The sequence below is a fragment of the Callorhinchus milii genome, unplaced genomic scaffold (genome assembly GCF_018977255.1).
Source record: "Callorhinchus milii isolate IMCB2004 unplaced genomic scaffold, IMCB_Cmil_1.0 Scaffold2, whole genome shotgun sequence".
Lineage (NCBI taxonomy): Eukaryota > Metazoa > Chordata > Chondrichthyes > Chimaeriformes > Callorhinchidae > Callorhinchus > Callorhinchus milii.
The window spans coordinates 100,272,437-100,416,615 of NW_024704743.1; the positions used below are offsets into that span (position 1 = coordinate 100,272,437).

At 40.3% G+C, this 144,179-nt stretch overlaps 1 protein-coding gene and 1 non-coding gene across 2 annotated transcripts; both read right to left on the bottom strand.

The window, feature by feature from the left end:
• Nucleotides 1-9,042: 9,042 nt before the first annotated feature.
• Nucleotides 9,043-9,114, bottom strand: trnat-cgu. Its single transcript has one exon. It is a non-coding gene; the product is annotated as a tRNA-Thr (tRNA).
• Nucleotides 9,115-12,975: 3,861 nt separating this feature from the next.
• Nucleotides 12,976-103,280, bottom strand: dlgap1a (discs, large (Drosophila) homolog-associated protein 1a). The gene is made up of 10 exons (XM_007900948.2): nucleotides 102,318-103,280; nucleotides 88,923-89,137; nucleotides 80,508-80,685; nucleotides 79,697-79,937; nucleotides 35,850-36,220; nucleotides 34,967-35,055; nucleotides 28,113-28,531; nucleotides 19,653-19,744; nucleotides 19,210-19,362; nucleotides 12,976-13,427 (listed from the first exon to the last, which is right to left on the bottom strand). Exons 1-10 carry the CDS (start codon nucleotides 103,278-103,280, stop codon nucleotides 13,212-13,214), a joined length of 2,937 nt encoding a protein of 978 aa, XP_007899139.1. The 3' UTR covers nucleotides 12,976-13,211.
• Between the last annotated feature and the right edge of the window lie 40,899 nt (nucleotides 103,281-144,179).

Consider the following 144,179-nt stretch of genomic DNA (forward strand, 5'->3'; position numbering starts at 1 on the left):
ACTATCACAAATCTTGGAAGGTGACTGAACAGCAATAACACAGCATGTATTTGGTCTCCTCAAAGTGAAGCTAGTTTGAATAATTGAAAGCTCCAAATTCATCTTGTCATTTTGCCCAGACTCAATTTAACAACTGGGTGAACATGTACGTTTTTGTATTGCCTGAATACTATAGATTTGCAAGCTCTCTGCAAGTAAGTGTGTCACTGGAACCCAAATAGCAACCTCATTTTGAATTCTGGCTTGTAGCTGTGCAGTGGGAACACTAACACTAAAGGTACAACTACTTTGATGTGCTGAGATGTGACTACTGGACACCCGCAGTTCTTCTAGTACCTATTTTCATTTATGACCCTTTGGTAATTGACCACAGACATTTGACATTTACTGATTGAACCTTCCAGCATTTGGTCACTAGATATTATAATAATTCTTGCATTTGATATGCCACCTTATCATGCTGTCAGGACATCTGACCGGTACATTGTAGCACTTCCAGGTCGGCTGGTACCAAAGACTAGAATATGAAACCTACTTGAAGGAAATAGGTTGCATTTTTCAGTGCCTTACCCATCAAAACATGTTACAGCGTTTAAATTGCTGACAAATGCAGTGGCTGTTTCTGTAAGCAAGCATGAAAAAAGACATCGTATGTTTCAGATTCACCCTGGCCTGGTCTACAGTAACTTCCCACTGGGGAGCAGCTTTACCAACTGACCGATTGTTTTTATCTTATTTTCATGACCTCATTGTTTTACTTAGGTTTTAAAGTCTGAGGAATCTTCAGTGTTTCTGAGCCTCTGATATGCCTGTGTTCCCCACCAAACAGTGCACACAGTCTCTGAGCCCCATACCGTTGGCTTTCATGTACCACTGAATAGAATTACTGTAATTTATTAGAAGTGTTGCCAAAACGTCATTTGGGTCAATGTGCACCAGTCAATCAAATTTACAGAAAACCAAGGCTCCAGGATCCCATTCAGTTACAGTCTGCTTCTGTTCCACCTTTGAGATACTAGTTGGCACGTTGCATTGAATCAACAAAGTTTAGGCTCATGTTTCATTCTCGAATGGTTTCAAATTGATCTTCTGTGTGGCGAGTGAATTCAAAGCCCAGATGATTGGTGTACCAAACAATGTGATCAATATTGTAGGGGTTAAAATAGATCACTGTTTAAACTTCAAATGTCTTTAGTACATTCTCTAGCAGTGAAATTCTCAGAACTCCCTGCTCACCACACCATCTCTGGTTATTTTGTTAAGGTTGGATATAAATTCTACCTAAGGTCTGGATTCACTCTATTTGTATAGAATTTCAGAATGTGAAGAATTTGGCAAATTGTTGAATTCAGTTTTAACTTTGAAGTTGCTTTTTGTAGTTTTTAGAAAGAAACTTACAGAAAACCTAGCTTCAAAATTAAAAACTCCCATTTAAGATTTTGTCAATTTCTGGACATTCTGAAATGCTACATTAAGACCCAGGTGGAATTTTTACCTATAATTTTGCAGTAAAATGATTGGTAAATTGAGATTAGTGTAAATTGCATCTTCACTTCCTGCGCAATAGCTATTGTAGGGAACAACAAACAATAATCCTTAAATTTGATATTGTGTTGGAGGACATCTCACAGCACTTCACAGGATTTACTGCACAGCAGGTGAGCACAGCAGCCAATAGTCTAGGCTAGGCTGACACTCCGTTACTGTGCTGGGGTGGTATCCTTGAGATGAAACGTTAAATCTCCATGTCCAGCTAGAATCCAGAATAAATATCAACAACAACAATTTTATCTGGAGGAATTTGACTTTACATTGTGCCCTTCACTTAGGGTAATGTCTCAGAGCTCTCTACAAACATTGGGTTGAACACTGACAAAGGGAGGGGAGAGAGTGAAAGGGGTTCACCGGGAGCCAGAAGTAAGGTTAAAGAGGTAGGTTTTAAGTGGGAAGTAAAGACATATTTATATAACTAATAATCCTTGCATTTGATATCATGTCTTCACGATGTTCCAAAGTGCTTCAGAGAATATACTGTAAAGTGAATTGACCATATATACCTTGTGGGTGAAATGAGGGATCCACTTGCGCACAGCAGTGTCCCACAAACAATCGTGGATTTGAGTGACCAATTTTTTTTGAAGGAATTATTACCCCCGGAAATGCGATCCGCCAATCAACCATGTTCCTACTTACCTCTAGGTAACAGAAGTGTGTGGAGTAAGAAAACTTGCACAACATTTCATCCTGCTGGAAATCCAGGTCTCTTATTTGAGAGGCGAGTGCTCTATCCACTGAGCCACAGGACTCCACTAGATAGAGAGGGATGGTGGAGCATGGAAGTTCCATAGTTCAGGGCATAGTAAAGGAAGGCTCGGACATTGATGGTGACATGAAAAGTACAGGGCCTGAGTTTGCCAAGCAGATGGAGTGAGCAGAAGGCTAGAGTAAAAGAAGATCAGAGAGATCTTGCTTGGGTGTGAAGAAATTTATAAGTAAGGGTGAGGATTTTGAAATCGATCCACTGGGAGACAGGAATCCACTAAAATAAAGTCTTTCATTAGCAGGTGAGAATCACAAAGGTGATTATTACCAGCCCCAGGGATGCCAGCAATCACCAAATATTAACATAACTTTAACTTTGTCAAAGTGGCAGGTCAGCACTAACTAAGCAACATGGCTGCAGTTTGGAACAACAACTTGCATTTACATAGGACCCTTTATACAGGGCAACATCTCGGAGTGCTTTATGAAGCTGGACACAGAGAGGGTGACAGGTAGGGGGAGGGGAGAGCAGAAGGTGGCCGTACCGGCATTTGAACAGGTAGACCTAAAGATAGGAAGAGAGGGGATGAGACAGTGGCAGAGGGAGTGAGTAGCTGAGGATAGGGTTGTAGGAATTGAAGGTTCATCCACTGATGGCGGTGTGGAGAGAGCAGGGCTTGGCACAGCAAAGCCGAGTTAGCTAAGTGGAGGGCTCAAGTAGAAAAGTAGTGTGGGAGGAAGTTGAAGAGATTAGGAGATGGATAGATTTGTGGATGAGGATCTTGAAATCGATCCACCAAGAGACAGGTAGATGGTGGAGACTGGTGAGGAGTGGTTGTGTAGTTTTGAATTCGTTGAAGCTTGTGAATGGTGGAGTTGGGGATACCAGTGAGACGGAGGGTCGGAAACCAGAATGTGCAAAGGCATGATTAATGAGTGAGATAAGATGATGTGGTGGAGGTGAAAGAAAGCAGTCTTGGTGAGAAACAGGGAAATTTGCATGCGTAGGTGGTATATTTATGTGTAACTCGTGGTCTGTGTTTGATACACTTACGCAGAGTGCTGGGTTTCCACATGTTTTAGATGTCACTGGCTTCCCATCACACAAGATATAGTTCAAGGTCTTGGTTCTCACCTTCAAAGCCCTCCATGGCCTTACTCCCCCCTACCTCTGTGGCCTCCTAAACCCCTACCAACCTGCCCACTCCCTCTGCTCAGCGGGCTCCGGCCTGCTTCACAGTCCTCCGCCTCGCCTGCCCCGCTATTCAGACACTCTGCCCCCACCCTCTGGAATCCATCCCGCAGTCCTTTCCTCGCCCCCTCCCTTGCCTCCTTCAAGACCCATCTCAAATCGCTCCTCTTCGACAGTGCCTTCGATCACCCTCTGCCCCCCTGCCTTCCACCCTCCCTATTCCCGACCCCCAGCTCGGATCCGAAACACTGTCTGTCCAGCGCCTTGGGACGTCCTCCCAACATGAAAGGCACTGTACAAATGTAATTTTGCTGTTATCTGGCTGACAAAAAAAGTACCAACCTCCAAAACCTTCTGAATACAGTTTACTGTTCATGTATTTAGTACGAGGTATACAGTTTATGTGTGCATGAGTGAGAGATTCAGTTTACTGTGTGTGTGAGGGATGCAAATTTATGTATGGGTTAAGGTTATTAATTTAACATTCTGGAGAAAATCCTGTAGGTATTTGAAAAATAGATTGACTGAATAAGTGGGCTCATCTTGTGGTGCACTGTAAGTGTAGGATTGCTGATTGAAATATAAATGGCACAGGGCTTTGAGTACTGTGAATAAATGCATGACTTGAGCAATGAAGAGCTTACACAGATGTCAAGTGACAGCCACATCCAGTACATGTATTCGTTCCTGTTTTCATTTATTTCTACCCATCAGTGTTATGAAAAGTACAACTTAAGAGAATGGGGATGATAATAATAATTTGCATTTATATAGCGCCTCCTCAAGCAGAGCAGTGTCACAGGGTGCTTGATTAATAATACTCCTTACATTTGGTATAGTGCCTTTCACAGTGGGAGGAAGACTCATAGCACTTGTAGGATGTACTGTAACATGTAGTGACTACGTATTGTGTAGGTGAACATATACACAATCAGGCACTCAGGGACCCCTTATCACTACAGTTTTAAAGCAACAATTTGAATGGTTCCCTAACAGTGATCAAGCTGAGGAGGCAGCAGCTATGAGCTCTGTGAGGGAAGGCGGGTAAATGTCAGGACAGCTGCCAACCCAGAGAAGGTCCAGAGTACAAGTATTCTGCTGCATGCTTTTATGTGTATTCTCTTGTTACACTGTTGCTGGTTGCTCATGTCAAGCACATTTTATTTTAGATACAGCCCTGTGACAACAGAACCCGAATAAGGTGTAGCCCATTTTAATATTTTGTAATTAAATAAAGGAGAGAAACACAGCGAAAGTTTCTGTGCAGTTGCTGAGTTCAGCAGCATAAACTACAGTGAGAATCATGGAGATTACAGCATGGAAAGAGGCCGCTTGACACATGGTGACTTGTGCTGATGGCAGCTCAACAACCCCCTGCCCCGCGGGGCTCCCAACTCTTTCCCCCCAATTCCCTCAAACATTTTCAATGTGACGAACAACTGCTTAAAAATGTTAATGATGCTGATTTATAAGCAAAAATAGTATTTTAGATACAGCCCTGTGACAACAGAACCCGAGTAAGATGTAGCCCATTTTAATATTTTGTAATTAAATAAAGGAGAGAAGAAAAAGGGGCAACTGATTAGCAGTTAACAAACCCAAGTGGAAGAAGAACAACAGGGTAACAATTCTGTAGAGCATCTATAACCTCTTTATATGGTCAGGCAGGTGTGTGACACATAAAATATCCCATCGCCCTGCTTCAGAATATCTAAATCAGATTGACAGTTCTATATAGCTGTGCCACCTACACATGGAAATTCCCTGTGTCTAGAATGGAATGTGAACTCCCTCCCAGAAGAGACTGACTCTGTTTACCTAATTCTGAAGAGTATTAAGAACAGGTTGGCGAGGCGAAGGCTTGGGGAACCCCAGAGCGTGTGTTGAAGTACTACTGGAGTTTAACCAGCTAAAAACATATTGCTTGCTATTGAAAGCATTTTTCTGGCAAGCTACCTGCTGCTTTTCCAGCTACATCTACCCCAGCCATTATGGCTTTGGCTTGCAGGGTTAACAGGAACTGAATGGGAAGAGTTCTTTCTCATTGACTAGTCTGCTGGTCCAAGTCTGCTGATGAGCCAGGCTGGCTGGTTTGTCAGTAGCAGTGCCCTGGAGATTTGCGGACCCGCCTGACGCAGGAATTGGACTATTGAGACCGCCTCAGAGGGCTGGCTTGATTCTGACATTCCGTTCAAGCATGTCACCTTGGAGCCAGTTCAGCTGCAGAGAGACTGCTGAGGAGGAAAGAAGAAAAAAGAACAAAGAAACCTATTGCTGGACCGTTTAAAAGTTTTCAGTGTAAGATTAACGTATATGTGGCAGTGGCTGAGAGCAAATGCAGGTACAGTAGTTGCTGGCACCAGATCTCATAAGGGAGGCAGCAGCACTGCCTGTAACTTGTACCATAACCACAGAACTCTAGAAAAGTTTTTCAGGTGGAGGTGGATAGAACTGCATGTTGTGGGCCAGGGGTTCGCTAGTCCGAACACTTGTCCTTGCTGAGTTTGCTGGTCTTTGTGGGGCTGCATGGGGGTGCTGTATCTTCCCAGGGTTAGGAAGGGGAAAGCCAGCTAGGATCCCTGCTCCATGTTCCCCTATTGGCTGTCAATGTGTGTGGTAGGCAAGCGACGAGATGGTCAGACGCTTCTGTGATACTCTTGACAGTTGAGTCATCTGCTGACACTCACTGCCAAGCTTCACACTTGAGCATTAACCACTTGTGGGGCTACCCATGGGACCAGGTACAGAGGCATGTGTGAATGAGGAAAAAAATTGACGCACTGAATTTTTATTTTTATATAAAAAAAGCTTTTCAGACTGTGGTGTCCATATCACATTCTCTGCCATGGCTGTGCAACTAGCTTGCAGCAAAGTGAGTCAACAGTCTAGTGTTCCTCTCTATTCTACTTCAAACAACTTCAGCTACTGGTACTTTCAAAAGCTCTTCAAAAGACTGAGGAGGATGATAACTGCTGATTGTGAGACAGGTTAACGCTGAAAGTTTGGGGAAAAAACCACTGCCTGCTAGGCTCAGCTTCTGAGACATGCAATTTGTTGCAAACTAGTATCAAAGGGTTTTGACCTTGACTAAAGGTATATCGGACAGTGAGGGGAACTTGGAGATTCAACAAATATAATTTTTACATGTATGTAGTGCCTTTCCCTTTCCTTAGGATGTTTCAAAGCACTTAACAGAACCGACTGAGGAAAGAGGGTGTGGAGGAAAAGTGACCTATAACATGGTCGAAAAGACTCCCGAAAAGAGTTTCTGAGAGTTGGGGAAGAATGCGTGAAGGTTCCCAGTAAAGTTACTTGTGAATGTTTAAATGGGAAGACGTACAAATGTAGATAACTTAGTTATAACAATTTTATAGCATAGTCATGGGGTTCCGCAAGTGTCAGGAACCGGTCAGTGCTGAGTTTGCCGATCCAGTGCCTTGGGACGTCCTCCTGACGTGAAAGGCGCTTTACAAATGTAATTTTGTATTGTAGTGTCAGATGGAAACAAAACAGAGGCAGAACCAATCAACCTATGTCATGTGCTCCTAAATTTATGGGTTATGGAACATGATCGGTGTTTCCCAAGTCTGCACTGCAAGTTGGAAGTGATGTCAGCAGTGACCTGATGACCCAGAATCAGTGGCTTTTTTTCTCAAGCACCTCTTGTAACATGGAGTCCAAATATATGCCCCCGAACATCACCTTATAAAGGGGGTTTTCCTGTTTAATATCAAACGGTTGCCTCACTCAACAAAATCCCTGCACATACGCTCGCCATATCATCATAGAGTGTCACTTAAGTCAACATGACTTGTAATGTTATTATGTCTGCTGTGTGATATCGCACATCGAAACCTGCGTATATGGAAATGTTGGCAAGCAGAGCTATGCCTGCTCACAGGATGCCAGCCTGGCTCAGTTGGTAGTATGCTTGCTTCTGAATCAGAAAGTTGTGGGTTCAAGCCACAGGTCGGGGATTTTGAGGTCATAGTGTCACATTCTTCAGTGCATTTGAGCGAGTGTTGTATTGTTGGAGATTTTAAAATCAATGTCGGTTCCAGTAGATGTTCGAGATCCCGTGGCTCTACTTGAAAAGCAGAAGTAGTTTCACTTGGTGTCCTGGCTAACAATCCTTCAAAATTTATTTTTCACCACTGGCTACTCATTTGTCTGTGCAAATTAGTTATTATTATTATTATCATGCACATCTGCCTGCAAAAATAGACAGTATTTATCGCTAATTACTTTTAAGTGTGTTTGCACATTATAGTGCCTATAATCCAATGCTAGTAATTTTCATTTGTTTATTTATCAGGGCCCTACTTATGCATCACACTTCCTGCCACTGAGGCATACAGTGGGAAATAAGAGCTAAATCAAGTGTTTATCTGACTTCCTTTTGCTTCAAGATATTTGTTGTTCACATTCGGTGTTAATTATTCCACTGCATTCTACTTTCCATACAATAGGTAATTTGGCTTCTGTTGAAACAAAGTGCCTCTGGCAACGAAGGCAAACGGGACCTTATAAATCCAAAGACACAGTGTGAATCGTGCTTTGTGAAGCATTCTCTACATTCCATTAATTGTAAAGTGATACTTCAGGGAATGGAAGAAACTATGTAACTATTGTGACTGAATTTTAACATGACAAAAGCGAGTAGAACATCGAATAGATAAACAGATTTTTAACTATTTGTATTTGTCAGTTCTGGTAGAATGTTATCAAAGATATTAGTCTCCTTTCAGTGAAGTTGTGAGGCTGTTTGTTGACAGTTCTGCAAAAGTAAATGGTGTTTACCAATTGTCAAGTACTGCAGAATGCTTCTATTCAAACTCTCTCAATGAATCACATAGCATCAGGTTCTACTTAAATCATAATCTGAGGGAATCAATCCTACAACATGACCAATAAAATCCAAAGATTGCGTTGATGAAAGAGCTCAACTGAATCCACAGAATTAAAGCTACTGCAGTACACAAGCTGGAAGATTGGAAGTAAGAGGGAGAAACTTGGTGTTATGTTCAACTGCAAAATCTTTGCAGTAAATCCTATGAAGCAATGTGAGGCACCCTCCTCCTGACCTGAAAGGTGCTATATCAAATGCAAGGGTTATTATTATTACTTGAAAGCCACCTTTAGTTTGTAATTTGAAAATAGACCCCAAGTTCATCTGTGAAAATTTCATAAGTGATATTTTTCATCTCTATTCAAGATTGTTTGCAAATGCTAATTTGTAACATTCAATCTGTCATTCTATTCAATCTGTCAAGCATTCGCACAACTTATTTATTAGATATTTCTTCAGAAACATATTCCGAATATAGTAATAATAATCCTTCCAGTTAAGATAAATAATAATAATCTTTTCATTTGATATAGCGCTTTTCACGTCTTCTAGACATCTCAAAGCGCTTCACAGAATAGACTGTAAAGTGAATTGACTGTGTATTTGTGGGCGAACACGGCAGCCAATTGTGCACAGCAGTGTCCCACAAATAGTCGTGGATTAAAGTGACCAATTTATTATTATTTTTTCTTGAGGGATTATTATCAGGCGTGTGGAGTAAGCAAACTTGCCCAAGGTTTCACCCTGCCGGGAATCAAACCCAGGTCTCTCGCTTACGAAGCGAGTGCTCTAACCACTGAGCTACAGGATTCCTTATAAGATAGTGCCTCATCATATATCAACATCCACCTGAACAGACAGATGAAACCGCAGTTTAACAACTTAGCCAAAGAAAAGCACCTCTGACAATGAAGTAAACAAAAGGCAAAATACTACAGATGTTGGAAATCTGAAATAAAAGCAAAAGTCACTGGGAACACTCAGCAGGTCAGGCAGCATCTACGGAGAAAGTGAGTTAACATTTCAGGTCGATGACCTTTTGTCTCTGTTTGACATTATAAGCTGTTCCCTTCCAATATCCTCCAGTTCTAATCTAAGGTTGTTGACCTGAAATGTTAACTCACTTTTCTCTCTCCATAGATGCTGCCTGACCTGCTGAGCTTTCCCAGTGACTTCTGTTTTTATTTCTGTCAAAGAAGTTTTCCCTTAGCACTACACTGGGATATCAGTGTATAGTGTAAGCTCAAAGTTATGTTGTAGAGCTTGAACCCGCAACCACTGACTCAAAAGAGGGCTACCAATTGTAACCGATACTTACAACAGCATTGTAAACCGTTTGTATATTGAAAATTTACTCTATTATAATTTTGTCACGCTTCATTGAAATAAGGATTTTATCAGACTGTTCATTTTAGCCTGAGAATTTTTCCATATTGGATCCACAACCAATGTACAGACCACCCAGCTTGACTGTGGTTGACATTCACCATCTGTGTAGTGGCTACAACTCAGACATGTTGTCAGAATGGAACCAAGTGCTAATAGAGTGGTAGTTACTATTAGTGATTAATCAAATTGCAAGGCTCTTCAGTTGGCATTTCTCCTATCTACTTTCTTGAAGTTGGTGAGTGACATGTGCTGAGAAGGTTCCTCGGAGGCAGCTTGCTCAAACTGTCATTGTTGGTGCATGAGCTGGCTACAAACATCAGTGGTTCATTTAGCCATAAGAGGTATCACTATCAAGCCCATTTGCTGCACTCAGCCTACCATTGGATGGTCATCAGGAGCTGAACTTTTCATCTTCCAGACCAGAGAGACCGAAGACAATTGTAGGGCTATTATCACCACTGGGATTAGAGGATAACAAGGAGAGAACTTCGAAGCGCTTTGAGACGTCTAAAAGACATGAAAAGCGCTATATCAAATGCAAGAATGATATTATATAATGTTCCATTTTGCATTCTGCAAAATTTTTGAGCAACATTTCATATCATTTCAGAAAACGTGCTTCAAACCCTTGCAGAGTCATAAAGCTTTTGTGGGTAGGAAGCTTACAGTGAAGGTACAATAGATGAAACTACCCCACAATTTTACAGGTTATAATAATACTCGCATTTGATAGAGCACCTTATCACATTGTTAAAATGTCTCAAAGAGCCTCAAAAGATTTACAGTAAAGTGTAGTGACTGTGGATTCTGTGGCAGGTGCTGTCTGCCTGGTCAGGCAGATGTTAATCATTCCATTGCACTATTTGCAAAGAGAAGGGAGTTTCTCCAGGTGTCCTGGATTACTGCTATGGAACATCACGGAGTGCAAAATTGGCTGCTTCATGTGCCTCAGTGTTTGTACACACACACTTTACAGCAAATCTTATGAAGCACTTAGTGATGTCTTCCCAATGTGGAACGCGCTTTGTCTTTCAAATGCATGAATTATTATTATTATAAGGAAACATTTTCAAGTAAAGCAGTCCACTAAACAAGCTACAATTTGAGAATGGGCACTTCAGCAGCACAAACGATGCCAAACACATAGCTCTGAATTGTAAGTGTACATCATTTTAATTCAGTAATTTCAACTTTTTTTACATCATGGGAAACATTTAATTATTTACAGAAAACTTCAATTGGAATAATCAACTTCCTACCAATGCACAAACTGCTTTGGAATAGCAGATATCCATTCCAAGTTTCTCCAATGATTTGCTCTCCTTTCAGTAACCAGTACTATTTTTAAGTGTGCACTGTAGTTTACAAAGAAATCTCTGGACACACATATGTTAAGGATCCCATTTACATTTAAACAATAAATACAAATGAGGTAATGAAAAGTTAACAGCTTTCAAATAAACAATATAGAATAATCTAACATAATATTACAACATTATATTTGAATCTGAACAACAACAGGTTACTCACTAGCTTTGATGATGGTTTGTCTGAATCGTTTGTGTCTTTATTTTTGATCGACGACCAAATACAAGCGGGTTCATCTCTGGCCACACAAAACAATTCACAGATTTCCTTTCGTTGCATATGAAAAATAATCTTATGCACAGCTAGTGAATTTTACGGGGAGCGTGTGCATTCTGACAGAACAGTTCTACAGATCCGTACTTTCAACAAAAGCAAGGAGTGAAGGGTGACGGTCACATATTGCCTCCTTCAACTAAGGTGGATACGTACAAAGGTGTGTCGGAGAATGGTGCCAATTGTCCAAACCAGTGTTGAGAACAATTGATGGGAAATGCCAACAATGAGACAAAGAGAGCTTCTCTTTTGCTTGCGTTTGATGTTCTCCCAAATTCACAGTAAAGTTTCATCACTAATGAACACCATTGCCGGATTTTCAAATTAACATTTACAATGTGCATAAATAGTGCACAGTACAGAGTGCATTAAATAAGTACTTTTTATCTTATATATGAAGTAAAGTACATATCAGCAGAAAGGAGGCTGAGGAATCATTTTCTGCCCATACTGTACTTCAATTAACTTTTTTATAAAATGACTTTTATATCAAATGTGTGCATCACAGGTTATTGAATCTAGCCACAGATCCCAAATTCTTTAAAATATAATATTGCAGAAAATGAAAGAGCTTAGCACACTGACAAAGGTACATTACATGTGACTGGTAATTTTACTCCAGCAGAACACATTTTGATCAAAAACATGTACAAAACTAACACTGAATAGGAGTTTGATTTCCTGGTGTTGTGAGTCAAAGGGAAATTGATAAGTCTTTAGTAAAAAATAATTTAGACATCCAAAGGAACAGCACAGTTTATCCCCACAGTACTGCTTAGCATCTCAACAAAGAATCGCTGTCCCTTTATCTGGGGATTTCAAAAGCAGGTAGATCTCACTACAGGTGTTGTGACCAAGAATTATAGTGGTTTTTTAAAAGCCACTCATCTGTTACACTGCAGTGGCCCATCTCCAAAGCAATACGCTGATCTTACAACCTTCCTCATTTCACTTCCTATTTTCCTACATCTGTCACCAATTAAAAGGTATAACGGTAGCAGTCCGATAGCAAAAGGAAGGATGTCTAACATCTGCCTTCTGCACATTCTGGAATGCAAAAACTAAAAGCTCTCTTTCCAAGCTATTATTGGTCCTTGTATCTGACCACTTTAGCAGATGAAGATCCACATTATTAAATCGGATACTCATGACTCGGTTTTCAGTGTATATCTAGATGCCTCTGTGTTTAGTGTTTAATGCATTACTGGGTGATCCCTATGCTGGTGAACACAGACGGATCCTTAAGGTGATGCCTTTCAAGGAATGGGATAACGTTCTGTACAAACGAAAGTGGCTTGGACACATGTATGGTATTCTGCTGTCAAAATGCAACTACAAAAGTGTGAGGAGTCAAAAGGTACATACTCCATCCACCCTGAAATCAGCCCTAAATCCTACCATCTATGATTAGGAAGACACGAATTCCCCATAAGATCTTTTAAGCAATACTAAAACTATTGACTTCTATTGCCGTGCACACGACATTAAGTGGGAGTTCACCTGTATTTAAATTTGCCACTATATAGAATTTAGCCACTTAGGTGGATGAGTCGATGATGACCAAACACTGGATAGGAGTTACAAAAGTGCAACAGTATCAGATAGCACAAAGCCATGACTATGGCATGGCGGCGACCAAGTATTTTGCTATGTATCCAAGCATCAATGGTTGATTATACCAAAAGAGTTTCCAATCCTTTTCTTGGGGCTTGTGAAGAATGCCATGCCTGCTGATAATTGTCCAGATTATTTAATGTTCATATGGGTAAAGGGATACACTCTCTCTGGTCGTACCTCTGACAAATCTGTAAGCGTACAATATGTTACAACCAACCAATTTAAAAATCATAAGGTAATACAATCGCTCTCCAGTGTGGCTTATAGTCTGGTCTGTGCTTCTGGGATGTAGATCTCGATGCTATCAGCACTTTCGGTGGCGGAGTTCTGCCTCACAGATGCTGCTCGCTTGGCAGCCATCAGCCTCTTGCGTGCCTCCTGCCTCTGTTTCTCTGTGGCTTCCAGCGATTTCTCCCGTTTGAAAGGAACCTGACCTTTTGGCGGTTTCTTTGGCACTGGAGGCGGAATTCTCTTCTCCTGCAGCGGGAAATACAATAGAACATTCATCATTCACCCGCTGCTCTGTTCTTCAGTCAGAAAATGTGGCAAAAGCCAACCTGAAGCACTCATCATCTCGCAAGATCAGCTCAGAAGTTGCTATGGTACTGAACTCCATTCCTGCTGAGATTTATATGGAAGCATATCAAGTCATAAGTCAAATTACTCAGGTACTATAAAGCGACAATCAACATCCCCAAATTCACTCAGCATTTCTCTATTTCTGCTGGATTGCTGTAAGTACAAACCCACCCCCCAGCTTGGGCTTCCATTCAGCAGTGAAGCACTTTGAGACATATAAATGTAAATTGTTGTTGTGTTCCACTGAGGAATCTTGGCAAGAAATCGCTAGGCCCGAAAGTCCTGAATAATGAACAGAATAAACTTCAGGATATGCGGTTACCAAATGAGTGTTTATCTTTTTTGAACAGAACTATTACAGCTCTGAAGCCTCAGCTATGCAGCACCATGTTTCTTTCCTGTTAATTTGGGCAGCAACTTGGTTTATGTTTCGAGTGTGTGGTTTTGAGGTCTTCTCCTTTTCCTGTTCTGCCGGAGTGCTGAACTGTTACATTCTTAAAAATGCAGAAAATAAAGATTAAATGAATATATATGTATGTATTATATATAGTACTCCCCTATCATTTTGTGGATAACTGCAACACCCAGTGTGGTACAAATCAAAAAGGTCTCAAATTCAAATGCTTTCTGGTGCTAATCCAAGACTGGTTATAACGGGTTATAATTGCCACTGGGTTCCATGACTAAAGAGCATAGGTCTCAGCCAATGTTCCTGTTGTTTAGTTAGCAGCTGATCAGGAAATAATTGTCAATTTTCCCATGTGACATCATGTAACAATGCTACGTTGGACTTTAGCCAGAAAGTTTCGATTTTTTGTTCGCTTGTGTCTGAGTGAGCTTACCTGGTGATGTTTTTCTCTGTGCTATTGCGTCAACCCTTGCATACATTCCACAGTGGAACCCATAAGCACTCGCACAGAGATCCTAGCAGGTAATGGATATAACTGAAAAATTATATATGTTGAGGTAAAGGGGAATAAGTGAGAGAGAGACAAAGCAGTGCTGTCTGATAGTGAGCATCTCAACATCGGTTCCACTCTTCCTGACTTAGGTACAAGTTAACCGTGGTGCAGAAGACATCAATGTATGAGCTCCATCCACACTTACAGTTTCCAACTCCTATTGTATTTACTAGCACAGACTGGTTGGGCCAAACAGCTTGTTCCCATGCCATCTCATTCTATGCTTCTTCTGTGAGGGATATAAATTGCCTCCAGACATTTGCATCCTCAATTTCACTATCCTTATTAGTATAGCAGGGAGAAGCCATCTGTGGCTGGAACTGAAGGAACAGATGGAAATCTTGGTCTTTCAAATGCTTGAACCACGTATTGGGATAAGTGCTTTACATTTTCAAATAGGGACAAGGATGCAAAGGGATGTAAATGTGCAAAAACCAGCAAAGGTAAGTCTGGGGGTCCAAATGTTTACAATGGTATCATTGGATGGGTCAAGGGTTCGGTTATACTTCCACAGTGGAAATCAATTAATGCCTTCTTTGCAGTGGACCAGGAGTAACAGCTGTTCATAGAAGTGGTTTGGTTCCTGACAACCAGACCTTATTTTGGAAGCCCATTAGTCGGAGGCAGAAAATCTGCAAAGCTCTACCTTGGGTTGTAGCTGACAAAGCTCGAATCAATGAATCCACTGACTCACAAACCAAAATGGATTTTCACAAAAGCTGTGGACCCAGTGGAGGAAAACACTAAAAAGGTTTGTCTAGATGGAATGAATTCTCAGCTGAAGACTGGGTCGGTTGATGGTGCTAGGCACATGTCTGCAAGTGAGTCAAAGGATTCAGGCCTGACAGGGACATCCTTGAGAGATACTTGAATATAGATATTGGTGGGAATGTCATTATTCAACGCTGTCATCTAACACTGTATTGGTTTAAGATCTGGGTTTGGGAGGAGATGGAAGCTTGCGTTCTCATTGCGATTGAGGCCATTAGTGGTGAGTATGGATGGTATGTGTGCTCAGATGAACACTGTGTGGACATCTCGTGTGAACCTAGACAGGGAACGTAAGTGCACTGTGGCCCCTTTATGCTGATTTTATGTTACGTTTTGTCCACAAAACATACAGTCAATTCACTTTACAGTATATTCTGTGAAGCGCTTTGAGACGTCTCAAAGATATGACAAGGCGCTATATCAAATGCAAGGATTATTATTATTTTGTACTAAGTTTGAGGCGCTCAATATGTAGAGCCAAACTGGAGACATTTACAAACTCTGGCATTTGTTCTCCACTTCTGAAATTTTCATGTCAGGAGCACATCTCAAAGTGCTTCACAGGATTAAATAAAGTACAGTGACTGTGTATTTTGAATAGCTCAGTGCTGCACTGAATGGAGCCTCTACCCCCCTAAGCCATTGTGGGAACGCATTAAATAGATCAAACAAGTTCATGCGTATTAAATTTATCTCCTCCGTGAAACAGGATATCCCTATTTGTGCAAGTCTACACTTAGCCTTGAGTTTGCTGGCAGCAGAGGACAGATTAATTTCAGACCAGCTGCCACTGAGGTGAGGTGTCTCGGCTTTCCCTCCACATTTGGAAGCCTGTCCTGATGCTCCAATAGTTCAGAATCAGTCAGGATTCATGGAGAATAAATGTGATGTACCACAAAAACCTGTAAGGTAATGTCATTACAAGACGTAACCTAATACATGCAACCTAATACATCATTCCTTATGAATGTAGGGTGTTTTCCTTGTCAAATTTCTCTTCCCTGACAGTATTTTGACTCCCATTTGTTTCTTTTCCTAGGGGATAGTTCCACATGCAACGGTCTGGCACCTCAAACATGGGTACTATTTATGGGAGCCTAGACAGTGAGTGCTGACAGGCTGCTTGACCACAGACCAGCGTGCAGACAAGCTTGATCCTGTTTTCACCTGGCCCATTCCAGACACTACAATACATTCTGCTGCACTTTCCAGTAGGAGACACGGATCAAGAGTGGGAAGCCAAGCTGATCAAAAACCTCCCTAGCCCAAGGGGGAAAGAGGTGGAGATTGGAGTCAAGAATGCTCTCAATTTCCCAATGCAATCTGGCAGATTCACCTCGGGGTGGTGGTGGGGGTGGGGTATGGTGGGGGGGAAGGTCATGCTCCTAAATTCTACAGAAAACCTGACTTTCTAGTCTGTCGTAATACTCGTGGTGATGTTCGGAGATCATTACTGTGTCACAGACTTGTACATGCAAATAGAGCATGAACACTGAACTCACGATCCACACTTTTTTGCCTATATTATGCTGTGAAGTGCGTTAGGCTTGTTCACAATATAGGGGTGCATTTGCTTGTGAAGGTACAACTGCCATTGGCAGCATTGCTGCTAGTTCCAGCGGGACTGGTAGCCATTGGCTGGGCTGGACTAAGAGCCAGACTTGTATGCAGCAGAGATCTGAATCTCTCCACCTACTCTTAGCCTCTAATTCCATTCACCTACAAAATAACAATGACAATAAATAAATCCATTAACAAATCCTGTAAATCTTAAAATTTTCGATTGCCCAAAATCACGCAAATTACAGTTCTTTATAAGAACCATGAGAAAAAAAGATATCGCATTAGGACTGACTGTGTTAAAGTTCCACAATTCTGTGTGGCCTTAAATTTTAAAGCAAAATGGACCACTGTGATGTAGTTTCTGCACTTATGACCTACAATGTCCTGTCCTGGAGACTGAGAAGGAATTGCAGCCTGAAGATAAGAGTAATTGAAAAATGTTTGAAAGAAGTGGGCATGCCTGAACCTGCACATGCGCAACCATTTCTTTGCTTCCGGTAATTCAATGAATTGTCTAGTAGGATAAATGGGCAAAATTCCGCAGAACTGATACAGCTGAGAGTGCTTTAAGTGGTTTTCAATATAAATGTGACATTTATGCAAATTCGCTGTGACCGACACAGGAATGCAATGAAAATGATTGTGGACTGTCCCGGTATAAATCTTGAAGCGCTTGACTGATAAGTTAACTCACCCAAGTAAGAATACTTTATAGGTGAGGCAAAGCCATGATTTGTTAGTAGTCTATCTCAATGCAGTGGACAACACATTAAAGTCTGCAGACATCCTTAACCCACTCATACCCTGGTGTGAACATCTCTACCTGGGCTCTCTCACAATCTGAGAACAAAAGGCCAATTGCTGTTCTCCCACCACTTTCCCTCACCAGCTAATTCATCATTTGTCTCGTTCAAGCCAGTGACTTCCTGATCTGAATGGCTCTGTATCTACCCAGTAAGCCACTGAATGTTCTGTATGGGTACCCTATAAAAATGTGTGTTGCTTCGGAAAAAGTTAGCATGGAGGGTGGGAATGTGCAATTTGTTCAACAGAAATATATACTGCGCACAGTAAAACAATAACTAACTTCAAATAACAGAATGCCTGTTAGAATTGTTACACAAACCAGAGCTTTTAAGCTATAACGGGGTTTGGTAGTGCAGTGTAACCCCACTAGAACATGGCCATCTGAGTCCAATCTCTCATGCTCCACGTTGTTGTAAAGGATAGGTAAATGGCCAACTTCTGGCTCATCAGATCACTGTCGATGTCACTTCCTGAACATACACGCAAAGCGCAGGAAGTGCCATTCGTCAGTGGGCCATGTACACACCTGTCAGTGAACATAGGAAATTATGTCGACCATTTTTTTAATGTGGGAAGTAGGCTGGTCTGCACACTAAAGCTAACCCTGGTTCACAGGGCACCTGGATTAATAAGTGAAACAGAGATTCAACAAGATAAATTCTAACAAGTTTCTACTTTATTTGGGGGGGAAATATGCCATATGTGATAATTTCACAAAGGCAGAATAAGAGGTCGTTATTGTCCCGTGTGTAACCAACAGGTCAAGTGCACTGGCTTCTCTAGGACTGAAAACTAAAAATAGCTTTCAAAGAAAAATATTCAAAGTTAAAAAGCTATCTTAGTGACAAGGATTCAAAAATCTAAATATTTAAAAATCCCATAATGCACTGATTTTGTTCTGAAGAGGCTGAGGGGGAAAACATTTGTCAGAAGTTTGGGGTTGGGCGAGGATGCTATGGGTGTCAGCCCTAAACCTGTTGCTACTGACATGTCAAAAATAATTGCATAAATCTGGAACCAGTTATAGTGCGTGGCTTGGGTCCACAATATCATACCCCATGATATAATGGGTTGTATTGTATTATGGTGCGGTCACCAGTGAGTGCTTTGCTGACATGACCGAACGTTAGTACATGCAGCTCACTGAAAGCGGAAGTGTACTGCACTTTCAATATTCTGTGGATTCGCAGTGTGCCCATGTTATAAAAGGACCCATGATCGTTCGCCCACAAAATATACAGTCACTACACTTGACACTATATTCTGTGAAGCGCTTTGAGACGTCTCGAAGATGTGATAGGGGCCTATATCAAATGCAAGGATCATTATTATATACTGAAACATGGCAAACTGTTGGACTGTATTGTATCCGTGTGATGATTGTCATATCACATTCTACATATCTTCCCCTTATTGCAGATTATACAAGTGATGAATTTTGCTAGGGAAGCTGGAAGATTTTGTTTGCCTATAAAAATAGCCACTACACTTGCCAGCAATTACCATGAAACAGTAGGTTTCAATGCTGTAAGGTACTGTAAAACTGTGTGTTCTGTCTGCCTTTTTATATTGTGTACCTTCTTTTCAGGAAGTTCAACTTGCTTCCAGTTGTTTGCCTTCAGTTGGTGCAGCTCATCAAATTTCATACTGACATTTTCAATCGATAACTGCAGCATATCCCAAAACCCCGCCAAGTCCTGGGAGGTCAGCCGAGGGCAGGAATTTGGAATCTGTGCACAGAGAGAAAAAACTTGGACATGTAAACTTGGCCCACGGAATTAATGTTTAGAAAAATCACACACTACACACCAACACACCTTGGTTATGTTTGGGATCTAATAGAGTAACATATTTGGATTTGCTGTACTTGTCCCAATGCATTCAGTAGAGGAGCTGTACAAAAGCTGGTGAGAGTAAACTATTCAGATCTGTGGCTGCCTGTGGGGCTGATTACTGTTATGGTTACGTTCACTTGGCCACAGACTGTGTTGGAATGCGGAGTAATGTAATATTCACGTACCATGTTTTCTTCACACAGTCCACTGAACTGCTGGAACTTCTGGGACATTAAGAGCTGAGCACTTCCGATTGCACTTCGGATTTTCCCCAGGACTAAGGTAAAACAATGGAAAGAGGAAGTGGTGTTCAGTCAACTTAAACTGAAGGTGCATGGCATAAAGTAACATTTTAACTCAGTACGTTTATGGGTCAGTGATACATAAAAAGGAGCCTTCAGAGTGGTATTAATGAAAAGTGATTAAATGCTGTGGATATTAAAGAGCATTGGAACAGCATCATGATTACCATATTTTATTATTGCTGTCATTATTTGTATTTTTCTATTAGAGAAACTTACAGACACCCAGGCTGCGCTGTCAGCTTGGCTCAGTTGATAGCACACTTGCTGCTGAATTGAAAATGTTGTTGGGACTTTGAACTAACAGTCTAGGCTAACGCACCCATACAATGCTGGGGTCTTCTTGGAACTGAACTGGCCCTAAGGTGACCCGCGTGGCAATGGAATGTTGGAATCAAGCCAGTCCTCTCTGGTGGCCTCTCTGGTGGTCTCGGTAGTCTGGTTCCTGAGCCAGGTGGGTCCGCAGTATTCCAGTAAACTGCTGATGCCAGCCCAGCCAGCCTGATTCATCAGCAGGACCTGGAAGGGCAAACCCTGGGGGCAGGGAGTTAGGTAAGTTAGATAAATCAGCCCCAAGGCACTGGGGGCAGGGAGTTTAGTTACCTGATTACCGGCATTAGGTAAGCAGGATGCATCCTTCCAAGGAGAGAGCGCACATTCCATTCTGTCTCTGGGATTTCCATGTATAGGTGGGATGCATGGAAATCTCAGCTTGGTTTGAATGCTTTGAAGCATAGTGATGGGTTTCCGCGTGTGCCAGACACCCGACCAAAACCAAATACTGGGGAAGTGCTGCATTGTTGAAGGTGCCATTCTTCAGATCAGGTCCTGTCTGGCTGTTCGGGTGCATATTAATGATCCCTTGGCACTATTCAAAAAGAGAATTTAGTTTTTCCTTGTGTCTTGGTCAACCCCAGATAAAACTGGCTGTTTGTGGGCATTGCTGTGCACAAGTTGGCAGTTCCGTTCGTCTACAAAAATACACAGACATTACACTTTACAATATATCCTGTGAAGCACTTTGGAACATCTTCCTGTTGTGAAAGATGCTATGTCAAATGTAAGGATTATTATTATTATATTACAATATCATTACTACACTGAAGCCTACATAGCTATACTGAGCTTTGCTTCGTCATCAGTAAGAACGGATTTTGGGGCATATGGGCTGGATATACTGACTGGATTTCAATATTTCTCTTTTATTTCACATCGTCTCAAAAAACCCCATTCCACAATGCACCAGGCATGACCTTGTTCATTATGCTTTCTATATTTCCAAACTCACAACTGGTTTGCAGTAATTTGTTTTTGCTCTGACCAGTTTGAGAAGAAACCTAACAGGTTGTTCTGTATCACTTTGAGAACTGGATTTGGATTTGAACAATTTACAAGCTGTTCTGGTTCCAAAGGTGCAGAGTAACTGTGACTTATAGCCCAACAGCAGCAGAAAAGGTCACGTGTTGCTCGCCAGAAGATGTGTCTTGTACCTCAGTTAAATCTCCTCTGCGCTGCTCTTCAATCGCTAGCTATCTTGAGGAAAAGGTTAACTTCTTTGGCTCACTTTTCTCCTCTAAATTGAGCCTTGGTTAGGAAATCTCCTTCTAATGCTCTGTTCTGCTGCACCTCTAAGATTGTAATTTTGTCACAGTAAAAAGGTCAAACATCATATAAATCAGCAAGAAGCATGAAAGGTTATGGATATTGTTTTGAGGTAATCAACCTACTCTGGTTTTGCTATATCTTTGTATAAAGACAACAAGCATTCAAAGTCTACCAATAGCCATCTGACCTAAACACTGCTTTGACTGATCACCACTATAACGTTGGAACCACTTTGTTTGGCCATCCAAAAAAGTAAACAGTACAGGAATAGTTCTGTTACACATGAATGCTTTACTGTTTAGAAAATAATTTGTTTTACTTTCAAATCCATTCATATTAATGTGCTTTTTGCACATTCTAATTTCTCACCCCTTCTCCTGAAAGCTGAGACTATGGCCTGAGAATAAGGCAGCGTTTTACAACCTTGCCCCAAGTACCATTCTACATGTGTAAGCCCAGATGGTGAGTCTCAATTGACTTTTGACATGTTGGGCATCACAGCTGCGCCAGTTCACCTGACAACCAACCATGTATACTTTCCGGCAGGGGAAATCTAGATCAGATAAATGATCCTTTGCCCTGAGTTAACCTGAAATTATCTCATGCTTATTTAACTTAAACACCAAATAATTCTTTGCCATGTAATACATGAATGAAATTTGAATTGAAATTTAAAAAAAAGAGACCATTTCTAGAAATTTCCATTCATTACATCACTAATTGACAAAATTCCAATAACAAAATGACAGCGAATGTTAAGGAAAAATTTAGAAAATGTTACTCTACCTCAACTCAAATCCCGCCCCATAACCTCTGTTGGAAGATTAATAATAAAAACCCTTGCATTTGATATAGTGCCTTATCACATCATTGAAATGACTCAAAGAGCTTCGCAGGATTTATTGTGGAGTGAAATTTTGGAGGCATCAACAAAAAATTACACTTGTATAGCTCCCTTGCCATCGGAAAGACATCCCAGGGTGCTGGATTTATGCACAGGAATGTCTCACAGCCATGAACTGAAATGACCAATTTTATCAGTAGAATTGCAGGCGCAGATGCCAAGAGGGAGAAACTCCCTTCTCTCTTTTTGAATAATATCATGGAATATTTAATGTCCACCTGAACAGGCACAGGAGGTCATCTGACTCGGAGGTTAGAGAGTCCTATCAAACTGATTCAGGCTGACATCTAACTATAAGAGGGATGCAATACCTCAGTAAGTCTTAACAACAACAAATTACATCAAGAGGACGTTCCAAGGTGCTGGGACAACCTAAACAGTTACACATTCAGCCTAATCACTTCAAAATTGTTTTAGTAAATACCTACAAAAAGGAAAAGGTTTGGTTATGAAAAGCATTTGTTATGGCTGCTGGTATTATCTGACTTTTTTTAACTAAAGTTTATGGGGTGATGTGTATGTTTGACCCACTAAATCCAAGCCTGCAGCTGGAGAGAAACTGCGAAAGATTCTCCAAGCATTACTTATATGGTTAAATCAGGAAGCAGCTCTTGAAATGAACCAGACAACCCATTCAAGTTCAAGATTCCTTCTCTGTTTATGTCTTATTGAACAGCCTACACTAGCATGGGTCTTGTCCTGAGAAATGGTTTCCATCAGATTAAAGGCAGAGTTTCAAAACAAATAGGAGGAAATTCTACCTTGGTCTAGATTCATTCCAGTCATGCAACATTTCAGAGGCATGCAGAATTTGGCAAATTCTTCAAATAAATTTTACTGCAAAGCGAAATTACTGTGTATTGTGTGGGTAAATACAGCAGCCAATTTGTGCGTAGGAATGTCCCACAAACAGTCCATGAAGTGAAATGACAAATTTATCAGGAGGATTGTTGGATGAAACTGAGTTGCCAAAAATTTGGATGCTCTGAAACAGTGTTTTCTACATAAATAAGAGTCTACACCAGATGAAATGTCACCCCCAATGTGTTTTAGTAAAGTGCAATCCACGTGATAAATATTTTTTGAGTACTTTTATTTAAGAAGCAACAAATCTTTAAAAGTTTGCATAAAACCAACCAAGAGTTAATAATGCAAACCTCCATTTATAAAGCAGCAAAGACAGATTTGTTTGTGAGATCAGATGCAAACGTGTTGTTAGGAATAGAAGGTATCAAACATCACCAAGGAAGACAAAAAACTCTGCAAAAGGTAAAGAAAATAAACTATGAATGCCACGATAATGTTTTCTCACAAATATTATTCAGCTGTAGGCTGATTATCTCACTGCTGCATAATGAATGTCTTTTTGTTGCTGCACACATAAGCAGTCTGTTTGTGATGGTACAATCAGGGATGCACTGCTTTCTATATCAACATTAATGTTGTTGCCGTTTGTGAATGATAACCTCGGGAGCAGAACTGGAAAAAATGTTAGTGAAAAATTTGTAATATTATCCAAGTGGGAACAAGGTGCCTTGCACTCAGATCTCAAATTGTACGGCAGCCTAACTGACTGGGAAATACCCCGAGGTCATAACGCAACCACAGAAGCTCAGGCAGCAGAGCTAATGGGATATTCAGCAGTGTATCAGGTACTTTTCTCAGCCACCCACCACCCACAAGGTGCTCCAAATCACATACTGTACTGACAGCCACACCTTTTGGTGAATCATCTTCTCCACAGTGTGGAAATAGAAGGTTTGCAGCCAGACATTAAAGCAGCAATTGTAATACTTACAAAATACTTTCTGTGGTACTATTCATGGCTGCATCACTAACAACCACAACAACAACAACAAGATTACATTTGTATAGCGCCTTGCATGTCAGGAGGATGTCCCAAGGCGCTGGACAGAGTACAGCATTTCAGACCCGAGCTGGGGTTGGTGGGGAAGGGAGGGGAGGGGAAGGGGGTTGGCCGATCGCATGGTCGAAGAGAAGGGTCGTGAGGCGGGACTTGAAGGAGGCTAAGGAGGGGGCGAGGCGGAGTGCTGGGGGATGGAATTCCAGAGGTTGGGGACAGAGTGACTGAAGGCTCTCCCGCCAAAGGTGGGGCAGGTGGGTTGGCGGACATGGAGCAGGCCAGAGCCGGCTGAGTGGAGGGAACGGGAGGTTTGGTAGGGGTTTATTTAGGAGGTTGCAGAGGTAGGGTGGGGCGAGGCCATGGAGGGCTTTGTATGTGAGGACCAGGATCTTGAACTGGATCCTCTGAAGGATAGGGAGCCAATGGAGTCAGGCGAGAGTGGAGGAGATGGGGTCACAGAGTTTGGTGCGGGAGAGGACATGGGGTGCAGAGTTCTGGATTATGGAGGAAGGAGTTGGGAAGGCCGACAAACAGGATATTTGCATAGTCGAGCCTGGAGGTGATGAAGGCATGAACAAGAGTTTCAACGGTGAGGTAGTGGCGGAGTTGGGCGATGTTACGTAGGTGAGGGAAGCCAGAGCGGGTAATGGCTTGAATGTGGGGAGAAAAGACAGTTGAGGGCTAGAAAAGACTAAGTTAGATGGATGCACTCTTGTGTCCAGTGCTTGGAACGACAAAGACAGCTTGAATTTATATAGCATCCCTTGCGTTGGATAACTTTGGGGAGTGCTTCACAAAGATGGGGTTGGATGCTAATCAAAGAAGGGGGGAGGGAGAGATGACCAGCTAAGCAGATATACAACAAATGAGCAAATAGACAGCTGAGCAGATACACAGCTGAGTAGATAGTTATATAACAACCTGCTGTATTGCAGACCAGATAGAAACCAGCAAAGAATCTGTTTTTTCTTAATGTCGAAACTGAAGCATATTATTGATGAGGATGAGCAGTGGGACCTTTATTCTGCCACTGTTTGTGCTTCACCTAAGATAGGAGTTCTAAAGGCGAATCTGAGTGCCCAAAATGGGAAAGTAATAATAATAATAATCCTTGCATTTGATATAGCACTTTTCACGTCTTCTTGACGTCTCAAAGCGCTTCACAGAATATGCTGTAAAGTGCTGTAAAAGACTGTATATTTATGTGCAAAAGTCCCATTGACTCCCTTGTTCACAGCATATTTCACGATGTACCTCTTTGTCCAAGCTTCAGTCATCTTTCCCCTCAAACCCCTCTTGGATCCCACCCCCATCTCGGGTACCTATCCAGTATTGCGAATCGAATTGGGGTCAGTTTGCCTAAGTGAAAGGTGCTACATGAATGAAAATTATATTGTACGTCTTTTGTTTCCCTTCAGATTTTACAAGCGTAAGATTCACTAAAAGTAGTGTATCCTCAGTGGATACAATAGCAAGGATTTTATTTTAGCTGAAATTCATAAAATAATCATTTTAAGGTTACCTTGCCATTAAAATTGTTGAAAATAAAACTGAGCAATTTGGAAACATAGGTATTGCATCACTGATACATGCCATTCAAACCATCAAGGCTAAGGTGATGCTGTGTGCGTTCATTTCAATTCATTGCTTTGGCTGAGCTATGGTTACATTGCCTTTACTGGAGTCATGCACAGCAAATGTGGGTGTGTCAAAATGCAGCTATGTCTCAATCCATCTTTATTCCTCTATAATACTAAAAATAAAATAGATTTGTTCATTAGGTTAAAAATATGGCAACTCTATACATATTGTGAGAATTATTTGAAAAGAATATGAAGGTATAATCCCTGATTAAAACCCCACTTGCATTTGTAAGCTACTGCACTGTTCCAAAGTAAGAGATACAATTACCATGTGGCTAAGAACAGAAGATAAAGTAGCAATGGGAGGATGGGGTGCGGGGGGGGGGGGGTAAATTCTAAAAAGAAACGCTATGGCATATGCATATATATCATGCTGCATGAAGCTTTTAAAAAAAACAATATCACAAGAGAAATGCAGTTCAGAATATATAGCAGAAGCCATCTGCCAGATTTCCTCTCAGGCAGCAATGTTTTTAGAAGCGTAAGATTTTAAAATGTGAAATGGCAAAGACCCCTGTAAGGGGTAGAGGCAGCTGTTTCAAACAAGGCCTCATTGATTCAGAGCATCTGATATCATCTTACCTCTGCAGTCCCGCAAAAAGATTTTATCAGCTGTTGAAGAAAGCATTTTAAAAGGTTCTTTTTCATAAAGCTTTATATTTCCCAAATCCCTATAATAGATTAGTGGCCTCATAAGGGATTATGAAAGCAGTTTACATCACTTGTCTGGCCTTTAGCCTTCTGTAATAATGGTGTTGAAAACTACATTCTATGGTAAGATGTAGGACAGAGTAACCTGAACTAATCTGTCTCCCATAACAGCTATTTGACATTAGAATTGGGAGGAGGGGCAAAGTGGACGGGGAGTCCTGGGAGGGAAGAGGGAGTTCTTTCATAGGAGAGCAAGATGGGTGTCAGCCTGGCTCAGTCAATAGCATTCTCACCTCTGAGCCAGAAGGTTGTTGGTTCAAGCCCCACATGAAGAGTTGGAACTCATATAGTTCAAGATGACAATCCAATGTAGTGCTGGAGGTGTTCTGCTTTGCAGTCACTTCTGGGAAAGGTTTTTGGTAACTCCTACCAATGTTATTCCCTACCAACCTGCCCGCTCCCTCCGTTCATCGGGCTCTGGCCTGCTCCATGTCTCCCGCCCGACCCACCCTACCATCAGTGACCGGGCTTTCAGACTTTCTGCCCCCACACTCTGGAACTCCATCCCCCGGTCCCTTCGCCTCGCTTCCTCCCTTGCTTCCTTCAAGGCCGGTCTCAAGACCCCTCTCTTCGACCGTGCCTTTGGTCTCCCTCCCACCTCTCTGCCTTCCCTCACCCCTACACCACCCCTCCCATGCTCGGGCCCCGACACCTGACTGTTCAGTGCTTTGGGACGTCCTCCCGACGTGAAAAGCGCTCTATAAATGTAATTTTGTTGTTGTTGTTGTTGTTGTAATAAAATCTCCACCAGAGCAAAAAATAGAAACTAAGTGTAAAAGCTCAGCTTTAGCTGAAGTTTTGTCAGTCAGAATTATCCAACTCATGTTAAGATAAAGGGAAATCCTATGAGTATTGACGTCACTTTACACGTAAGCAGAGTCAGGGGTCCATTTAATAAACCAACTCCAGTGTGCGTGGAATTTGCACTCACTGGGAGAAGGTTTTATCGGTTAACCTGGCTCAGTTGGTAGCAGTCTCGCCTTTGAGTCAGAACTACATTAAGCATTATATTGAGATTCTGATCTTATACTGATTTTTATACTCCAGTGTAACGCTGGGGACTACATAATTCTCATAGGTGTTATCTGAGGTCCAGTCTGCTTGTTCAGGTAGGTGTGAAAGATCCTATGGCACTATTCAATAAGAGAAAGGAAGTTTCTGCAGGTGTCCTTGTCAACAATCCTCCAAATAAAAAGAATGATGATTCACTACTTGGCTGTTTGTAGGACATTGCTGTGTGTAAATTAGCTGCAGCATTTGCTGACAAATCCACAATCGCGCTTTGAGGCATTTCAATATAATAATGCTCATTATCAAATGAAAGGATTAAAATATAAAACTACACGGATTGTGCTTTTTCGCAACCCAGTGAATTTCAATTACTAAACATCATCAAAAGCATTCTGTAGGAGATGCATTAAAAAAAACTTTGGCAAATTTAGATATTTCCCCACGATTATATCGAATAAATATACTGACATTATACGTAGGCAAACGAAAACAGCACAAGAAGGATGCTGTTTTTAGCAACACATGCTGGATTCTCAAACACTTATTTTACACGGGTGACCATAATTTGCTTTAAAGTTATTTAATAAAAGTCTATGGCCACTTACTTTCTTCAGGAAGCTCATTGTCTTGTTCTTCTCTTTCCATCTGTTGGCACCATGCATCCATCCGCTGCTTCTCAGCCTGAAGCAGCTTCATGAACCACCGTCCGTCCCTTTGACATATTGACCTCTGGCCTGCTTCCACTTCAGCAACAGACACTGAGTCGATCCAAGGCTCGGGAGGCGGAAGAAAGGAAGGATCAAATTCTGGGGCAAAGTCAACGTCCTGTGCACAGGCCTGGAGCTGGCACGCCTCAGCCCCCTGAATGGCAGCTGTGGATGTACTTGCATCTTTAGAGTGTTGCCTCAGCATTGGATTCACGACCACTTCCTGGGGTTCATGCAAGTCTTCTACCTTCTTCTGAGCATCCAGGTCTGCCTGGACTGCTGCCGCCACACTGTTTGACCGAGTAAACTTACGAAAGCTAAGGCAGAAAAAAATATAGCAATGAAGAAACAAAGATCCAAAGAGAGACTTTTAATAACATGCTCAAAATTCATTAACTGTAAAATCATATTGGCTAACTGACTGCCAAGAAAACCATATCAGAGCCTCTGGATGACTCATATCGCCTGGTGTTGTACTGAACCTTGCAGAAAGGCAAGGTCCCAGGTCTGATTCCTAGCTTGTGGCTAAGAAGGAAGGAGGGAAAAAACAAGCTAGTCAGTCTCAATTGCTCTATTGATAAGGTTAATGCTCATTTGTGAAACTGAGCCACATAGGTTCAGAAGCTTTCATTTGATCATTAGTCAGTGCTGATTTCACTCATCTCACTCATCTCATAGGATCATAGAATTATATCGCATAGAAGGTGGCTATTCGACCATCGTGTCTGTGTTGGCTATTTGAAAAAAGCTACCACATCAATTCCACTCCCCTACTCTTTCCCCATAGCCCTGCAAACTTGTCGTCCCCAAATAATTATCTACATCTCTCTTAAAAGTTGTTATCGAATCGACTTCCACCACTCTTTCAGGCAATGCATTCCAGATCCAAACAATGCGGTATGTGAAAAAATGTCTCCTCATCTCCTCTCTGTTTCCTTTAACAACTATTTTAAATTGGTGTCCTAACCCACCCATCAGTAGAAATAGTTTCTCCTTGTTCACCCTATCGGATGGCCTCATAATTTTGAAAAATTCTATTAAATCTCCTCTTAATGTTCTATGCTCCAAGGAGAATAACCCTAGCTTCTCTAGCCTCTCCTCATAACTGAATTCCCTCATTCCTGGTACCATTCTGGTAAATCTCCTTTGCACCCTCTCCAATGCGTTGACATCCTTCCCAAAATGTGGTGGCCGGAACTAAACACAGTATTCTAGCTGAGGCCTAACCAGTGTTTTATAAAGGTTCATCATAACTTCCTTACTTTTGCATTTTATGCCCCTATTTATAAAGCCTAGTATCCTGTATGCTTTTTTAGCAGCTTTATCTGTCTGTCCTGCCACCTTCAAAGATTTACTTATATGAACCCCCGGGTCTCTCTGTTCTTTCACCCACTTTAAGATTGTACCATCAGCTTATATTGCTTCTCCTCATTCTTCTGACCAAAATGCATCACTTCACATGGAGTCCTGCAGCTCAGTAGTTAGAGCGCTCGCTTTGCAAGTGAGAGACCTGAGTTCAATTCCAGGCAGGTCAGGGCGAAACCTTGGCCAAGTTTCCTTATTCCACACGCCTAATAATAATCCCTCCAAAACAAGACAACAATAAATTGGTCATTTTCAATCTACGACTGTTTGTGGGACATTGCTGTGCGCAATTGGCTGCCGCGTTCCCGGGTTTATCCTTTTGCCACATTTTGTACACAGGAGTAACATTTGCACCCTCCAGTCTTCTGGCACCCTTCTGGTTGGTATCCAAGGAGGATTGAAAGATTGTAGCCACAGCCTCCGCTATTTCCACCCTTACTTCCCTCAGTAACCTAGGATGCATCCCGTCTGGGCCGGGTGACTTATCTACTTTGAACATCGTCAATCTTTTTAGTACCTCCTCTCAGCCTATTCTTATCCTATCCAATTTCTCTACCCTCTCCTCCGATACTGAGGCATTGGCTACATCCTCCTCTTTTGTGAAGACAGATGCAAAGTACTCATTCAATACGTCAGCCATGCCCTCTGCCTCCAAAAGGAGATTTCCTCTTTGGTCCCTAATTGGACCCACCCTACATATGACTAACCTTTTATTCTTTATATGCATATAAAATACCTTATAAAATACCCTTTTATGTTACTCGCTAATCTTTTCTCATACAATCTCTTTGCCCCTCTTATTTCCTTTATCAATTCTCCTCTGAACTTTCTATTTTCTATTTGATTATCTTCTATATTTTGGACCTGAATGTTACAACTGATCTCAGCAAATCTGAGTTCGGAGATGGAAAAAAAATCAAGTTTGTGGAGTCCTGTAGCTCAGTGGTTAGAGCACTCGCTTTGCAAGCGAAAGACCTGAGTTCAATTCCAGGCAGGGCGAAACCTTGGGCAAGTTTCCTTACTCCACACGCCTAATAATAATCCCTCAAAAAAAACAATAATAAATTGGTCATTTTCAATCTACGACTGTTTGTGGGACATTGCTGTGCGCAATTGGCTGCCGCGTTCGCCCACAAATATACAGTCAATTCACTTTACAGTGTGTTCTGTGAAGCGCTTTGGGACGTCCTCCCGACGTGAAAAGCACTATATCAAATGCAAGGATTAAGTTGACTTCCTGGTCAAATTCAAGCAGGTACCACAACAACAACAAAATTACATTTGCATAGCGGCTTTCATGTTGGGAGGATGTCCCAAGGTGCTGGACAATCAGTTATTCGGACGTGAGCTGGAGGTCAGGATCGGGGAGTGTGGAGAGCAAGGGGGGAAGAAGGGTGACCGAAGGCATGGTCGAAGAGGAGGGTCTTGAGGTGGGTCTTGAGGGAGGCAAGGGAGGAGGCGAGGAGGAGGAGGGTCTGTGGGATGGAATTCCAAAGGGTGGGGGCAGAGAGGCAGGAGGCTCACCCGCCAATGGTGGGGTGGGTGAGGCGGGGGATGTGAAGCAGGCCGGAGCCCGCTGAGCGGAGGGAGCAGGCAGGTTGTTAGGGGGCACTTCATGGCCATATCTGCTTACATGCAGTTACATATGTAAGCAGATATGGCCACAAAGTTAAGCAGATATGCCACAGATTCACAAATTCAAATTAAAAGTGTTTGCACATTAATCCTATAAGCAACGAACTTGGTGAAATCAATCAACAGACTCAGCAACTGCATGCAGGTGTCCCAAAAAAATTCAAGGATGGGATACTTTGTGTGGGAAATAAGAACCCGGTGGCTGAATACAAATGGCTCGATTGAAAACAAATGTTAATAAGCAACGGGATGGCTTAACAGTGGAAGGTCACGATATCCATAATCTTTCCCTCAGCCCAGTGGTAGGGCACATTGTAAGCAGCTACATTTAACTCTTGCTGAATGAAGTCAGGAAATGTTGATGTAAAATATATTTATTTCCCTTTATTCAAAATCAGGCAGGCTTGTGTAAAATAAACCATCTGACCCATTCACCTACAAAATACACAGTGACTACACTTTACAGTAAAATCCTGTGAAAAGCTTTGTGGTAAACTGGACACTCAAACAATAATAATAATCCTTGCAATTGATATTGCACCTTTCATATCAGGATGACATCCCCTGTGCAGTGTTGGTAATGTGCACACATCAATGTCCTGCAAACAGCCTTGAAGTGAATCATAGGTTTACCTGGAAGAAAGTGTGGGGGGGAGGTAGTTCAAGAGGGCGGGAAGATTTGACTGAAGGTGAGCTCTAGTGGATGGCTGAAAGCTTGGCTGTCGATGATGTAGTGAAGGGAGAAGGGGACGTGCGTTGGTTCTGAGCTCAAAGCAGAGAACTGATAACCCTTACTTCTAGCTTACTTCATGAACATTGTAAAGAAAAAACTGTGATTTAATTGCCCACACTGTTGTTAGTTTAATGAAGTTCATTACAGGGATTTGGAGCATTGATGATGATAATAATAATAATTTTCCTTGCATATGGTATAGCTCTTTTCAAGTCAAGAAGATGTCCCAAAGCCTTCAGGATATTGTGTAAAGTGAAGTGACTGTGCTTTGTGGGCGAATGCGGCAGCCAATTTGCACAAAGCAATGTCCCACAATTATACAGACATGGAGTGAATAACCAATTTTTATTTGGGAAATTGTTAGCCTGGACTCCCTTCTCTTTTTAAATAGTGCTTTGGGATCTTTAACATCCACCTGGCCTCGGTTTAATGTCTCATCTGAAAGTTGAACAATTGCAAATTTAAATCTTTCAATATAGGATCTCGCCAAAATAGCAGCAATGAAACTACTATTTGTCTCAATTACCCTGGATCAGGGGAGGATAGGATAGGAACGGGATGCCACCCCATTCCTTCTCCGCTCCCCCACCCCCCCAATTAGCAGCCTGCCAACAATTTATTTCAAGGCTCACGGATAAAGAATGGTCATTTGGATGAAGAACTGGTGAACAGCCAGTGCCCTTGGAACATTTGAGTAGATATCAATGTATTCAGGAAACGAGGGGAGAAAAATGGACAGAAGGAGGAGGGGGAAGGGGTTGGGTTGATGATAGAGAATACAAAAATAAAATACCTTTTGAGTACTGAATGTCCTGTTCAGGTCCAAAATATGCATATCAATGTTAATCATAAAAAAATTGTGTATAGAAACTTTTTCACCACGTGATCCAAGTGAACAGTATTGAGAATCAGAAAGTTTGCCAATCGCAAGTTTGTCAATCGGGTTTCTTTTTAAAAGTTATGAGAAGAACCTTACAATAAACACATAAAAATGTTTCACAATACCTGTACGACGTTACCATAACAACAACTAGCATTTAAATAGCGTCCTTCACGTGGGGTAGTGCCCTGGAGTTTGACCTTGAGCCAGGGGGAGAGGGAACCAGGAGGTGACCGTTAGCATGAACAAAAGGGAATGTCTTTAGGTGGGTAACTGAATGTAGGGAGGAAGGGAACAAGGCGGAGGGATTCAAGAAGAGTTTCAGGGTGTCGTGGCTGAAGGCACTGCCATTGATGGTGGAATGGAGGAGACGAAGGACAAAAAGGAAGCCGGATGCAGTGGATGGTGGAATGAGGGGTAAGCAGATTGGATAGCTAGGGAGGTGCGAGGGCATGAAGGGATTTGGAAACGAGTGAGAGGATCCTGAAATCGAGCCATTCGGTAATTGGGAGCCAGTGGAGCCTGGTAAGGACTGGAGTGATGGGGTACAGAATTTTGTGTGGCTGAGTATCTGGGCGGCTGAGTTTTGAATTAATTGAATTTTGTGTATGGTGAAGCTGGGGAGGGCATCGGAATAGTCCAGCTGGGAAGTGATGAAGGTGTGGATTAGGGTTGCGGCTGAGTTGGTTGTGAGTCCTTAACCTCTGGAATTCCCTACCTCCATCCTCTCTTTATCTGTCTTTAAGTCCCACCTTAACACCCACCGCTTTGATCGTGCCTGTAGTCACCTCCCCCTCCCTTTCTCAGTGTTCAACCCTGCCACTGTGCAGCACTCTGGGATACTCTCCTGTGTGAAAGGCACTATATAAATGCAAGTTATTGTTGTTTTATTACTGTAACAGGTCAGTCAATTTGTGAACCTGTTATTATTATATTTTTCGCCCAGTTAATTCACTTTACAGTAAATTCTGTGAAGCGCTTTGAGACGTTTCGAAGACGCGATAAGACGCTATATCAAATGCAAGGATTATTATATCATTATCTCCACATGTTGTTCTGACAGATCTTAAGATCGGCTCACTGGAAGTTCTATTAGTAAGAAACAAACCAACACCCCTTGAAATAGTTCAAGGATGCTCGTTAAAATCATGAAAATCAATTTGTGGACTTGTGAGCATCTCTGCAAGTTATTCTGATGCATATATTAATGATAATAATCCTATTTGATATAGTGCCTTATCACAACATTGAGAAATCTCAAAGCACCTCACAAAATATATTGTAAAGTGGATTGACTGTGTATTTTGTGGGTGAAAGGTACAATAACCCAGAGAAAAACAAGCTTGCTCACTTCAATAACACCTTTAGGAGATGTAAGGGGGAAATGCAAGAATGTTTACTTAGCGTGCACATTGTTATTTGATAACTCACAGAAGTCACTGAATGGTGTAGTGCTGAGTCATACATCACAAGGTTTGATCCCAAGTCTGTGCTCAGTTAGTGAATCTCAGCTGAGGCAGTGCATTCCGAGAACAATCCCATAGGAATGTTCCCATCTCTATAACTGGATATCATCCACGTGGTTCATATATAGACTCCTGAACCATTAGGTGAACATCTGGGTCCTGTAATTCCTTATGGGACTTTTTAAAGAACTGTGAGAAACGGCTTCTAAACTATGACTGAATTGAAGAATTTGCCAATGTGAAGTCCTGCAGCTCAGTGGTTAGTGCACTCGCCTTGCAAGCGAGACACCTGGGTTCAATTCCAGGCAGGGCAAAACCTTGGGCAAGTTTCCTTACTCCACACACCTAATAATAATCCCTCCAAAATAAAACAATAATAAATTGATCATTTTCAATCCATGACTGTTTGTGGGACACTGCTGTGCGCAATTGGCTGCTGGGTTTCGCCCACAAATATACGGTTAATTCACTTTACAGTATATTCTGTGAAGCGCTTTGAGACGTCTAGAAGACGTGAAAAGTGCTATATCAAATGCAAGGATTATTATTATTAATAATAAATTCTGTAGAATCTAAAAAAAATTCCAACGGTCTAGGCAATGTTGCTCACCTATCTGACTGCAGTGGTAGGTTGATTTTCAGTATGTGATCTGCAGAAAAAAATGTAACTTACCATTTCTCCTCCTCCACTTGAACTCCTATTGACTGGAACCTGTTCAGCTTCAATGCTTCTACAATTGTTTCTCCATCAGGCCCATCAACCTGAGACAACAACAACAATATACTTTTACATAGTGTCCTTCATGTATACAGTAACATCTTTCACCCACAAAATACAGTCAATCCACTTGGGAAAACACTTGGAGATGTCTCAACAAGATGATAATATCAAATATATATCAAATGCAAGGATTATTATTATTATTTTACATAAACAATGTTGGACACCAAGCAAAAAGGAGTAAGGTGACCATAATCACAGTTGAAAAGATGGGTTTTAAGAAGTGAGACAGAAACACTGAGATGAGGAAAACAGTATCAAGGCATTAGCAAAACAAATCTTCCAGAGCACTTCTCTTCTATCTTTCAATGATAATTCTCAATTTATTCCCACCTGAATTGAATGGCTCAATGGAAATAGCCCCTCTATATTTCCCAGATCCGAATCATTCTTAATACTTTGAATGCCCCCCTTCAAAGTATTCTACTCCAGCGAAAACTGCCGCAACTTTCACGTCTCTCCCCATAACTATCATTTGGTGTCATCCAAGTGTAACTACAACAAGAACAACAAAACTACATGTATGTAGTGTCTTTGCTGTAGGGAGGACATCCCGAGGTGCTAGACAGTCAAGGGTTTACACCCGAGATGGGTGTTGAAGTCAAGAGGGATGGATGACAAAGAAGGAAGAGGTGGGAGGATGGCCAAAAGAGTTTCGAAGAGGAAGGTCTTGAGGATATCTTCACCATACCCACTGCACACCGAAGTGTAAACATGGTTTGTTTAGTGAGACAAGTGCCACTGACAGAGTTACATTAAGCAATGAATCACACACCTGTATTCCGACTGAAGAGCACTTGCTTTTTCTCAACAGGTCCACTTTTATTTCCTCCACTGGTGGAATTTCCTGTTCAACTATCACTGGCGGCGTGATCTCAATGTGCTGCTGACTATTAGAAGGTCCATGGACTTGAGCGTTGGCGGCTTCTATGGCAGCATTTAATGCCTTGACACTGTCCAAACTTTCCGTGGAATTACTCAATCTGGACTGGCTGTTCAGATCACCTCTGTGGCTGTGGCCGTCCAAATAGGCGTCTTGTGCAGATTCTGTGCTGCTCTGGGCGGTGATCGAGATGAATGGTTTGGTCGTGGTCCGAGGTGGGACTGGCGGAGGATTCTTCTTGTATGTTGTAATGCATGATGATACTGTTTAGATAGACAAGAAAAAAAATCACACACTTCTTCAAAATGCTCTGAGTTGGATAGTGAAAGCAGTGTACGTTCTGTACAAGTTCAAGTTACACAACTTTAAAAAGGACTTTTAGTCATGACAGTGAGATGAATAATTGTCTGGCAAGCTTTTTTTCTCATTAGTTTATAAATGATTACAAGATGACGAGGGTCTAATATGTGGCATTTTTAAACAGGGTTGCTCAAAAAGAAATTCCAGCTAAACAATAAGAATCAGTGGGACCCTCTTATGCTTGCCTATTCTCTAATGCAATACACTTTTGGCACTGACTGGCCAGCTTGCTGATGAGATACAGAAAGCTGCCTGTGACAGAGACATCCCAGGAACCATTAAAAATGCTCACGGGACTGGTGGCCTCTGGCAAGCCAGGTTTTTCATGCAGTGCTGATCAATGAAGGTTGATATCAGTGACTTGATGACTTGACTAATCCCTTTATAAAATGGCCTTGTATTTGTTGGAGCACCTTATCACGTCATCATGACACGTCACAGTGTAGTGAAAACGTGAACATGACAACCAATTTGTGCATGGCCATGTTCCACAAACAGCCATGAACTACTGCACATGACCAATTTGTAATCTGGGGAATTTTTGGCCAGGAAACCATGAGAAATTCCCTTCAAATTTCAAATAGTGCCATAGGGTCTTCAAAAGTCCAAGCCAGATTTAATGTCTCATCTGAAGGATTCACAACCAACAACACAGCCCTCCCCCAGGACTACATTGAAGTGCCAGTCTAGACTGCAAGCTCACAGTTCTGACATTGGCCTGAACCCCAGAGGTGAGAGTGCTACCAACAGAGTCAGGCTGACCCTGACTGCACAGAATTCTTAAAGGAAATAAGTGTCCAAGAGGAGTTCTTGGATAGGTTCACATGAGGCACATCCAGGTAGCTGCGAGGTTTGATATTTGCAAACTGTTTTACGAATCCTTCCTGGTGCTCCCCACCAGCATATCAGGTTACCAGGTGGGAGATCTTTTGAAGAAGTCTGAAACAACAGCTGTGTTCTTGCCTCAGAGGACTTTGTGGCAGATGGACAGGCACCATGTGGTGTTAACAGCACCCATAGTTCCTGAGATTTTAGGGCATAAACCAGACTCAGACTGACACATTATAGCAGTCTAGAACTTTGGCTGGTCATACAATACGACACAACACAGAGTCTACTTGAACTGGTGATTCTGAAACAGATTGGTATCCCAAGTGTGGACTACAACAAGCAACAACAAATTACATTTGTATAGTGCCTTTTATGTCAGGAGGACCACCCAAGGCACTGAACATTGACAAGGATAACCTGGATAGCACTATATATATTACAGATAAGTATTTACATACATACTTGATTTATGAGTTGTCTGGCTTTCCTGCATGAGGCAATAAGTACATGAGCGCTGAATAATGAATAACAATGTGGAACAGCAAACTGTATAATTTGAGTTTCTTCAGCAATAAAAAGGGAGCACCAAACACCTCAACATTCCAGACCTCTATTTTTAGCAAGGACTTAATAATCAAGACTGTAAAAGTGTTCAGTGGACTTCTAAGTAATTTGAACCGCATCTGTGAGGTATTTGTTGTTAACAATGGGAAGGCGGTGAATATGAACCCTGGTCTGCACTGGTGCCCTGACCTGCAGGTCTCTAAACTGCCAGTTTCACTGAGAGCTGTTGCAGGGTCTCTGCCAGCTCCCACTGTGTATACTTGCAAATTTCATGCCCTATTTACTTTGCAGGACGCTTCAGAACGAGTTCAAACAGAATCCATTCTGAAACACCCTGAGGTGGCCTATGATTGATGTCCACCCCAGTTTACGTTGTGGAGCAGAATCCAGTGACATAGAAATAACTGCGTCCCTGCAAACCCAGCCACACACAGTAGTTTCCAACTCACTGTTGTTTTTCTGAACAGCATTGTACAATACATACAGCTGGCCGCTAGTAGGCATTGACAGGTTTGGCTGGCCTGCACTGGGCAGATACTCATGGGAAGTGCTGGATCGGAAGCTGGTAGAGAGTTTACAGTATTGGTTTGGATGCGACGAGCCCTGTGAGGTGGATATGAAGCTATACTTGTCAGCCTGGCTCAGCAATCTTGTCTTTGCGTCAGTAGATTGTGGGTTCAAATCCCATGTTAGGATATATAATCTGTCTTGACTGCTGATAATGCAGTGCTAGAGGTGTGCTTCATTGTAGGAGATGCCATGCTTCGGATGAGATGTTAAACTGCCTGCTCAGGTGGATTTAAGCTTTCATGGCACTGTTGGAGAAGGGAGATTCTCCCTTTGTCAAAGTACTGGATACTACTGGCTGACATCTGAGCTAGGGGTAGGAGCTAAGGGATGCAGTGATTAGAGGAAAGGTGACCGAAATCCCGGTCAAAGAGCTACATCTTGAGGCAGGCCTTGAATGAGGGGAGGGAGGAAGGGAGTCGGAGGGACCCTGGGATGAAGTTTCAGAGAGTAGGGGCAAATTTCATGTCCCCTGCCCCATGTGCCCCCACTATCAGTGGATGTTGAAAGCACAACTACTGAGGGGCATATAGGATGAGGGCTATGGAGCAGTATATCCAGTGACTATATGAAAAGTAGATTATTATTATTGTTTTAGTATCCACTGTTCCATTGTGTTTACACTGCAACTCTGCTGCTGAAGCTGTGAGCATATCCTTGGAACATAAAGTAAGACATTAACACAGGCCAACGTTGAATTGTTTACATAATCACCTTCACTTTATATTAAAAAGAAACCTGGTCGAGTATTTCTCCAGCGTAAACATGCTTAAAGCATAAAAATTCACAATTAACATGTACAGTAGATGCTGACTTAATGCAACCGTATCCACACACTGGAAATCAAAAGCAAACTCAATCGCATTGACCACACACCGGCATGGCTAAAGCATTGTTTAGTACAACATACAAAAACCTCAGTTTATTTCCTGGTCCAAAAGCTGAACTGAACACCTGCGGATGGGGATGGATTATTACAGGTCTTTACATAGTGTTACTGCCCTCCGATAGCTACAGACATACTAGCTCTGAGGCAGGAAAACCACCACAGATTCAGTGCAGCTGGAGAGCTCCAGGGCTGCCTCCAGCTACTCTATATATAACTGCATACTTAGCGAACTGTCAAACCTCTTAACTTCCCCATCCTCGAACCATGTAGCTCCAGCTGTTGTGGGATGCATCGAAGTCCAAAAAAAATTTGTGGGTTTCACTATAGGCAAGAAAAGTTTCAGGAGAACTGGTCCACCTTCCCAGATATGTTCGAGCCCTCGTGCTTATCAGAGACTGGTACCCATCATTATTTTCAATGCCCCTCAGACCCAAGCAACATATGGAATCAGGAACAGGAGGAGGCGATTCAGCCCACTGAGCCTGAACAAATTTATTAAATATTGGTAGATTTTTTAATCCTAATGCCCTTTCATTGTACCATTAAATATCAATGCAAAGATACCATAGCACTATTTGAAAAGAGAAGGGAGTTTCTCCCTGGGCTCTGACCAACATTCCCTCAGAGAAAATTGATCGTTCATTTCACGGCTGTTTGTAGGACATTGCTGTATGCAAACTGGCTCCTCAGTTGGCCTACAAAGTTCACACTTGAAAACAACAACAAATTATATTTGTATGTAATTTATTGTTGTTGAAAACTCCACTTTAAAATAAAATCATGTGAGGGACTTTGAGATGTTCTCTCAAAAGGCTCTATACCAATGCAAGGATTATTGTTATTTTTAATATTCTCCAGCAGTGTAATGATTCAGAACGTGGCAGTAAAGTTTGTGGACTTTTATACTCTAACATAGCACATACTGTAAATCAAACCTGTCACTTGTTATTCAACAGATGCTCAATGAAACATCGCAAACTTTACCCCAGAATTTGCAGCAGGTAAAGCAATATTAAATGTGAACGTTAACCTTAAATGTGTATAAATCTGATTTCGCTATGGGATGGAACAAACACAATAAACAAACGTGCTGCACTATTAAATTGAAGTGTGGTACGCAACAAGAAGAAGATAAATAAAAAAACAAGGAGAAAGACAGTACAACAACAACAACAAGATTACATTTGTATAGCGCCTTTCATGTCGGGAGGACATCTGAAGGTGCTGGACAGAGTACAGCATTTCAGACCCGAGCTGGGGTCAGGGGAGAGGAAGGGACGGGAGGGGAAGGGGAGTGGCCGATGGCATGGTCGAAGAGGAGGGTCTTGAGGCGGGACTTGAAGGAGGCTAAGGAGGGGGCGAGGCGGAGTGATTGGGGGATGGAATTCCAGAGGTTGGGGGCAGAGTGGCTGAAGGCTCTCCTGCCAATGGTGGGGCGGGTGGGTCAGGGGACGTGGAGCAGGCCAGAGCCGGCTGAGCGGAGGGAATGGGCGGGTTTGTAGTGGGTTAGGAGGTTGTAGAGGTAGGGTGGGGCGAGGCCATGGAGGGCTTTGTATGTGAGGACCAGGATCTTGAACTGGATTCTCTGAAGGATAGGGAGTCAATGGAGTCGTGCGAGAGTGGGGGAGATGGGGTCACGGTACTGCATTAATGTGATAAAAATGCCCCCATTAAATAATAGTTGCCAATGTTTGGTGGACGAGCTTTCAATTAATTCCTTTCCTCTTACTCTTCTGCCCTCAAAACTCAAGTTAAAAACAATAGTTTTGATCTGACTTTGGTCATCTTCCCTCACCCCACTCAACTCCCCCTCTCCTGAACTCAGTCTCTGCTCCCTGTCATCTGGGTGCAGCACTTTGCGACCTTTCCCCGATATGAAAGGTGCTGTATATATAAATGTAAATAATTGTTGTTATGCGGGTATTTCCATAAACTCAAGATGCAAAGTAGTTGATGCCTTAATTGAAGCAGCCCTCAAGCTGTGACTTTTCTTTCACGGAACTCTATCAAAGAACTATTTGTTTGTGCGCCAGACCAAGGCAAGAATACAGAAAACCAAAGAACTTGCATTTTTGCAGTGCCATTATCATGTTGAAATGTCTCAAAGCACTTCATAAGTGTCAATTGATGTTATGTGCAGTTACTGTTTTTGAGGGCAAACAATTGCAAAATCCCACAAACAGCCACAAAGTAAATTTACCTGGATTGTTGGCCAGGACATCAGGAGAAACTCCCTTCTTTTAAGTCACTGTCATGGTGTCTTTAATGTCCACTTTAAAACAGGGTGCCTGAGATTTGGATTTAACTTATCCAAATAATACAGCCTTCGACCCTGGAGTGCAGTTGCTCTGGCACACAGCCTGACTTGGCAGTGCTCCAGAAACTCAGAGACAGGTGAGAGAAACAAACGTGGATTCTGATCCCACTCTCAAACGCAGGCTCTTTGTTGTTACTGACAGAGATACTAATGCCCTGTACTTTAAGCACAGCAAAGTAGGAAGTAAACTGAACTCCATTCCCCGTTCCTCTGGAAACATCAAGGTGGCTGTTAACTCAAGTAGGATAATATTGTATTTATACATACACAGACACAAGTTGGTCGACCTTCACATTTCATGTGTCCTGGCCAACAAATCTCTGAATAAATTTTATTATTAACCTCTTGAAGCAGTTTGTGCATCACTCCACTTTGACAGCAACTACCCGTGAAGTGGTCTGGGATGTTTTGATGTGATATAGCACAAAAAAATCTTTTTTTTTGAACAGCAACCAGAAAATACGGCTTAGCTGTGATGTCTATAGACCTGGACTTCCTGACTGCATGACAGAATCTTTTACTTGAACAAAAACAACAATTTACAATTATATTAGTGATGTGAACTCAGCAGGATGGCAACAGTCTTCAGCAACAACAACCGACTACATTTGTATAGTGCCTTTCACGTCAGGAGGACGTCCCAAAATGCTACTTCACACGTCTGGCAGCCTGAGTTGAAGGGTGGGGTGCAGAGGTGGCTGAAAGTGCAATCAAAAAGAAAGGTTTTTGAAGGCAGGAATGGAGGGGACGAGGTGGACAGAGTTCCGGAGAATGGGACCAAAATAGCTGAAAGCCCGCCCAACATTTGTGGCTGGATTGAGTGGGGGACATGAAGCAGACCGATGTTTGCTAAATATGAGCAGGGCCGTGGCAGTTGAGTCATAGAGATAGAGTGGTGTGTGGCCGTGGAAGGATTTGATGAGGATCTTCAATTCGATCCACTGGACTGGAGGATGGGGAGTTAAGCATGGATGGCATTGATAGGCTCACGGAGCCTGGTGTGGGTGAAGGACACGGGCTGCAGTGTTCTGGAGAGTAGTGTAAGTGAGCAGCAAGGATATTTTTTGTATAAAGAAAGACAACATAAAAAATCCTCAGGGTAAATAAAAATGACAACTGTAGCGAGGACAGTACTGATCCTGGTGGTTTAATAGAGGAAAGAAAGGCTTATAGAAATAGAACTGTGGCTCCTACGGGGAATCCACACATCTCCCACAGCCTCAGACGTATATTCCAGCACAGTTAGGGCGAGGAACAGTAAAAGCTTTTGTTAGGCTTTCAGCAGCACAACTTCGAAACGTCAGGGATCCCTCGACCAGCAGACGATCTTGACAGCAAAGACCCAAGCTGACAAATGACTCTAGAAAGTTGTAGTTGTTGCCATTCTGACAGGTGAATGCTGCAGGAATTTTTTTTTGTTAGTTGGGTAACAGGAGCAGTGAAAGAGAGAGAGGATGGAGTGTCTTGGGGGGTGGGGAAGTCAGAGTTTTTCTCCGCAAATTCTTTGATGATACACATGATCTCAGAATGAGATGCCGAGGATCAGAAAATTATGACAAAGAAGCAGTTCGACTCTACGGGTGTTTGTAATGGATGCCAAACGGATGAGGTACTCTGGCACAGAATATTCCCCCACTTTCGACGGGCAGTTAGTTTATCAGCTCACCCCACTAATCTGCAAGCGGTTGTTTGTAAAACAAATGTCAAGGGAGCAGTGCTGCTGGAGCCTGGGCTGCACAGACAGCTGTCTCAAAACACATCAATTACTCAACCATGAGGGAACGAACAGAGAGAACAGCTGGTTCTGAAATGGCCCTTACTGAAGCGAACGCAGATTCTTAACCAAAGTGCTGTGGTTAACTCCCTCATTCCCCCTCCCACCCCCACCCCCCTCCATGCTCAACCTTTGATTTTTTTAACCATAATAATTCATAATTGAAGTAAACCATTGCTTTATGTTCCAAACACTTTTACACTTTAAAGCAAGATTAAATAAACTGTATTGAGTCACATGGCTGGGGCTAATTAATACACATAGGGTAAAACAGTCAACAATTTGAATTTATATAGCGTTGAAGTTACATTGCAGAGTGAGATTGTGAAAAAAATGTACCAGGTGAAATCACTTCATGGTTGTTTGTGGGATTGCTGTGTCAATTTAGCTACCGTATCCGCCTATAAATACACAGTCACTACATTTCACATTAAATTTGTGAAGTGCTGTGAGATGTTTGATGATGTGATAAGGTGTTATATGAAATGCAAGGATTATTATTATTATTATACTGTAAATCAAACATTCTGTTCTGAATGGCAGTGCCTTCACCTCTAAGCAAATGCTCACTTCTAGGACATTAAAAGTTCTGCCCTAACATTTGTGGAACAGCAAAAAGCAATCTGTGTCTTTTTCACTGTGGTATTCAAGTAACTTGTGCAGAAAATTACCAAGGAAGCACTCTTTTGAAGAAAAATTAAAAATTAAAACCAAGTGTCAGAGTTATGTATATGTCAGTGAAAGAAATAAGATGCAGTTACAGTAACTCTAGAATATAGAAGAATTAGGAGGTTTTGATCTTCCAAAATTCCCTGGATTCTGGAATGGTTCCCATTGATTTGAAGGTGGCAAATGTAAGGCCAATATTTAAGGAGTCCTGTAGCTCAGTGGTTAGAGCACTCGCTTTGCAAGTGAGAGACCTGAGTTCAATTCCAGGCAGGGCGAAACCTTGGGCAAGTTTCCTTACTCCACACGCCTAATAATAATCCCTCCAAAACCCAAAACAATAATAAATTGGTCATTTTCAATCTACGACTGTTTGTGGGACATTGCTGTGCGCAATTGGCTGCCACGTTTGCCCACAAATATACAGTCAATTCACTTTACAGTGTGTTCTGTGAAGCACTTTGGGACGTCCTCCCGACGTGAAAAGCGCTATATCAAATGCAAGGATTATTATTATTATTATTAAGAAGGGCGGGAGACAAAACATGGGGAATTATAGACCAGTTAGTCTGACATCGGTGATAGGGAAAATTCTAGAGTCCTTAATTAGGGACGTCGTTGTCTAGGGGTACTTAGAAAATCATAACATGATTAGGCAGAGTCAGCACAGCTTTACGAAAGGGAAATCATGTTTAACAAATCTTATAGAGGTTTTAGAGGATATAACTAGCAGGTTAGATAGGGGGGACCAGTAGATGTGGTGTATTTGGATTTCCAGAAGGCATTCGACAAGGTGCCACATAAAAGGCTGTTAAAAGGCTGTTGGCATTCGTTGCAAAAGGGTTGGAGTACAAAAGTAGGGAAGTCCTGCTGCAGTTGTATAAGGCCTTGGTGAGACCGCACTTAGAATATTGTGTGCAGTTTTAGTCTACTTATAGAAAGGACATACTCGCCTTAGAGGGGGTACAGCGTAGATTTACTCGGTTGGTTCCTGGGATAAGGGGGTTGACCTATGAGGATAGGTTGAGTAAACTAGGCCTATATTCTCTAGATTATAGAAAAATTAGAGGTGATCTTATAGAAACCTATAAGATTCTTAAGGGTCTTGACAGGGTAGATGTCATGAGACTTTCCCTTGGTTGGAGAATCTAAAACTAGGGGGTCATAGTCTCAAGATTTCGAACTGAGTTGAGGAAACATTTCTTCACTCAGAGGGCAGTGAATTTGTGGAACTCTCTACCCCAGAAGGCTGTAGATGCTCAGTCCTTGAACATATTCAAGACTGAGGTTGATAGATTTCCAAAGGATAGAGGAGTTAAGGGATATGGGGATAAGGCGGGTAAATGGAATTAGGTTAGAAGATCAGTCATGATCTTATTAAATAACGGGGCAGGCTCAAGGGGCCGAATGGCCTACTCCTATGTCTTATGGTCTTATAGTAACACTGATGTCAAAACACTTGCAGTCACCCAGATGAGGTGACCTTGGTATGTAACTGAATAACATTTTGGTTTTGTAGCTAAGACGTCTGGTAACCGATGAGGGACTTGTCAACTGCCATCACCTGATTGTCAACACAGCCCTAAAGCAGCCTCCCCCGCCCCTCCTCCGATCCGTGGGAGAGGAATAAACAAATCTCAGCTGACAGTTTGGGTAATGAATATAAATGAGGGCTTACTCATACAAGAGTGTCTCACATAAGAATACAACAGGAAATGGTATCTGTTTATGTTGAGCAAGGGTCACTGCAGCTCAAAACACCGTCAACTGGAATTTCACCTCAAGATGCCGCAGTTAATAGGCACGGAACAAAGCAAATGTAAATTCTTCTGAACAGAACTGAATGAAACCCTCCCGCGGTGCACTTGTGCTGGGGGTGAGCTGGGCCGTGTGGGGTAACAGGAGCAGCGCCTGAGCTCGGCCGCTGGCTTTAGAGTGATCTTTATACTGTCACACTGTTTTGCATTCAATACACACGGATACGACATGCTCCTGCTGTATATATATCATCCTCACATTGCATAATAACATCTTATCACATCGGAAGTTTGTCTCAAAGCACTTCACTGGATTCTACTGTATAATGTAACGACTTTGCCATGGAATGTTTAATATCAATCAGATGGATTCATGGAACTATTTGAAAAGTAAAGAGTGTTTCTCCCAGGGTTCTGGCAAACAAACCTCTGGATGAATTAATTCTTCACTGCTTGTGAGAATTTGCTGATGCGCAGAGCTACAAAAGATGCCGACAAAAGAATCACTATGCTTGGCAGTAATTACAGTGAAGTGGTTTAAGTTTCAATGTGATAAGATGCCATAAAAGCCAGGTGTCAGCCTAACTCGCTTTGTAGCACTCTGAGTCAGATGGTTGTGGGCTCAAACCCCACATCGAGACTTTGAGCTCACACAGCCTGGGCCAACTCTCCCAGTACTCCCATCTGTCTATTCATATGGTCATTGCTGTGCACAATTTGGTTGCATATTCGCCTACAAAAACAAAGTCACTAAACTTTACAGTAAATCCTGTGGAGCGCTTTGCAACATTTAGTTGATGTGCTAAGGCGCTGTATCAAATGGAAGGATTTTTGTATATTCATTATTATTATTTGTCCGGACATGAGGTGGGAATATCACGTTATGCCCCTTTTCTTCTGGAAATGGGTCATGAGAGCCTGGACGTGAAATAAGAAGTTCAGACAGTGGAGGCTGAGAATGGTGAGAAGTTCTCAGGCCAATGTCACCTTTATGCCAATCTCAGGCCACAGGTTCAATGCAGTCCCAGAGGTGAATGAGTGAATGTGTAACACAATGGAGCATGAAATGTGATGGCCTCTCACTTTTGTGCTTGGAATGCCATTTAAACGACAATCACAACTTGACTCATCAAAACGTAGAAGAATATCTCAAAAGTCCTTTGCAGAGACAGAGTGCAAATGTGAGCATGAAATGTTTTACAGGCCTGCTTCACATCGCTTCCCCTCTCCTCCCACCCCGCCACACCCAGGTCACCTGTCATCCATGAATGGAAGAAGGTGGGTTACATGAAGGGCTGAGTTGGCAGATCTGAGGGAATGGGACTACAGGAGATCACATAAGGAGGGTGGAGCAAAGGCATTTAAAGGTTAGAGCCAGGATATTAAAAGTCAATCTGCTGGGGATAGCCAGAGGCTAGGAGGAACGTAATGCATCACTGAACATGGTGAGGACACAAGACACCTCCTACTGAGCATGTGCAGATAGTCCTCTGGCTCAACGATCACAAGAGGGTGTTCCAAACTTTACTAACATCCCCGTAGGTTGTTTCACCAGCCAGTGAGAGTTCCTGACAGAAAACTGTCATGGCTTGTTAGTGCACCATTTTTCTTGCTCTGCTGGCAGTTCTGGCAATGTTCCCCCTCTCGGTTGGCCAGCTTTCACGGACTCTGCACCCACTCTCTGGGTCATGCCCAAACCCCTCCACCTTACCCACTCCCTCTCTGCTTTCAAAGCCCATCTAAAAAACAGCCTCTTTGACTCCTTCCTCTGCCATTTCCCTCCTGCCTGTCATCTTCCAGTTCAGACGCCTCCTCCACCTCTACTTTTTGAAGGAAGTCGTGTCGATGGCGTTTCTGTACAAAACGCACATGCACAACAGCCAGGAAGAGATCTGCCACCTAATTCAGAAGGCAGCCATTTTATCAGACCTTCAGGGTGTGTGTTTATGGACCTGAACCAGTGCATTATAACAGGGGATGCCCTGTATCTCTTTATCTGGGCCACTCCTTTAATTTCTCGTTTCTCTCCTCCATTGCTCAGTGATCTACATTGTCTTTGTGAAACTCTTCGAGGCGTTCACATGATATGAAAGGTGCTGTCTATGTGCAAGTTGTTGTCAGCACTGACGTCATGATGTTCACGTGTAATGTGGACGAAAGCCAGAATTAACTCCCTCCCTCCGCTCTACATTTAATTGTAAATGGTGGATAAAGAACAATTCTCAAGTGTCAGAGCTGACACTTCAGCTCTTTGTGCAACAGGAGGCATAGCTTCAACATAGTATTATGTTGCAGCCTGACCCAGTTTTGAAGGAAGCACATGGTGCATCAACAGAGCCAAGATGGTAAGGATCACAACCACCACGCCAGCTTATGCACATCCTCCTGATGTGAAAGGTGCTATACAAATGAAATGTTGTTATTGTTATCTGGAGGGAAGGGGAGAGGAGGGCAGGAGCAAGCCAGGCTACAAATGTCCAGTGCCATAAAAAACAAATAGAAGAATCGTCAGCTAGATAAGAGCAGCATTTACATAGGCCATGCCTTGCTGTGACTCACTTGCGTTGAAGTGTTAATAATGGCTCATTGACAGCCCCTCAGGGTACTGAAATTACTAGTTCAATCTGTCAGTGTTCCATTGTCCATGACAACCCCACAAACTTCAAACAGCTACAGAAATGTGTCACTGCTAAAGAAATGCTGTGAGCAGAACGCAGGAAGGAACACAAAGATTCTGGCACCAAAAGAGGTAAACAGATGAGTTACAGACCATTTGTTACGGCATCTCTCACTCCCAACAATGCCCATCAGGAATCATAACCTACAACAGCACTAAATACATGGGAGGGGGGTATATATGTGCTATGATAATATCAATATTACTACTAATAATTCTTAATTTAATATAATGCTTTTCAAGTCAGGAGGGCACCGCAATGCTCTTCAAAGAATATACTGTGAAGCAGTTACTATTTTACATAATTCTTATATTTGATATAGAGCCTTCGATGTTGGGAAAACATTTCAAAGCACTTCACAGGATATGTTGAAAGTGTGGTGACTGTGTATTTTGCAGGTGAACACAACAGCCAGTTTGCACCTAGCAATGTCCTACTTTTATTTGGGGGATTATTGGCTTGGACACCAGGAGAAACTGTGTAAGGTGTAAGAAGAAACTGGACAACAACAGCAGCTGAATTGAAACTTCTTAATTAACAAGCAGATTATGCAAAACGGAAAACAGCAAATTATTTAAATAAAAAATGTTTTGGGAAAAATCATTTAAAAAAACTCTGATATAGCACCTTATCACGTTGTTGAAATATCTCAATACACTTCACAGGATTTTTACTTTGAAGTGTAATGACTGTGCACTTTGTAGACAAAGTTTGCTGGGTAAGCAGGCATGTTTTCCACTTTAAGAAGCCACTTGAGCTGATCGAAACCTTGTGTGTTTCATGTGTGGAGTTAACTTGTGAGATGAACTGCCACCTAGTGCAGTAAGTGCAGAGTGCAGAGGATCTTCATAACAAGACTCGAGCATGACTAAACTCTATTCACAACTACTACTTTTCTCCTTTATGGATCTGACTTGCCTGCACTTGTACAGTATTTTTTCCCGTAAAATGAATATCCCAAAGAGCTTTACAAAGATGGCATTACAGAGACACCAAGGGAAGAGAGGAATTTGATGGAGTTCACTATATACATGGTTCCCGTGAATCCAGCACCCACATCCTCACCTGGCTCTAAGTATGGCATAAATTGTTGAGGACAAATTATTGGTTTTCTAGACAAGATATGAATAAATAATCAAATGGCCTTTTCTCATTCCCCAGATTCCTTTATTCTTATGCTGAAACAATTCCTACATAATTACGCGTCTGCTTACTTCCCTTCTTTAGCCAGACCGAGCCCAACCAACAGAGTTGAATGTCATTTCATTCTCTCTCTGCTTTTAACAATGTAATCTCTAGTTAGTAGGTGCTAAAATAATCACCATTGCCAGGGTAAGGTAGTGTGATCCATAATTATGAAAGGCTGTTGTTCTTGTTTTTTTGTATATACAGATTTTATCTGATATGAAACCTGCAGAGACAAGCACTATCACTCCCCAGAGATGAGCCAATATAGCAAAGGTTCACACACTTAGCTCTTAAATACACACCCAGTGATAGAATGGAGGGAGTAAACAAAGTTATACATCACCACTTTACATTTTGTTGCAGCCTTTTTCAATGACGAGTAACTCTGTTAATGCTAGAGCATCAAAAGCCTAAAATCCCTCACTGGCTCTACCTTAAGACCAGGCGTCAGTCTGGCTCAGTTGATCAGTGGTCTTGCTTATGAGTCAGAAATTTGTGAGTTTAAGATCCACAGAAAGAAATTGAACTCATATTATCTAGTTTGACATATCAATTCAGTACTTGAGGTGTGCTGCATTGTCAGAGGTCCTATGCTTCAGATGAGGCGTTAAACCAAGATCCTGTCTTAATCATAATAATAATCCTTGCATTTGATATAGCGCCTTATAAGAGTGCCTTGGGACGTCCTCCCGATGTGAAAGGAGCTATACAAATGTAATCTTGTTGTTGTTATGTCTTCAAGAAGTCTCAAAGCACTTCACAGAATATACCTGTAAAGTGAATTAACTGTAATTTTTCCATTCAGGAGGATGTCAAAGATGTCATGGCACAATTTGAAAAAGAGAAAGGAGTTTCTCCTAGTGACCTGGTCAACAATCTCCCAAATAAAATTGATCACTCATTTCATGGTTATTTGTAAGACATTGCTAGAAGCAAATTGGCTGCTGTGTTTGCTGACAAAATACATTCTCTACAGTAAAACCTGCAAGGGTGCTTTGAGCCATTTTGATTATGTGGTAAAGCGCTTGATCGCAAGGATCTAATAATCCTTGCATTTGATATAGTGTGAAACATCGGGAGGATGTCTCAAAACCGCTTCATGGGATTTACTGTAACGTGTAGTAAATGTAATTTGCAGACATGGGGATGAAAAGGTTTTGCAGAATACAGTATCTAGATAGATAAAAGGCAGCCTTGCGTGAGTTGCAATACAGTTTCCAAAATCTGTGGCCGACTTGCTCTGCATAAACTTAATGAAGGAGAAATGGGTGCACATTTATTATTGCTTCAAAAGGGAGCCGATTTGTTTTATTTCATTAACCTTGAATCATTCTTGCTGAAGCTCTGAGGTCTATAAAGCAAATGCTGCAGGTATGTTAAATACAGGAGGCAGGAAGCTTTCATCTCGTATTTCAAAATTAAGCAAGGTACACAAGGAACACCCACCTCCTTAAACAATGTGTGACGTGTGCTCTGTAAATCTCTTGAAAGGCATCGATAGCACCATGAGTCATGCATATTATATTGTTATTGGAGTGTGTTTATATGTACGTGCCTAGGTTGTACACTCGCAGAAGATATTTCAAAAAGGATAAATTATGAAAAGAATTCTTAAAAAATATAGAATCCACATACAAACATCAAACCTGGTGTTCAGATAAACAATCCTCATCTTTTACAAAGTGCTTCCGGGAAATCCCTTTCCTTCCTTCAAAAACTACAATATTAGGGAAAATTGCTAGAGTAATTTTAAATGATACCTGAATAGATCAGGAAGAGTAATACAGTATACACAATATTAATCAATGCCAACAATCTATCCTTATATCTGTTACAGTTTAAAAGTGCTTTACAGAGACAGTGTCAATACCAGAGCAATACCTGAGTGGAGGAGGGGAATTGGAGATATGGAAGTGGCCAAAGGCATGGTCAGTAAGGAATGTTTTTACATTGCATCTGATTTAGGTCCTCATTACATTGTGAAAACATCTCAAACTGCTTCACAGGATTTCAAATGTAAAAATGTATTGACTGTCTGTGTATGTGAAACACACCAGCCAACGCACACACAGCAATGTCCTACAAACAGCCACTGAGTGAAAGAACCAATTTTATCTGGAGGATTGTTGGCCAGGACACATTGCTCTGGGCTTAAAATTTCAAATTGAAATAGCATTGCCCACTGCAATATTTCAGATACACAAAGTGACCTCGGGTGAGAAAGAGGAATGATTCTGGTGCTTTGTCTTGTGAAAGAACCAAGGATATGATTAATAAAGGGCACTAAACCAGTAAGTATTCTTCAGTCTAGGAATAAGGAATGTAACATTGTAAATTTGTGGGGGGCAAATTTGCATTGTCAGTGGTGCAGACCTTTGGATGTTAAACAGTGTCCGCCTGTTCAGGTGGATGTGAAAGATCCCATGGCAATATTCAAAACAAAAGGGAATTTTTCCAGTGTCCTGGCCAACAATCTCCAAGATCAAACTAGTCATTCACTTCATGGCTATTTGTAAGACATTGCTGTGTGCAAATCGACTGCTCTGTTTGCCTACAAAATACAGTCACTGCACTTTACAGTGAATTTTGTGACGTTCTTTGAGATGTCCTCTCAACCCGAGAGGCAATATTACATTTATATTATTGGAACATCTTGGTCATCGCTAAGAAAAGCTTATCCTATGTGTGAGGTGGGTAAGGGTAGACCTTTGGAAACATGGGATATTGTATGTACTTTTTGGAAACTTAATTTGGTAGATTGTATATTTCCTAGCTGTATCCGTTGCAGCTTTGCTTGCAACCAAAGGATCCAAAATGGATTGTAGATTGACACACATACAGACACACAAACGGACATTTTATCTATACTCATATGGGAGGACTGCTGTGGGAGGACACCTTTAGGGAGGAATCAGTACTTTAAAAATGTAAGTTTGTTGTTGCTGTGAGTTAGCTTCATCTGTGATTTTTATTTTGTTCCCGCCGCTTGGCTCCGTGCGTGCTCTGTGACATAGGATGCCACAACGCCACAGTAAGCCGACGAGGCCACCAAGTGTAACTACAGTGCATAGGTACATACTATTATAAAATGGGCCAGCAATCAGATCGCCCACATCCACTCATCTTTACAGCTTTGCGTGGCAGAATTAAGCTATTACAAAATCACGATCACTCTTTTAGTTCCTGTGACGTAAAATAGATAGATATTTCTAAAAGCAAATGCAGCACAATACGTCAATGAAGCAGCTCAAGAGATTTGAGAATATCACCAAGAAATTTAAAAATAGCATCATGGAGATTTCACACAATACACTGTTCCCATTATCTCACTTACTGTGGGAGGTTATTAGATATCAACTGAAAGTGAATTAAGTCTGAAACTGCCTTTGGCTTTTATGCTCTAAACCCACGTTAACACTAAAGAGGGAGGGAGGGCTCTCTGGGTGTGGGTAACTGCACTACATTGTGTAATCCTCAGCCATTAGTGCCAGGAAGGTTGTTGTCTCTTTCAGTTGATGGAAAACAGTGTCAACGAGATTGCAGACCAGACTGGTTAACACATCCATAATAAATACTATTATCATTTCATCACTGTTCATTTCAGTATCAGTGTCTCAATAGAAGCAGAACATTTTTATAGGTGCTATAACACCCAAATACCTAAAAGCTCTTTACAGTAATTACTATGAAATGCAGTGGCTTTTTTTGTATAAAAGTGATAGTTAATTTGCACAAATTAGTCTCAGAAATGCCCAATACAGTTAAACCAAAGTGCAGTATTGGGGGAGCAGTATTGTCGGAAGTGCCATGGTTCAGAGCAGTTATCTTGGTGCCCTGTTATAATTAATTTTGGGGGATCCATAAGATTTTGTCCTGTGTTACAGTGAAGCATGATAGCAAGTTTGACTGTGTGTGTGCACTGGTTGGTTCCAAGCTAAGCGAAAAAAAAGTGTCTGAGTTCCAGGTCACCATGAACATTACTTCCTACTTTACTGCGCAAACATAAAGCAGGAAGTTACATTGACAGCAATCCGATGACCCGGAAGTCGGACTTTGTTTTAGCGCGGGAAACTAAAATGGATGCATCCTGCATTATTAGGTCTCTCCTGACCTCACGTTTTGCTTTGCAAAACAGGAAGTGATATCGGTGGTGACCAAATGACCTGGTCATCAGTCTCTTTAACCCCAAAAGCCTGCTGGTGCATGGGAAGCAAGAGAAATGTTATATAATATATAATATATATATAATCCTTGCATTTGATATAACGCCCTATCATGTCTTCAAGATATCTCAAAGAGCTTCACAGAATATATTGTAATGTGAATTGACTGTATATTTTGTTTGCATACACAGTGAATGGGATCCATAGAGCAAGCAGGTTATGAGCAAACTTGTGCTAGAATGAATCGTGTTATAAAGGGTTTGCACTATATTAAACGGAGGTCCCATCTGCCTTTTCTTCAAGAGGACGTTAACGGCTCCATAACACAATTCAAAAAGGGAGTTTCTTCCAATTTTGTCAACCAGCAATTTTTCATATTAATTGTTCATTCAGCTCATGGCTGTTTTTACAATTTTGCTGTGTGCAAAGTGGCTGCCATATTTGCCTGTAGAAAGTCAATACATATCACACTAATTGTCGTAAAGCACTTTGAGCCATTTCAACATTTTAAAGGTGCTATAAAAATGGGGAAAATTAAGGCTGTAAACGTGTTATGTTTTTCATCAAGATTCTGAATTATTCAGCCAGTTTGTCCTGAAGTACAATATAACAACACTCTTTTCAGAATCTGGGATTCAAAATTCAGAGTTTTCACAGACCACATCACAGAATAATGAATGGTGCTCTTCAACAGTTACACTGTCTAAACATCTGTAAAGTTGCCATGCTGTCCTCTCTAACTAGTCCCACGCATATCGTTCAACCTACTTAAAACATAGATGCATATCTTTTTTTAAAAAAACATTTTCCTCCAATCATGAGGACTTATAGGAAAGATGTTTGCATAACAGATCACAATCACAGGGAATTGGGGGAGGAAGGGGGAGGAGGGTATTTGCTTCAGATCATCATATTTTCAGATTTATAAGATATAGAAAGAATTTGAATTTTTATAGCATCTAAAAGGCTCAAAGCACTTCACAGTACTGTATTGACCTCTCACAAATAGTAGCTATTTTGAGGCCAAAAATGGCAGCTGTTTTGCATGCAGCAAGTTAGCACAAACCACCATGGGGTGAGTGACTGAATTAATCTGGAAGATTGCTGATTTGCCAATAATTCTTTTGACATCTTCGCACACACGCACACACTGAACACTCATTTGATGAGCATGGCGTATTGCTAACTGTGATTAAGTCAGCATGGCTCAGTTGGCAGCACTTTCACCTCCGTAGTTTCTCCCAGTGTCACTCATGGCTAGGGCCAATAGAAAATTGCGGATATATTTGCCAAAAATTGCAAAGGAAATTCCACAAATTTTGTGAAAAATTGTTTTTCGTGCCAATCTGCATTTTTTCACTTTATTGATAAAAACTAAACATGAAGTATTAACACATATTAGAATGTTGCATTTTTTTTATTAATGCTTTCTTTAACAAAAACTGTGTGGCCCACCTGGAGAGGGCATGTGTGTGTGTGTGGAAACACCAGTGTAGGCCCAAAGATCGAATAGTCTGTTTCCAACCCACATGACGTTTGAAGGCCTGGGGATCCGCCAAACATCAAACATTGCTTGCTAAGCTCGCCAGTGTCCTGTCCTGTCATCACCTCCTGTCTTTCGTAGCTGCCACTGCACACAGACACAAAGAGAGAGATACACACACATACACTCACAGAGAGAGCGAAACACGCACACACACACTCACAGACAAAGAGATACTCAGACACGCAGAGAGACACACACTCACATACAAAGAGGCACACAAACACATACAGCAGGATTTTGGGGTGAGGGAAGTCCATTTCCAGCTTGCGCTGCACTGTGCATGCTTGTCTGGAGCTGCTCCGCCCTTAGTAGCGGCCTCGAGTAAACAGCCAACAGCAGCGCGCAGAGGCCCGGAGCCCCGAGCACACTGTACTTGTACAGGATTGTAGTGGACGGGTGTGTGTGTGTGTGTGTAGCGTAGGAGGTTGTGTGTTGTGGAGGAGGTTGTGGAGAGGGGTGTTTGTGGGGGGCCGTGTTTATGGGGGGGGTTGTGTAAAGGGGTGTTTGTGGCGGGGGGGGGGGGGGGTGTGTGGAGAGGGGTATTTGTGGGGGGGTTGTGGAGAGGGGTGGTAGCAGATTCCACGGAAAATTTGCAGCTGCACTCCTCTATTGGCCCAGATCATGGTCAACAATCATTCAGGTGAATTGACCATTCACTTCATAGGCTGTTGGTGGAAGCTGCCATTGCAAATTGGCTGCTACTGATTGCCTACAGTCATTTCACGTGACAGCAGTTGCCTGTGAAGTGCTTTGAGACAATTCACCATTACAAGTGCTATTTCAAGTGCAAGGATTATAGATAGACTTTGATTATAAACATGTAGTTAGCAGTATATAAACACCTGAAATGAATGGTAGTATATCAGATTTAAATTGATTTGTATGTGGCTTACACTATTTTGGTACTGTGTTAGATGATCTCTGCGGTTTCAGAAAGGGGCATGACAATAGGGCCCCTGAGAAAAGGAACAGGGAAAATAAATCAGCCAAAGTTCTCCCTGATCTCTAACTGCACTTTGAGACATCTCAAAGACGTGATAAGGTGTGATTCCTGCTGGAAAGTGCACATCAGGCAAGAACACATTCAGATACAAAAATGGAGAAAGGAAAGTGAGTCAACGCTTCGGGTCCACGACTCTTCGTCTGACATGGACCCGAAATGTTGGGATTGTAATTTCAGGACAGACATCAGTAAGTTTTTCTTCATCTTGAGGGTAATTAATGATCGGAATAGGTTGCCAGGAAGGATGATTGAGGCCAGGAAACTGCTGTGCTGCTGTGATAGGTGGACAGTAGGGTGGGTATTCTGGAAAGATAAGCTGAAAGGCCTTCATCCAAAATGTGTGATATTGTGGTCACTATCCAGGTTCACACATGAAGAATCCAAACTTAAGCTATTGGAAAGGCTTTGGTGCATAAGGAGCCATATCCCAGCAAGCGTCAGAGTCTTTGGAAGGGAAGAGAGAAAAAAAGCAAGAATGATAGGCTGAATCCTATCTTTCTCCACTTCACAGCAAACAAAAGGTTGCAATGGGACCATGGCTCTAGGCTCACAATTGAGTTAAACATCCACCTAATTTTCTACCCTTTTTTGCAGAATAACTGGAGTATTAAACATAGCCTCTGTGCACTGCCAGTGTCAGAGACCCAGTATTCTAGACATTACAACTGCTCCCTCTGCTGTTGAACACCACATCTACTTTTCCTAAGATACAAAACTTCCCACATTGGAAGAAACACCCCTTGCATAATAACCTTTCACTGGTTCAATCAGACCGATTAACGCAACAGCTTGCACTTATTAGGCACTTTTCATATAGGAAATGTTTCAAACAGCTTTGTACAATGGGAATCCGAGGAGGTACAAGAGAGTGGTGGCTCAACATTATTTACAACATTATCCAGACTTTCCAGATATGTACACTAAGTACAGAAGTGGGTTTTCTGCAGAAATCCTGATCAGTTTGAGTTCACATGCAACCTAAATAATCCAAGTGTTGATTGCAATATTTCTTTCCTGGAAATATAGCTTGTTAGTACCACAATCTAAACTATGGCAGAGCAGACCTGATCTTCCGAATACAATATAATTTACATTTATAATCACACTTTTCATCGGGAGAATGTTTCAATGGACTTAATTCAGGGTTTGGAAATATGAATGAGTGTCAGAAGGAAATTCCACCAGTGTCTAGATTTCCTCTTATTTATGTAGCATTTATGCATACATTTGTGGAACTCACCCTACTTTGAAACCTAGGCACGGTGATGGATTTTTGCATGTGTCAGATACCTGTTGGCCAAAAATAAATTCCACAAAGTGCTTGTTGCTGCCAGTACAACACCAACAATAACAAATTACAAATGTCCATTCTTCATATCTGTGCTTTGACTCTGAATATTAGCAGGTAGTTGCACAAACCTGATTGCTACCCTGTAACATCCTGCTAGCAAGTGTGTGAACATTAGTTGATGAGAGGAGCGGACTAAGCTCGTTTGAGAGAATGCACATATGAATGTCCACCCAGCACTGAAAGTGTAAGCTTAAGCGTGGAATCCTGATAACTCTTGGTGAGGTATCAAGGGGCTGGAGGTGCTATGGAATGATTTCCACCAAGCATGTCAATGCCTTCAGAGCAAGGGAGAAAATTAGAAAAAGATTTCTTAAACAAAACTGATGATTCTCCTTAAACTTGCCAAAGTGTCTCATAAAGATATGCAACTTGTTCTGTTTTTAAGTCCTATCTCAAATCCTATCTCTTTGAACCGCCTGTGGCCACCTCCCACTACCCCCATCCCCCTTCCTCCCCCACCCCGTTCGGAGTTCAACTCCATCCCTCTGAAGTAGTCCGAGTCGTTACCCTATGTGGAGGGCGATATGTCATTGCACGTTGTTTATTACTCTTAATTCTATTCTGAAGAGCTAATGTGCTGATGGTATGGAAATACACAACTTCCATTGTGTATTTTTGCATGGGAGACATGAACAGTTGTTGAAAGGGTATGCCTTTCTGCTGGTATGTGTTATGGCATTTCAGTCCAGAGACATGGAGTCTGACACAGTATTCCATGGCTGGGCTGGAGGGATCTCCGCTCACGCTGATCTCCAGCTGTCTCTGCTATTTTATCCAGAACCCTCAGCTCAACTGTCCCTGCTTGACATCAAGAACCAAACAGCAGCAAGCTGTTTAATGCATCAGCATATAGGAAATGTTCCAAACAGCTTTGTAGAATGGGAATCCAAGTTGATAATGTGGTACAGGAAGATGGTGACTCAAAATTAAGTCAAATTAGATAGACTTTAGACAGGAATTGAAAGCTGAGAGATGGATAGGGAATGATTCAGTGATTCAGGAAGAGAGTCGACGGAGTGGCTGATTCTTTACATGGCTCCTTTACCTCCTCAATCCCTCTGTTGCTTTCAATGCTGTCAATCACTTCAAACTTCTCCACCATCACTCCAGGGCTTTATCCTCAGGCTTCCCCCTGTGTTCAGCAAACTCAGCCTTTTTCATATCCCATAACCGCTTCATCCCACCATTGAAGGCCTAGTTTTCAGCCGCTCTGCTCCCACTCTCTGGAATCCCATCGAGTTCCCCCCCTCCTCCCCAAAGCCTGTGTTAAAAAAAACACCTCTTTGACTATGCTTTCCCTACTTTCCTCGGTTCCCCCTCCACCAATCCCCCACCCATTTACCATGTCAGATGGCAAGAGCTCCGATTTCTCTGTGGTTCCCAAGATTATTGTATTTGTTTTGGTCAGCTGGTTGGGTGTCTGACACACACAGAAATATATTACCTTGTTTTTGAGTATAAATTGGCTGCCGTGTTTCGCCCACAAATATATGGTCAATTCACTTTATAGCATATTCTGTGAAGCGCTTTTAGATGTCTAGAAGATGTGAAAAGCACTATATCAAATGCAAGGATTATTATTATCATTATTATCTCACTTCTTCCAGCAGTCAGGATTAGAATAAATCGGTTTGAATTATGATTCCAGACTTGTAGCTCACATCCGTTGAATTGTGGATTCTGGAGCACAGCCCACACTAATCCACACTTAATTTTCTCTTCGCTAGTTTATTGCTGCCCAACGAGCCAGCTCCGGCTTCAGGAACTAGTATTTACAGCAGCTTAAGGTCTTACTGCACTGCCCTCACAGCATTAAATGAGGGCACTTACAGGACTCCCCTTAATCCTATTTCTACAACAAACACAGAATGATTCATTTGTCAAATGACTGTTGACTCAAAGATTTGTCGAATGCACAGAAATTTGCCTCTCTGGGAGTATTCACCAGATTGAGTTAGGCCAGTATCACAGAATCAAGCTCATAAAGGTTGTTTAAGTAATAGAAATGCTCTGGCTTTTATAGAATCCAGTAGTTCCCAGAACTTTTCACCCTGGTTTGGAGGTAACCATTATGTCAGTACTTGGAAGATGAAGGGTTGGCCTTCAGATAAGATGTAATACCGAAGTCCCCTTTGCCTGTTCAAGTGGATGTTAAAGATCCAGGACTTTTTAAAAAGAGAAGGAAGTTTCTCCCAGTGTCCCAGCTTACAATCCCCCAGATAAAATTAGTCATGGATTTCATGGCTGTTTGGGACATGTACACAAATCGTTCGTTTGTGTGCTTGGACGACAGAGGCACAAACTCCAATCCAGTCGAAGCCTCTAAGATGATTTTGTCATAAAATTTCAAATGGGACAAATTTCTTGAGTTAAGGCATAATTTGGAAGCTTGTTTTCCATAGTTGGTAACTAAATTAAGAATTAGGAATTTAAGAATTTTCCAAAAATCTGTATGATCTTAAATTTGAGACATTGGCCTTGGGTTAAAATCGTGTAAAATTACTCAGCACGTTTGCATACACAGTTATTACACCTTACAGGAAAAAACTGTGAAGTGCTTTGATATTTGAGAAAGTCTATTTCAAATACAAGGATTATTATTATTAATAATTTTATTCGATGAGTCATTACCTTTGCAGACACAGTCATTAAGGCAGTATTAAGAATAATAAAATATACCACCCTGACTTAGATAGAGCCTCAGTAGTGGTAATATGCATCTTGTTCCTTGGCAGTGCTAGAGTCAAACATGTGTCGGATGGAATATATGGAAACGCTTTCTGTGATCAGAAAAGCACCAACCAGCCTTTGAAAGAGCTCATTTGTATTCATAGAGCAGCTCAGTTTGTCACTGTCACGCCCTGCAGACAAGTAAAGGAGGATTTAACCAATCTCTCTTAAGTGTCGCTAATCTCTACTAACTGTTAAAGTGGAGTCCCAATTTGTGACCTTTAATATCCCAATGTGGTATATTGCTGTGGGCAAATTGGCTGCCGTGTTTGCCTGCAAAGTAAAGTCACTGCATTTTACAGTAGACCTGTGAAGCGTTTTGAGACGTTTTGATGATGTGAAAAGTGTCACACAAAATGCAAGGATTACTTTTGTTTATATCTGGAATATTATGCAGAGGGTGGAGTAGGTTGGATTCTCGTAGGTTCATTTGGTAGCACCCTCACCTCTTAATTCAGACAGTTGTGGGTTGAATCTTTAATGTCCACCTGAATAGTTTAATATCTCATTCAAAGAACGACATCTCCATCAATGCCGTGCAACCAAGCACTGTCCTGGATTGTCAGCCTAGACTGTGAGAAGAACCTTCTGACTCCAAACCGAGGGTGCAGCCAACTGAGCCTGGCCGACACACACATAACGTCTGATGCTCAACGTTTTTTATGGTATTACACTTGAAATCTTTGTCCTAAAATTTAATATGGATGCCAAGATAAAGGGTACAATATAAAAGAGTTTAAAAATCCTTTGATATAGTACCCTTCATGTTGGGAGGATACCTTAACGTTCTTCACAGGATATACTGTAAAGTGTATTGACTGTAACCAACCTTGGCAGCTAATTTACACCTATCAAATTAGAAAAATGAGGAAAAAGCAAGCAAGAACTTGCATTTGTACGGTGTTTGACAGCTTCACAATAATCCCAGGCAGGAATTGCAATTATTTTAGCAGGTAAATGAGACAAACACTTGATTAAAAAAATATTACCAACAGCTGGGTGGTGAATAAACAATGAATCTGAAAGAGGGAATTGGGCTTAGTTCATTCCAGTGGAGGAACAGCATTGGATTGTTAATATTGTTAATAATAATCTTTGCATTTGATATATCGCCTTATCATGTCTTCGAGATGTCTCAAAGCGGCTTCACAGAATGTACTGTAAAGTAATAATAATAGTAATAATGCTTACATTTCATAGACCGCAATTATCACATTATCAAAACACCTGACAGCACTTCACAGGATTTTACTGTAAATGTAGTGAAAAAATCACTGCTATACGCAATTCTCATTCACGTTTCACTCACAAAATATACAGTCAATTCGCTTTACAGTATATTCTGTGAAGTGCTTTAAGACGTCTGAATGATAAGGCGCAAGGATTATTATGTATTTTTCAGTGAAAGTTTCCTCCAATTCGTGCACAGAAATGTTGCACAGTCATGAAATGAATGACCAATTTTATCTGGGAGATCGTTGATTAGAGCACCTGAGAAATTCTCTTCAATGGAGCGAAGAGCTTCCTTCCGTGCAATATCTCTTTTATGATCTGATGACTGTGGAAACATTTCTCATTTTGAGTCACCACGTTCAGGAGAGGAAAATAGTGAATAGAAATTAAATCAATGAATTATTACTGGCTTCTTACTTTCAGACAAGGAATTATTCACATACATTGTCATTGTGTACACATTAATTTAATTCAAATAAATATGTAAGGCAACTATTTATCTGAATGTCCCTTCCTGTTCAAATCAGTCAGAAAAGTAATTAATAATGGATTTTTTTTATGTTTAATGGAGCACCACAATCAAGTCTGAGCTCAGGGCACACTCTGAGCAAAACTGCATTTGCACTACAAAGATTACAAAGATTAACTGTACTTTCTCTCTCCCTGTTTCAAGCCAATAACTATTGGTGGGAAACGCTTCCACAGTAGTCATTAAAGTGGAATTACTCAAGGTGTGCTCACTTCTGAATCCTGCACCATCAAACCCAACCAGCATAATCTATGACCCTGTCCACGTAATCTTTGATCCTGCACATTTGCTCAATTTTATCCTTTACTTCTACTGCTCTTCTAAATTTGGTGTTATCTATAGTGTTATGGTATTACTTCAGAATCACAGAGTGATTTAATAGTCTCATTACAGAAGGATTTAATAAGCACTTACTACAAAAAATCATGAAAAATACATCTCATCCTTCGTCGCAGGATGCCTCTCTCAATATCCACAGAATAGCTCTGTCCTAGACACATATCAGTCATTGCTGTACTCATAATATTAATAAAATAGTTCTTGTATTTGATACAGCATCTTATCAGGTCATCGAGATATCTTAAAGCACTTCACAGGATTTTATTATAAATATTAGTGACTCTATTTTGTAGGCAAATGCAGCAACCAATTGCATATCCCACAAATAACCTTGAAATGAATGATCAATTGTATCTGGACGATTTTTTGCCAGACACCAGCAGAAACTCCCTTCTCTTTTCGAATAGTGCCAAGGGATCTTGAATATCCATCTACAGTGCCTATTTATTTGGGTATAAGATTGATTAGACGAGTGACAAACAACCTTGTTAGAAAGGAAGAGGTACTAGCTACAACAGCAAAGCCTCATAGTAAGGAAACCACACATTCTATGAATAGTGATGTCAATTTCTTTCCCTTCTCACATCCCGTTCATCTTTTACTACCTGTTAAAAATAACACAACCACAGGAAAGCCACAGCAACTTTAGGTAGAATAAATAAGTATGGTATCTATCAGACTCCAATGTTCCAACGTGAAACAAAGCAACAAATATTATCTTCTTTTTAAGTTATATTATATATTGTATATTATAGTATATTAGACAATTAATTGGGTCAAGACTTTTGTCCAAACTTAGTAAAAGAGCAAGTCTGTATGTAAGTCTCATATTGTATCCAGACAGGAAACAAGACTATCAGTTGAAGAGGAACACAAACACCCAAGAAATAAGATGTGATGCGATATTAGGAAAGTTTTACTCACGCAGCGATTAAAATAAATCATCCCCTAATGATAAAAAGAAAAAGGCAACAATCCACAGAACTCCAATATGTTTTTCTTCAATCGTGGTTTAAGCTTTACACACACACCACACTTTGTGGCTGTTTGTGGGACGATGCTGTGAGCAAATTAGCTGCCAGGCTTGGCCCACAAAATACACAGGCAATCCACTTTACACTTTACAGGCTGTGAAGCCCTTTGAGACGGCTCAAAGACATGATAAGGCACTATATCAAATGCAAGGATTATTATTATTATTTCACATTTTCAGCATTCTTAATTTTATTTGCTAATTTGTACCTTCCACAAATGTCCACCAGAGTGCGCCAAAGGAAACACCCCATTCCGCTCTTTAAACTGAATTTCACAATTCAGTCACAATTTAAATTTGTTGCCTTTTCTTTCACATCACAGAAGCTGTACCTCGACTTAAACTGGTGTATTCTAATCCTCAACACATAAGAACAGAGATGTCTCATCATCGTCACAACCAATGCTGTCGAAACCCTCGTCCACACCTTTGACACTTCCCGGCTGGACTATTCCGATGCCCTCCTCGCTGGTCTCTCCAGCTCCACCATACACAAAATGCAATTAATTTAAAATTCCGCCACCTGGATACTCACCCACACAAAACTCTGTACCCCCATCACACCAGTGCTTGGAAGGCTCCACTGGCTCCCAATTACCGAAAGGATCGATTTCAAGATACATTTGTTTTCAAATCCGTTCAGGCACCTCCCTATCGATCCAATCTGCTTACCCCCCACTCCAACACCTGCTGCCTCTGCTCGGCTGGCTGCAGCCTCCTGTTTGTCCCTCGTCCCCTCTGCTCCACCATCGGTGGCCGTGCCTTCAACCACTAATGCACCAAAACTCTGGAACCCTCTCCCTCAATCCCTCAGCCTTGTCCCCTCCCTCCCTACTTTCAAATCCCACCTAAAGACCTTCCTTTTTGATCGTGCTTACGGTCATCTCTCCCCCTCCCTATTCCCCCTGGTTCGGTGTCAGACTCTGCCACAAGCGCTCCAAAACACTACCCCGCTTGAAGGGCACTGTATAAATGCAAATCGTTGTTGTAATAATACTAATTTGGTCACTCAATCCATGATTGTTTGTGGGACACTGCTGTACCCAATTGGCTGCTGTATTTCTCCCACAAAATTCACTTTACAATATATATTCTGTGAAGTGCTTTGAGATGTCTCAATGATGTGATAATCTGCCATATCAAATGCAAGGATTATTATTGTTACCAAACAGCAGTAGGTTTATAACTAACGGCCACTTTGGACTGAAGCAACAAATGACTCTTAAAAACTAGTGCCAACAACTACTGGAGTATGTCACCACTGACCCCACTTAACCTTCATTTAGGCACATCCTTGAAAACATTTTTTGTACAATGAATGCAGTAACCTCTCTTACAGGATGAATTAACGTATTGCAGGCAATGGAGCAAAACGAGCACCTGTATTTTATTCCTGTCACACAAATTAGATAGTTCCTCTCTTGTGTGACACACTATTTTATAACAAAGAGGTAAGAAAAAAAGCATTGTGAGGAACATAGGAGTAATATTTTAATCCCATTTCTCCATTTGTTTTCCCTTGCTCTTAATAATAGAATGATAAAATACATCCTTGCATTTGATACGTGCATAACATCAAAATGATCCAAAACATTTTACAAACATTTTTCAAGTGAAGTGACTGGATTTTGTAGTTAAATCCTCTATACTAATTACTTTCTTCCCAAGTATCCATCTATTTTCACACCCTATCAAGTTGAAGTTTCTCGAAATACTTCACTTTAGTTGCTGTCATGTGCAGTGACTATTTTTGTACATAAAGGATGCTGCAGTATTAATAATAACAATCATAATAATAATTCTTGCATTTGATATTGTGGCTTATCACGTCTTCGAGATGTCTCAAAGTGCTTCACAGAATATACTGTAAAGTGAATTGACTGTATATTTTGTAGGCGAAATGCGGCAGCCAATTGAGCACAGCAGTGTTCCACAAACAGTCGTGGATTGAGTGACCAGTTTTTTTTAAAGAAATTAGTAACAACAACTTCAACAACTTGGATTTATATAGCCAGGGGGAGGGGGAGGAAAGTGACCAAAGGTGCGGTCAAAAATAATAATAATAATAATCCTTGCAGTTGATATAGCGCTTTTCATGTCAGGAGGACATCCCAAAGCGCTTCACAGAACACACTGTAAAGTTAATTGACTGTATATTTGTGGGCGAACGCGGCAGCCAATTGCGCACAGCAATGTCCCACATCCAGTCGTAGTTTGAAAATGACCAATTTATTATTGTTTTTGGTTTTGGAGGGATTATTATTAGACGTGTGGAGTAAGGAAACTTGCCCAAGGTTTCGCCCTGCCTGGAATTGAACTCAGGTCTCTCACTTGCAAAGCGAGTGCTCTAACCACTGAGCTACAGGACTCTGACTGAGCTACAGGACTCCAAAGAAGGAAGGAAGGGAGTGAGGAAGGGAGCCTCGGGGCATAGTGGCTGAAGGCACTGCCGCCGAGGGTAGAGCGGAGGACTCGGGGGACAAGGAGGAGGCCAGACCCGGAGGAACGAAGGCAACGGGTACTGTTTTGAGAAGAGAGGTCAGAGAGGTAGGGGGGTGCAGAGGAGTGGAGGGATTTGAAGACAAGGGTGAGGATCTTGAAATCGATCCTCTCTGGGACAGGCAGCCAGTGCAGTCTGGCAAGGACTGGGGTGATCGGGGAGCGGAGTTGGGTACGGGTGAGAATGCGGACAGCAGAGTTTGATTGATCTGGATTTTATGGATGGTAGTGGAGGGGAGGCCGGCGAAGAGGGCATTAGAATAGTCCAGCCAAGAGGTGACAAAGGCATGGACCAGGGTTTCAGTGGCTTTTGGGGAGAGGTATTGGCGGAGACGGGCAATGGGTCGGAGGTGGAAGAAAGCGATGCTGGTGAGAGACCGGATGTGGGGGAGGAAGAATTATATTACCTCCAGAAGTGGGGGAGGGGAGTCTGTCATTCAGCTACTTGCTTTCATTCCCAACAGGCTCAAAGGGAAGGGATGAGCTGATCTGAATCCCCAAAGGTTTCAGGCCAAATTCAGCATCAGGAAATGTGTTTGTTTCTTTAACTCGAGGGAGACTTGTCTCTGCTGACTAATTCAGAATATAAAAGTATATCCATTAAGGATAGAATTCCTGCTTTACCTGTTAAAAACTCCATGATCAATGGGGGGGTGGGGGGAGAAGAGAGGGATAGGGTTAGCTCAAGCTAGGGTTAGAGGCAAATGAAACATCACTTGATCACTCTAATTAATCATCCCTAATTCTGGATGAAATCTCCTGGCCATAAAATAGTGATAGTTACTGAAGCAACAACAATGTACACTTATATAGCAAGTTTCATGTTGGGACAATATCTCAAAGTACTCACACATTAACAGCTTTGTCCAACCCCATTCATACAATCCTGTATCTCACTACATTAAAATAAAATCCAGCAATCTGAGTTTCAGGCAGACAGTGTTTGAATGTCAGTTTTAAAAGGTTTCTCTTGCAATTTTTTTTAGTATTGACGTCACGTTCGCTACTCTGCTTTGGCCCCATTTTCCCCCAGTAATTGTCTGTTGATGATTTCATGCTATGATTGCAATTTTCATGTCACAATCATAACAGACACTAACACATAGCACACTGTCCATTCTGAGTGCACCTGGATTGATTTCAAAGTCTTTTGTTACACCTCAGGATTCAGATGATAACTGCAAATCACTTGAACTCCCTGTCCTCTTGCCATTCATACCATCATTTCATTGGCTTATCTGTCTTACATTCATGCTTATTCTCAATTAAACAGATCTGTAATCTTGGTTCCCTAATGTCCTGCAAATCCGACACTTGGAATGTCTCGTAATCATAGCTTTTAAGATCATTTTCTTAAATTGGAAGATTTTGCAGACAATCGATTTAGGCAAAAACATTTTGGAAATTCTTCACTTTCAGTCTTAATCTGGGAGCGTTTATTCTGGCAGTTCATCAAAAGAACCAGCTTCCAAATGAAGAATGAATTGAAGAATTTTCCAAAGTTTTGTGTCATCTAAAATGTTCTGAAGGCTAATACCATGAGAAATCTTGGCCCTCTGGCCTGTTTATAGTGCTTTGAGGCGTGGCAGATGGTACATAAATGCAAGTTGTTTACTATTCCCCTTTCTTTGCAAGGTATTTTGTAACAAGCACTAACCAGGAAACAAAATAAATGAACACAAACAAAAAAACCATGACTGGCTTCCAACATTGACACCAATATTGTAGGATCATTTCAACCCACAGAGTATGCAATACAAAAACAGAAATGAATGGTGCTTCAGGAAGGGAATCTAAAGTAATTTTCTTTTCTAATCCTGAAGTCTCAATTCCCATCAGTAAAAAATGATTTATCAGATGGAAAGAGCTTTAATTTCCAGGTGATTCATAAGATTCATAAGGACAGAAATAAATATGGAATCAAAAAAATTGGTTTGCAAGCTTCTTGACTTATTGGAATTTATATAATTTACAATCAAGTTACTCTCACATCACAAAATCCAAATCACTGACTCCTGATCTGAATGTTGGGAGACACCACTCTTGGAAGAGTGCTGCACCTAGATTTTGTTCAGTCTTGAACACTAAATATTGCACATTTCTTGCATTAGATAATAATAATCCTTGCCTCCCATATAGCGCCTTTCACATCAAAAGGACGTCTCAAGGCACTTTACAGGTTATACTGTAAAGTGCAGTGCCCGCGAACATGACAGACAATTTGTGCATAGCAATGACCCACAAACCGCTATGAAGTGAATGACTGATTTTATTTGAGAGATTATTGGCCAGGGCACAAGGAGAAACTCGCTTCCCTTTTTAATAGTGCCATGGGATCTTTAATGTCCACTTGATCACAGAGACGGGATCTTGGTTTATCTGAAGATAGTTGTGAAACTACAAATTCAGACCGGTAAAATGTCATAGCAAAGAAACAGGGCATATCGCAACAACACCTTGCATTTATACAGTGCCCTTCACGCGGGGTAGCGTCCCGGAGCGATTATGTCCAGTCAAGCCTGTGCTCATATCTTTCTCCCATTCTCCTTTCAACCCCACACCATCCATTATACAATCTGACCAAATTGAATTTAGCATAATTAAACCGGGTGCAACATTTTGACTGCATTGTAAAGAATCTATGATCTAATGTGTAATACTATTTAGCAGCTACTGTTCTTTAACCTGTTCAAGATAACTCCATATTAATCCTCAATTTGTTTGTTAATTCCTCTGGTACAGTTTTCTTTATTAATAATTGCAGTCATCTGTTTGACCTTTGAGCAGAAGTTTATTTGGGTTCATTTGTATGTTGCTTCAATTGCAAATGAATGAAAACTAAGTCACTGGGTTAATTCTTCGTTGTTGTCAGGAAGTTACTTATTCAAGATTTCCATTATTTGGTTGCAGACAACATGCTTTTCCGGGGCAGTTTGGCATTTGAAATTGCAGTCAAACAAAGATTCATTCATTTTTCTCAAACAAAAAATACTATCAGACTATGAAAGAGATACAGACAGACATACACACACACACCCACACACTGTCTTTAGGGATTATTTATTTTCAAAGTTCAGTCAGCTGATCTCACATATGTTCGATGCAATGTGCTAAATCCCAAGATTAGACATAAATCGTTTAAAATTGAAGAGTATCAAATAGTAAGCAAATATAGTATACAGTACTTGCCAAGATCATGTTTATTTTAACAGCAAAACCTATGTATGTGTGTGTGTTTGTGTGAGAATCTTGTGCCAATTCGTTGCTGGTGTAAAGAGCAACCAGAAACAACAACAAAAAGTTGCATTTATATAGTGCCTTTATATACATAGATGATGTCATCCCAAGGCGCAGATAATCAACAAAGTGGCTACACAAAAAAAACTTCCGTTTTAAAAGCCAGGAGACTGTGAAGAATGGAGATCTAATACATTTTTACCTTCTGGGCTCCAGAGTCCAAGGATGTGACAGAAAAACACAGCTTGGATGTTTATTCAACCCTCAGAAGATCTCCAGAGACCTCCTGTGACAACTGATGTTCCACATATTGCGCAATCACTACACTTTCCTGTGAATCCTGTGAAGTGTGTGAAATGACCTTCTGATGTGAAAAGTACTACATAAAACGCAAGTATTATCATTTTTGGTCATAGTTTTTTTTGGAAGGAGAGGGTGGAGTCATCTCCACCATTGAAATAATGGAAGCAGAGGCTGGGAGCTGTGCTTGGGCGATGATGATCCTCCTGGCTTTCCTTACAATTCCGCTAACGTTATTTGGCAACTGAAAATCATAAAAGAAATCCTAATCGGGGTTTGTATATGTGCGAAACATGGCAGGCAACTGCGAGCAGCAATGTCCCACAAACAATCATGGAGTGAGTGAACAATTTTAGTTGGGGGATTATTGGCCAGGACAATGTGGAAGCAACATGAGTGAGGTAGAGAGTTTCCAGTCTTAAAGTTTTGTGAACCAGAGTCGTAAAGTAGGAGATGGTGGGACTGAGGAAAGTGACCAGACAAAAAGTCTTAACACTTTACAATATCTGCTGTAATTCAGCAGCAAACAGAAAGTTTGAGCTGAGATATATATAAAAAAACTACATCAATGACAACCTGGTCAACACTAATATTACAGAAAGATGCATTCTAATAGAACAACTGAACAGTTAGATGTTTGTAACTTTTATGAGCTTTTTTCCATTTGGCTGATGTGCGCAAGATATTTGCAATGCACTTTAGTACAAAGATATCAACAACATTGAAAACAATGCTGATCAGGTAACCTTTACATTGTAAAGAAGGTTTTATTTTAAATGCGGCACAGACAAAAATAGTCCCAGCAACCAAAAATAAACATATAATTAAAATAAACTCACACACACCTCCAAATTTAGATCAATTATATTCTCCCTCCACCACCTCACCCACACAAATCAAAATTAGAGTCTAATTCACTGAGACTACAGCAGATATGGTAGCAGTGTCCATACTCACCTTAGTTTATTATCCCTGTTCCTTGCTGAAAGGAAGTTCAAAATTCCCACATAGTCTTAGCTGATAAGACCTTGAATTACCTTCAGTTTTAACGTCACGCACAAAATGTGGAAAAATTCTTAAAATTCAGTTTCAATGTAGAATCTGGTTTCTTTTCCATGAACTGCAGGAAGCGGCTTCCAAAATCAAACTTGAATTGAAGAATTCTCCACAATTCTGTGCAGTCTCGAATTTCAAGACACAATGGTATCAACTAACAGAGGCTAATGGAAATTCGACCTTCAGATTCCTTAATCTTTTATATCCTCGAGTTAAACTATACTGAGATCTTGGTGGTGGTGGATGGGTGGGGGGGTTAATGTTGTGGGCACAGGGTATGCTTTAAACTTTTTGCCTTAATATCTTTCAGAAGATAGAGATCAATATACACTTACACATGATTTCTTTCACAAGTCTTTGTCTTTGATCACCTTTCACTTTCTCTTCCCCTTCAACTTCTCAATCACAGCTTCTCAACTGGGGGTCCCAGTGGTCTGTCTGTGTCTGTCTGTCTGTCTCCCTGCAGTCAATCACACAGTCTCTCTCCCACGCTGGATCTCAGAAGTCACTGAGTTCACTTGGATGTCTGACACGTAAATGTTAACAGCAACCAATAAAAGAGGAAGTTCCAGTCCGGAGCAATGAGCAAAAGTGATTGCAATGAGTATTGTTCACCCCTCCCCTGCACCTTCAGTCCACGCATGGGGAGGTGTTGCAGAGGTTGAGGTGTCACTGACTGCAGTGCAAGTGGCAAGAGGGCAAAGGTACGAGAGACACAGAGAAATCAGCCACAAACTCCTGATCTTAATGCAGCTCTGCACTACAGCCTGGAACTCATACACAGCTGACAAGCGCCCTCCCTGCCTGGCACCGCACAATGCACATCCCCATCACCAGGCAACAGGGGGGAGCAAAGAAACACAGTCACACACTGGGTTACACACTTGTCCATTGTCAACTTTTTAAACAAAAATATGTCTTGCAGTTGCCTCAGCAAATATGAAGGTTGGATTCACTAAAGTGTATTTGGTGCACAGCAAATGTCTTATGTGAGTGTTGGTGTACTGCTGGAGTTCGATGAGCTAAAACTGCACAGCTCGTCATTGCGAGCACTGTCTGCTAAGCTTCTTTGTGCTTGCCCAGCCAGGACCATTGCCACTGTTAGGGCTTGTAGGATTCAAAGGAGCTGAGTAGGAAGAATCCTGGTATCCAGTAATCTGTCAACCTCTCTAAGTCCTACCATTAGCTGCTCTGTCATTAGTAGAGCCCTGGAGTACTATGGAACTGCCTGGCTCAGAAACCAGATCACTGAGACTCCCACAGAGGGTTGCTCAAATCTGACATTCTGTTGCCAAGCATGTCAATTTGGAGCCTGATCAGATCAAAGGGAGCACTGCTTGCCTGCCTCCACCCCACTCACCCCCTCTCAACCCCCCCATCCCCAAGGAGGATAGATGATAAACAGTGCAAACAGTGAAAGTATTATGCACTATTGTAACTGCACGAAAGCTTAACTGGCAATGTAAATGAACAGTCCTATTTATTGAGGCTCATTCAATGGATTCTCTTCTGTTTTCTTCCTCTTGGGATGCATCCTAAACATGCTCCACTCCACTGAGTCGTTTACATTATTCTTTGTGTCTGGTAAACACAGGGGGCTTTCACATTTGAAGGATAAAGAGAGCTACATGCATTCATTGAGTTAAAAATAAACTCTCACAATGATCTTCTCTTTGAGAACTAGTGTAAAATCATTTGCCATGTCTTTCTCTTAAAAATGATTACTCCAGATTAACCGTATTGTAAAAGCTGAAAAAATATGCAAGTAGTTTCATTTTCAAAAGGAGTTCTCTTATTTTCTTTCCCTCTACTGTCTATTAAAGAGAAAATATTGTGGCTGTACAGTTTGAGAATCTAAATTTGCAATGCAAATAGAAAGCTACGTATTTTTGCTGTAGGGTATGCTTTGCTTTTCTCTTCAAGACTGCATTTGATAAGAAACCTTGCCAATTGTAGCAATCATCATGCAGTATGCTTAAGGCCCACCTTTACAACGTGATCTTAAAGTGGCTTTGAAAACTCATCTGCAATACATATTAATGTGTGCCTATTCTGGACAAAATCTATCATCGTACCAGTCTACACAAGCATATTCGGAAATCTAAATTTGCTGCCCTCGCTTGACCCTTTAAGGTACTACATAAGATGAAAATCGCTGAAGATCAATTAGTTCTCTTATAATTGCTGTATCTAAGACAACATCACTTTTCAACATCTAAGACAACATCAACATTCTTTAGTCTATTTAATCTCATAAGCAGTTGTCGATAGAAGCTCTTAACCAAGCACAACTAATTAACTTGATATGCAAGAATACCTGTTTACATTCATCTTAGTGGTGAATCACTTTGGCGTTTAATTCGCCTCATGAATGCATTAGCAAGTGAACAGGGCTGACAAGTGATTCATACTGTGAACATAAAACGAAAATTGTGGATGTTGGGTTTTTGGTGACTTTGTTTTCTGGATTTTAAAATTTGGTTCTTAAAATTCACCCAATCTCTCATCCTTTCACCCCTATCCTCACCCGGCTCCACATCATTCAGAGGATAGAGTTCAAAATCAATTCATCCTGGCCCTCAAAGCTCTCCAAGGTCTTGCTCCTTCCTACCTCTGTAATCTTTTAACTCCATACCGATCTGTCCGCTCTCTCCACTCAGGGGTCTCTGGCCTGCTCCATGTCCCTCATCTGACACGCCCCACCATCAGTGGTCAGGCCTTAGCCTCTCTCTTCCCACCCTTTAGAACTCCATCTCACAGTCTCATCACCTTGCTCCCTCCTTTGCCTCCTTCAAGGCCCGTCTCAAGCCTTTCCTCTTCGATCACACCTTCCTTGCTTTCCACCCCTCATGATCCCAACCCCCAGCTTAGGTCCAAATCCTTGACTGTCCAGTGCCTTGGGGCATTCTACCAACATGAAAGGCACTTTACAAATGTAATTTGTTATCGTTTCCCAATCTCTCACTCACCCACACAGCACACAGTCACTCCACTTTACAGTAGTAAAATGCTTTGGGACATCCTCCTGACGTGAAAGGCATAATACCAAATGTAAGAATTATTGCTATATTATTATTTTACTAGTTTTATCTCATTGTGGAATTTCTTCCCATTCCTAGACTAAGTCCTAAGTCTTTGAGGTTTTTTTCTCTGACTCAGGGTTAAAGATTTATTGGCCACCAAGAACTCGGTCTAACTTGAATTTTTATTTTCAAGTAGCTGTTCACTTTCATAATTCACTATTAAATGTTCTGAATATAATTTTGAGAATAACAGAAGTAATTACAGTTTCTTTGTATAGCTGGTTCATAGACTTAGCACCCAGGATGGGTTCAAATACTGTGTTCCATTCACAGCAAAACCTGATGAGGGAATTAGGATGCTAAATGCAACGATACCCATTTAATTATGTATGTGATTTAATGAATCACCATCTGTAAGTACAGGTTTAAATGCCTGGAACTATCTGCAATGTTAGTCTAGGTTAATACCCCTCACTTACTGTTTAACATATTAAATACAGGTAGGATTAAGATAAAATAAGAAATGTTTTGAGGCACCTTAAGATCCTTTGGACTATGGTTTCAGTCACCTTTCTCTCTCCACTATGGACCAGTGATCCTTCAGCCACTTTGCTCCAGTTCTGTGGAAGTGTCTCACGCCTTCTCTCTCTGCTTTCTTATCCCAAATCTCTCTACCAGATCTACCAGATATCAGATCTACCTCTAACTCTGCTTTCAGCAGCAATTGCCCCCTCCCAGGTTCCACTCCCCAAACTCTACCTTGGTCAGGCTCTAACTCAGTCTTTGTAAAGTACTTTAAAATAATCTCCCAACGTGAAGGGCAATGTATTAAGTGTAAATTGCTGTTATTGCACTGGTGTGTCAGTCTGAACCGAGGGTTTGAAACCACAAACATTTGCTCACTAATCATCCAATTATTCCATTTGATGGAAGTTTGGCTTTAATTTGATTATCCTCATATAATATAAAGGCCTTTACAAAGACTCACTAGAAGTGAACACCAGCATAGAAAGAGTAATTTCTGTAGCAAAATATATAAGTATCTTATGAGCAGGGACCACTGCAAATGGAAATGAGTAACTGAAACACCTAAAGCAGAAGGAGCTTAAAGGGGCTTTCAAACATTGGTGCAATGTTGTTAAATTTTCAGGAGAATATATTGAAATAAAATATTTTCATGCCTTTTTAAAAAAAAAGCCAAGAATATGAAAGCAGTGGTTTAAACTATCTGTCACCTTTCATTAGTATCACACCGTAAATACATCAAGACTAAAATGAAATTGTCTCTGACTGCAAATTATTAGTACATCAAAAATATATTTGGCTGTGATTGGCAGACACTGGATGTCAACTGGGTTTAAGTAACTCTGAAGTGGGTAAGATTGAGAGGGTACTAGCAGAGCCTTTAATATGTAGAGTGTGCTGCTCTCCTGTAAGTGAAATAAATGAAGTGAAATAAAGCCCGATGGCACTTCAGTCACAGCAAGTCATAGCATTCAATCATTGGAGGCTCTCGTCTGTCATTGCCCACAAAAGCACCTGGCACTTGCAAAATAAATCCCAACAAAGATGGAATGAAGTCATTGCCTTGAACTCCATCTCTATTAGAATAATGAACAATCCAGGCTGGAGTGTGTTTCAGTAATGCAACACATCTCGGGGCAGAGATATTGATAGATAGTTTAAGTCACCTCATGGGTAACTGGATTTGTACCAAGCTCTGGCCTTGAGCCACACACTGATTTTTTTTTGTTCAGCCATGGGGCTAACATACACAGACCAGACTGAGGGCCATGGATGCCATGCTACTTGCAATGCCTAATGAGGTTAGAGAGGGTTTGTCCAATGGGTAAGCTGGTAAAGTCACTGGCTAAGAGTGAGACTGAACCAGACAAATACAATAGGACTCAGGCTTGGTTGGAGCATAGTCACTTTTCACTGATAATAGAGAACTCTCTCGCATGTGAGCCCAGATGCCTTGGTGCACTTAAAAGTATTGTTCCGGGTTAACTTTCTCTCGAACATTTTGCATCTTGCCTAAGGTCCTCTCTGAGACAATGGTTTTCAATAATAATAATCTTTCCATTTAATACAGCACCATATCACGCCATGTTGCAGACCCCTTTGAAACACAGTTTTCAATAATTATAATCTTTGCATTTGATTGGGGTCATCCTGCATTTCCAAACTTTTTTTTCACAAAGCTCTCAAGTTAGTTCCATATCAGCCATTTCCTGATCTATCCATATTATGATTCCGAATGAATGAAAGTAATGCAAGGATAAATCAACGACAAGTCACTACTAGAAATAAAAAGGAAAACTGTTAATGCTGGAAATCAACATAGCAATTAATGAAAATCTACAGGAGATGGATTTGCATTGTTTCACCCACAAAATATACAGTCAATTCACTTTACAGTATAATCTGTGAAGCACTTTGAGACGTCTCAACAACGTGATAAGGTGCTATATCAAATGTAAGGATTATTATTATCATAAAGAGAAAGCTAGGTCACTAATCCACCAGCTAAATTGGTTACTCACACACTTATGGGACATTACAATGCATAGGATTATTATATTTATAAAATACGTAAAATATATTTTACGTATATTATAATTGCTGTGTCTATGTTCTATATGAACTTCCACCTAATGGAGCTTCCATTTGATGTATGCATCAAATTTCCTCTAAAATACATTGCACAAATAGGCTACCACAAACATCTAAATAATCACTACACTATAGCAATTACGAGTAAAGCACAATGATTATTACTGTCTTGGGAGGTTATCTGTCATCAAATTGGTTCTATTGTTCCCTTTCAGATGCTGATTGACCTGCTGTGTAGTTCTAACATTTTTGTTTTTAATTTAAGAAACAATTTTGTTTGTTCTGAAAAATACTTTTGCAGTCAAATATTAAGGAAATGTAGCTTCCGATGCCACTGAATTTTGAGATCTCATGTTATTCCCTATTGAGATAATGGTTTGTAAAATGGAGAGACATAATGACATTGTGAAATATAATGATTCACCATTGTTCTGTTTCTGCAGCTAATGACTTGTTGTTCATGTTAGCAATAAAATAATTTATTTATAACTCTTATACTTCATTGGACTTTGTAAGGGTCTACATAGTCCAACTTAGCAACTGTTAAAATGTTTTTTGAAAGTGAAATCCAGTCAACAACATAAATGCATTATTAAAATTCCAGCATAACCCTAATCCACGGAGGCATATTTTAGCCATGCCTTCTACTGAATCATCTGGGGTGTCTTATCAGTAGCGCTCAAATATTCAACAGAAACAGCAGGGAGCTGGGACAACTTTAGAAACTGACAATAAAAGCACATGTGTTGAATATTATTTTCTCCTTCCCCCTTTCCTGATCTGTATAGATCTGTGCTGCACCACATAATGGTTACTTAATTATGAAATAAATAATACAAATACTGGCTGCCAAATGTATTAGTACATTGTGCTTTTACTACCTCTGAGATTTGTGTACGAATGCATGCCAAACTGATGAGTTGAATTTCTCTGTTCTCTGTCTGATTTACACAGGTCCTATGTGGAATGAATTCAGGATAATGGCACTGGGATGCAATTTTGTGACCCAAAGCTCCTTACATTTTGGTACAAATTTAACTTGATAATTTCACTCCTGTCACAATTAATCTCGACACTGCATCTTGGTTCCTGCAACTGATGTTCAGAGCTATCTTTATTCTGTAAATATCAATCTGTGTGGTAATATCAACTATTGAACTTGGTTATGCAGCACAAGACCAGGAAAATCTTGTACACAGAATTTTGTAATTGTCTATCCCTGAGGTAGGCAGCTCTACAATGGCAGAACAGTAATAAGCCACAGATTCCCAGACACAAGGGATAATGATACATCTGCAGAATCTGCTGTACTAAGAATTTTGAAAATTATAACAAATAGAGTAAGGGGATCTCCAAAGGCTGGGAAATGTACATATCATTTGCCAGCCTGTATTATCAGCAATGTTGTATCTCATTCACGCTATTAACCATCTCTGACCTCCCATTCCTCTCCAAGGTCCTGGAACGAGTCTTCACGTCCCAGCTCCGCTCCTTTCTTTCTCGCCATTCCCTCTTTGAACCCCTCCAATCTGGCTTCCGCGCTGCCCACAGCACGGAAACAGCCTTGGTCAAAGTCACTAATGACATTCTGAACATCTGTGATCAGGGCTCCCTCTGCCTCCTTGTCCTCCTCGACCTCTCTGCCACCTTCGACACTGTCGACCACTCCATCCTCATACACCGCCTCTCTTCTTTACTTAATCTTCGCGGACCTGCCCTTGCCTGGTTTGATTCCTATCTCTCTCACCGTCTCCACTTTGTTGCCTCTAACAGTTTCTCCTCCAGCCCCCGCACTGTCACGTCTGGCGTCCCCCAGGGCTCTGTCCTTGGCCCTCTCTTCTTTAATATCTATATGCTCCCCCTTGGTGACATCATCCGCAGACATGGAGTCTACTTCCATATGTATGCGGATGACACCCAACTCTTATCTTTTTGCCTCCACCCTCAATTCCAGGACCACTGCTGTCCTGACAGACTGCCTGTCGGACATCAAGTCCTGGATGAGGGCAAATTTCCTACAGTGGAATGTGAACAAGACTGAGGCCCTCCTGATTGACTTGCGCCAGCGCCTCAGCACCTCAGGCTCTGTCAACATCAACCCCCATGGTTACACACTACAACTCACCAAGTCAGTCAGGAACCTAGGTGTCTTGTTCAACCCTCAACTGTCTCTTCTTCTTCACATTCAAGCCATGACTCGCTCTGCCTTCCCTCACCTCTGTAACTTCGGTCGACTCCACCACTACCTCACTCCTCAGGCCGCTGAAACTCTTGTTCACGCCTTCATCACCTCCAGGCTCGACTATGCAAATGCCCTGCTTGTCAGCCTTCCCAACTCCTCCCTCCACAAGCTGCAGATAATCCAGAATTCTGCAGCCCGTGTCCTCTCCCGCACCAAACTCCGTGACCCCATCTCCCTCATTCTCGCCCGACTCCATTGGCTCCCTATCCTTCAGAGGATCCAGTTCAAGATCCTGGTCCTCACCTACAAAGCCCTCCATGGCCTCGCTCGCCCCTACCTCTGAGACCTCCTAACCCCCTACCAACCCGCCTGCTACCTCCGCTCAGCCGGCTCTGACCTGCTCCACGTCTTCCGACCCACCTGCCCCACCATTGGCGGGAGAGCCTTCAGCCACTCTAATAATAATACTAATAATAATAATCCTTGCATTTGATACAGCGCTTTTCACGTCGGGAGGACGTCCCAAAGCGCTTCACAGAACACACTGTAAAGTGAATTGACTGCATATTTGTGGGCGAACGTGGCAGCCAATTACGCACAGCAATGTCCCACAAACAGTCGTAGATTGAAAATGACCAAATTTTATTATTGGTTTTGGTTTTGGAGGGATTATTATTAGGCGTGTGGAGTAAAGAAACTTGCCCAAGGTTTCGCCCTGCCTGGAATTGAACTCAGGTCTCTCGCTTGCAAAACGAGTGCTCTAACCACTGAGCTACAGGACTCCTCTGCCCCCAACCTCTGGAATTCCATCCCCCAATCATTCCATCTCGCCCCCTCCTTTGCCTTCTTCGAGTCCCACTTCAAGTCCCTCCTCTTTGACCATTGGCCACCCCCCTTCCACTCCCCTCCCTTCTCCCCCCCGACCCTAGCTCGGGTCTGAAATGCTATACACTGTCCAGCGCCTTGGGACGTCCTCCCGCCTTGAAAGGTGCTAAATGTAATCTTGTTGTTGTTGTTAAACACAATTTAATGGCCAGCGACTAATACAATCTTTCTGCTCCAAATGTATATTTGCTCATTGCAAATAACGTGGCTATCAAGAATACAGAAACACATAAGGCACTGAAGAAATGGCGGACTGGGATGCTAGACAGGTTTGTGTGAGCCCAGTATAAATTATTCAAATGCTCAGTGACATGGATCAACAAGGAGTAGAACTCGCAGACTTGCAAGACATATTCTGGGAAGAGTCTTTCTCTGTAAACAATTTAGCGGGTACAGTGTAGACAAAAATATCAGAGAACTTACCAGTGCTGCTTTGGATGGTCCTAACTGTAGTGGTTGTTCGAGGTGGTGAAGCTGACCTAAGTGACAACCGTTCATCATCCTGTGAGCAGCCGCGTTCAATGGCCCTCACATAACTGTGGCTCCGCATGCGGAAACATCCCGGTATTGGCAGGTCCAGGGCTTCGACTGCCTGAGACTCGAGCTCACTGAAAACCGACTCACAAACAGATTCAAACTGTCCGTTAACTTCCACTTCACTCACCTACAACACACATAGGTAACAGTGGGTAAGAGCATGCTGGAGAAAGGGGTAGTGAAACCATCCTGTCTAGTAAATTAAAGCTGTAAAAAGATTATTTCATCTACCATGGATCTTGTCATATATCAGTATAAAGGTGCTGGACAAACAGTGAAAGATTCTGAGTTGGCTGAGGTTGTTAAAGGTGAATACTCCAGGACTCAGGATATGAGAGTGAAATGACCGTCTCTTTGTCTCACTCTTTGTTTTATCCTTCATGTCTTATTTAGCTAAACTTTGCCACTCAGATATTTTTGTCTTCCTAGTGATTTTTCAGTAAATACAGAACCACAGAATGTGATTACTGGAGCTAATCATGACCATTGATTGATCAACAAGGCTGAAAACTACCATCTGAAACAGCCTTTAATTATTGACGTTCAGATGCAAAAACACTGCTTCACCTGCAGCACAGTGATTTGGTCCAAAGTCTCTGAGCACCACCATTGTTGCCACACTGCCTCCAACCACCACCATTGTTGCCTTCAACCCCCCAATTGTAAACAACTCTGCTTTGTCTTGCAAATTACTTACCTGACTGATCGTGCTCATGGCTCTCATATAGCTCTCGTTGCGAGAACGGAATTTGGGTGAGGCAAGCAGCACTGCGGGGTCTAGACTTTCCAGACTTCGATTGATTGAGACTTCACTGACAGCCCGCAAGTAACTGTGGCTTCGTATTTGCAGTTTGGGAGAGTGTTCACTCGATATCCTGGCAGGGTGGAAGGTTGGGAAAAGATGAGACTTTACACTAAGCAAGTTATTTCTTAGCTTCGGTTGAATCCAGCCCCAGTTTGAATGCCAACCATTCACTCATTGGGACTTCCTCCCATAGTATGAGAGTGGGTGGGCAGCTGTAAGACTGATTGTATGCACAGTGGAGCCCTGTTATAATGAACATCTTTATCGTGGGAACTCGGTTATAACACAGTTTCAGTGTGGAACCCAATCACTATGCATGTGCACAGCTCACAGAATTGCTTACCACATGCCAGCCAGTTTATGCACTAAAATGGCCAACCTCATCACTGACTTCTGGGTTTCCATTGACAATCATCATCTTGTGATGTGCATGCATAGTGCGCAGTAAATGACTTCTGCAGACACCTGATGACCCAGACGTCGCCTATTTTAGTTTCCAGGTCGATAGGTCTGTCAGCATGTCAACATCACTTCCTGCTTTGCTCAAGCCGAAAGTGATATCAGCACTAAGTTCCGGTCATCAAGTATCGCTGACTGGAACATCAGCACAAAGTGGCTTTGGGGCACAAGCTCTGTTGAGCTGCCATTGAGAGATGAGGGAAGAGCACACGTAGAGAAACCAGAGTGATGCCGTGGCTGGCTTCTGTTATGGACTGTCATATTGAATATTGACAATATGTGGCTCAAACTAGGAATGAAATTAGAATAGGTTAGCTGCTCATATGAAATCACAAAGGACTGCAGGTGCTACAGATTATGCTGCCACATGACTTCATCAAGCGCTGCAGCTATGGCTCAGTATCACTAAGCACGCCTGTCTTTTATTGCTCAGGATTTTCTTTCAGATTGGTGATCATAATGGAAAACTTTCCAATAACAGGAACGTGCTCCAAGAGAAACCGAAACATAAAGACACAAACATCACCTACTTAATCAGCCTACTCTCAGTGCAACTGTGTTAAAAACAGCAACAATAATATGACAATGACCACAAGTGAAATTAAGAAAACAGCTCAAGAGTTTGAGACATCCTTCCAAAGTGAAAGGCGCAATATCAAATGCAAGGATTACTTCTACGAAATCAAGACAAGGAATGAGTTAAAAAAAAAAAAATTATGTGTTGGAAACTCTTTACTTCAAATATTTAAAGCTTCAGAAATTATGATTTAAAACAATCTCTGTGTTTGCCATTACTGTGAAAAACATCTCACGTTCAGCTTAAATATTCGCTTACAAACACTCAGTCACTAAACTTTACAGTAAAACCTGTGAAGCACTTCAGACATCTTTCTGACGTGAAAGGCACAATATTAAATCCAAGGATTATTATTAGGGACAAATTATTGTGAAAATCCAGTATAATATGATAATATAATGGATTGCAGGGGATATGTGATTATCAGCAGCGATGTCACATACCGCACATTTTCTCCCAGTGATCTGTTTCTAAATGTTTTCCATTTACGTTATTATATCTGTGAAGAGACTCGTAAGAATTCCAAGAGGTTTGGTGACAAAGTCAGTGATTGATGTTAACGTTGTACGAAAAATACCAAAAGAAGTCTAAACCTCGATCTCACTGACAGAAGAGTGATCTGATGAAACGTTAACTGTCTCACTTGTATTAAATAATTTATTGATTTTCCATTCACAGAAAATTTAAGTTTTTTGATAATTATTGATCAATTACAAGAGAGTAATACAACCAAGGGTGCTGAGATCATTGCCACAAACCAGGAGAGTGTTTATCATCTAAATCTTAGCTGAGATTGGATTTCTGCATCATGTCCAGTTTTAGCTGCAGGAAGCAAGTTGTTATTGTATCTCCGCAGTAAGTATTTTAGCGTGGATGTCTAAAAATGCTATGCACAAGGCTCGACTGTACAGTTGTGCAAATGGTTCTATAATAACATTACAATGGTTCTAGAGAGTTGTTTACTCATTCTGACTGAACTTAGCTCAGTTTGATTGTCTCATACTGTGCTAAATTTCGCAAGCAATCCCTTCAAAATAATGGTAATTCTTACGTTCGGTATCATGCCTTTCGCGTCAGGAGGACCTCTCAAAGCACTTCACTGAATTTCTTGTAAGGATTTATTATAAACTGACTGTATTTTGTAAGTGAATGTGGCAGCCAATGTGTGCACAGCAATGTCCCACAAGCAGCTATGAAATTAATGATCTGGGGGATTGTTAGCCAGAACACTAAGAGAAATTCCCTTTCCTTTTTGAATAATGCCACTTGAATAGGGAGAGATGGGATCTGAGTTTAACATCTCATCCAAAATATGGCACCTCCAACAATACAGTGCTCCCCTTAGCACTACACTGAAGTGACAGCCTAGCCAAGTTAACTTCCAAATGGGGCTTAAACCCTCAATCATTTTTCAATGACCCTGTCTGGAAAGTGAATGTGTGTCGATGGACTAGAATCAGACAAGCTGTGAAGTGCTGTCAGAAGAAATAACACGCTGCTGCTTACTGCTTACTCTCCCTTTTAAAGCCATAAATGACTTTTGAGCTGTATTACCAGATCTTCTTAGATAGGGTTTAGTAAAAACATTTGCCACTACAGTGCATGACTCAGTAGCTCAGGGCACCACGGATACATTAGAATTTAGGAACAGAAGAAGGATATTCAGCTCATTGAACCTATTCTGCCGCACACTATTCCATGGAGCTGCATACAACCACCTAGCTGAATCTCACTTCCCTACCTTTTGCCATATCTTTTAATGTTTGTTTCATGGAAAGCATATAACGAAAGTATAGTATCCAATTCTCAACAAGGAAACTACAGGATTTGGGGATTGAACTCAGTACTATCATTGGGAGACATTTCTCCAAGTATGAATCTATCAGGAATAAACTAACATTCTTCAAAAAATATTATGCTGGATAACCCAAGGCCAAATTAAACCAAAATGCTCCAAAATTGATCAACAGGAAAATTAAAAGGGAGATTAAAAAAAGGTCAAGAAATAAACTAAAGGAACCTAGCGAGAACTGGAAAGGGATCTAACAGTAATACAAAATATAATGTCTAAAAATACTTTTGATATTATGACAGTAAGAGGGTATAACCAGAATAATTGACTATTCAGTGCAGACTGCAAAATCTTTGTGCGTTTCTCTATTTATTCCCTTCTTTCCTTTGGCAGTGAAAACCCAAATGGCTCTTAAACCTAATTTAAACTTTACATAAATGGAACTGATAAAGATACAGCAAAACCACTTTAGAAAGTGTTTCTGGAATTTCTAGTCTTTGGCAAATTAGCATGGCTCAGCTGGTAGCATTCTGGCCTCTTAATCAGCAGTTTGTGGGTTCAAACCCCATGTTGGGACTTTGGCTTGCCTGCCTGTTCAAGTGGATATTAAAGATCCCATGGTCCTACGCACAACGAGCTTGTCCTGGTCAACAGTGCCCCAGATTGTCATTCACTTCAGAGCTGTTTGTGGAAGATTCACTGTTATGTTCATCTGCAAATACATTGTTACATTACTTTACAGTACATTCCATGAAGCGCTTTGAGATGCTTCAATGACGTGATAGGGACTAATTCCAAATGCAAGGATTATTATTTCAGATTTGCAGGTAATTTGTTCTAAAAAATATTCAAAGTACCTGATATTAATTGGAGGTGAATAACTAACAGCTACTAAAATTACAAGATAATTTTCCTCTGAATATTATGGTTGAGGATGGAAACTGCATTAATCATACTTATGACAGTGTGAAAACTAGGCGCAGTTGGATGACTCAACTGTCGTGGGATAAAGAAAATTGAACAGATGTAGGAGGCAATAGAGAAACCATATTGCAGTCACTGCTGAGACTTAGAAATTCACATGTGGCTCATTTGATATCAGTTTCTTCTCTGCATTTGTTTTATTTTTATTCCTTCATCTATCTGATCTTATAATTGTCATTGCTTTTAAAGTTGCTCTCTGACTCCATTACCCAATCTCTTAAGTGCTGCCACATCATCAGTTAGTTAGGTCAGATGTAAGACCACTATATTGTTTTCAGTTTTGAACAAGCTTTGCAAGTCAGTCCATCAGTGAGCCTCCCGAATCATTTTCCCTCCAGACAATTTGCCCTCTTATATACCGTACTGGCATGTTCTGCTTCACTGGCTTTCCTCTACCTCTTTGTTTTCATTGTGAATACTCCCCCATTCTCCGGAGTATTTTTATGCCTACAGACACAACAGCTCACTAATTTTAATGGGCATCACTAATTTTAATGTTATCATTTTTCAAAGAAAACTGAAGGCATTAAACTAAGATATCTCCCTGATGACCTGGTGGGTGAAGGTACTACCATCTGGTGCAGTACAAGGTCATACGTATTGTGTTGTGTCAGCAACTCTCACCTGGGGTGGCAGCTGACACCCTGCAATTGGACTTGGCATCCCTGTTTTCAGAAGTGAGAGTTCCTATTCTTGTTCACTCTCTATATTGGGTGCAGGATTCTTCTCATTTGCCTCCTGTTAACTCTCTAAGCCAAAGCCCCAATGGGTAGGGTGGTCCTAGCTCGACAAACAGTGGGAGAGCTTGCCATATCATGCACTCAATGGCAAGCTGTGTAGTGTTAGCTGGTTAAACTCCAGCAGGAGGCCAATGCACACTCTTGCCAACCTGTGCCTAGTACTCTCTGGAATTATGCAAACAGGGTGCGTACGTCCAAAGATTGAATACCAACTCCAGTCACAGAGAAATTTAGATGTGTAGGTGCTCTATATGGAACTCTGTCTGGCTTGGATACTCCTAGGCATGGTGGTGAGTATCCACATGTGTCAAACCAAATAAAATCACTCTCCAGAGACCCCTGTTGGAAGGTGCATGTTTGAGGATGTCAGCTGAACACTATTGCCCCCAACTCCATCTCACATTCCCACATTTGGAACTCCATCCCACATTTCCTTTGCCCGCTCCCTCACTTGCTTCCTTCAAGGCACATCTTAAGACCCTCCTCATCGTCCTTGCCTTTGTCCACTCTCCTACCCTCCCTGCCCTCCACCCTCACTGATCCCAAGCCCCCTTCACCCCCCTATGCAGGTCCAAATCCCGACAATCCAGCACCTTGGGACATCCTCCCGACGTGAAAGGCGCTATACTAATGTAATTTAGTATTGTATTCTATTGGCTATCATAGTGATTTACCTCAAGGTTCACATATAAAGAATTGTTGCTTGGGCTGAGGTTGCAGAGAGTGCCTAGCATCTGTGGAATAGCAACCACAGTAGTAGGGAAAAACAATAGAAAGGGAAGGGAGAATGTTTGGCAGAAAAATGGAGGAAAACTATCAGAAAATATAATTTTATGTGTGTAAAAAAAATCCAAAACAGAAATCTACCCACATCATCTTCATGTTAAAAATAGCTACATCTCAACAACCTGTCAGCATTGTTAAAGCATTATGGTGTTGGTACTAACTGAGAATATGCTACATCCTTGTGATTTTTTGAAGAAGATATAACAGAAGGCTTACTAAATGCAAACATGTACAACTGTAAAAATAGAGGGCTACAAATCAATTGTGGCTAGATACATTTTCAATGGGTTCAGAGAATCCAGTTCCTTTTGTTCTGTTTCTCCACACCCAAAGCTGCTGTTGGGGCTTAACTCCATGGACACCTGGAGTTCTCCTATACTTGAGCAACTGATCTCACCGTTCACATGTGAGCCATGATAGTGAGTGTCACCAAGTTATTTAACTGTGTGTATGTTGGCGAAGAAGGAGAAAGGAAAAGGGAAATCCCAGGCAATTCTGATTCTGGCCAGGTCTGCTGCACTTTGGATTGGGAGTTAGTGGCCATTTGTAGCTGTTTGTTTTCCTCTCACCATCCCAGTGGCATAAAGATCAAACACATTGACTGTCCAATTCTCCTGACTGTGATCAGCTGACAAAGCTCAGATATAAGATCAAACCTGGCATCTTTCCAGGGTGAAATAACCTGCCAGGAAGTACATTTATCCACTTAGCAAACAGGGGGCTCCTTGAGTATACTTGAAGAGCATAAGGCAGTCAATTACAATGTTGCCTATAACCTCAGATTTGTGAAACTTCTTTAAACTTATTTTCTATTTAAATAATATTCTGTGGTTTTACCTGAAAACAAAATATCTACTCACTTGAGGAAATCGATCCTTCTCATGTCACTCAGTAGTCATTGTGACATAAGGAAATGTGTGTTATTGATCACATTATGACAAGTTCAAGTTAAGGGTCGTTTGACTGTTGTGATGCAATTATATCCTATTTAAATTGCACGGTTATTCATTGTATATTATATAAGTTTTGTTAATCATCTAAATTGCAGCTTATAAGGAAGGTGTCAACTTTTATCAGTTGGTGACATTCTTTCTTTTGGATCATAAAGTCATGGGTCCAGTTTGGGGCTTAATGAGCCATTTATCTAGTGCTTGGTTGTAGGACCTTGCTGTGTGAAAAATAACTGATGTTTTTGTAGCCTATAAAAGTGGCCACAGTACTTAACACCAGTTACTGTCAAGTTCTCTGCAATGTTTTTTTAATCGTGGTAAGTAAGGTGTAAAAATATAAGGAGTTCTTTTTTCAATTTTCTTCATGTGTCAGCCTGGTTCTGTTGGTAGCACTCTTGCCTCTGAGTCAAAAGGTTGTCAGTTCAAATCCCACATTGGGTATTTCGAGTTTTTCTTGGAAGGGGGTGGCAGAGAAGAGTGGGGAGGGATTGGATTAGACTCAAATACTAGGTTGACTGCTGTTTAATCATATTGTACCTGTCTTCACTTTTATACAGAAACCAGTACCAATGGGAATGTCCAGTCAATCCCTCTTAAGTAGGTAAATTAACATTTTATAATTAATGGTGGATAAGTGAGTCAGCAGTGCTTGGACTGACATTCTATTCATGCTCTTATGTGAATGGGTACAAAGAGAGTTAAAGATAAACTTTTCTTGAAAGTTAAATATAAGTCATAAAGATTAGGGTGATATGTTAGGTAGTGACGTCTTCGCATTACAGAAATTCTGACGTCTTTTGGAAGCAGCTAAGGATCATTGATTCTGTTCCTGTTGTCATGGCTGTGACGTAATTGGTAAGTTTAGGCATCCTTATCATTGGTGGCAGTGTGGTTGCTAGGAGAATATTTGTAGCATATTATGCAAAATAGAGAGCTGTTCGATTTCCAATAGGGAACATGTCTTTTACACCATCTTCCTCTATATACTGCAATGAATATGTACCAGGTATCAGCCTGGCTTAGTCAATAGTAGTCTTGCCTCTGAATTATAATAATAATAATCCTTGCATTTGATATAACACCTTATTATGTCTTCGAGATGTCTCAAAGCCCTTCACAGAATATATGTATCAGAAGTTTATGGGTTCAAGCCCCATGGCTTTAAGCTCATGGTCTAGGCTGATATGCCAGTGACATGTTGGGAGAAGCACTACATTGTTGGAGGTGCTGTCCTACAGGTGAAACATCAAACCAACTCTGCCTGTTGAGTTGGACTTTAAAGATTCTATGCCACTATCTGAATAGAGAAAGGAGTTTCTCCTGGTGTCTTGACCAATGATCATTCACTTCATAGTTGTGTGTGGGACACTGTTGTGCGCAAATTTGGTACTACACATTACAGTATGTGTACAGTACACACATACTGTAATGTGCAGTGACTCAAATACCGTCACAACTGATAAGAATAAATCCTGTGAAACACTTTGAGGCATCCTCCTGAGTGTGAAAGGTGCTATATCAAATACAAGCATTATTTATTATAATAATCCTTGCATTTGTAACTGACTCTAAGCAAATTTTAAATATATAATAATTAATAATAATGTATATCATATAAGATAGGGTCCTATGATGAGAACTTACCAAAATGTTTTATGGTACAGATCTAACAAGAATAACAGTTTGCTTTTTTACAATGCCTTTCACATAGGATAATGTCTCAAAGTGCTTTACAGAGACATTGTAGGACAATTAGGGGGTGGATGGAGGAGGTGTTGGAAGGAAGTGATCCACATTATCAAACAATTTGACAAATTAAAAAGATGTGCAAAAATATAACCAAAACTTCATCAATTATATATTACACTAAAACATAGGAATCAGAAAATCATACTGTTTCTTCAGACTGAATGTGTCAATTAAGAATCCCTCCCACCCTCTCCCCCCACTCCCCCATTACCTGATGGTCTCAATGTAATGTTTTTGTTTGCTGCTAAAGTTGATATAGATGCTGCTTACTTGAGCGTGCTAAGCTCCGTTAGGGATGGCTGAGTAGCCTTAAGATAGCTCTCACGACGTGCTGCAATCTTTGGAGAGGGTTTTGGGCTGGTGTCCGAATCCCCACTGTCGTCATCCCCCATTGCTTTAATGTAGCTGCCACTGCGCATTCGGCGACAGGGAATCTCATCATCTTTGCCTCGAGGGGCGTAACCTCCCCAGTCGTCTTGTGGAACCTGATAAAATGCAACAGAATATTCTGATGTATCATTTTTTGGGGGCTAGCGTCTACAAAATACTGAACAATTGGAGCGATAATTGACCATATAAATCACGTTGATGAAATAATTATTCATAAAATGGATGAATCAGTCTTTAAAAGTATGAGTAGGCTTTGGCCTATTCAAATTGTAACTTATATTGTAACAGAGGTGCTTATCAATGCTGCTGGCTGAAATAATCACTCTTCGCTTACAGTTTTGACAGTGATTTAATAAGGTAATAATGGTGGATCAGTGGTACGCCCAGGCAATAAATCATTTCACAGCACCCACAGGCTTATTTCCACTTTGCTTTGGGGATTCCTATGCATTTAGAGAATTCACCTTTTCAGAAATGTAGCTTTCACAACTACACAGTTTCCTTGGCATGTAACTCACGTAATTCTTATCGGTATTGGACAGCAAAACCTGTGAAAACAGAGTTCTCTTTTTTTCATACAGTTCCTAATTGTATTTCCCCCCTCCTCTCCACGAGCACTGATTCATGCTGAGCTATAGATACACAGTTGCTGGTGGCCCTGTGGTGCCAATGATTCATCTGTAAGCCACTGTTATTCAATAATTGCATGGAAACCGTTGAGCAATGAGCAAATCACAGTGCTCCGGGACGCTACATGCGTGAAGGGCACTATATAAATGCAAGTTGTTGCTCTTGTGTTGTTGACTTTGTATCTCTGCTCACTTGTTGCTTAAATGTGGTGCATTTAACAACTGGGGACATTGATAGCGATCAGCAGCAGGAAGACGATAAGAGAAACAGAAAGCTGAGCCACATTGCCAAATCAATTGAGTTCAGAACACCAGACATCATAATGTACTGTATGCTGTACAGGACAGGCAATTACTGTCTGCCATATTCTGGGTCTGGCCTGACCCTCATAGCATATAGTACAACAACATAAGGGGGCGCCCCAGACCTCAGAAGAAATGCAGAGGAGAGCAACAAGGATGATCCCCAATGAGCCATGAGTAATGATTTGACAAGCTAGGGCTCTTCTGTCTTGAAAGTAGATATCTCAGAGAGAATCTCATATAAAATTTGAAGTGGGATTTTAAAACTAAACCCAGAGCAATACTTAGACAAGAACATTACCTTAAAATTTAAGGTTTCGCATAATTTTGGAAAATTCCTGCAGTAATCTGCACAATCTTAAAATAAATGCCTTAATTCACTTTTAATTTAGAAGCCAGTAAACTGCAAGACACAACAAGAACTGTGATAAATCAGCTATGAAAATGTATTATTGCTTAGTTTAAGAATTTTTCAAAATTCTCTCTGATTTTAAACAATAGGCAATGGTTTTAAGACTTAGACCATAAGACAGTTAAGGACCCAGAAAAGTTCCAGTTCTGAGGCTTGCTCAACTGTTTTCCTGGTCTATGTGTCACAGTATCTCACCAATAATTGGGATAACATTCTACCTGGGTCTAGATTAACCTTATTTGTGTAGCATTTCAGAGGGTCCAGAATTTGGCAAAGTGTAGAACTAAGTCTTAACTTTGAAGCCCAGTCTTCCGTAGTTCTTAAAAGAAAGTTTTAAAAACCTGCCTGCACAATCAAGACTGTAGTTAAGAATTTGCTAAATTCTGGATACTGTGAATTAATAGAGTAAATCTAGACCTATGTAGAATTTTACCTTTAGTTTGTTTACCTTCTGATGAGTTAGAGCCTCACTTCCTAAAATATTTAAGAAAAAGAGAGGTTTCAGAAGTGACAGATGGATTGATATTTGCATATATACTTGATAGAAGTACCTATCTGTTCCTGAGAAAAATGGAAAAAGTGTAATTTAATCACCAGTTAATATTGATAAAAATGCAATATATTTCCGAAAGCTAATCTCTAACACATTTATTAGGATAAAGAGAAACAGAGATTTACTCACCTGCTAAGGGCTAATAAATATGCCACAACTATGACCCACATATATTCTGCTCCGAAATCCAAGCAAAATGCCTTAATATCATCTGCTAGGGAAACATTTGTGCTGAATGCTTTCTATATTTCAGTTTATCCATTAACATCAAGGCTACACCTGAATGCAATGTTTCTTTCCCCAAAGTGCGTATGATTAGGCCTCAATTTCACTCCGTGGTTAATAAGTCAAGCTGCTTTAAAAATAAGAGTAAAATAAATTGGATGTCTTACAATAGAATTGAACAGCAATAAAACAGAGGGCAATGAGGATATAATACACAATATATTGCACTGCCACCTTGCATTACATTTCAAAGGTGCATGGGGATTTTTTTAAATCTCAAGACAACCAATCTTATAACACATCTGATCACAGATTACCCCATAATTTAAATGAATCACGGGAAAAGTTGACAGTATTAATACAAGAGCAAGCTGTTAGCTTTGCCTTTCAACTCCATTGATCCAATGGCCCCATCCACATTATTTGTTTCCTTCTTTCCAATGCAGTGATTCATTCTGGGATATCCAGAAGTTACATTCAAGCTGTTCTGTGTTCTGGTCAGGCTGCACCTTGAGTACGTGTACATAAGGGGATGCCCAAGCCTTAAAGATAGTGCAGAGAAGAAGAATGAGGATGATTCCCAATGTTACATGAATGAGCTATGAGCAACCATTAAGACAAACCAGAGCTCTTTAGTTTTGAAAGAAGATATCTCAGAGGCGACCTTATAGCGGTATACACACTTTGAAATAGGATTGACAAAATAAACAGAACAATACTTATGGATGTGCTAAGGCAGTAGAATAAGAAGACACAGGTATAGGGTTGCAAAAGGCAATTTCAGAACAGACACCAGGAATTTTTTTTTTACGCAGAGAATAATTAATGACAAACAAGTTATCAGAAAGGATGGTTGAGGCCAGGTACTGGACTCATTTAAAAATAGTTTGGTTCTGTGTTGGGAGGGTTGGTATTCTGGAAGGATGAGAAGGACAAAGGGCTTTCTTCATCCAAACAAATCTTGTTCTTTATCACTTCTAATACCTCGTCCAAATGGCAATTCTTTGTTTATCCTCTGTTTACAAAATTACCCCAAATACTCCAGCCTCTTAATGTAGCCCCAAGATCAGGCCAAAAATATAAAAAACACAAGCCCATTATCACACCCCTCAAGCAGCCAAAGTCAGAACCATCTCAATCCAATCTCATTGGTGCTTTGACCATCAATTCCAGGGAAAATTGGTTATTCACTTCATGGCTGTTTGCGGGCCGTTTGTGTAACTGGACATTAGACGCCTTATCCATCTGCAAACCACATAGTCACTATACTTTACACTAAATTAGGTGAAGCCCTTTGAGACTTCTCACCGACAAAATAAGACACTGTATCGAATGCAAGGATTATTATTATTATATATTGTGCCAGATCGACATCCATAACCAAGCATATTCAAAACTGCACTTGTTCTTTGCCAAAAAGTCATTTGTTATTGATAATTAATAACTGATAAATACTTCCTTTGATACCCAAACATGTTTTGTGTGTGGGTGGGTGGAGTCACAGAAAACCATCATGGACATAAAAAAAACTCTGATCTTCCGATCTAATTTAAACCAACTTTCCTTGCTCCCACGCCGTTTCATATCGTTCTTTTTCAAGCAACTATCTAATTCCCTTTTTAAAGTAACTTATGGAGTGCATCAACAATGGAACTACATTAGGGTCTGATTATGTAAGAGACACTAATGAAAACATTGGTTTAAAATGCAGTTTTAGCTCTCACTGTGGGCTTGAAACTGACAGAATTGTAACTGATGTTGGTGATTGAAGAGGAATATTCTTTCAGAGTGTCTGTGTATTCAGAAATCCTCTTTATTTTCATAGCGTTCAGCTTTAAACTATTTTTAATTGTTTGTAAAAATGGTTTTGTCAATGGCAAAAATGACTAGTGGCAAATATCACAGGATAATAGCTTTGTATGGAAATGTAGCCTGAGTGATGTGCATAATTTAAGGACTGTCTATATTCATATGTCTGGAGGCAACCATCTGAATTTTAAACAATGTTAGTTTCTATTTGCTACATCAATATATTTTAAGTAGGAAGCTACTGACTCATGTTTGGGTTATGGTTCCTAGGATACATTCTACCCTCTATCATATATCCCAACCGCCAGGTGCTGACTGTCCAGCACCTTGGGACGTCCTCCTGACGTGAAAGGCGCTATACAAATGTAAATTGGTGTTGTTGTTTCTCCTTCAGGATGTTGAACCCAATCCTAGTACCTTCACTTGTAAGTTACCTGGCTGAGATCTGCTATTTCAGTACAGATTGTTCAGTAGTGTGTGAGGCTCAGGTGCCATAGTCCCCTACTGATCTATTTTAGAATTTAAATGTCTGTTTTGTGATGTATGCCTGAAGACTTTTCTCTTCGGCTGTGCTTACGGGCACCTTCCCCCCTCCCCCGGCTCCGATTCAGGCTCCGCCACTGTTAAGCGCTCTGAGATGCTACCCTGGGTGAAGAGTGTTATATACGTTTAAGTTGTTGCTGTATATTAAAGCCTATCTCAAATGTGTGGAGAAAAAATAATGAAAGCAAAATTCATAATCCCTATGACATGATAATGACAAATTAGATTGAAATGAACCTGTAAATATAGCGAGGTATGAACTGAGCCCCTTTGCTGTCTTCTTTTTTGTTAAATCACAATAATTGCTCCATGTCACAGCAGCTTTCATGTGACATCTACAGCCAATTCCTGTGTTTAAAGAGGAAGTGCACACTCCCAAATGGGCCCATTGAATTAAATGTTAAAGTGGAAGTGCATGCTACTGAGTTTCCCAATGAACCAAATGTTAAAGGGGAAGTGCAATTCTTGAGTCAAAATTGTGGAAACCGATCCTGTCTTCATCTGTGGTCCGCACACATGTGCAGGATCAAGAGTAGGACTGACTTTTTTCCTCTATAGACCAAGAGCAACAATAAAAACTTGCATTTATATAGCACCATTCACACAGGGATGCGTTTCAGAGCGCTTGAGCAACGCAAGAGCAACGGGCAATTGTAGAACTACAACTGTTGCCATCAACTAACATACTGAGAAATTTAATCTGGAACTGGTTTATATGGCTTTGTTGTGTTTGCAAGGTGATTGGAAATATAACTTTATTTTCAATTGGGGACTCACAGGTTCTGCCTTTAAAAAAATGAAATCTCATTGATCAGTTACAAAACACCCAGCAATTTGTGTTGCAGAATCAATCATTAAAAATATTCTGGTATCTAGGCTTGTTTACAGTTTTGTTTTTAATGGGTGGTGAAAGTCAATTGAAATTATGGTATTTAAAAAGTCAATATAATCATCAGAAGTCCAATTAATTCAAGCTTTTGGTAAATTAAGCATTTGAATGCTCTACAAACTGTTATTTTGTCTAATTAACTTTAAATTTGTTCTGATAAGTATTTATTCAGTGATATTAGAATCAATGTATTGTTATATTTTTATAGCTTGTAAAGATGGATTTACTGATTTCAGTATTCAAATTAAACTCAATAAAAACAATGCTCACTTCACTCCATCTCATTTGTTCCCTCTCCCCTTTAAAACCCATTTTAAAAAAATATCTCTTTGATTGCACCTTTGGCCACCTCTCTTCCTATCCCTCCACCCTATCTCTCTCACAGTTTGGGTTCCCACTACATCGTTGTGAAGCCCTTTGAGATGTTGTCCTAAGTGAAAGTTGCTATATAAGTGCAAATTCTTGTTGTCAAAATAGCACATAGTAGTTTAATTAAAGATTGCAAAGTTGATTATTCTTGGTTCTTGCGATTTAATGCTTTGAATGACAATATAATAATTACTTTAATATTTATTTGAAAGTACTAAACTAAAATCTGAAATGCTTCTCCAGGGTCGATTGTACCCACAAGGTACACATTCACTCCGCTTTACAGTAAAGCCTGTGAAGTACATCAATATGTCCTCCCGACATACGGATTATCATTATTAATAATAACTAATAACATAAAAACATGGCTGCAATTTGGAATGCAAAATAACTGTAGGAGAAACCATTCTAGAGACTTTGGGAGTGGATGTGTATAGTGACAAACTTCTTGTTAAGGTCACATTCAATTAGTACTTTCTGTCTAGTTAATAAGGTATAAGGTAAACCACATTATTTCACCCTCCCATGTTTGCACCCACGATGGAGTGTAAGCAAAATGTCTTATGAGTTACCTAAATATGTTGACTTATGTAAAAGTTTGAAGGAAAGATAGATTTTCTTTAAAAATAGCTTTCTGACTCAAGCAAACTGTCACTAAAATTGTTGTAGGTGATGACTTGACAAATTATAATGTATTAGCTAAGCAGACTTTTTTTGGCAGTCTGCATTTCGTTTAGAAGGCTGGTTGTCAGCTGTTAGTTCGTAGGCTGGAGAAACATTGTATCACAATTGCCATTAAGTCTTGTGGCACGTAATGCCGTGCTACATGTAAATTTATATTTTCCTTCGTTCTGTGCCTATTAACGTGTAGGATGCCCTACTGGAAAATGGACTAACCCTTTTCTAAGTGAAAAATGGGGTCAGTCAATGCCTTAATTTAGCGATGAGACTTCCCAACTCCATCCAATGAATGGGATGGGAGCCAGCCCACTGATCTCAGTATTGACTACCAGCCATTGATCTCAGCTCATAGATGGTGATGCTGTACTATCAACACATGGGATGCAGTATTCGGTTGCCAGCTTTAAGTCCTGTAGTCCTGTAGCTCAGTGGTTAGAGCACTCGCTTTGCAAGCGAGAGACCTGAGTTCAATTCCAGGCAGGGCGAAACCTTGGGCAAGTTTCCTTACTCCACACGTCTAATAATAATCCCTCCAAAACAAAAAACAATAATAAATTGGTCATTTTCAATCTACGACTGTTTGTGGGACATTGCTGTGCGCAATTGACTGCCGCGTTCGCCCACAAATATACAGTCAATTCACTTTAGAGTATATTCTGTGAAGCGCGTTGAGACGTCTAGAAGATGTGAAAAGCGCTATATCAAATGCAAGGATTATTATTATTATTATTAACCATTGTGATGGAGATGGGGTTGTACACTCGAACCAGTCAATATATTAACTGGCTGGAATATTTTCAACAAAGTGTTAACTAACTCATCTGCAATTTGCTTTCCTTTTTTATAACAAGTGTGGAAAATAAACATTTCCAGGTGAGTTCCACGGGGGCTGGGAACGCATTCTATTCTGCTCATGTCAAGTGTCAAAACTTCATCTTCAGAAGCACAGAAGATTGTGAATGTTTCCACTTTTCAGACCAATCATCCTGTGAGAATACTAATGCAGTGTCAATTAGTGAGCATTTTACACTGTTAGAGCTGTGACCAACAAATTCTGGACTGAACTTTGATTCACAACATTTAGGACTGTTAAGGCAACAGGACAGTGACTTTCTCATTAACCTGGCATGGATTCCACCCTGAGTATCATAGATGAAATGATAACCTTTCCAACATACTGCAATGCCAAGTTTCCAAGCCACACTACACATGTTTATTTCAGTATGTTTATTGCAGTATGGTTTTTTTTAATCGAGAGTGAAGACTGTAACTCAACTTCACTCAAGCCGCAAAATGAGCTGAAATCAATACCATGCATCCTTAATTCGATTTAAACAATGCATTTTCTGCACCAATAATTTATTTGATCTATATCCGAACATCAGTGTGTTCTGAGGCAGATAAAATTCATAATCAGAGTCATGAGACAGTCCATGAAATCCATCTTTCTTTCCTGAGAGCTAAATGCTCATGTGTTAGTTTTTAATTCCCTTGTCTGTGGAATTAAACTAATAATAAAATGCACACCAGCATAAAAAAAGCTTTGTTTAGTGCAGCTTTGGTTATTAAATGTGATCTATCATGCTGTCAAAACATGATAGATCACAGTAGATGGCAGCTACTGACTGGATAGATGAGACACGGTGCACAGATTAGTTTGGCGAGCAGACTTCAGAACTCCCTGGTGGATGTTCACAGCAGCCTTGATGTTATTTAAGGGCATGAGAAGAAGCATCACTTGTTGGCTGAAGTTAGATGAGCTATATATTTAGAAATATTTTTCATTGGCTGAACACAGGTGCGTAACTGCAAATCAGTTAAAGAAAATTGCTTTGTGCTGTTCTGGAAGTGTCTGGTGATAGGTAATATTGGATGGTTTGTTTTCCAAAAGCTAAATTTGTTTCTCTAAGAATATCAGTAAATATTGAAATATATTCCTATTATTGTATTTGTATTATGTTTCAGAGTTGCTTCAGTCATTTCAGGAGCTATTTAGAAAATTGATATCTAATTTCTGCTCCATCATAAATTTTAATTGTTCACTGTTTTAAAGGGTTATGATGTTCTTGGTTTTACACATAGAGACATAGGATGTAAAAGTAAAGTAATTATGCACAGTTTATACACTGGTCACTGATTAGACATTAACAGGAACACTGAAGTAAAACAGTTTAGACACCTCACTTCAGGAAGAATTTTAAGGCCTTGGAGGGATGCAAATTGCTTAGAAGGAATAGATTATTTTCTTAATCTATTATAAAGACAATGAATATAAAATATATACCAACCTACAAAATAGATGTTCACATACAAAATACACAATCACCACATTTTACAGTAAAATAATGTAAAGCACTCTGAGTGATTCTCCTGACATAAAAGATGCCACCGTATATCAGATGCAAGGATTTTTTGTCTATGATTGAACGAGTTTCTCTGGCTCTGTTTGGTGAATTTTAGAGAGTCCAATGAGAATCACTTCCTGAGAAAAACTTGTGTTTCACACGTCTTAACCTCCAGCTCCTTTGGTGCCTTATCATCTAATTGTGCATCTGCCTGGCTCAGTTGGTAGCACTCTCCCTTCTGGCCCAACATCAAGACTGACACTCCAACGCAGTGCTGGAGGAGCGCTGCATTATTGGAGGTGCCATTATTTGGATGAGACATTAAACTGAGGTTCCATCTGCCTGTTCAGATAGTTGTTTAAAATCCTATGGCACTATTCAAAAAGAGAGGTTGACTGTCCCAGTGTCTTGGTCACCAATCCCCCATAAAAGACTGAAGCACTTTGAAATGTCTCAACGTCATGATAAGGCACTGTATCAAATGCAAGGATTATTCTTATTAAAGTTGGGAAATTGCTGTGTGCAAATTGACTGTCACATTTGCCTACAAATAGAGTCACTACACTTTACCGTAAAATCCTATGAAGTACATTGAGATATTTCGATAACATGCTGAGACGCTAAACCAAAAGGAAGGATTATTGTAACTATTCTGGTAGGCAGGTTCCACATCTGAACATCTGAAATACCAAAATTAAATGTTATGTGGCCCAGTCCAACTTTGCAAATGACAATCCTGAAAGGATTACGTTTCAGATCTCTGGTTCAGTGAGTAATATTTTCAATTATTATACATATTACATAGTTAAAGTACTTTTGGAATTGGTTTTAGAATTATTTCAATGCTGTGATTCTGTTACAAAAACTTGCACTTATTCATGTGAAAAGCTTTCTTAGACATCCAATACCATAGCACTGAAGAAAACATGACAGAATGTTTCTGTTGGGAAAATTAACTATGACCTTCAACGTCAATGTGTTACCCTGCACTGCTATAACGGCATCAGCTTTGACAATATAAGTGAGTAAATTACAGTGAGCAAGCAGCAAAACAAGACAAAGAAAATTGTTAAAAAGAAATTCCAACTCTAAGAGCTAATGCTTGATATATGTTGCTATTTTCAGAAAAGCTGCAGTCAATTTTACAACAGGACAGAGAGCATGGCACATACATATAATGATGTTGATGAGTGGGATGGTATTAATGCATTTGCTGCTATTTCAAGCAGATGTATCATGTTGAGTGTGGGGAATTGTGCCTGAAACTCAAATGAGTAATCATCAAAGTATAATTTAGCATGAATTGAATCCTTAGGACAACATGGGCTCTGTGGGTTATAGAAAAACACACTATCCAGTGATATCCAGTGACCACAACACTGTGAAGGAGAAATTACAGATACTTTCAAAATCATGAGTGTCCCATGAAAAGCCATAGAAGATAATTTTCTTTGGTCCTGTTGGTGTGTAATGTGCATTTCTGTACTCAACCAACAATACTAGGTTAAGAGGTCTGGCTCACAAAAGGATTATTTTCCCATAATACAGCAACAACAACAACTTACCCTTATATAGCGCCCTCCACCCAGGATGGTGTCTCAGAATGCTTAATAGTGGCAGAGCCCGACTCCGAGCCAGTGGGGTGGGGGGGAGGTGGCCATAAGCGTGGTCGAAGAGGAAGGTTTTCAGGCTGGACTTGAAAAAGGGGAGAGAGGGGGCAAGGTGGAGGGATTGAGGGAGAGTGTTCCAAAGTTTTGGGGGTTAGTGGCTGAAAGTGCGACCTCCGATGGTGAGTCGGAGTTTGGAGGGATGAGCAGGAGGCCTGTGCCAGTCGAGCGGAAGTGCCAGGGTGGTGGAATGGTGAGTGAGGAGGTCGGAGAGACAGGGAGGTGCCAGCGAGTGAAGGGAGTGAAATGGCTCATAATCCAAAGATTGTGAGCAATTTTTTCTCCCGCAGTGGAAATGTATTTAGGGGTTCTATTGCAAAGAAATGAATTGTTAATGTGTGCTGTAGAGGCCAAGATGCTAAAGGTTTTGTAATATAATACATTGCTCTCTCTGTTTGATAAGCCTGAGATCTGCATCTCAAAACAGTGTATACTGTAATTAGTTAATCCTTATATTTGATATATCAATCACTCTGGGACGCTACCTGCATTAGGGGTTGTTGACTGCGAGATAGTTCCTTTCCTTTTTGATTAGTGCCATTGAATCTTTAATGTCCACCTGTATAGGCAGACAGGACCTTAGCTTCATTCTCATCTTCATTCTCATCCAAGAGCGTGCTTCTGGACTCACACCAGAGACTATTCTTGGGGTATTCGCTGTTCATAATATTTAATGCTGATCTCAATTAAGGTAATTTAATTCAGGTTAATAACACTAGAAAATGGGCAATTGAATGATGGAATGTGCCATGGAATTGAGATGAAATAAAGCAATATACTATTTAAGGTTGTACAGTGAAGAGTTTGCAGTTACAGAAAGTGAACAGGTTGAACATTTTGGTGCGCTAGGTGACCAGAAATTGGAAGTAAATTCACTAAAAAATATCAACTTAGAAAAATAAACCACCTATTCACATTGCGTCAGACATGATGGTAAGTGCTCAGTACACACAAATCATTTGTAATTACAAATCTTTATTAATTTTCTTTTAAAAAAAGTTTGCACTCCAATTACCTCTCGTTCTGGCCTAAAGGCACTCACTAGTGTTGAGGTACGGTTCCATCTCCACTTGATTGCCATCCTCCACTTTTCCCAATTGTTCATTATTTCATATGGGAGAACAGTCAAAGGCTATTCAATCATTGCGTGAATCTCAGCCAAGCCTGATCCCTCACTCAATGTTGACACACACAGACTTTACAGTAGGGGTCACTAGATAGTTACAATGATTGGGAACCTTGTCTAATTTTCCCTGTCACTTTCTTGAGTCGAGTTGGCTGCGTGTGGGACCAGCAGGAGCAAAAAAAAGACATTGATATTCCAAGAATGACTCGAGTTGCTTCTAATTTTTTTCCTGATTATTTCAATCTTTCGTAAATAAATGGAAGTGCATTGCACGAGCTGAGAATCAATATCAAGATAATAGCCCACAGCATAAATGAAACACAATAAATTCATTTTTTTTAAACAGTGGATGCTCACCCTCACTGTCTTTTGAAGACCAGGCCTGGGTCAGACAAAAGTAATGTTTTCCTCATTAATGTAACAACAACAAATTATATTTGTAAAGTGCCTTTCACGTCGGGAGGACGTCACAGTCAGGGATTTGAACCTGAGCAGGGGATTGGGATCAGGAGGGGAGGAGGGCAAGGAGGGTAGGAGTAGGAGGGTGGCTGAAGATGTGGTCGAAGAGGAGGGTCTTAAGACATGTCTTGAAGGAGGCAAGGGAGGAAGCAAGGTGAAGTGACTATGGGCTGGAGTTCCAAAGAGTGGGGGAAGAGAACCTGAAGGTCCAACTGCTGATGGTGGGGTGGGCCAGGCGGGGGACTTGGAGTGACTGGGGGATGGGGAGCCAGTGGGGCTTCATGACAAAATTAATGCTTGCAAAGCTTTTTGAGGAGGAAGACAGACTAAAAGTGCTATTTTATCATGAGGATAGGGATGCCTTTTGATATGATTTATGATGCTGTGTTGTGCACTTTTATATGACCAAAAAATGTTGCCTAAAATGGTTTCATGAAAACTGTGCCATGTTAAAGAAGCTTCTTGTTTCAATATAACTGTTGGAAAACCAAGTTTCCCCAGCTTTGGTGTCTGGTGGGGTTAATGTGCCACCAGTGCATTCTTTGCCAGATAGATGCTGCATTTCTCATTGGAAAAGCATTTCTGTCCAGTGTTATCTCCCTACCTCGTGTCATAGCCACATACTGTGTGATGCTGGACAGTGAATATCACAACACTGCAAAGCCATTTGTAGTGGGGTGGGGGTGGAGAACCTCATCCAATGCCAAAACATGTGCACTTTATAGTAGAGGAGATTACATAGATCTTTAGAGCGGGAATTACTTTCTCTCCATCTGTAGCCAACTGCCGATGGCCAACAGTAGCTCCATCCCCCCATCATCTCATTATTTCACATGATGAACTAAAGGGTAGGAATGTCTGTGCTTAACACGCAGTTTTAAAGGTTTTAAGGTTTTAACTGCCGAAGCTCCAGCAGTACCCTAATACACACTTTGAGTTCCTCACGTCTCGCCTCTTGCTAATTTATGCTTAATACTCTCCCTCCAGGGAGAGAGTGCAACTTTCATTCCAGACACAGGGAGGTTTTCATGTATGGGTGGCATACATGGAACTGGTTTGAATACTTTTAAGCATGATGATGGGTTTCCACGTGTGATAGCTACCCTGCTGACCAACAATAAAATAAGCATTAATCAGATATTGAATTTGGAAATTGGTTGGTCTGTGTCTCTACCTTTTGAGCCATAAAAGCATCAATCTTATCTGTGTTCAAGAGGATTTTGAGCAGTAGTGTGCTGTAATGGGATAATGGAATGGGTTCTTACCTGCAGATACTGACATGATCGCTCCTGTTGGCACGTCTGTGATTTCATGACTGTTTTATTATCGACATTGACAGAAGATTTCTGGTAAACCTCTCGAGCCCGGCTCACGGTTAGTGTCGATGACCACGAGCTCTTCTTCAGAACTTGCGCGTCGATGCTCAGTGGGTTTGGGATATTTACACAGGTTGTGCACTTCACATCATTATTGCTCCTGGAAGTTTTCAAGCTGTGCTCACTGATTGTGTTATAAGCTTCCATGAAGTATTGTGATGTTGAGCGGTCTGGGCATCGACCCATGGTCATGACATTGGTTGGCCCATGGTAAAGGCACACGTCACCATCTAGATTATCATCTGAGCTCCACCAACCTGAAATATTAGACTTGCTCTTCAGTTCTGACTTCCTGTCTTTGCTCTTGCTACGCTTCCCATGCTTCATGCCATGGGGCTCATCAGGACTCGCTTTATTGCCATTCATGTGCCCTTTGGAAGGGCCCTCGAGTGAATGGGACTTGGTAAAGAGCTTTTGCACTGAATGGACCAAGTGGCGGATCCTCCCTGGGCTGTCGCTGCGATGTTCCAAGGCAGTCCGTTTATACTGCAATGTGTGGAAGCCATCACGACGGATAGGGATCTGCCTCTCAAACTGATCCAGGAGGTTAGCAGGGATACGGTTGACTTTAGTGGATGACGGGACAGGGACCAGAGCACATTCATCCTTTAGGTCATGATAGGAGCTATAATGTCTTCTGGGGAAAGTGCTGCTAGCAATTTGATCATTGAATGGAACCATGCATTCTGACTGAAAGGAGTTCCTCTGGGTATAATAGGGATGATCTCCAGGGTGGGACTCCACTGGATTGAGTAGGTATGGCTTCCTTTCCTGTTGGTGGGGCAGCATGTCACACGAAGGGTCACAGTTGACTGCATAGTGATGGCCTCGGCTGCTTGATAAGCCTTTCATTGTTGACACTGAGACTCTTCGAAAGTCATTTAACAACAGTAGTTACTGGTTGAGGAAGTATCTTGGGTATTTCCTGGAGAAGATAATAAAGTAAAATAATTGATTTCGCTGACGTAATAAGGTATTATATAAAATGCAAGGAATATTATTATTATATGCAACAACGAGAAATATCTGATCACCATGTGCCTGAGGTCTTCAAACAGCAATTCATAATTTCTAAGTATGACAACAATATCAAACAGTAGAACATCTTTAATAAAAAAAACTACCAGTCATCTGGTTATTATTTCTTCCCAGCAATTTTCCTTGCTAGAGTTTGGGACTTCTTTTCAATAATTCCACATATCTGTGTAAGAAAAGACTCAGATCCACAATGACCACTATCACCAGTAGTGCCTGACAATTTGAAATACAATGAAATTTGGCCCTTAAGTGCAACAGGTTCAGTGTTTACCAAATCATTTTGATTGACACGATAGATATTCGTGGAATGACAAACCTGTATAGTGTCTATTTAGAAAGCTCCAAAGAAAGAATGAATCATTGAAAAAATACCACTCAATATAAGTTGGCTCCTCTGTTTAATTAATGAGTTCACATCACAACTTCTACTGCACATCTCAATTGACTTCTTGACAACATTTATCAGTTATTGGCTGTGAAATTTCATCACGGCATATCATTTTTTGTAGTGTTAATTCAATACACTCAGACTGCACAGCAGACCATCTTGTGTGTCAGCCTGGCTCAGGGGTAGCGTTTTCGCCTCTGAGTCAGAAAGTTGTGGGTTCAAGCACCACATTGGGATTTGAAATCACATAGTCTAAAATGACACTCTAATGCAGAGTTGGGGATATGTTGCATTGTAAAAGATGCAATTCTTTGGATGAGATGTTTGGATGAGACCTGTTCAGGTGGATGTTAAAGATCCCACGGCATTGTTTGAAAAGAGAAGGGAGTTTCTTCTCACATTATTGCCAACAATCCCCCAAATAAAATTGGTTATTCAGGAATTAAGGGATATGGGGATAAGGCAGGGTTATGGTATTAGCTGGAGTTAGATTAAAAAATCAGCCATGATTGAATGGCGAGGCAGGCTCGAAGGGCCGAATGGCTCACTCCTGCTCCTACATGTTTTGTTCACTCCATGGCTGTTTGTGGGACATTTCTATCCACAAATTGGCTGTAGTGTTCGCCCACAAAATATACTTGCTAGTATATCCTGTCAACTATATTATGAGTAATTTAGTCACTGAATCTCAGGATAGAGTTAGAGCCTTCAAATCACTGGCGAATATTTATTATTCCTTATGATACATATTGAATAGGTCGTGACACTTTTATCATTATGTGGTGAATACGTTCAAAAGAGCGGAGGCGATGTGACCAAGATGAACAGTACAGAACAGTTAATAATGACAGAATCTGACGAATCATGGGAGTTTTGCGATGACTATTGCGAATATACTTCAGATTTAAATTACCAGTAAATTATTCAATACTGTATGTCTAAGTAGGCTTCTTGGATAGCTCTGTGCATAAATGCATCATATTTTGTTACCAGAGCCATGCAGACAAGGACTAGGCCTGGTTTGTGCTGCATTAGCTGAAAGGATGATTGTGGTGGCCTCAGCATCCCTGGGCTAGAAAGTGGAAAATTCAGCTCAGGTTCAGATTCCTGAACTCTGCAAGAAGAGTACAGCTGTTGGATAAGAATTGAACTGGTTTCCAATGTAAAGCTCCCTGGAGTCAACTTCTAGTCACAAACGAACAATGGTCAATTGAGTTGAAGTATAGGATAACCTATGGCACACTTTGTGGCAGTATATCCTAGCCTCAGATAAATAACATAGCTTGCTCAAGGAAGACTCTTTAGTAATAATAATAATCTTTACATTTGATATAGCACCTTATCCTGTCCTTGAGATTTCTCAAAGCTCTTCACAGAATATATTGATGGAGGCCAGAGATACAGACTAGAAAATCAAGTTTGCTTCTCATATTGGGACTTTGAACTTACAGTGCAGACAGACACTCTCTTTCAGTAACAGGGATGTGCTGCATTACTGGAGGTGCCATCCTTCAGATGAATTGTTAAACAGTGGTCTTGCCTATTGAGATGGGCATTAAAGATCCTGTGGTATTGTTCAAAAAGAGAAGTGAGTTTCTCTGGCCAACAATCTTCCAGATTAAAATTTATCATTCAGAGTATCCAAATCAACCTACTAAGTGTTAATATATGTATGATTTCTGCTTATTTGAAATGGAGAGCACAATCTCTAATCTGACAGATTTAGGCACTGGTTGGCATGAACCAAAGCTTGTATACCACACTTTAACCAACTAAGACCATACAATTTGCCATTGCAAACATGATCTAGAAAGATTCTCATTTCTTGCTTCTTTCGTGAAATTGCTGCTCCAGAATAGTAGCCTGTTGCTATCCTTCCAAACAACTACAATCATACTATATATAAAATAACAAGGGTAAGCCCCTGCCCCCCACACTTGCCCATGTATTCATTCATACAAACCCATAACCTTTCTAAACTGTGTCTGTAAAATATCAGCAAAAGACTTGGCTCATAATCTGGATTCTGGTTCCATACATATCCAGTCAGGATTTATATGAAAGTTGTAGTGAGTCAACTTCACCCACAACAGCCACAATACAACAAGAAGAAAATTACATCTATATAGTGCTTTTCACGTCGGGAGGATTTCCCAAGGCGCTGGACAGACAGAGCTGAGGTTCGGGATGGGGGAGAGGGGAGGGCAGGGGAGGAAACAAGGAGATCAAAAGCACGGTCGAAGAGGAGGGTCTTGAGGTGGTCTTGAAGGTGGCGAGGGAAGGGGCGAGATGGGGGGAATTGCGGGATGGAGTTCCAGAGGGTGGGCACAGAATGGTGGAAGACCAGCCCGCTGATAATGGGGCGAGCAAGGCGGTGATGTGAAGCAGGCGCGAATGTGAGTTAGAAAGGATAGTTGAGGGTCAAACAAGACCCCAAGATTCTGGACTGGCTTAGCAAGTACACCATCTGTGGTAACTCCCCTGGATACAGAGCAAGCATTTCACCAAACTGAACCGATTTTCTATTCTCTGTGTTTTATGAACGTTTATTCAAAAATATAATCTGATTATTTGATCTTTAAAGGGCCTTTGAGCCACTTTTTACATGACAGGCACTATACAATTGTTGACCCTGACTCATACTGTTCTTTAATTAATGAAGGTTTTATAGCAGTATATTATTTTAACACATACTGATCACATTATTTCCCAGTAACCAACTGTTATGGTTAATCCTTGGTAAATCTCACTTATTGAATGCTTTGCAGGATGGATAGAATCACGCATCAATGAAACGCAATCGATCCCTACACCAGGAGCCTCTAAGAAAGCTAAGAAAAAGCCAACGAAGTTCACAGTATGTGTTGTAAAACTATAGCTCTTTTTGGAATGATTTGAAGGCTGTAACCTCATCTCATGGGTTCAGTAAATGATAGTAAACTGCCGTGACTTTGCTCCTGTGGTTTATGATGGAATCTGAATACTGTTGCCTGTAATTATTCCAGGACAGTCATTATTTTCTGTTTTTGCATGCAATTCACATATAAGTAAACTTATGGTGAAAGGGTCAAAGAGGCTTCCTTAGACACAAGTGTAGTGTCAGCATTTACTTTTCCATTATTATAATGGAAGCTAAATAAATGATAAAACAGGAAAACCGCTGTGATCCATCACAAAAATGTAAGAATGTTCCTTTGCAGCATTTACAGTGTATTAGTTCTCATTCTTTATGAGTTCAATTTAATTTTCTCTTACAAAATGCTCACCCACAAAAACACAGTAACTACACTTTATAGTATATCCTGTGAAGCAATTTGAGACTTCCTTCCGACGTGAAAGATGCTTCACCAAGCATAAGGATTTTTGTTATTATTCTTTCTCATTACACATTTTCCCCAAATGATCCTTGGTGCTAAAGTGGAATCGAGTTCTCTGGATGTAAAATAGACATCTCTTTTAAGATATCACCAGCCCTTCAGGACTGAAGGTAACACTTGCCTTTTCTAACTCTCCATCTTGTAACAAAGCACTCCTTAAGACTCTGATTTTCTCTCCCACTGCTGAGAAAGAAACTGATAGCAATAACAAATTTTGCAATGCTTGCCTACCATATGTTTTACCGGGGGATTTGGAGGAAATGACTGTCAAATTAAGTTTATCAAAAGATGCAACCAAGGAAGAAAAACCCTGCAGTCCGTGGAACTTTGGGAGAGCCGTGAATTTTTCGGCAACTTTGGTATCGGGATGTTCACTTCTGTGCCCTCATTCTTATTCAAACCAGAAAGTGCAGCTTTAATTTAGTGAAATTCTTTCTGTGTCAGAAATCATTAAAGCAGGAATGAGCTCGTAAGTGTGCCTTAATTGGCAATTAATGTCTTCACGCCAGCGTTAGTTAGCATACATCGCAAAGAGTGTCTGAACTACTTCGGAAGTGTACTAATAATCAATGGTTAATGAGGTCTTTGGATTTTATTACTATGGGTTGCTGGAGCCTCAAGCAACACATTTTAATTAGTGATACGTTTTTCAAACAACAAGTGATAGGTCAGCGCAGGCAGGATAAAATACCATTCCCTCGAAGTCATCAATCTGCAGTTTAGTGTCCTGCAAACTTGACACACACTAAGAATCTGGCATTATTTCTCAGAAGGTTTATCACCAACATGGTCCAAGAAAATCAGAAAGAGAACCCAGTGTTGGTTTAAGCTTGCTCTTATATGTTGCTTTGTGTTGCAGTTGTGAGCACTCTCGCCTATGGCAATATTAGATGTCAGATGTCCTTATATTGTGTTACAGTCATTTTTCTATCTCATGATGACTGCTCTCAGTCTATGCACATGAAGTATTCCCCAGGACAAAAATGCCTTATTGAACCTACCAGAGGTGATCATTTCTGCTAGCAAGTAAAGCATGCCTATTTGTTTTCCTTGCCTAAGATGGGCTTTTCAATTCTTTCAATTTTTAAGGCAGTGTAAAGGAGCAGACATCAATTCTGAGTGTGGTTAAGTGATAAGCAACCCACAAATTCAAAGGCATAATTGTGCAGTTGGAAAATGATTTATTTTTGTAGTTAGTGCACAAGACCCATTTGTTGTTTGGGATCATTTGTAATTGTTTTCCTGCATTTTGTATTCAATTCAGTAATACAGCTAATAATCTCCAAGATATTGAGATTTAAGCACCAATCTGTGACCTTTCCATAAAAGATTTCTGTTTTCAATGCCAGAGTACATTAAGTTGAGAAAGTGATTTTGAATGAGGTGGGAGGGAGAATTCTCTTCTAGACAGAAATAAAATCAAGGTCAAGCCAATATCTGTTATGATACTTGTGCTGACATTCATTTATGTGTTTTTTTAAGGCTTCTTGTGAAAGCGAATAAGCTTTAGCAATTGTCCCTTCACATGATATAAATACGTTTCATCCACTGTTTGTGCTGAGTGAGCTGATCTCAGCTAGGGAAGCAGAAGTGCATTAAAATTGGGTTCAGTGTCCTGAGCTATAGAGAAGGAAAATCAGTGGGTTGCTTCTCTATATTGCTAACACAGTCAATCCTGTCCACATTTTGCTATTTACGTCCAGTTTATAAGTGCCCATTTTATGTAGATGTCTCATGAGAAACCTGGTATAAATAAGGGTTGAGCTACATTGATTTCTTACGCCGCTGTATTATAAATGGAGAAGCTGCTTTCATCTAAAACTTCCTGGGTTCAATGTTCTCAGTGAGAACTTTCACATAACCATTTTTCAAGTGTTAGGGAAGAGCTTTTCATGTGATCGGCTCTTTAATAATATTTAAAATATCTAAAACTATTCAGCAGAGCTAACTGGACGTAAATGTTTACAATACAATAAGCATTTTTAAATTTACATCTTTTTTTGTGAATTCTGTGTCAACTTTATCTTCCATTTAGTATCTTGACAATCGTCCATTGACACTGATGGGACTAATCGATTAATATGATGCTATACTTGAATATGACATGTGCAAACATATTCAACAAGTGGTTGACAGCTTTTAACAGAGCTTGAAAGTACAACGTTCAATGAAAATTATAGTGAAGACTGCCAAAAACCTGACCAAAAAATGCTGACCATCTGATACGTAAGCAGAAAAGCCAAGCAGTGAAATAAACTCCTTGTGAGACACTGTAATTCTTTCTTGTTCAATTTCATAAAAATTCCTTCAACACATCTGTCGCATCACATAATAAATCTAGATTTTTTTTCATTTCCAAGGATTTACCTGGTTCCTTACGGAAGCCTTTTATAGAGGATCCCAGTTACAGTTTTTATTCCTTCCATTCTTTGAAATGCCTCTTTCCTAACACTTTCAAAGTCCACTTCTTCAGTGAACATCCTCTCAATGGAACCTCAGTGCAAAAGTACAGGTTATAACTCTTTGGGCACAATGTTTTCTGTGTAGAGGAAACTTTGATAATGTTTGCTTTCAGCCGCTATTCCTTAAATCTCTGGAACTCTGTGCCTCAATCCCTCTGTCTTGCCCCTTCTTGCTCATCTTCAAATCAAACCTGAAGACTTTCCTCTTTGATCATGCCTTCCGTCACCTCTCATCTCTTTCCAGTTCAGCATCAACAACAACTTGCATTTATATAGTGCCACTCACAGAGGGCAACGTCTCAGAGCGTTTGACAGTGGAGGAGCATGGGAGGAGGGAATGGGTGACTGTAGGCACCGTGAAATACACATTGCTGTTAAACACTCCAAGATGCTACTCGTATAAATCCAAGATGTTATTGTTGATAAAAGGGGAACATCTGCACACTAAGGCAAATCAATTTTGGACTGAAAGCGGAATTAACTGAAAAGACAATGTTCAAATTAAAGAAACGTTTTCTCAGTGTACTAGCTGTCCATTCCATCATGTCAGTCTGTCCTACGATAGTTTTGCAACAAAACTTACTAGATTGAAATGATTTGTGATCTTAAAGCAGTTTAAAATAATGGAATTCACAGAGTAAAGTAAGGCTGGTCCACAGCTCACCAGTTAATGAGGCACAATTAGGGCTGTTATGCTCATAACATTACAACTTTAGTCTTTAACCCTGGAATAAATGACCTACAGATGTTCGTTGGGCTGTTAGTGTAGACTCCAGTATTTTATTCTCAGCATCATTAACTCTTGGACAGAATTTCTCCCCTTTGTACGTGTGTAGTGACATTACAATTTTGATTCCTCGCTACCCCAGCCCCCCACCAATGGTTTCAATAAATAACTGGATAAGTTCCTGGAAATTAAAGGGTTATTGGATAATGAGATAGATATGCCAAAGGAATGTTTCAAGAATGTTTTGGATGTGTAGACTAGATGGATCATTGGCCTAGTTTTGCTTGAAACCGTTACTGTGTAGATGATTGTTGACTTGCTACAGAACTCCTGTATTTCTATTTGTATTTTATATTATCATTGTGGTTTAGTTGGTCCTGAAGTTAGCTTTCATAAGTGTGTAGATTGACATAGATTTCCATAACATACAAGAAGATAGATGCACATAGCCATTCAGACTTTTGCTCATTGATGATTATTGAACAAATAACTCCTTTTCAGCAATACTTCAATACTCTTGTAATGACAAGTTTTGTGCTTTCTTTCAGAAAACTTGCGCTTGCATCAAGTCCTGCCTCGATTGTGATTTGAATTTAGTTTGCCTCTGGTTAGGATTTAACTGATTCTGCATAGGGAGCCTTACTTTATTAGATTGAGCTGAAAGCAGTAGGGAAACTTTCTGTTAAGTGCACCTCCTGTTGGCTTAGAAGTAATAGCATCTACATGGAAAAGAATACAATACAAATATCTCAGCTCCTACCTGAAGGTCAACAGAGGAAAGGTGCAAAGGATGTGGAAGAAAGGATGGGAACCAAGGTAAATTAGCATATTATAATAATAATAATAATCTTTGCATTTGATATAGCGCTTTTCACGTCGGGAGGACGTCCCAAAGCGCTTCACAGAACCCACTGTAAAGTGAAATTGACTGCATATTTGTGGGCGAACGCGGCAGCCAATTGCGCACAGCAATGTCCCACAAACAGTTGTAGATTGAAAATGACCAATTTATTATTGTTTTTGGTTTTGGAGAGATTATTATTAGGCGTGTGGAGTAAGGAAACTTGCCCAAGGTTTCGCCCTCTGCCTGGAATTGAACTCAGGTCTCTCACTTGCAAAGCGAGTGCTCTAAACACTGAGCTACAGGACTCCACCAATAGCATATGATGCTATTAATGGTAGCTATAGAAAATACTTTCTGGCCAACAACAAATAGATAGATAGATCTTCAGCTTCAGTTTATGGGACTTTGCTGTGTATAAAATGGCTGTTGCATTTGCCTACAATTGTACAGTCACTACATTTGACAGCAATTAATTACCTGTGAAACACTTCAAGGCATTTTGACATTAAAGGCACTATAAACTATAGGCACTACAAATGCAACACATTATTATTTGTATTATATTCAATTAAAACAAAAGATTAGTTGTAGAGAAGAGTGTGTGACAATTTCATAATTGTATTATCCATTGTTTTCTTAAAAAACTGGAAAAACAAAGATCCTACAAGGTGGCTATGAATAGACTGGACATTCCCTGAAGTTTGCTTCCCAGCAAATTGTGACTGACAGTAATTTGACTATATTAAATTGTTGCAATTAAAACAATGTCAAATGACAAATATTGAGCTTCTCATCACAAATTGAATGAGTCAGAGTGAACAGCAGTCCCATTTCAACACATATTGATGGTTTGAAACCTGCCCACAAAATACAGTCACATCATTTTGCAGTATATCCTGTGAAGCACTTCAGATATCTTGACTACGTGACAAGCCACTATATCAAATGAAAGAATGATTACTATATATTATACTATTACATGCTTTATGAATGTTTTGAGCAGGATGACAGTTCCATCTTTAGAATACAGCATTCGCGCTGTGGTGGAGGAGAGCAGCTTCCTTAAAAAAATGTAAATGTAGTGATGCAACAGAAATGCATTGCATTCAGAAACAACACTAAATAATGAATGTGTCAGAAAAAAAACATGGTGCATGCAGGTTGTTGTGTGCATATTGTAGATCACAGGCTGCAATGTGTAAACACGTAAGGGTGAATCACTTTTTAAATTGTGAGCAAAATAATGTCTAATGGACCAGATACTGCCCTCGTTTCCGGTAGATAATCGTGCAATCAATCTTTTGCCAGCAGCAGTTCAGTTTAAATAATAGTCTCTCAAACAGAAAGTTTGCTGTGTTGTACTTTCTTTGTTTTGCTACCACAGGGAGACTGTATTTTTGGGAGGAACTCTCTATGTGTGAAACCACAACAGTGGATATTTAGTTTGCATCAGAATGCACACAATTGACATGGAGTGATAGAACGTGGGCTGAAAACCTGGATCCTGTCAAGCGCTGAGTTGCTAACCTGCAGATACAATCCATTAGCAGAGGGCAGATGCTTTTTCATAAGGAGGAGGATGTGATGAGAGTTATTCAAAGCCTCCATCAAACACATGTCCAGCGATCAGTTACTGAGAAGCAATGGAGAAATAGGAAGAGGTTCTTTAGTGAACGATGCACAGAGATCCATTCTGACCCAAATGTATACAGGGAGCTATGTATAAATTCAACAACAACAACAAAATTATATTTGTAAAATGCCTTTCATGTCAGGAGAACATCCCAAATTCAGCTGAATACATAAAGGCACTCTACAGTATATGCCTTTGAGTAATATTATAAAATCATTTATTCAGCCCAGAAGGAGGCAATATCACCCTGGGTTTCAGTGTCGTACTATCTCACCACTGAAGCTACCAACTTTGATCGAGCTCAGATTAATGGGAAGAAAGTCTTCTCTCTGAGATAGTTTTAACTGCTTGAAGTTTGGGGGTAATCTCAACCCATATCTTAGCATAGATCTACAGTAAAACAATTACCACAAGATAACATGACATTGGCAATCTCAGAGATACCTTCCAGGTTATGGTGCCCTATAATCCAGAAATCCTCATGCTTGTAGCATCCACATTAAAATTCAACATAATGCACCTTGAATTTGTTACAGCGCCTTTTCGCATTGGCTTAATGTCTCAAAGCGCTTCACAGAATTCACAGTTATGTGAATGTGTGTCTGTAGGTGAAAAGCCAGAACTTTGGAAAGATGTTAAATTCAGTCTTAATGTGCAATACTGTTTTAAGACAAAGAAAGTACAACACAGCAAACTTTCTGTTTGAGAGACTATCATTTAAACAGAACTCTGCAGCCCGTGTCCTCTCCCATACTAGGCTCCGCAACCCTATCACCCCCATCCTTGCCCAACACCACTGGCTTCCCATCACACAGAGGATACAGTTCAAGATCCTGGTCCTCACCTTCAAAGCCCTCCACAGTCTTGTTCCCCCCTACCTCTCCAATCTCCTAACCCCCTACCACCCTGTTTACTCCCTCTGCTCAGTGGGCGCCTTCCTGCTTCAAGTCCCCTGTCTCGCTCGGCCCACTATCGGCGGGCAGGCCTTCTGCCACTCTGCACCCACCCTCTGGAACTCCATCCCGCAGTCTCTCCATCTCGCCCCCTCCCTCGCCACCTTCAAGACCCACCTCAAGACCCTCCTTTTCTACCATGCATTCGATCTCCCTGCTTCCCCCCCATTCTCCATCCTCCCCCACCCCGAACCCCAGCTCAGGTCCGTAACTCTGTCTTTCCAGCGCCTTGGGACATCCTCCCGATGTGAAAGGCGCTAAACAAATGTAATTTTGTTGTTGTTGTTGTTCTTGTTGTTCTTGTTGTTAAGCATTTCATAAAAAGACTGATTTAAAATTGTTTCCACAATATTTCATAATTTTAAATTTCAAGATTTGGGGGTAAATGGGGCGGGTGGAATTGGGTGGGAGAAAAGGTGGAACGGGTAAAATATATTTTTTAAATAGAACAAGTCTGGTAAAAAGATTTATCATATCTTATGTGGGAAATCTAGGAAATCGGGAATGACCATAAATCATATGGAACTTGTCTTGTTCTTCACATTCATGTATTCATTGGAGGAATAAACTATGAGGAACAAGACCAGATAGAACTCTTCAGCCATGAAAAGTGGCTTTCAGCCAGAAATACACCAGGTGGTAAATAGGATTGAGAAAATCAAACCTAATAATTTCAGGGGAAAAACAGGACAAGAAGGCATGGCAGAGAAGGGAGATTTTAGGGCACCGGGCAATCTGATTTATGCAGAGGGTAATCAACAGCTGGAAAATATCACAAGGAAGTGCTAGAGATCAGGACACTGGATTTATTTAAGAAACAGTTTGATAGTGGAAGATGATGGAGTGATTATTCTGGTAGGATGAAATGAGCCAAAAAAGTTTCTTCACTTGTGCTTCACTTGTGGTCTTGTGAATAGGCAGGAATATTAAGGAAGTGTGTGTGTGTGAATAAACATAATAATCCTTGCATTTGATATAGCACCTTATCACATCTTCGAGACATCCCAAAGCACTTCACAGAATATACTGTTAAGTGAATTGATTGTATATTTTGTAGACAAAAATGAATGTGTGTGAGTGTTTGTGTGTGTGTGTGTCTCTCTCCTCTCTGTGTCTTGGAAAGTGATTCATGTAGTGGAAACAAATGTCAACAGGACCTGGCACATGACGGAGATTGCATTCGCTGCAAGGCAGACTCGGCCAAAGAATATTTATCTATTCGACCATTTGTACTTACGTTGTGTAAAGAGTGAACTGCCAGAAGGGGAGTATGTACTGTACTGTTTAAAGAGCAAATTATGTGCTTGGCTATGTGCTAATATACTGCTTTGGTTTCTGCTTTAGGTCTTGAACTCCATTCTTACTTGGGAAACACGTTACGTTGAACACAACTATTGAAATATATAGTGAAAGGTATAAGGCAGTAATTGAATCAGAAGGGTTCGGATGAAGTATAAACTGTAAGAGTGAAGGCTGAGTGCTTTATAACAAGCTTTTTGAACCCAAGATTAGATTACTGGCTTGAAATAACTCCAGAATACTTGTTATTTCTTTATAAATCGTTTTAAGCGATTATTTTATTTAAAAATGTATCCATTTCCTGGCAGCAGTGCCTTGTCAACGTAGTGTCAGGGTAGCTGTCAATGTGCTTCACTTCACTGATGTGTGATGGCGTACATATGGTGGATATGCCTTTGGCTCATTGCAAGTTTGTTCAAGACTAAAATGAAAGTTGATCAATGAGAACTTTTACAGCCACATCTACACGATTTGCTCACTATATGATCTTCTCTACATCGGGGAAACCAAACTCAGATTGGGTGATCGCTTTGCCGAACCCGGAGCTTCTGGTCGCTTGCTACTTTAATTGTTCTTCTCACTCTGACCTCTCTGTCCATGGCCTCCTACACTGATTCCAATGAAGTACAATGCAAGCTCAAGGAACAACACCTCATCTATCTCTTAGGCACTATCTGGCCTCAACGTTGATTTTAACCACTTAAACACAGCTCCCATCTTGTCTCAGCCTTGCCTCCCCTCTTTCCCTCTTCAGTAACTATTCACACATCCCCTGGGTCTCAGACACATCTCTTCCTTCTATAATCTCCCACTATTGCCTTCTTTTGTCTTGCACCATCAACACCTCTGATCTTATCATCTCCTGTCCTCCATCTAATTTTTTTATTTGTCTTTCTTTCCCTGCCCTCTTCTCTGTTTGTCCTTATGAACTGCTCCCTTCCAACATCCTCCAGTACTGATGAAAGGTCATTGAATTGAAACGTTGACTCACTTTCCTCTCTCCATCGATGCTGCCTGACCTGCTGAGTGATCCCAGCAACTTCTGTTTTTATTTCAGATTTCCAGATTCTGCAGTATTTTGCCTTTCATCACAGCCACATTTGCATTTAGATCAAATTGGTGGGAGAGGAGAGGAAAGTATTATGTGATTTGCTAATTGTCAGGTAATAATTCTCACATTGCCCAAAAGTACAACGCAGAAATGTCTTCAATTATCATCAGTTTGGCACAATGATTTGGTCCAAAATCAGAGAGAAAAAAAGTTTGTCTTGAGAGATCATAGTATTACCAATTGTGGCATGTAGCATTTCAGAGTTTCTCCATGCGTTAACGGCAAAAGATAGTCGCAGTACATTTATCGCATTTTACACCTCAGTAATAAAAAATACATGTTTAATTGATTAATTTATGCCAGGGGTCGACAGTTTTAGAGAGTGAATCTGCCGTTAAGAGGTAAAAGGAATAACAGCCTTAACTAAATTCCTGCCTTTAGGGCTTGTGCATAATTAAATACATTATGGAAATTGTAGCATTTCAGTAATAAAGCAGTGAATTTATTCATTGACCCCCCGATTAAAATAAGAAGGTTGATGCAGAAGACTGATCGTGCCTCACCATTCATTCCACAAGACTCAACAACTGACAATGGATTTAAATGTTACAGGTTCTCCACAAATGTGTGCAAGCTGAAAAAGCAAGCCGAGGACCGTCATTTTATTGGTGCCTGACTGCTGCACACATAACAGCACAACTCCCCCTTTCCTCCTGAGCAGCTCCAGGATTTCAGATATCATCTGCAAAGCTCTATTTTCTCTGTATAAATCTCTTGGTTAAATGGCATGGTGCCCAATACCAAGAATGAGCGCTTTTAATGTTACTTTTCAACCTTTCTAATATAAAAAATGAATAGAATCACTAGACAGTTGGAGCTTCCATGAGAGGTATCTGTCACTCATAGGCAGCTTTGGCTAGAGCAATGCTGTCGTCCTTATGATAGACACTGACTGACTAACAGAAAGAGGAATAGAGATGGAGAGAAATTGGATGAGAACAGAGGAGAAATTGAGATGTTAGGCTTACACTAGACAAAGAGCAAAAAAAAGCAAGGAAATGTGAAATGTGAAGAATAAGTATACAAGGTGGATCAAAGAAGCAATAGTTTCGGAATCTGTTACTGGAGAAAAATTAAGGCATTATTCTGTGCTGTATTGGCAATGGATCCGCTGTTTAAACTCTGGCACCTAGATGTGAATCACAAGATTGTATCAGATAAAGTAGGTCACTGGACCATTTGATCTCATCCTTCCAGAAAACCCACCCTACTTTTCTCCCATCACAGCATTGAGCTGTTTCAGTCCAACAGTTTGGCCTCAACCACTATTCCTGATAACCCTATTCCAGTCCTTAATCACCCTGAAAGTAAATAAATACTTTCTTGCCCTTTGCAACCCCAACATGTACTTTTGGCACATAGGGTCCAGAAACTGAAGTGCTGATTCATATGTAACTTATCAAAATATATTAGAGTTAGGCAGGTATCCTACAAACCGACATCCAAGTTGTCATGCTCTGCGAGCCAAAAATGCAGTAGATACCGTAGGTTGCCTTTGGGACCAAATGTTGTCATGGAGTTGAGGGAGCGAGGGAAAGTTACACAGCAGAGCCGTCTTGTTATCAAATATCTCAATTATATTGAACAATTGTGTGTAAATTATCACTAATGGTAATTGTGACACAGCACACTTTATAGCCCCTTATTTCTATAAGACTCGGTGCTTGGACATAACATTATTCTGGCAGAGTAACCACTATAGCCAGTAACATTCATACTCAAATATGATATGCAGTGCTATCCTTCAATGATGTGCAGCGACAATTCACTAGATTAACATTTGGTATGAAGCTATGATGAGAGACTAGATAGATTTGTGTTATATTAGTGTTGTGTTAGAGATGAGATGTAAGGTATGTTCTGATTGAGATGCTGAAATAATGAAAGGAATTGACAAGCTAGATAGATGATGGTTCTTCCCTCTTTGTACAAACCCGAAGTCTGTATAATAATAATAAAATCAAATGCAAGGATTATATTATTAATAATAATCCTTGCAATTAGATATAGTGCCTTATCAGGTCTTCGAAATGTCTCAAAACACTTCAGAGAATATATTGTAAAGTGAATTGACTGTATATTTTGTGGGCGAAATACGTATGGTTGATTAGTTTTCTTAGTTCTGAAAGCTAATCTATTATGCTATGTACACACTTGAAAAAGCCATCAAACAGCTTCAACATATATTATTGAGCCAGAAAATCAAACAGGAAAATACAGGAAAGAAATATTTTAATGTTCAGACTAATAGAGTTGCATCCATTAAACTGACTGTACACTGCTCAAATAAGTAAGAAGAATGTTTTTTGTTTTACATGGAAGGGATCGTAAAATTCAGTGAAACTAGTTACGTTTTTCTTCAAGAAACAATAATTTAATAAACACAAGGCTAATTAATTATTGATTTATTAATTCAGTTCACAGTGCATCAATGGATCAGTCAATAACTGTCTGAAGTTGCTGCTGAGTAGACTTTTCCATCTGGAAATCTCTATTATGTACCATTTCTGTACAATTTGTTGGGTTTAAAAAGAAATTTATTGGAGATAAAGAGGGGGGGTGAAAGTTGTACCATGCGATTGTTCTAATTAACACACAGATTGAAAAAACATTGATCGTCAACACACTGACTGGTGCTGAAGGAAGATACCCCCAAATCCTTCTTAATGAAAAATGCCTGTTCTGGATACCAGCAACACTATGTGTTTAACTTCCAGGCTCACAATTTTCTACTTGTAGTGATTGGAGCATCATAATGACAATAATAATTGACAATAATAATTGTCATTATCACATTGCCCCAGAATCTGAATTCACAGTATCCCAATTGGTTAAGTGTTCTGCAACTTTACTTAAAGCAAAAGGTTCTCTTTCTCCCTCTCTTAACGTCCCTCATGACTCAAATGCATTTCACCAACTCTAACTGAAATCCCAATATATTTAATCCAAACAGTTTGAAGTTTTGAAGGCTGAGTCAAAAGATATCTCTACCACATTAAAGGAAGTCTAAGAATATTAGTAACAAACCTCACAGGTGAGTTTGAACTTGATTTCTGCAGTTCTTCAAACCCTGAAATCTATTGTCCTATCCCTGGTCTGACCATGAGATGATCTCTCCTGCTGCTTTTGCTGCCAGTCAGTCTCCTGTGGCCCTTCTAATGGAATAAATGTGCTGACCGGTTGATTGTTTCAAGTTTAATTGCATTTTCTTCTTATCATCAGCCGATGTCTGAAACATTTCAGAAAAAAAAGAAAATAAAATCTCCATGGAACGGATTACAACAAGTTGTGTTATTACTAGAAAAAAATAGATATTGTGTTTTGTTTCTCGCTAATGTTTTCAACCAATTTTATTCCCTTCACTTCTGAAGGAGTTTGACTCCTTTCTTCTATTTATTAGGGTACAGTTGTACAGTTGGTGGGCTTTCTCTGGCACTGTACCTTGCATAAGTGTATGAGTGTAGTCAGGTTGTTTGACCATGATGAGAAACGGAGAGGGCCTCAGAGTTGAGCTGAATCCTATCTAATAGATATCTTTCTATAGGCACATACCTAAAAGGGATTCACTCAGCTAGATGGGTAATGGGAAAGGCAGGTAAATGGGACTGAAAGGATTGCTTTTGTGAGAGCTAGCACAGACAAGATGGGCCGAATGATCTTATTCCGTGCCAAACATATCTTTGATTCTATGTTTCTGTACTCGACTGATATCCACGCACATACTTCTAGGAGATTAAGAGCAGGAGTTCTGACTTTTCTTGTTCTAACCCATAAAGATTGCCAATCTGCAGGATTGTGTTATGATCCCAGAATATGCAGTCAATTCACTTTAAAGTATATTCTGTGAAGTGCTCTGAGACGTCTCGAAGATGTGATAAGCCACGTATTAAATGCAAGGATTATTATTATTATTATAAACCATGTGCAAACACATATAAGTGCCTTGATTTATACAATTAACAACCAATAAAAACATCTATAGATGATTCCGTCTTACTATGTATTTAACAAAGGGAACAATAATGAAGATTAAGACTATAAGTGGTAAACTCCAATCTTTTGATCAACAACAACAACAACAACAAGATTCCATTTATAGAGCGCCTTTCACGTCAGGAGGACGTCCCAAGGCGCTGCACAGTTGGATCATGACCCGAGCAGGGGGGAAATGGTCAGGGTGAGGGGAGGGAAGGGAGGGAGCGAGGAGGGGGGAAATGGTCAGGGTGAGGGAAGGGAGGGAGGAAGGAGGGGGAAATGGTGAGGGGAGGGAAGGGAGGGAGCGAGGAGGGGGAAGAGAGTCGAGAGGGGAGCTGAAGGCACGGTCAATTTGTTACCATTGCTATGAAATGGCCCCAAATTTATTTAACTGCATAACCAGTGGAAACAATATTAATCATTAATGATCCTTGTATCTTACATAGAGCCTTATCATGTTGTTAAAATATTTCAAAGCACTTCACAGAATTTATTGTAAAATATAGTTGCTATGTTTATTGTAGGCAAAACATTTCTATGAATGCAACATTATGAATATTTTCACTAGAAGTGATTCAAATTTTTAAATAATGGTTGTCTGTACCTCACAAGAATTGAACAATAGTGCAGTGTAAAATAAATAATCCTTACATTTGGAAATATTTAATCATCATCATCCATAATTATCAATTTCAATTCTATTAAATTGCGTTGTCTCTTGTGTGTTTACCCCAAAACTCCTCAACACGGCAAACCATGTGAACAAGAACACAAACTATTCATTGACATCAGCAAATATAATCTGATATGCTTTTAAAACTGGTGACAGCAGAGTGAACAGCTATATTTGTATACACATCCTTTGTGTCCCCCAGCTTGGGTGCCCAGCCATCAGTGTAAATGCTTTGAGACATCTTTCCCATGTGAAAGGCGTTATATAAATGTAAATTGTATTGCATTGTACTGTGAACATCATGTGAAAAATAATGCTTTCGGTTTGGATGCAGTTCTAGAATAAAAAAACTCATTTCTAGAGGTGGTAAGAAGTTAAATGAAGATGAAAAATATAGAAGATTACAATAATTGAAAACGACATTGATCTAAAAACTAGATTCAATGTTGAAATAAATTTGATTTCCTTTGTTAGATGTTACCAAATGGACGTGCAGTATTGCTGAGCACTAAACACGTTTTGGGTAACTCTCTGCGATTTTAGTCCAGAATTAGGAGGACAATATGAAAAGGCTGAAAAACTATCAATCATAGAGTGTCAACTGATGTGAGTTTAAATAGTAATCCTTATTTTGCTTCTGTTTATATTAAATGGAAGCTGCTACTAGATTGACTGCATCATATAGCAGTTGTCAATCCCAGATAAAATACAGTCTCTAGATAAAATTGGTTATTCGCCCTCATTGTTGTTTGTGAACATTGTTTATAGACAAATTGGTTGTGGCATTCACCTATATAATAAGAACATAAGAATTTGCTAGGCGAAAGAAGATCAATGTCCATTTGGTTCACCTTCCACCATCCTGGCAGTCGCTTGACATGTTGTGTCCCAAACTATATACTGACAATATATAGTAAATTACATAAATCCTGTGAAGTGCTTTGAAACTTCTTCCGGCTACATCAAATGCAATATCAATATTCATTATTATTATTGGAGGAGTTGTGGTGAGGTACGAATGGACAAGTGGTAGATTTTCCAAAACAGCTAGAGTCTCAATGCAGTTCATTATTACAGAATACTGTTGGCTCTAAAATATTACAAAACTAGAATAACTTTTTCTAATTGCTTCATTTATTTTTTGCTGTTTGTTTCGCAGATGTTTTTAGAAGTAGATTTTAAGCAACAAATCAAGCCTAGAAATTGCTAATATAAAAGAAAATTCAATTCACTGGCTTGCGCATAGTGCTCTCCTCTTTACATAACATATTATCAGGTTTGGGAAGAAAAATCTGTTCCTTGGCAGCACAAAGGATAATAACTCATGCTCAGCACCCAGCCATGTTTACATACTTGTGAAATGAAAATTGCAAGTTACAAATTGTGAGCAATGCTTCCTTCTATCATGCTGATGATAGATTTAGCAGAGAAAGACCCCTGAGAGAACCAGAAAAACCTACAGTGGAGCTCTGCAATAAATTAAACATAACATCCAATAAGTACCAAGTGGAAGCCAAACTCATGCATCTTCATTGAATCATTAACCAAGCTTTCACCAGCAGATTACTCATCCTTCAAGAATGCAGTTTGAGGTTCATGGAGTCTGTCAGACTTGTTTGATTTTATTGGTGGGTTTCAGCAGTCACTCTCTTCAGACTGCTATCAGCAGGCCATTACAGAAAGTAGGTGTTTATATAGAGTCCAGACCATGAATTTACAATGTCTCGTTCGAGTGAAGAACCTTTACTTTTCTGCCATGATGAAGTGTACACTCAGCTATTTCGCATTCAAGCCAGGAAGAGACTGTTTAATACATTTTCAATCCTATGATTTAATGTCATCTCATACCACATTAATACTGAAATGTTTGGTTAAAATCCTTGAAGCTGGTACGGAATCGGTCACAACCTTGTATAATTAATCTTGTCCTGTTTGGCTTCACTGCTTATATGCACCTGCACAAATCAATATCAGTTTTCCCGTCAATGGGAACATTTGGGATCTATAACCCCAAACATAATGGCACGGTTAGTGCCTGTAGCCTACATTTAAATTATGCTGCTTCATAATACAGAATATGTGTGTTGCATTCTTAATCCCAGATCTTGGTATTTTGCTGAATATGATGTTGAAATTACCTTTCAGACCCATCAACTATTGTCTGTATCAGCTGTATGGTTTCTTATTCAATCTGTATCCATCGCTGATTGATTGAGTAAATTGATAGATGAAATTGTGCCATTTGCACTGGATGCTTCTGTTCAGCCCGCAAAAACAACAGGATTTTCAAACATCTACAAACATATTGGATAATTTTGTGTGAGTGATGTGTGTAAAGACATTGCCCCAAAATATTTCAAACTTGAAGATATAAAATGTTTGGCTTATGAATCGGCATAGGCCTCTGTCAGCTAACAGGCACTTAAAATTTAAAATATGACAAACAGAAAAACACTAGCCTTTCAAGCAGTTTGCAGCTACTGTAATTGCAGTTTGAATTCATAACCAGCACTGAAATGTAATGCCAAAGTGGCTATTAGACACTAAGGTGACAGCTTCAGAAAGTACACAAATATGTGTTCATTTCTTTCAGATTCTAAATTGTATTGCTGAGAGGTTGTTCCAGACAGACACCAGACTTTTTAATACTAATGGAGGAATTACAGACCCTATAATGAGTTCATATAATAACATCACCTTATACAAGTGAGCAATAAATCAGTTAGGAGACTCTTGAGATAGTTAATAATTGGTAGCTCTCTCAGATCCAATGCAGAAGGTTGTGGGCTTAAGCCCCATGTTGAGAGTTTGCACTCACAGTCTAGGCTGACACTCCAATGCAGTGCTGCATCCAATTGGGGGGGGTGGGGGGGGGGGTGCTGGCCTTTAAATGAGGCATTGAAACTAGGTTTCTAACATAACATGTAGGAGCAAGAGTAGGCCATTCGGCCCTTCGAGCCTGCCCCACCATTCAATCATGGCTGATCTTCTAATCTAACTCCAGCTAATAACCTAACCCTGCCTTATCCTCATATCCCTTAATCCCTTTTGCAATAAGAAATCTATCTATCTCAGTCTTGAATATGTTCAAGGACTGAGCGTCAACAGCCCTTTGGGGTAGTGAGTTTCATACATTCACCACCCTTTGAGTGAAGAAGTTCTTCCTCAACTCAGTCCGAAAGGGTTGGCCTCTGATTTTAAGGTTGTGACCCCTGGTTTTAGTTTCTCCAACCAGGGGAAACAATCTCCCACTACCTACTCTATCATGCCCTTTGATGATCGTATAGGTTTCTATAAGATCCCCTCTAAGTCTTTTATATTCTAGAGAATATAGGCCCAAATTGGTCAGCCTATCCTCGTAACTCATCCCCTTCATCCCTGGTACTACCCTAGCAAATCTACGCTGCACCCCCTCCAAGGCAAGTACATCCTTCCTTAAATAAGGAGACCAAAACTGCACACAGTATTCCAGGTGTGGTCTCACCGGGGCCCTATACAGTTGCAGCAAGACTTCCCTACTCTTATACTCTAATCCTTTCATAATGAATGCTAACATACCGTTCACCTTCCTAATTGCTGCTGCACCTGCAGACTAACTTTCTGTGATTGGTATACAAGGACACCCAAGTCCCTCTGGACGCTAACACATTCCAGTCTCTCCCCTTCTAAAAAATAACCCGCTCTACTGTTTTTGCTACCGAGGTGGATGACTTCGCACTTCCCTACATTATACTTCATCTGCCACCTACCTGCCCAATCACCTAACCTATCTATGTCACGCTGCATTTTTTTAATGTCGTCCTCTGTATTGACACTTCCTCCTAGTTTTGTGTCATCCGCGAATTTAGATATATTAAAGTAAAATCATGTGAAGCACTTTTAGACATCCTCTGAACATGAAAGATGCTATACCAAATGCAAGGACGATCATAAAATACATTTTTTTTTATTTTTAAGAAATTTAGTCATGAGAAAATGAATACAACAACATGCAGCTATTTTTCTCCATGGGGAAGTTTAATAAAGCAATGTTAGTAGAAGAGCAGAACATTTAAATGGAATAAACTTAACTGTAAAAGAGCAAACGTAACCAGAGAATTATCTCATCTAGTATAGGAAAAAATAAAAGTGAAGCAAAATGGGGAGAATAACAAAAATTTTATTATGGAGAGGATGGTTCAAAATCATTGAAGGGGTCATTTTTTGCATGCTAATGGTAAACCTTTTTCCTGAGTCTTATTAAGAGGCTACAAATTGTATAAGTAAGCAACAGATATCTCAAAACATAAGAGGAAGGTTAAATATGGAACAAAATCTAGTATTTGATCAATTGGGGAGCTCAGTAGATCCAGGAGTAGGCAATCGGTCAGTGGGCAATCATCAATCATACTGCAGAGGCAAGTAGTGTCAATAGTATAAATTAGTTATGCTATTGGCACTAATATTAACTGACAATGCATTATTATTTTCTGAATCATTAACAAATAAAGCCTAGATCTTTGATAAAGAGAGAAGGAAATTTGTAAAACACAAACCAGACTAAAATTTGTTTTAAGACAAGGATTATTGTTATATGCTGTTTCCTAGAGTGTAGGAAACAGCATCTAAAAATAATCCATGCATTTGAGTGCCTGATCACTTCAAAACATCTCAAAGTTCTCACAGGATTTTACTGTAAAGTGTAGTCACTATGTATTTATAGGCATCTTTCAGATGACACATCAAACTAAAAACAATCTGCCTGTTCAGGTGGACGTTAAAGATCCCATGGTTCTATTTGAAAAGAGAAGGGAGTTTCACCCAATATCCTGGCCAACAATCTCCAGATAAAATAATAATAATAATAAAAATTGATCATTCACAGCATGCCAGTTTGTCAGATATTGCTGTGTGCAAGTTGGTTGCCATGTCTGACTACAAAATACAGTTACAACAATTTATACTACATTCTTTGAAGTGCTTTGAGATGCTCTCTCGATATAAAAGACACTACATTAAATGGCGTAAAATGTTATTTGTTCATGATAAATTCGACTTCAAGCCTTCTGATAATTTAGTTGATAAATGTGCCATAATATGGAAATGTGCCAGACAGATCAGGACGCATTCTAAGATGTATGCTGAGTTAGTTGACCTCAGCTGCAGCAATGGTGAGGGCATTATAATAATAATACTCCTTGCCTTTGATATAGCATCTTGGCATGTAATTGAAACATCTCAAAGCGCTTCAAAAAATATAATATAAAGTGTAGTGACTGCGTATTTGCGGGCAAACATGGCAGCCAATTTATGCATAGCAAATCATCTATGAAGTGAATGACCAATTTCATTTGGGGGATTGTTGGTCATGAGACTGAGATAAACTCTCTTCACTTTTCAAACAGTGCAATGGGATCTTTAACCCCCACCTGAACAAGCCTTTGTTTAATCTCTCAGCTGAAAGACGTCACCTGCAAAAATGCAGCACGCCCGCAGAACTGCATTGGAGCGCCAGCATAAACTATATGGGTTTCAAGCTTCGACACAGGGCTTGAATCTACAACCTTCTGACTCAGAGGCAAGAGCAGTTATCCACTGAGCCTGGCTAATATTCTAATTGTGTTTCCAGGCTAGGGAAGAGAAAAATCAGCTATGATGCACTTCTGCGGACAGTGAGTAAGAAAAGGAACAGACCTAATTGTAATGATCGGCCATGATTGTGATAAACTCCAAAGTTAAAAGATCTGCCAAAACTCGTCAACTTGGCTGACATCTAATGAATTGTGCATCAGCTCATTACAGGTATCCATATACCCGGAGGAGTTTTTGTCCACCTTCAACATAGAAATTGAAGAAAACCCACTTCTGCCATTTGTTTTATCCACATCAATTTTCCTTGCAATTTCAAGAAATATTGCACATTGACTAAAATACCAATTAAGGCAATCATTGGGTTGGATTAAAGCAAAGCAAATAAAAAAATCTATTATTGCATGCAAAGTCCTTCCAAAGATCATGTACGATATTTAGTCATATTGAAGTAAAATCAATATAGAACCATAGAAATTCACATCACACAAGGAGTCCATTTGGCCAATTGTGCTTGTGCTGTCTCAGAAATTTCTATCTGTCTAGTCCATTCTACTGCCTTTCCCCTATGCCCTTGTATATTTGTCCTTTTCAGATAATCATCCAATCTCACTTAAAACCCACTGTGGATTCTGTCTCAATTACAGTTCAAGGTATCCTCTGTGTAAAATAATTCTCCTAATTTTTTCCTTTGTTGATTTGACACTTACTTTTAACTTATTTAAAAGTTAAGATCAAGTTAAATCTCACAAGTGAGATTTTTTTCAAGTAAAGTTTATTCTTTGATCAAGGATGCTTTGATTTATAGATAACTTTGCAAGAGGAAGAGGATTTAGAGAGAATAGGATTGACCTCAAAATCTCTTTTGTCTCTTCATAGATTGCACCAATATCTACTTTATGATCAAACAACACCTTTCATCATGATAGACACATAGAGAATATGGAAGAGAAAAAGGCTCAAAAGCCTATCAAGTCCACTTCTGGGATAATTTCCCCCATTCCATCTCTCATGCAACACTCTAACTATGTTTCAAGGTCAACCTGGCCAGGTAAGTAGGATTCTCGCCACTGAGTCAGAAGGTCCTGGATTGAAGCCAGAGCGATATGGGGCTCATAGTCCAGGATGATGAGTTAAGTACTTTGTGATGTCCACCCGACATGAAACGGGCTATATGAATGTAAATTGTTATTGTGTTTTTGATACTCCAATGCAGTTCTGGAGGAGCACTGCATAATTGGAGATACCATGATTTGGATAAAACTTTAACCCGAGTTCTCGTCTGTCTGTTTAGCTGGACGTTGAAGCGCCTATGGCATTATTTGAAAGGAGAATGGAATTTCTCCCAGTGTCCTGGCCAACATTTTTAAAAAAATGGTAATTCCTCATTTTCTGCCATTCAGTCTCCTTAGTAGTAATAATTCTTACATTTTGGTATAGCACCTTTCACATCGGGAGAGAAATAATAATAATAATCCTTACATTTGATATAGCGTTTTTCACGTCTTCTAGACATCTTAAAGCGTTTCACAGAATATACTGTAAAGTGCAGTGACTGCGTTTTGAGGCTGATTTTCCACATAGCCATATCCCACAAACAGCCGTGAAGTGAATAATCAATTTTTTTAAATGTGGGCATTATTGGCCAGGACACTAGGGGAAACTACTTTCTCTTTTTGAATAGTGCCATGGGATCTTTAATGTCTTCCTGAACAGGCAGACAGGGGCTCAGTTTAATATCTCATTTGAAGGATAGCACCTCCATCAATGCAGCACACACCAGCACTACATTGGAGTGTTATCTTAAGACTACACAATTCCAAGTCCTAACGTGGGGCTTGAACCCACAACTTTCTGAATCAGAGGCAAGAGTGCTACCAATTGAGCCCAGCTGATAGACTCCATCCCAGGAGAGTTGATAAAACACAGAAAGCTACTCCTTGGATCTTGACATACTATCCAAATTATAAAAGCATTGATGGCACAAAGAAAATAAGCAAACTTCTAGTGAATCGTATTTATATTTCACCGAGGTATTTTTCTGTCTGTGAAATCAGAGCCACGGACATATAACACGAGACAAGAGAATCTGTTTACAGCATCAGCAGGGAGACTGTTAAAGAAAAGCAATGTGCCTAAAACAACTGAAAATGTAACACATGGTAACACACAGAGTCTACTGAGAATAGAGCATATGTGGATACACCGCTTACAGTAAGCAGAGATGCACATTGAAACTCAGCAGTATATATGCTGTTGGTTTTCCACATTCCTTTGAAATGGTGACTATTAGGCATTTTGAGCCCCCTGTCTCATGGGCAATTGTGCAAGATACATAACAACAACAGTAAGATTACATTTGTATAGCGTCTTTCACGTCGGGAGGATGTCCCAAGGCGCTGGACAGTGTACAGCATTTCAGACCCGAGCTGGGGTCATGGGGGAGAAGGGAGGGGAAGGTAAGTGGGGTGACCAATGGCATGGTCGAAGAGAAAGGTTTTGAGGCGGGACTTGAAGGAGGCTAAGGAGGGGGCGAGGCGGAGTGATTGGGGGATGGAGTTCCAGAGGTTGGGGGCAGAGTGGCTGAAGGCTCTCCTGCCAATGGTGGGGCAGGTGGGTCGGGGGACATGGAGCAGACCAGAGCCGGCTGAGCGGAGGGAGCGGGCAGGTTGATAGGGGTTTAGGAGGTCTCAGAGATAGGGTGGGGCGAGACCATTGAGGGCTTTGTAGGTGAGGACCAGGATTTTGAACTGGATCCTCTGAAGGATAGGGAGCCAATGGAGTCGGGCAAGAATGGAGGAGATAGGGTCACGGTGTTTGGTGCAGGAGAGGACACGGACTGCAGAGTTCAAGTCACAAGGGTTCTGCTATGTGACTGTTCGTTCTTTACATGACAATTACAAAATCACGCACTGACTTAAAAGCTCTTTGGACTGATTTATGTTACTATTGATTGCCCCAAGCTCAAAGTGACTTTCATTATTGTGTGTTGTCTTGGAACTTTGAGCAAGATGATCAAGATGGAGAGCTCTCTGGATATGTTGCAGTGGAAATGTCCTCTGAAAGAGCAACCAACACAGAATCACTGGAAAAAGTATCTACAGTGTAAACTGGATTTTCTCCAGAAAAACCCTGTCTATTACACCAAATTGTAGACTTCAACTCTGAGAAAACCTCACAAGTGAAGTTATATCAACTCCTGTACAGAACCCTGTGTCCCTGATTGCTGGAAACATAAGGAAATATAATAATAATAATCCTTGCATTTGATATAATGCCTTACCAAATTTTTGAATATCTCAAAGGGCTTCATGGAATATACTGTAAACTGAATTGACTGTGTATTTTGTGGGCGGATAGCGGCAGCCAAATACCCACAGCAGTATTCGACAAAGACACTGAATGAATTCATCAGACAACAATTAAAAACACTGAGGGGAAATATAGGGAGCATGAAAGACAATCAGGTGCTAAATGCCATCTAGTCTTTTGTCTTAAAATATAAATTTCCACAATTTGGAAAATATGTTTTATCTCAATCTGAAAGCCAGTTCTTCTTCCAAATCAAGATTGCAATTAAGAATTTTCCACAATTCTAGATAATCTTCCACAGGCTGACACTAGGTGGAATGCATTTTGGGCCTCAGGTTTAGACTATTGAGTTGGCGAATCCCATTCATCACCTAATAACTGTGAAAGATTTTCACTATGTTTTCACACTGCATAAGATGGTTATTAGGCATGGCAGCATGTTTAAAACATAAGAAATGAGCATGAGAACCCCAGCTTCAGAGGACAATATCTCCCTCATCTTCAAAAAGATCTTCACTGACCCTTGCATGCTATCCAGTGTGCAACCAATCTCCAACCTTCCCTTCCTTTCCAAAGTGCTGGGATACAGCATTGCCTCCCGGCTTCACTCCTTCCTTTCTCACCATTCCCTCTTCAAGCACCTCCATTCCGCTTCTGTCATGCCCACAGAACCAAATCTGCCTTGGTCAAAATTAACAATGACATTCTCACCATCTGCGACGGGGCTCCCTTTGCCTCCGTTATTTTCCTCATTTTCTCTGCTGCCTTTGACTCTGTCAATCACTCTATCTTTCTTTAAGATGCAGACCAGCCAGAATTCTGCAGCTCATGTCTACTTCCATTCCAGGCTTTGCGAAAGTATCACCTTCATCCTTCCTTGACTTCACTGGCTCCCAATCCTCTAGCAGATCAAATTCTAGATCCTTGCATTCATATTCAAATAACCCCACAGCCTTGCCTTTCCTTACCTCTTGCAATCTGCTTGACAAACACCGGCTACTGTCCAACCATTGGTAAAGGAGCTTTCAGCCATTCTGCCCTACTCTCTGGAACTCCATCCCATAGGCCCTTTGTGTTGTCCCCTCCCTCCCTCCCTTTAAAGCTCTCCCCACTCCCAGGACGGGCTCCTGTGAAGCAAAGTCAGCTATGTGAAGTGCTTTGAGATGTCCTCCCAACGTGAGAGGCGCTATATAAATATAAATTATTATTGTTGTGTTGAAGGGAACAGACCTGTACAAAAAAAAAGATTACATCATCGCAAAATATTTTGGAGAAATCTTTCCTGGCAAACAGACATGATCATAAATGATCTAATCATCATGAATTAAATGGTCTAGAAGGTAGACATCAGCAAAAGGAGATAGGAAATTAATGCAGTTAACATAAAACTACTTTTGAGCACAGGATCTGTATGTGGAGACTGGAGAAAGAGTATTTAATTTCATTCTCAATAAGGCATCTTGTAATTTGAATGGAATAATCATAACCATATTACATTTCATATCATAATGTGGGTATCATAATGCATAATGGAGAAAGCATTGGCATTGTACAATTAAATTCTGTGTTATATGAATGCACTTGTATAGTGATATACATGCAGTCATGCAGGAGATATCTCAAAACACTTACTTAATGGGGCTAAGAAATATAATTGGATGGACAAGATGTAGCCTGATTATAATGTTCAACTCAGTTTCCAACATTACTTGTAGGCTAACACTCACATTTGTGAAACCATAACACAGCATAAACCAGCACTTTGAGGAAAAGAATAGGTGAAAAAGAAAGGAAACTGGAAAATAAGATAAGAGTTAGAATTCAGATACCCAAACTACACATCCTAAAATTCAGTTCTGTTGGGAGAAATGTAATATTTTGAGAGTGCTAGAAAGAACATTGATTGACTGGTACAATTTGACGACTTCAATTGGCTTCTGATATGCCAGAAAATGTAATTGTGAGACAATTTGCAGATGATTCGGCTTTAAAAGTATTTTTGCGGGTAAAAGCTTTGTTAATTTTTATGTTAACAATAATAGCGGAATTTATATTTATATACATCTTTACTGTTGGAAGGATGCCTTAAGCTGAAGGTGACTGAAAGCACAGCTCAAAATACAGGTGGTCTTAAGGCAGGTTTTGAAGGTGGGGTCGGGCAGACCAGGTGGAGGACTCCAGAGCTTGAGAGAGTAGGTGCAGAATGGCTGAAAGTTCACCCAATGGTGATTGGACAGATTGGGTGGAGAACATGAAGCAGACTGGTGTTTGCTGAGGGGATGGAGCATTTGGGGTAGTCGGTTATTTTCAAAACGTACCTGAAATATTTTGTTTGGGTCTGTGTATTTTAAGGATATTTTGAAGATAAATATGCCAAAATGTAGTATGCATGTTTCATCTCATATCTTTCATTAGAATTCTGTTCAAACAAAATATTGTATACCATTGGTTACCCTACAGTACTGATCAATTTTTACTGAATGCATCAATTCACATTTTAGAATAGGATGTTATAGTAAACATTATTTCACATTAAAGGATATTGATGTGATTATATTTCTGTTCTCACTTCAGATTTCGATGTGATTGTAAATTCAATTCTGTTTAGATTGTGATATGATTGTAAAATCAATTCTCAGTTTGGAATATGATGCGATTGTACATATCATTTTTTTACCATAGAATATAATTTGATTTGATTCTTATTTTAGAATATGATTGACATAATGGAAGGAAGAAAGCTAAGAAACACACTTGTAACTTAGCTATAAAATATATAACTGACTTCTAAAATACTCCTAAAAAGCAGCAACCTCCTGTCTGCACTATGTTAGCAAGAAGAAATAAATAAATGTTAAAATACATACATACCCAGTCACTGCTTTTATTTAAACAACCTACTTTATAACTGACCTGCCTTGCCTTTGGATCAGGTAGATTTTTAATCAGAGCGAGTTAGCATCCCATACTGATCAATGATACAGATCTCCAATGAAGACCACTTTATTTACCTCACCATCTTGTTACTAAGCTCTCTAGAGCCCACAAGACTCAAACATATCTCACTCCATCAAAGATGTGAAGCACATTATTGATCTATTGTGAGCTTTTCTCCTTTGTCAAGCCTTTGGTATTTTTTCCCAGACTTTAAGATGCCAGCTTTCTCCGATAGTTGTTTTTTTGTAAAGTCTTATTTTCATAATCAATGCGATTAGTTATTCTAACAGACAGCTCATCAATTCCTCATGAAAACTTTTAAACTTGTAATAATTGTAGGCTAGACTTTATCTTACGGAAGGAGAAATCTTATTCACCTATTTCCTTTACAAACTGATTTAAATCACTAGAGTCTTGTGTATGAATGATTATTTGGGAATTGGTGCATCCTTTCCCAATGGAGACTGACAACAAAAGAGGAAATGATTCCAAAGTATCTGCAAGGGTAAATTCCAACTGGGACTAGATTTACTCTATGTAGCATTTCAGAGTATCCAGAATTTTGTAAATTGTTGAATTCAGTCTTAACTTTGAGGTTGGTTTTCTGTAGTTAAAATAAAAATACAGAAAACGGGCTTCAAAAATGTTAAGGATCTGACAAATTCTGGACACTCTGAATTGCTACATAAATATCTAGATCCAGGTATAATTTCTCCCCATAGATTTGATCAGGTTGGGATTGTAAATGCTGTTGTGCTACACTGCACACACGTAATTCATAACAACTACTGTTGATGACTGCAGCACTTTGAGACATCCTCCCTACATAAAAGGCACTCGATGAATGTAAATTGTATATTTATTCTATTGTTGATACCAATGGTTTAAGGAGTGTTGTTAAATCATTTTTATTTATCATTTTAAGTTAACTAACAGTTAAAAATCATGGCAAATAAGAAAAAAAACAAAATGGAAGAGGAAGGACAAAGGTAGACATCAGTCAAATCTACCTTGAAAGAGGAAAATGTACATAATTGTTCACTGTATTCATTGAGATTATGGAACACAAGATCAAAAGATTGGTTCAGATGAAACCAGCCCGTTGGCCTATCTAATCTCATCCTTCCAAAACACCCATCCCTCCATCCGCCCATCACAGCATCAAGATGTTTTTACAAAGAGTCCAGTGTCCTAAATTCAACCACCTTTACCAACAACCTGTTCCAGCCATTAATTACCCTCTTGTTAAAGAACGTACTGAAGTTGCCCTTTGCAACTCCAAAGCTACATTCACTGAACCAATCTGCACGAGACCACCAGGTAACAGACATAACAATACTTTGTAACTTACTTTATTTCATAAAATATTTACTCACAATATCTTAATTCACTTTACAGTATATTCTGTGAAGCGCTTTGAGACGTCTAGAAGATGAGAAAAGGGCTATATCAAATGCAAGGATTATTATTATTAGATTTATAACAGTACAATGTAAAATAAGGTACTGTAGCACTGTTGCACTAATAGTCCTAGTGTGACAATCCATTACAGTACTGGGGGAGTGCTGCATTTCTGAGGTGCCGCCCTTTAGATGAGATGTAATCCTGTCTTCCTTGAATCAAGTGGACCTTACTGCGACAATATTAAGGAAGAAAAGGAGGTTTGTTCTGATGTGCTGGCCACCTATCCTTCAGATTATTAACCATTCATCTCAAGACTGCATATGACACTTCCTTGGCATGAAATACTTTTGTGTTTGCCAACAACAGTTGTCACTACACTTGACAGTAATTACCTTGGAAGTGCTCAGAGATTTTTCGATGTGATAAGACGCTAATAAAAATACAAGTTTTTTTTATTCCAGCAATCAAGGTCTAGTGAAGATCGTTTTCTGTACTCCCTCCCATCAATTTTTAAAAAATTAAAACCAAACAAAAATTGTATAATAATGGTAGCAATAACTATATAACTTTAATATAAAGAACTGGATAGACAGCTGAAAAATTCTTCCTTACATTGGTGACGTAAAAACCTTTACAGCCAATTTCGGATCATTTTTAACATTTGGAATCTTTAAAGAACTGTAAAAAATAGTACCTTCTATCCTACATTTTCTAACTATGTTTCAAACAAAATGTGAACTCACAGTTTAGACTGACAATAGTCCTGTATTTTGTAGATGAACTTTTTGTAGGTATTTTGTAGGTCCTAAGGCAGTGCCGTGGGGAACGGCAGTGGGGAACGCTGCATTGTGAGAAGTGTTTCTTAGAGGGTTTATGTCAGCCTATTCAGGTGGATGTTAAAGATCTCTTGGTACTAATCAAAAAGAAGAATTCCTCTGAGTGTCCTGGCCACAGCCCCTGAAATAAAATTGGTCATTTGTTTCTTAGTTGGTTTGTGGAATGTTGCTGTGTGCAAATTAGCTGCCCCGTTTGTCTACAAAATACACAGTAACTGCAGTTTTCACTAAATCCTGTGAAGTACCTTGGGACATCATTCTGACGTGATAGGCACTGTATTATATATAATTACTATTTTTATAGTTTCACAATGTGTATTCAGAAAATTCTTTTGTATTTGATACTTCAAATAAAGACTGCGATAAAACAGGGATGAATTTAATGACATTTAGCAGATTATATATAATAATAGTTACAGTGTGTAATCTGTTTTTGGAACACTCCAGTATTAATAACTTTCACTTTTGAACACATTTCTAAAAGGTGGTTCCAAGATTTGTTTGGTTTCAAACCAACACTGGCTCTGCTATCCCATTCTGGGTGTCTCTCATGCTGCGTTTATACTTTATGTCTGGAGGCAATTCACTGCTGAATGAACAACAGAAATTGGAATTGCACTGGCACAAACATCCCGAGAATTCTTCTCTTGAAGAGAATAGTTTGAATTTGATTCACACCTACTGCAGTATAAAAGTGATGGGTGCAAATTACACTGGGCACCCATGGTAATGTGGTAGTAATAATAATAATAATAATAATCCTTGCAATTGATGTAGCGCTTTTCACGTCTTCTGGATGTCTCACATTGTGGAGTCCTGTAGCTCAGTGGTTAGAGCACTCGCTTTGCAAGCGAGAGACCTGAGTTCAATTCCAGGCAGGGCGAAACCTTGGGCAAGTTTCCTTACTCCACACGCCTAATAATAATCCCTCCAAAACCAAAAACAATAATAAATTGGTCATTTTCAATCTACAACTGTTTGTGGGACATTGCTGTGCGCAATTGGCTGCCGCGTTCACCCACAAATATACAGTCAATTCACTTTACAATGTGTTCTGTGAAGCGCTTTGGGACGTCCTCCCGACGTGAAAAGCGCTATATCAAATGCAAGGATTATTATTATTATTATTAATAATACTTGCATTTGATTTAGTGTCTTATCACATTGTTGATATGTCTCAAAGCACTTCACAGAATATACTGTAAAGTGAATTGACTGCATATTTTGCGGGCGAAACACGGCAGCCAAGTGTGCACAGCAGTATCCCACAAACAGTCATGCATTGTCTATTCTAAAGGATAGAGGGATTAAGAGATATGGGGATAAGGCGGGCAGATGGAGTTAGGTTACAAGCTAAGCCATGATCGTATTGAATGGCGGGGCAGGCTCGAGGGGCTGAATGGCCTACTCCTGCTCCTAATTCCTATGTTCCTATTGAATGACCAATTTATTATTTTTTACCCCCAGAAAAGTGATCTAACAACTGGGTTCCTACTAACTGCTAGGTAAACAGAGGCATGTGGAATAAGGAAACTTGTCCAATGTTTCACCCAGTTGGAAATCAAACCCAGGTCTCTTGCTTGCAAGGTGAGTGATATAACCACTGAGCTACAGGACAATAAACTACAATACATTACACTCAGCTACAGGACTCCATTGTATGTTCTTAGGCAGTTCAGCGAACCATTCAGCAAGAATCTGTTGCTTTAACATTATCTCCTGCCTCCACAGACAACATTCCCGTCTTGTTCACCGATCTTGACAGCACAAAAACAATTGTGACCCATTTCGTACTTCTTCATCTCAGGCCTGAATCTGCTCCTACATAGAATCTGGTTCTATCAACTGATATCCCGTCAAGAAGAATGCAGACGTTCAAATATCTTGAACATGTCAATAAAGTGGAGCCCTGATATAACATTTTGTTTGGATTCTGTAAAATTCCAAACCACATTACAACAACAGCAGGTTTCATTGAGCCTACACAGACCTGACCTTTTGGCTGTTTGGCAGCTGGTTTCACTGTGAAAAGTTAAAAATGTCAGTCTTCCAGGTCACCACCAACATTGCTTCCTGTTTGCTGCTCTCACACAAAGCCAAAGCAGTGTACCCCTAATAAAATCATAACATTATTGTGTATTGCCAAAGAGTCTATTCAATAATCAACTGAATTCAGGTATGAACATACCCCTCTCCTTCCCCACCGACCGACAATACAACAGAATACAAAATTACATTAGTCTAGCAGCTTTCATGTCGGGAGGACGTCCCAAGGCGCTGTGTGTCTAGGATGACCTAAACACAATGGTTTTGTCCAAAGCCTCTTTACAAAAATGTTCTTGAATTTCAACATTCAAAAATACATTTTAATTGATCCCAGAGGCAGTGCTGCCTCAATGATATACTGGTTGAGTTAAACAAGTATTCTAGCTTAACTGCACAAATAGGGCATTTTCTGGGTCTGTCAATTCAGTGTTGGGGATATGTTGCATTGTTGTAGGTGCCGTTTGTGCTGTCTTCCTAATGCGAAAGGGGCTACATATCAAATGAAAGGATTATTATTATTATTACTATTATTTATTGGGAGAATGGAAACCTTCAGACCCAGCTATTGTGTCAAAGGCAGAGGTGTATTCTACTTGGAAACCAGTCAATAATGATTAAATGAAATGCCACTGTTTCTCAACAGATTCGATGCAATAACTAATTTTTGAATCATTCTATTTTCCACACACTTCTGTGAGCATTTTTTNCTAAATGATCAAATTATAGTTTCTTTTTGCATCTCGTTTGCATCCATTGAATCTTATTATTAATAATACAAAAAAAGTATAACAATAATACTTTTTTTTAACCATTTTTCACGTCAGGAGGCCATTCCAAAGTGCTTCACCAAGATATTTATAATAATAATAATCCTTGCATTTGATACAGCGCTTTTCACGCCTTCTAGAGATCTCAAAGCGCTTCACAGAATATGCTGTAAAGTGAACTGACTGTATATTTGTAAAGTGAAATGACCGTAACTTGGGGGCGAAAGCAGCAGCCAATTTGTGCACAGCAATGTCACACAAACAGCCATGAAGTGAATAACCAATTTTATTTTTGAGGGATTATTGGCCAGGACGCCAGAAGAAACTCCCTTCTCTTTTTGAATAGTGCCATGGGATTTTTAACGACCACTTGAACAGGCAATCAGAACCTCGATTTAGCATTGAAACAATGATTCCCTTTTCTTCTCTTTACCATTTACTTTTCTGTTTCTGACTCTTGCACATCTTGCGGTACTTCTGATATATGGAAGTACATGGAGTCCTGTAGCTCAGTGGTTAGAGCACTCGCTTTGCAAGTGAGAGACTTGAGTTCAATTCCAGGCAGGGCGAAACCTTGGGCAAGTTTCCTTACTCCACACGCCTAATAATAATCCCTCCAAAACCAAAAACAATAATAAATTGGTCATTTTCAATCTAAGACTGTTTGTGGGACATTGCTGTGCACAATTGGCTGCCGCGTTCGCCCACAAATATACAGTCAATTCACTTTACAGTGTGTTCTGTGAAGCGCTTTGGGACTTCCTCCTGATGTGAAAAGCGCTCTATCAAATGCAAGGATTATTATTATTATTATATGAGCCCATTCCCAATGCTCTTCTCTGTTATTTCCAAGGCATTAACAGATGTTGGTGTAAACACTGCTGTGCTTCATAATTACATTTTGCAGAATTAAATGCCTTTTCTTCTGCATACACATGTTAAATTATTACCACAATATGTCCCTGTTTGTTTCTTGAAAACAATCTCTTTGAAATACAGTGCCACATTTTCCATTTTATCATTGGGAGCATATTTTATACTAGTGATCCTGAGAATATCTCTGTTCTTCCTAATTCTTTAGTTTGTGTTCCCAAAGAGGATAACCTTATAATATCTGACTTGCTGGGTTGCAGTGGGCTCTTATTTTGCATCACTGATTTTGCCAATTGATTGTAAAGTATCCTCGAGAGAGAGAGCAACTCAAACCACTTTTGAGTTTATTTTGAGACCCCATCAACTCCCATTGCAGCTGGTTACTAAAGTCCTATGCTCCTGAAGACTAAGCTCCAGCAAAAATCAACAGGAAACACAATTATATAGCACAATATAGATATGAACAGCTTCCAACCAGTCTCTGGCATTAACAATTTGCTATATGTGAGACAAAAACTTTAAGAAACAAGTTTACTGATTTGCTCTTTATCATCTCCTTTTACACAGCACTCTTCTTCATTCACTTTGAGCTCACAGTGTAAGCTGCTGTTCCAATGCAGTATTGCAGATGAACTGTATTATCGGAGGAGTGGTCCTTTGGAGGCTAAAAAAATCAATGCCACTATTTGAAAAGAGAAGGGATTTTCACCCAATGTCCTGGCCAACAATACCTCATATAAAAAAATTGGTCATCACTTCATAGGTTTTGGTGCGCAAACTTACTCCTGTGTTCACTTAGAAGAAGGAAAAAAAGCCTGCAAACCATCATTGTACTGATTGTAGAAGGATTTGTAGTATTAGAGAAAAAATGCTATTTGAAGCTCAGGAATGGCTGCAGTGAAAAGGTAAACAAGAAATAGTGATGAAATGCAAATCACTACAACTGATGTTAAATTAATTTATTTAAACATTAAATCCTGTGAAGATGGATGTTAATGATCCCATGGCACTGTTCTAAAAAAGAGAGAAAGGAACTTTTCCCAGTGTCCAGGTCAACAACCACCTGGATAAAGTCAATCATTCACTTCATGCCTGTTTGTGAGACATTACTGTCTGGAAATGGATTTTCATCTACAAAATTCTGCCACTACATATCACACTAAATCCTGTGAAGTATTTGGAGATGTCCTGCTGATCTGAAAGCTTTTATATTAAAGCCAAGAATTATTATTATTATAAGACAAAAAGCTGCCCTTTTTAGAATACTGTTCATTGCCAATGATTCCATATGGATTCCAGTGACAAGCCTTTCTGTTGAAGTATTTTGAAATATTGCGAGATTTATTCATCTCTACATCGTGAATTATTCCACACAGCTGTTTCTTCAACATATTCACTGATCCAACAATATTTGTTTCAACTAGGTATTAAAATATGATGCAAATAGGCCGCTCGCTTCCTGCAAACGTACACAAATAAACAGGTGGTTGAGATAATCTAAATGATTTGGTTAGTCATAATCTTCTGCCCCATTACCTGATGAATGAGCCCTTTGATCTTTGGGCTGGGATCTCTATACAGTAATCCAGGGAAACAGCTTCCAATTGGAATATTAAATGATCTAAATAGCATCAATTCAAAGAATTATTGCTCTTTTGGGTTCACAGATTTCCGATCGCATTTTTTAAGGTAGAAAAACAAATTACAAAGTAAATGGGATAAACAAGGAAAACAATTCCAAAGAATTTGGCAAACAAAAATGGGCAGAAAGCAAAGTTTGGAACATTTTGGAATTGTCATGAAAAAAAAGATGAAATCTGGGAAAAAACACATTTTAATTTTTGAAATCATACAGCTTTTGCTGAAATAACTGTGATTTCCAAATTGCTGTAAAATGTTAAAATAAATTCTTCTTCAGGTTAATAAATATAATGTGGTAGAGCTCTGTAATAATGTGGTGGTTGTGGTCCATAATATCCCAACAACAACAACAAATTGCATTTATATAACACCTCTCACGTCGGGAGGATGTGAAAGTTACTTTACACCTTATAACCAGGTAGCCATCAGTCAGTGTTTCCATGTGCATTGCACGTGTCTCTGGCAGTCTGATGACGTGGAAGTCAGACAGTTTTTAATGTATGAGACAACCAGCTTTTAGAAATTTTCGTGAATGAATTTTCCACCGGCCACAAGATACAAAGCTCTGTCACCCATTTCCTCACCCGTACCAAACTTCACACACTCCTCATCCCCATTCTAGCCAGGATGTCAGACCCTGTCTCCCAACGGATCCAATTCAAGGTCCTCATTCTTACATATAAATCCTTCCATGGCTTAGCATCTCCCTGTCCCATTGGTCTGCTCGTATTCCACTCCTCTGTCCGCCTCCTCCACTTAGCTAACACAGGTTTGCTATGTGTCCCCTCCCCCTCTGTGCCACCGTCAATGGCTGAGCTTCCTGTTACTATGGTCTGTCTCTGGAATGCCCTGCCTCTATCTCTTTCCCTATCTGCCTTGGGATGTCCTCCCGACGTGAAAGGCACTGTACAAATGTAATCTTGTGTTGTTGCTGTTGTTAAATCCCACCTTAAAATTGCTGTGCGTAATTGGCTGCCGTGTTTCGCCCACAAAATATACAGTCAATTCACTTGACAATATATCCTGTGGAGTCCTGTAGCTTCGTGGTTAGAGCACTCACTTTGCAAGTGAGAGACCTGAGTTCAATTCCAGGCAGGGCGAAACCTTGGGCAAGTTTCCTTACTCCACACTCCTAATAATAATCCCTCCAAAAACCCAAAACAATAATACATTGGTCATTTTCAATCTACGACTGTTTGTGGGACATTGCTGTGTGCAATTGGCTGCCGCGTTCGCCCACAAATATACAGTCAATTCACTTTACAATGTGTTCTGTGAAGCGCTTTGGGACGTCCTCCTGACGTGAAAAGCGCTATATCAAATGCAAGGATTATTATTATTATTATCCTGTGAAGCACTTTGAGACATCTCAACAATGTGATAAGGCGCTATATCAAATGCAAGGAATATTATTAAAACCTACTTCGTTAACTGTGCCTATAGTCTCAACCCTTCTCCCTCCCCCTTCTCTCTTGCTCAGCATCCAACCCCAGCACTGTAAAGAGCTCCAAGACATAATCCTACATGAAGAACGCTATATAAATACAAAGTTGTTGTTGTTAAATATCAGGGTTCCTACTCCTAGAAATAAACACATGTTATAATGGGGGTTCTTCTATACACAACTGATTGGAATCTGCATGCTGTGTAAAGCTCTGAGACATGGCTTTAAAATGAATTGAGCTATTCCTCAATGTGGAGGGAGACAACCGCTGGAATATATTTTTACAGAGACTGCCAGAGGGCCCACTGCTGGAAATGTGTTATTGAACAGGCAGTGAGGCCAGAATGTGAAATCTTTGGACTCCAGTTGCTCTAGTTTTAAGAAAGATGCATTCACAATCAGAAGTAATGTTCAAACCACTGTAAGCTAATTTTCCTGGCAGCCTCAGTCAGCTGGAGGCCATGCTCAATTCAATAAATAGGTTGTTTCTCTTCTCACTGAGCTCACAATTCTAAACAGAATGAACAATGCGGGCTTTTACTACCCTGTAATCATGTACAAAGAGGTTGTCTTTCCATCCAACCTTTCGGCATACTACGTGCAGTGCAGAGACACGCACAAACCACAGAGCATTTTTCCTCTCTCTTTCCTAAGAGAAGGGAGTTTCTCCCAATATTCTGGTTGACAATGCTCCACATAAAATTGGTCATTCACGTCATGAATGTTTGAGGGACATTGCCTTGTATAAATGGGCTGCCATGTTGCCTACAAAATACAGTCACTACACTTTAACATAAAATCCTGTGAAGAGCTTTACAACTTCTTCCTTATATGAAAGGTGCCATACTAAATGTAAGTATTATTATCATTTCCTCTCCATGTTGAAACTGAAGCACATTGAAAGGCAGGTAATATCCAATATTCTCTTACCCAATTTTCACATGGATACAATCAGGTATTCTAACGTTTTTAAAATTCCTTAAAAATCTTTTGATGCCCTTTTTTAAAATATAAATCAAGGAGTGGAAGGGTGGAAGGAGGCGGTAACCATAGGATTACTCAAAGAGCTAGGTTTTAAAGTGGGATTTGAAGACAGATAGAGAGGGAGAAGCCAGACGGGAGAGCAAGGAAGTTCTAAAGTTAGGGGGTCACTGAAGGCTCAGCGATTGATGGTGATGCAGTTGCCCAAGCAGAGGGGTAAGCAGAGGAGTGGGTAGGAGAAGGAGAAGGGGGTTACTGGCACAAGAAGGTAAGTGGGGCAAGGAGCTTGAAATCAACTAGTTTCAATTAGAATTTGCCCAAAATTGGATGTCAAGACAGTGCTGAAATCATAGAATTCCTTAGGAATATTTATCCCCCCACCCACCCCCCCCCCACACACACATCCTGCAGATGTGTTTTTGCTTTCATTACCTGCTGAAAAACTGATATTCTAGTCCAGATAGTCACCCTGAGCAGACGATTCAGTTGCTAAGTAAATTATTCCAATTCACTAATAATGATAGTAATATTTCTTGCAATTGGTATAGTGCCTTCCACGGAAGGAGGACATCTCAAATTGCTCTACAGCCTTTACTGTGGATTGGAGTATGTTTGTAAGCAAACCCAGCCCAATTGAGTGCAACAATGTGTCAATGTGCTTGAAGCACTCTGGGATGCTATCCCATGTGAAATGCAAGTTGTTGTCAAAATAGCCATGAAATGAATAACCAAATCATTTGGGGGGAATTGATGGCCAGAATATCAGGACAAACTCCTCTTTTCACAAAGTGCCATGAATGTCCACCTAAACAGGCAATTGGGATCTTGGTTTAACGAAGATTGATTTTACTTTGTTAAATCTGGCAATATAAGAGATGTGTGTCCAAATTGATGTGTCAGTTTGGCTCAGTTGGTAGAACTCTCACACTTGAGTCAGAAGGATGTGGGTTTAAAATTCCACCTGTTCGGGCAAACTGGATCTTGGTTTAACATCTCATCAGAAGCATCTATGACAATGCAGCTGTCCTCCAACATTTCACTGGAGTGCCAACCTAGATTGTGAGCTCAAAGTCCTGATATGGGCTTGATCCCACAAGCCTCTGACTAGTAATAAATTCTGCATTTGGTATAATGCCTACAATATTTTAAAATGCTTCACAGAGTTTCCGTGAAGTTTAGTTACTGTAAGGAAAGAAGCCAAAATTCAAAGCTATTCCCTGTTGTTTGTGAATCACCAATTCAGTTACTTCATTACATTTTCTCATGTTTGCTTTTATTGTTTCTAAAGCTTGCTTACAAATATGGCCAAAGCAAGAGTCTCAGATGTGAAGATCCTGCAGTGTTTAAGGCATAAAATATATATGTAGGGAAAATAGTCTGACAAAAGCAACTAAGACTGTTGGTTAGCTAAGTATGAGTTTACATTCTGATGGAAGTATCTGTGGATGAAACAATAGGTACA

What these genes read in the sequence shown, in the direction of transcription:
- dlgap1a (XM_007900948.2), bottom strand. Translation starts at nt 103,280, where the DNA reads ATGAAAGGCTTATCAAGCAGCCGAGGCCATCACTATGCAGTCAACTGT. An exon ending in CAAGTGGAGGAGGAGAAATG is followed by an intron (nt 28,532 to 34,966) that starts GTAAGTTACATT and finishes TTTCTGCCTTAG; the next exon opens with CTTTCGTAAGTTTACTCGGT. An exon ending in TTGAACTTCCTGAAAAGAAG is followed by an intron (nt 13,428 to 19,209) that starts GTACACAATATA and finishes TTCCCGCTGCAG; the next exon opens with GAGAAGAGAATTCCGCCTCC.